The following is a 144,179-nucleotide window of genomic DNA, read 5'->3' as shown; positions in this document are numbered from 1 at the left end:
ATAACCGCATACCTGCGCTCTGTCTCACTCAGCGTTCTGGATGAGAAAGCCACATTCCACTCTGATATACCATCTGTTTGGGAAAGCACACATCCCAAACCGTACAAACTTGCATCCGTGGTAATTATACATTTTTTTTTTTATCCTGAAGGGTCTTAAAGTAGGAGAATTGACAATGTCCCTTTTGATCTCAGAAAAAGCCTTTTCTTGTTCTGTGTCCCAAACAAACTCATTCTTTTGTCTCAAAAGTTTCCTCAAAGGCTCCATTTTAGTAGCAAAATTAGCAACAAATTTGCTGTAGTACTCACACATGCCTGAAAATGATAGGAGCTGTTCTTTAGTACTGGGAGCTGGGGCATTAAGAATAGCTTCCACATTAGATTTCTTTGGAACCAAACCCTCCCCTGAAAGAGTATGTCCCAAATACTCCACTGACTTTCTAAATAAATTGCATTTATGTGCTTTAAGAGTGAGACCATAGTTTTGCAATCTGGAACATACTTCATCAAGATGAACAGAATGTTCCACACTATTCTTAGAAAAAATCAGAATATCGTCCTGAAAGCACTTAACATACGAATCAAGGTCTCTAAAAATTTGAAACATCACACGCTGGAAGACAGAAGCGGCGGAAGCCAACCCAAATGGCATTCTTCTGTACTGGAAGAGACCCATGGGTGTAATAAAGGCAGTACATTTTTTAGATTCTTCTGTCAACTCTATTTGATGGTACGCTGACCTAAGGTCCAGGGTGGAAAAAATCTGCGCACCATCAAAAAGTGAAACTAATTCATTTATATTGGGAAGCGGATGACAATCTATAATAATGTTTGAATTGAGAGCCCTCAAATCAATGCAGACTCTCAACTTTTGATCAGGTTTTCGTACGAGAACTATGGGTGAAACCCATTCGGACGACTCTATGGGTTCAATGATATTATCTTTCAATAGATCATCTAACACATCTAACATATCTTTTAATTCAGATCTAACATTGAGAGGTACACCTCTCAATTTCTGTTTCACAGGAATGGCACCCTCTTTTAAAACAATTTTGTGCGCAAAGCCTTTCAATTTTCCTAGTTGATCGCAAAAAACTTTGTTAAATTTATTTTTCCAAAAAGAGGTAACATCCTCTACTCCTTCACTAATACTATTTACCATCTCCTGATCACTACAAAGCTCAATGGGATCTTTAGCTCGTGGATTCAATTTGATACCGAGTTCCCATTGATCTTGCCATCCAAGGACATTTACTCCTTTAAACGCTATGTACAATTTGATATAAGCAAATCTACCTCTGAAAGTTAAAGGCACATTTAAAAACCCCTCAATGGAAATATTGCCTCCATTAAAACTCTCAGCTAAAATATCAGATGGTTGTAGTTTAGAAAAATCACACACCTCATGTAGCTTCTCATCAAAGTATTGTTTGGTGATAATGGTCCATGGGGAGCCAGAATCTACCATCAATTCAAGATCAATTCCCAAAATATCAAAGATGCATTTAGGTGACTTCTTACTAGTCAAAACAATAGTACCACTTTGTAAGATGGACACAACATAACCTTTTGTAACCTCTTGTGATGTGATATCAGAATTGTTAATTGAAGACACTTTGACAGGAGTGGGATAATTAGAGACAGGACGTGATTGTATTGTTCGTCCCTTTGTATTAAAACGTTTTTCTCTGCAGACATTACCAAAGTGTCCCATTTTGCCACATATACTGCAAGTTCTATTGATGGCAGGACATCCTGGAAAGGAAGCAATATGTGACTTATTGCCACATCTAAAACAGGAAAATGCACTTCCATTAACATCAGGTTTTCTGTAATTACCACTTGACCAATTTTTAGTACCAGTATATGTGGTAGTAATATTATTTCCATCATTCCTGGGCTTAACTAAGCACACTTCTTCCTCTACATTGGTTTTGTTGCTATTGGTACTTTGTTTATCTACAATATCCATCCACTTTTCAGACATCTCTGTAGATTTAGCAATAGCAATACTTTCTTCCAAGCTGGGATCACCTAAGCACCATAATTTATCTTGGACCTTCTTATTTTTAACATGAACTATAATTTGGTCACGTATCATCTCATCAGCCATTATACCAAAATTACAGCGTAAAGTTAGCGCTCTCAAAGATGTAAGAAAATCGTCAAATGATTCATCCTGTTTCTGTGCTCTGGTATAAAATTTGAAACGATTAAGGGCAATATTGGCAGTAGGTTTAAATCTTTTTTCCAGTCTCGCAAGTGCTTCAGAGTAAACATTAAGATTATCACCACTTCCAGTAGGTAGTACAACCAAAGGCAAAGTTCTAAAAATTTTTTGCCCTTCTGAGCCTAAACAATGTAATAAAATACTTTTTTTTCTCTCTGCTCCCATTCGCTCTCCATCAATAGCCTTCATATAATTGAAAAACTCTTCTTTCCATCTTGCCCAAGGCAAGGGAGGATCACCCTTAACTTGTAAAAATTTTGCAGGAGGGTCAAATTGCATTTTAAATAACACCAATGACAGTAATATTGATATATATAAAATGAAACTTCTTAAAATGTACTATATAATGAATATCTTTGAATGAAAATATATGGAAAACACACTATACATCTAATGGCACACACACTGTAATATGTTATGTAAAACAGGATAAAAAAAAAATTACTGTATTAACAGAAAAAGAAGTTCCTTCATGTGAATACCTTCGTGAATAAAATTGATACACAGTTCAAAACGAAGTGGAAATGATGTAAGTAGTTTCATAAGAATAATGAAAACGCTGAAATTCAAGCGTCAGAAGAAAGCGCTGTCACATTAAAGGCAATGACACGGCGCTGTGAAGTTAGCGGCAATAACACGGTGTCTTCGTGTTAATAGTATGTTGCTAGGTAACTGAAAGCCAAACAAAATGGTGGCACGTTGCACGTTGCACGCAGCGTCAATGGGACGTAGCATGCGCTGCGTGTAGGATGACGATGGTTACGATGCTGAAAGACGTTGCTAGGCAATACCAGGCGAACACAGGAAGTGTTGGCGTCTGAATGCTCCGTTCTCCGCGGCGCATTCAGGAATGCAGGCAGGGGCTGGAATCTTCGCTTCACAGGCGAGTTCTACAGCTCGGTGTCCGCTCGGCACAAAGTTAGAATCTTCAGTAAACTGTGCGCTGGGAAGAATTAAAAGATGCACAGGTCCAAATACGCCGAAATTCACATATAATTAAGCCGCAAATCTTCCAAATAGTAAGAGAGGCAAGGGGAAAATCCAAGAAGCCACAAATAAGAATTGGAAATTTCCTCAGAGGACCAAAAGGCAAAATATCCAGAAAAGTTAGAAAAATTGGTCCAATAAAATTAAAATGGGGTTCACTCCGCTCCTGTGCTATAGATGGCTGGAGTCCTCGTCGCCAAATTTTGTAGTAATTCAGGAAACAAGTTTAAATCCAAGTAGCTTTATTCAGTAGCACAGCATCATGTAGACAGCTTCAAGGATCAGGTACAACTGACACAAAGATGCAGAATGCATCACTAGGAAAGTTCTGAGAACCAGAACACAATGAACCTGGTCTCATGCCATTAAAGGGGAAGTAATAAAGGTAAGGAATATAATACAGGATGTAACACCCTCTTTCTGCCAAAAAAATGGGAAGATGTACATTAAGGGGTGAAGGGAACATCCACAAATGTAAGATTTAAATTAATCCAGTACAATGCTGCCCCAGACTCCGATTAAACTGCATGCATTTACCCAGCGTATTCCCCCTCCTGTTCCCGATGTGGTGGACAGGGCGTTGACTTTATTCATATGTTATGGGGATGCCAAGGTTTAGATATCAAGTGGCAGACCGTTTTGGAGTCCTTGGCTTCAGCAACAAGGTGCACCATTCCCAGGGATGTTGGTCACTGCCTGTTGGAGAGGTTACCGACCGGAAAGAAAAAAAAGTTATGCAGGAAGTTTATCCTCATAGGTTTGGTACTCGCTAATTGGATCGCTATCAGGTGGTTGTTTGATGCAGCCCAGAAGGTGTCTGAATCTTTGAGAGATATGGCAGATTGAGCGGTGGCCAAGGAAACTCATATGCGATGCACTTGTAGAGACAACAAGCTGGCGGACCACCTGGTGGCATGGCCAGCAATGCTTGCTGAGCTCCTAGAGCGCCCAGATGCCCTTACCCTGTAACTAGGTGGGAGTCTGAGGTGTGAGGTGCAAGTGCTGGTTATTAAGTGGGTACCCAAAATGTGTCAATTCTACATGTGCCTATGTGGACTCACAACCCTCACATGACCTTACAGTTGAGCCTTTATCTCAGATTTTTTTTATATCATTGCTACATGTCCAAGTGGAGCAGGCTGGGGTGGGTGGAGGTAGGGGTGTTTTCCCCTGATTTCTTTGTACTGCATATTGAGGTGTATAAACTTGTCTTTATTAAATGCCAATAAAAAGTTATACAAAAAAATGGCATTCAAGTGAATCATATACTGTATCTGTATCTAATAACAGGAGCAACACAGGAAGCCCTGGGGCCATATGTATGTAACTTTGGGTTTGCGATTCTCAAATAGCGATTTTTTGCGAATCGCTATTTGAGAATCGCAAAACGCTATCAGGCACATGCATCATTGTTGGCTTTTGCGATTTCTTAATTGCGATTTTTAAGAAATCGCAAAAGCCTATGCATGAAGAAATCGCTGAAAATTTTGCGATTTCTAAACATTCCTTAATTGCGACTCGCAAATTGCGAGTCGCAATTAAGGAATACCTCCCTATTCATTCCTATGGGCCTAAAGGCCCATAGGAATGAATGGCAAGACATTCCCAATTTGCGATTAGCAATTAGCGAATCGCAAATTGTGAATGCGATTTCAAGGGTGCAGGGGTGTCCAAAGGACACCCTGTTGCACCCCTGAAATCAATCTGTGCACAACATAAAGCTTTGAAAAATGCACAAAAGTGCATTTTTCAAAGTTTTCGCAAATTACCATGAGGTTCAACCTCATGGTAATTTGCCCCCCCTAATTGCGAAATCGCTATTTTTTAAACTTTCATACATTGCATTTAAGGAATCGCAAAATGCGATTCCTTAAATGCAATCGTATTTTGAGAATTCGCAAATATTTGCAATGCAATGTAAAGGAAGCTGGAAGTAATCATTTCTGCCTTTAATAAATGCCCTCTACGCCCCCCTTTTTTGGAATAACAAATCTTACTTAGTACTCCTTCTCCCCCTCTCAGTACAGTATTATAGCTTTTTTCTATTTCAGTGGAGGAGACTGGGCTATTAGGGGGATAACATCAGATAGATCAAACCCAGAGTCCTAGTGCTCACTGCAAATTATATAATGTGCATGGCACTCACAGATATGCCTCTTACTTTCTATGAGGCTGTGCTTATCAGCAGTACTCTCACTTGCTTTTACCCCTCCCCTACTTTACAGAGTTGACGCAGAGCTTGTAGGGTCTGGCTTCGCAGTTGAGGGCATTTTCCTTGCAGCATAGATTCTATGTTCCACTGAAACAATTTCCATATTAATGGCTCCCATCATGGTTGTCATGAAAAGGGTGACTGACTTGAGCCCCGCGCCCTCTGAAATAGGATCGTCTTTCCTCTTAACCATCTCAAGTGTGGAATTTGGGCCAAGAACTAACGACATAAAGGCATATACTGTGCGTAAGAAGTAGGAAAATTACTTTAAGTAGGGGAGGGGGCCTCTATCTCCAGGACAAGAAAGAAAGCTCAGTCCAGTCACGTCTTGGCACACACGGGTCCCACTTGGCCCAGTCTTCACCCGGGCATGCACCCCGACCCACTAGCTGGATGCCTGTACTCTCTGCGCTGCACTCTTCCACATACCGTGTGCTGAATGCCTGCAGTTTAATCGCCCGGCCGGCATAACAATGGAAGCCCCACCTCTCAGGGAACATCGAGGTCTTGTAGGCTCTTAAAACCTGGACCTTCCTAAAAGCTCTCTTCTCTGCTTTCCCCCCACCAGACCTCAAAGTTGGTGTTAGAGGTCTCCGTGGTGCCCCCCTCATTGAATCCTGGTGGTGCTCCAGTGCTGTGGTCAGAATTTAGGAGTTGTTCACAGTAGTGCAGTCTATTTGGATTGGAAGTAGTGCATCAAGTGCTACCCTAGTGAAGTTAGGGGGGTACTGCCCTTACCTGAAGTTAATTGGCACGAAAGTGGTGGTGTCAGCATACCCGTTTTCATGTTCATTTGTGTCAGTAATGCGAAAAAGCCTTTTCATCTGTGTCACATGAGTGGGGCCTACTGGCATACTTGTGTAAAGTACCATGGCTGTGTATTTAGCTCACCCTTGGCTTCCATGTGTGCAGCGCCAAACAGCATAGCATACTTATGAATGCATGCTGGGGACAGCATGTGGTACTTGCATGTGCATGCTGAGTTGCATGAGTGTGCCTGTGGATTTTACATGACCTAGAGGCATGTGGGGTCCATTGGAGAGGCTGGAGAGGTACTGCATCTCCTAGACAGGGGATGTGTATTGCTGACATTCATGAGGGCTGGGGTGAGATGCACACACTGAAGGGAGAGGAGCAGAGTATTCTCTCTGCACATCAATGAGCTCTTTGATTGCAGGAAGAGTTACTGGTCAGTGGGGCATGGGCTCGTTGTCAGGGAGGTGATGGGCCTGATAAGGCTGCACTACAAGGGCATCTGAAAGAGGTTAGTCCTTTGAACCTATATGGCCATATTTCCATGGAGACTGACAGCCAAGTGTGATTCCAGGTTACTCTCTTGGTGTGTGTTGTGGGTCACTCAGAATTGGAACCACTTCTGCAGTGGCAAACTGTCCCTTTGACAATGGGCAGTGCAGAGGAGAGAGCACTTCATAGGAGCTGACACACCTAACATGAATTTCAAAGGGAATACACTAAATCACATATGTGTCTGGGTTTCTGCTAAAAAGATGGGAGCATGTGGCCCATACTTCGTTGAACAGCACAGTCTCATCAGGAGAAGGAAGACCACCCAGACTTGTTGCTGCTGTAACCAGGACTGGGGCCAGGGTCTGCCAGTTACCCCTCTAGGTGAGGGGCCATCACCCAGAAGCCAAGGACACTTGCTCTGTGTCTGGAGCACCAGAATTCTATTTGCATATCAAGGCGAATGTGCTCCGTGAAGAGTAGGAGAGGCCTAGAGGCCCATCAGGGATTACTGCAAGTGGATCATGGTGAGCAGAGTTTGAAGAGCCCGTCCAGTTAGGGCCAGTGTTGCGACACAGCTGTCCAGTCTCTTATGGAAGTCTGCAACCCCTCTCAGGGCTACAGTGAAGTTACTGGCCATTGCCAGGTAGCACTGATTTTGTTGGGGCTGTTGCCCATATCCGTGACCCCTGTGTACCAGTAGTAAGGCCACTTGGATTTATTTTGCTGTCGCTCGTGCAACTGACACTGTGGCTCGTTGCCCGTGCAACTGACACTATAGGCATTGCCCATGCAAACAATACTGTAGACCCTCGCCCATGTCTGTGACATCCATGTGCCAGGAGGAGGCCACTGAGACTGTTGGGGCGGCTGCTATGTCGGAGGAGTCCCCATGATAACTGGAGGGGCTTGGGAACAAGTCCAGAAACTGCCTACAGGGACAGTGCTGCTTTAACAACTCACTGGCAGGAACTGTGAAGAAGAGAGAGCCCCTGCACCCAGATGTCATCACCGCCTGCGACCGCTCTAGCACACTGATCCTACCAACCACAGAGAGAGCAAGGTGCGTGCTGCTCAGTGTGGACTACGGGGAAAGAAAAGCACCCTGGCTCCAGGACTCTTCTGAAGACGATGGTTGGGGTAAGGTGGAAGCAGGGCCATAGGACCACGTGAGACTTGTTGCAGCTCGGTTGTTAACTGCCCAAAGAGCTGAAAAACATTCATGGCCATAGCCAAACATTTGATGAGCATCCTTAGTGTGGGCTGCACCTGAGGTCACCGCCTAGAATCCACCAGGGGCACAGAAAATAGCATGAGGAGGAGGGGGAGAGAGAGGACAAAAAGGGTGGAAGCACTGCCCTGGCAAGTGCTATAGGCTAGCCTTGAGAGACTGTTGTGTGTTTTATATAGTGCTTGTAGCATCCTGCTACAAATAACCACAGACACAATTCTTTCTGGTACTGGAGCTTTATTCTCTTGCAACCAGCCTCTCTCCTGTCCCTACTCTATCTGCCACTTCCCTGGTCCGTCCCCTCCTCTTCCTGTCCACCCCTGGGCTCCACCCACAACCACTAGCCTGCTAACTTCATAACATCTCCCCCTTTTGTAACAAAACAAACAAACACACTGACTTCTCAGTCCATTTCTTCAATAAGTCTTTTGGGTGGACGTGTGTCGCGATGAGGTCGTGGCGACCTGGCTCTCGGACTAGTATTGTTCAGTGTCTCATTGACCGGACCAGTGTTCTCGCGACTAACTGAATGTGGTTCTTCTGAACTGGGAATGTCCACTTCACTCATCATGGTTCCGGTGGTATCTCGTGACAATTTCTTAAAGTGCGAGATATTTCTCGTGACTCGCCGCTGCTCCGATTCCGCGGTCAGCATAGTTCCTTTCCTTTTCGTGATCAGCAAAGGTTCATCCTTAAACAGGCAGTCGGTCTTCCTCTGCTGCTCTTGCTTGACGAGAACATGGTCCCCTTCATGTAATGACAGTGACCTCGCTCTTCTCCGGTGGTCTGCATATAACTTCATTTTGTCTTTACTGCGCTTGTCTGTTATCATCATCTCTTGATGGTCTCGTGCGGATGATGATGCTCGCAAAGCCCCTTCCCACGTTGGAATGCGATTCCTCATGGGACGTCCCAGCATGAGTGTCGCCGGGCACCGCCCAGTCGTTGCGGGAGGAGTTGTCCTGTAAGCTCGGAGGACCTCATTGAGTGCCACTTGTAAATCTTTTCCTTCCGCGGTAGCATGTTGAAAAGTCTTTTTGAGTGTGGCCATGAATCTTTCGATTGTTCCATTTGCCTGTGGCCAGAGGGGTGTAATCCTGAGATGATGAAAATCTAGGTGTTTCGCAAACGCTGCAAAGTCTTGCCCATTGAAAGGGGGTCCGTTGTCCGTTTTCACCTTTGTGGGAACTCCCCATGTTGCAAAGACTTCATCAAGTACTTTGAGAGTACTAGAGGCGTTTGTAGACGGTACGAAGTATGCAATGGGATATCGAGAATGCTCATCAATGATGGCCAGCACATATTTGCCCGATGACAGGGGTCTATAGAAATCAATGGCGATCTCTTGCCACACTCCAGGTGGCAGGGTGGTCATGTGCAGTGGTGCTGGAGGACCACTTTTGCTTGTGAGCTGACAGAGGTGACATGCCTTCAAGGTGGCTTCCACCAGTTGATCGAGATACGGAAACCATACTCGTTCCCTTAGCGCACGTTTAGTCGACACAATCCCCCGATGCCCTTCATGTGCAAGGGCAACCACTCCTTGCCTCAGTTGAGTGGGGATCACGATCCGCTGGTCTCGCAGTAGTATGCCATCAGTGGTGGCTGACAGTTCACCACATACATGCCGGAAGGCTTGCATTTCTTGTTTGATAATGGGATCGGTCTCTTCATTCTGAGGATCATGTCTCCACCTGTTGTTTCGAACCCTGCGAAGGACTTTCTGCAGGATGACATCTTGGGCCGTACTCTCTCGGATGGTATCCATGGGGATGGCTGGAGGTAGGGCTTGGTCGGTCACAAAATGTATGTACTCTTCCGCGATGGATAAATTAGAGACTGACGATGCAAGTGGGTGCCGGGACATGTAGTCAGCCGGGTTTTCCGACTTCCCGGGCTTGTGAATAATGGTGAATGTGTATTCCTGTAGCCTTAGGCCCCACCTTTCAATCCTCGGGGGCATCTTGGATCGTGGGTTTCCATAAATGGTGACGAGGGCTTGATGGTCTGTGATTAAAGTGAAGTGTTTACCGTATATGAAAACATGAAAATGTTCACATGCCCACACTACGGCAAGACTTTCTTTCTCGGGCTGCGAGTATGCCCGTTCCGGGTCAGTCAGGCTACGACTCGCATATGCAATGATACGACGTTGATCTGAGTCATTGTCATACTGTGCTAGGATGGCTCCAAGCCCGATGGGACTGGCATCCACAGTTATCTCAGTCTTTCTTTTTGGGTTAAAATATGACAGGTGATCCGCAGATTCCACCGCCCTCTTGATCTCCTTGAAGGATTGCTCGCATTGAGGAGTTCACTCAAACGGTTGACCTTGTTTGGTCAAGATGCGGAGGGGATGACTGATTGTCGCGTAGTCCCTGATATAGCGAGCACAGTAACTGGCCATGCCGAGGAACGATCTGAGTTCACTGACGTCCTGGGGACTCTTGGTGTTGTTCAGAGTCACAATCTTGTCAGGATCGGGTTTCATGCCAGCGCCTGAGAAAATATGGCCAAAGAATTTCAGTGTGTCCTGGTGGAACTCGCACTTCTCTTTGTTTAGAGTCAGGTTTGCCTCCAATAAGGCATGGCAGACACGATTGAGTGCGACATCGTGCTCTCGTAGATCAGAACCATATACGAGGATGTCATCGCTATAGTTGAGCGTGTTGGGAATGTTTTGGATGACTTGCCGAATTGCTTCCTGAAATATTTCGGCCGCTGAGGAAACTCCAAAACTCAGTCTCTTATATCTGAACAACCCCAGATGGGTTGCGAAGGTGGTGATATATCTTGACCTTACATCTAGTTCTAGCTGATGGTACCCTTTATTTAAATCCAACTTGGAAAACACCGTTGCCCCATTGAGAGCTGAGATCATATCCCTCAAATGTGGTCCTGGATGTCGTTCTCTTTCGATTGCAGTATTGGGCAGGCGCATGTCCACACAGAGTCTGACTTTGTTGGCCGTGCCCTTCTTGGGTACGATAACTACTGGTGACACCCACGGTGTTGGACCATCTGTGCGCTCGATAATGTCAGCAGCTAGCAGATCCTGGAGTTCTTCCTCAACAGCGGTCTGGAGATGGAACGGTACTCGTCGAGGGTGTTGAGCGACGGGTCTGACTTGTTCATTGATGTGTAACAGCACTTGGCAGTCTTTCAATTTGCCTAATCCTTGAAATAGTCTGGGAAACTGACGGGTCACATCTTGGTTGCCGCTGACCTTGAAAAGGATTTCCACCAGGTGAAGACGTTCAGCTGTCGGTAGGCTCAGTAGACAGTCTGCTTCTGGGCCCTTGATAACATGGATGACCGCTGATATGGTTGTGTTGTCATGTTTGAGGGTCGTCGAAAAATTCCCAAGGCAGGGAAGTGGCTTCTTAGCCATCCACGTGAAGACTCTAACTGGTGCAAAGGTCAGAGGAGGACGCGGACTCATTCTTTCATATTCGGTGACCGGAATGTAGTTCAGGGATGCACCGGAGTCTAATACGAACTTTGTGTCATGATTGCCAACTTTGATGTCCAGCCGAGGATATGTCTTAAGTTGGTCCGGATCTGCCGCTAGGTTCAGGTATTCGATGGTGTATGTTGAGTCTCTGGATGACGGTCTCGATTCCTTGGAAGGTGACCTCCGTTCCCACCTGGACCGACGTGACTCTCTGCTAGAGTGTGACGACCCAGAGGACTGCTCAATCTGTTCTTGGACAGCTCGCGCATGGTGTCTTCGAGTGTCGGACCGGGACATTCTCGGGGTACCGCTTCGTGCGTCGGACTGGGATATCCTTGTGGCACCACTTCGTCTCTCCTTGTTGTATTCCCCACACATCACTTCAAAGTGATTAGTTCGACCGCACTTCCGACATCTCTGACCCATGGCAGGGCAGCTATCCACATGGGGGTAATCATACCCACATCTGTAACATTTCCTCACTCTCTCAGGTTTTCTCTCCTTCTTCCACGGCTCTCGCCGCTGATATTTTGACTCTTCTTGACGAGAGGACGGGCGTGACCTCCATTGTCTGTCTCTCGAACTCCTTCGACTGTCACTTTTGGCGTGCACACGTCGCACTTGTTCGCGACTTCCTTTGTGCCCCGTTTCAATATCAGCTGCATACTCCTCTGCCTGATCGTAGACTTGTGTCATCTCCTCTATATCGTCTAGGCTATGTTCTTTTCTCAATAGTCGCCTCCTCAGTTGGTCGGAGTGACATCCATCTATTATTTGTGACTTTATTGCAGCATCTGTTGAGAAATTATCAAATTCACAATGCTTGGCTAGTTTCCGCAGGCGCATCATGAAGGCACTCATGGGTTCTTCCTTCCCTTGACGAGCCGAGTGGAATGTATGGCGTTCGTAGTCTACGTTTTTTTTGTGAAGAAATCTTTTATTCAATGCGTCACCCACTTTGTCATAGGTATCCGCCTCAGCAGCAGGAAGGTCCTTGATTATTTTGACGATCTCCTGCCCCGCCAGGTTGCGCAGGGCAATCAACTTCTTTTTGTCCACAGTCACTTCCGATCCTTCGATGTAGTCTTCAAACTCTTCCAGCCATTCTTGCCATCTGGGACCCATGCTTCCCCCAGTGGTCACTTTGAGAGGTTCGGGTGCTCGCAGGTGCGACCCACCTGCAGCCTTGGGCTTGACATCGTCCGGTTGCGGCAGATTACCTTCATCATCAGACACCATTTTGTAATATGTGTCTCCCGCTTCCTATTTGCCTCTATGTAATGTTTGTTTAGACGTTGAGTCCAGTGCTTGTTTGTTTGCCAATGCTTGTTTACTTGCCAATGTTTAGTGTGTGAAACAAATACAGATGTTTACACTGAAGATCAGTTTTGGACTATCTCCTTTGAGCCCTAGCACATCTTGCACCTCTCCCCCTGAAGAGACTTGGCCTGCTCGACCTGCACTGTCACTGATAGTCAAGCGCTGAAGGGGTAGTTATTGGCCCAGTTAGTCAGGACCCATAGTAGGTCAGGCCATGGGACATCAGGAGTAAAAGGCTACAACCCCGACAGTTGCTCCCAGTAACACCTGCTTGGCGGGTGGCTCTTGGAAAGGAGTTCTGATTACTGGGTCGCCCAATTGTTCCATATATAATTGAGAGGGTCAGCCCAACAAATATCCACATTTCTACAAACTGAAAATATCACCTGGTTGAGCAAGAAAAACCCGTTCTGATTTGCTATTTTCCTTTCTCACAAATAGATTAGAAAATAATAAATCCTAATCTTTGCAACAGACAGTCCATTAAAAATTCTACTGCAGGAGTGGAGCCATTTTTTGTAAAAAAATAAATTTTAATGTGCTGTGTTACAACATAGTCATCAGATTTATAACTGTGTGATCCATTGCACATAATTTTGTGAAGGAAGTGGGCTGTGGGACACATTTCCATGAAAGACTCCATATATTTTATTGCGACCGTATTGTTCATTGGCTCAGACATGTTTATGCAAGTGTATTCCCTCAGGTTTTCCTTCCGCCTATACTGAGTTACCAGATGTTAACTCTGTAGAAATTGCCTGGCTCCATGTAGGCGTAAATGTCGAAAATGTCCAACAAAACGGAAAGGAAAGAAAGTATGAAAAACCTCCATAAAAGTTGGGGGTGCTAAATGGCACGTCAAACCAGAGGTGCTCCCAACAAGAGCTTCTTTTTCCCATTTCTAAAATCAGACAACAGGGCAGCTAAGCAGCAAGTATTCCCATCTGGTCACGTTCCAGGTGCCTCGCCAAAAATTAATGGCATCGGCAGTCCGCAGGCACATAGTTCGGGGCTATAAATTACCTTACGGAGGCCGAAGAGCGCCGCAATAGTCAATTATTCCGTGGAAATATTTTCCGGCGTAACCCTTGATTGTGAAGCCAGAAAGGTCAGCGCGAGAACATGCTGGGATACCTCGCCTTCTGCTGTTATAATGTTATTAGCAATGACTGTTTCTGACTCAATCACACTCCCATAGGATTTCCAATAAACTTTTTATGTGCCATAACTGTTACATTAAATAAAGCTGAAAGTATTGAGTAAACTGGTCATAAATCAGTTTCAATGTCTTGGAATTGCATTACGGGTGAGAATTATGGATCTTTGGCTGTTTGCAGCATCAGAGAAATGACAGAGCCAGAAATTGCTACATCCTGCTGGAGAACAGAGGGCTTTTTTTTCTTACAACGTTTTTTTATGAAGCACAGAGGTTTAAGCAAGCCAGCAGGAAGGAAGACATTTCGCAGATATTTCTGTGGGTGTAAGGCGCATTTAGGTCTCTAATGAACTGCTCGCTACAAATTGCAATTAAATGAGAGAATACGGAGAGGGGCAGATTTACTAACACTGTGCGCCTTAGTTGCATCTCAAAAGGGACTTAAAGCAGATTAAGTGTTGTTCTGGGATTTCCTTTTCAGCAAAATCCTGATTTGAGTTGGAAAGTGGCCCTTAAGTAATGCAAAGCTGCTTGTTTGCGCTACTTTGCATCAAGCAGAAGTGGGGTTCCTTGGTTTCTTTTGTGGTGCATGGGTGTTGCCACTCATGTATTTTGAGGAAATAGCCCTACTTACTAAAAAAGATAGGCAGGACTTTGCACCAGAAATTAATGCCTCCTTTAGGCAGGTGTAATGATGTTTGAGAAAGAATGCAGGCCCAGAGTCTCAAAAAATCACGGAACGTGCTAGCCAAAAATGCTGTGCTGTGTTACGTGACAGGGAGGGACCAGGACAGCACCTTATCTAGAGATATGGCTGTCTCCTCCCCTCCCCCTAGCGATGGTGCAGCTTTTAGGTGAGGTGTGGCAGGCACACACATTAGAGCAGGAAAAATCTAGCTTCAAATGTATTAATATAGCTGATAAATGGCCTTAGACATGATCGTAAAAACACACTGAGCCTTATTTATGAAGGCCTTGCGCCACCGATGTGTCACTTTTAAAATGGGAAAAAGTGACGCACCGGTGGCGCAAGGCCTTCATAAATAAGGCCCACAGTATCGTAACACCTAGGAAAATATGCCTTTTTTAAACTTACAACAGCTTAGGTGCAGAGTTAACATACAGTTTCTTTAAAAAATGACACCTAGGCCCAGATGCATCAAACAAAAATCCGCTTGCAAAGGGGCAGATTCTCAGAATCTGGCCCTTTGCGATCGGTATTTTTGCATTTGGGATGCATCATCCCAAATGCAAAAATCGCAAAAAAAAATCGCAAATTGAGAATTCGCTAAATTGCGATTACTTGCATTTAAGGAATCTCAAATTGAGATTCCTTAAATGCAATGCATTAAAGTTTAAAAAAATAGCAATTTCGCTAATAGGGCACGCAAATTACCATGAAGTACAAAAACTTTGTACTAAAGTGCATTTTTCATGTTGCGCACACACATGCCCTAAGTGCGCAACATAAGTGCACAGATCAGGGGTGCAACAGGGTGTCCTTTGGACACCCCTGCACCCTTGAAATCGCAATCTCAATTTGCGAATCGCTATTTGCGATTCGCAAATTGAGATTGTCTTCCCATTCATTCCTATGGGCCTTTAGGCCCATAGGAATGAATGGGGAGTTATTCCTTAATTGCGAGTCGCAATTTGCGAGTCGCAATTAAGGAATTTTAGCAATTTCTTGATGCATTGCATTTTGCGATTCCTATTTTGCGATTCCGTATTTTTCGCAAATAAGGAATCGCAAAATGTATGCTTGATGCATCTGGGTTATTAGACTGATGAAAAAGGGTTCAGGCAGATCAGGTCGTTTACCCCTTTCCTAGGTTTGCCCGGCGTTAGCCGCTTCTCACCCAACTCACGATTACCCAAATAAAGAGGCAGGCGCTGGAGACTGGAAGGCAGGAAACAGGAGTTTATTTCCGACGGAACAGAACACGTCAAATCAGACAACAGGGTATCTTCTCGAGGTGCTCTGACAAGTTTCTCTACGGCTCCGTCTTTTATACACAGGTTTATGATGTACAAACATTCCTTATTGCAATAAAGACACTTTGAAGTACAAAAAAGGGCATGATTGGGACCCCAGCTCCAGGCCCATTCCCATACTGACCGCTCTGATGTAGATTTCCCCTCCCAAATGTGACATGTGATTGTAATCTGCAGCCGGACATTCCAACAGGGCACAAGGGCAGGAGGGGGTGGTCAGATCTAAGGTTGGGCGGGCGATAAGATCATGTTTCGCTATGCGGGGCCGGAGGGGTACATCCACGAGACCTAGTTTTATGATGTGGGACTGGCCACCAGAAGAGAGGAAGGGTGTTCCTGGGAGGGATGCGGGAGTGTCGGTCAGATCGAGGGGTGTGAAGGCCTTGATTAATCACCGCTCCTCTGATGTGAGGCGAGGTCCTACTGTAGGAAGCAATAAACTGCATCTGTTGGGCTAGGTGATGGCATGGGATCTGGCCGGGCAATCGGGCAGGGAGGAAGAGGTTACCAAAAGGACCCGTTCTATGGGTAGGATGAAAGAGCGAGGGGCAGGGGTTCAGCACAGAGACAAGGTCGTGTTTAGCGGTGCGTTTATGGCCCGAACAGGAGAGACCGGGGGCTGTCGGGGCGCGGGGTACTTGCGGGGCTGGAGAGAGAGAGAGAGAGAGAGAGAGAGAGAGAGAGAGAGAGAGATGATGGCTATCGGCAATGGGCAGGGAGGTCATGACACAAAGATGGCTACTATCCATGTTCGTGATGGAGCCTAAAAGGGAACAAGATGGCGGGGCCACTGTTTCGTGACTTTCTTTACCTTCAACAGTGGCGAGGGTGAACACAAATGAACGCCGCTTATGTACATATACATTTTGTCATTTTCCACAGTCGCCGCTTTTTACATAAGATAGATCATTTCCGTGTTTATCATACATATAGTCGTGAACGTTTGTCAATATTGGTAGACTTACATATAACCGTGTGTAGTTGATGCAACATACGAGGTGGAATACATATAAATTTACATTCGTCGTACTTAAAAGTGACCGATGAAACATTTTACAGGCAAAAGTGGTTGAGGGAGTAACTTAGTCCAGTACAAGCAATTAGTCAAGGGATGCAGAAAATTCCAAAAAAAGGGGGGGGTCTTTGCCACAGTGTCTTTTAGTAGCGAGTCATCCCTGGTAGGTTCTGGTAGTTCGTTTTCTTCCGTTGGCGCTGTTGAGCACCGGCGGTGGAGCTATAGGTCCAGCTCGGGTCCTTCTTTACACGTCGCAGGGTGTGATCTGTCCTTTGCCGTTAGGCCACAGTCCTGTTTCCTAGCTAATCTCTGTTAAGGGTGCCTTATGCTGGGCACCTGCATTTCTGTCTCGGAGTCAAAATTCACGTGGAAAGGATAGAAGGGGTTTTGTCGGATAATCGGGGGAGGAGAGGGCGGAGTGGGACCGGATCTTTGAGACGGATCAAGGGAGCAAAAGGGTGATGCGCAGGCAGGTCCATCTATCGGGCTCAAAGGGCGGGGACTTCTGGCACGCGTGGGTCAACAAGCAGAGGGCTTCAAGGCAGCCCTCCATTCCTTCGTTTTCTGCGTTTGAGAGTGGTGCATCGTCCCGCGTCCCGTTGCTCTGCGGCTCCATCTTAGGTCGAGGTCATACGCGCCTCACGATCTGTGGTCAGGCTGTGCGTCACGTCCAGCCCCTCTCCTCCGGTGACTGTGTATCCTTGAATGGGTACAAAACAGGTTTTAACGAACTGGTAAGAGAAGGCATTTATACATTTCAATTCCGTCCCAGATCTAGGTAGCTGGGGGTATGTTTCATCGGTCACGGTCAGAAGTTATCCCTGTGGAGTATGTATACGGGCATGTCTACTGAGTTTGAACTAAGTCTATTTGGCGTTCATTCATGTCGCATGTGGCTTTCTGCCCCTAGCCCTGGCAGTCTTTTATCATCATGAGAGAGGGGTAGAGGCTAAACACTCTTCTCTCGGGGAGCAACAGTTAAGCAGGGTCATCAGTTATACCTCGAGTTTACGGAGCTGGGGTCATGCGGGAGGAACGGGGACGTTTTGGACATCCGTACTAGGGGTGCGGGGTGGGGTGGGGCAATCTGGGCCTAGGAGATTGTGTTTCTAATGAACTGAGAGCAGAAGGCCACTGACGTATAGTCCTCCGGTAAAAAGGGCCAGATTAGGGGGACATCAGTCGTCTTACCTGTCCTTTCCTTTATTGCCAATTCGAGTTCTATCATTTTTACAGAAAAGGAGAGGTAGTACCATGGCAAATTACAATTGTTTTAGTTTCTGGCAATTTGTCGATCACCTTTGCGTTCGAAAAACCAATTAGGCTCGTGCCGGCGGGGCACAACATTACCACACAGAGGAAGCGGGAGCAGGGGTCGTTCGCATTTTAAATGAACTATTCGGTACACGTACAACATGGAGGGAAAGGACGAGAGAGAGAGAAACGTGTACAAAAATAGGCCATTTTGGTGCGCACAAAACACAAAACAGTAGGGGTCATATTATATAGAAACACAGACTGAGGGACAACGCAAATCCAGATACTACGTACACATGAATTCAGCCGAGGGGTGGGGGGTACATGCATTTACATACAGAACTCAAGACAAAACATAGAACAGCACTTGTAAATGTATTTGGATAAAATAATGTGAATGTATATTGGAACTATTATAAAAAATAGAATTTTGAAACAAAAAGAAGTTTGCAAAAAAATAAAAAAAGAAAGAGTTTATTAAAAAAACTGTTGATAAAATATTATGTTGTCACCTTGTGTTTCTAGAAAACTTTGTTGATAAAAATAAGGAAACTTTGTTTCAAACAGCAGAAGTGTTTAGGTCATGAAGGGAATTCTTTATGTTCAGCACTTGGCCAAAGACATTTCCCCCTGCATGCTGCGCATCCTTAGTTTCCTAGTTAATTCGCCTGGCTGTCTTTTGTTGTTGATCTCTGTTGCAAATACTTATACTTTCGTCAATTGTTCAGGAACTATCCTGGTCGGGCTAGTACTTACGGTGGGATTTTTGAACCGTTTTTTAGCGAATGGGTATCCAGGCTGAGGCAACGGAGGGTGTTAGTGGGGAACAATGGGCAACTTCGAGTTTCATGGCGTAAGAATCTACTCGTAGGTGCACGTCATTCTTGGTTGCATTATTCGGGGGCCGGTTGGAGTCATATTTTTGTCATACTGCAATAACCCGCCAAATTTCTGTTTCAGGCCACCCCTCCAGTCGCTGGGTTGAGAGAGAGAGAGACGGTCGTTTCTAAGTGAGGGAGTGTTATATCTACGTTTGCTCGTCGTGTATAGGCACCAGGTTCATACCCCCCTTTTCCCCCATTCCATCGGTCGTTCGATCATCCCTCAAGTCGTACAAAAACATCTCTCTTATCAAACCAACGCGTGCAACGTATATCCAACTGAGTCATACACAACCAGTTATACACGCGCGCATTCATATCACCCAAAATCGTCATGTCCTCAGGGGCAGTCCCCATGGATAAAGTATCATTTGTCCTCGCGGAGCCATGGCGTGTTGCTTAGGTCTTTTCCATACTTTAGTCGACGTTCCGATGTGACCTGCAGAAAGAAGGGGAAAAAGAAATGGTGGGGGCAGCGTTTTAAGACACATTCGCGCGCATAAACCCAAAAGGCTTTTTACTTACTACGTACTTCGACCTATCTCCGCGGGATGCAGTCCCTTCCATCTCGGCGTTTTAAGCCCAGAGGGACTGGTGGTGTGGGAGCCATAATCATTTATGGACTGCACATTGCATAGATCGTCCGCGTGTGGTATTGCGGATCTTGTGTGGGGGGGGTCGAGACAAAAGGGCAATCAGGGTAAAGTGGGTGAACTCGTGTTCTTCTTCGAGGAGTCGGGGTGGTCTACAGTGGTACCGGGTCTGGTTTAGGGGCATCTGAAACAATTTCCCTGAGATATGTGGCATACAAAGTAAAACAGAACAGCGGGACTTTTATCGATTGCCTTAGGTTGCACAAAAGTAAAAAAAAAACACGCGCAACAAACTTGGATCATTCACATTTTCAATATTTCTGGGTACTTTGCTTTTTAACCTTTCAGTAATCGACTTGCTTTATTTCGCCTGTATTTTACGTAGATCGGAAACAAAGGCTATGTATTCGAACTTACCAATCCAAAAGGTACGACTATATTTGTTTGTCACAAAATCTTTATTTAAAAATGTTGACGTACAAATACAGGCCTACAACCACGTGGGGCAGCCACGGAGCAGACTGGAACTGTACATGAGGGCATATTTATCTGCGGAAAGCATAACTGAGTCGGTGGTTGTTTTATTTCATCAAGGTACGATAAGTGCAATAAAATCATATCGAAAATTCATTGTGGGTAAGTACCATCAGTGTCAAAAAGATTTGAACTTTCAATAATACTGTAATCAATGATGCGTCAGAACTTAATATCAAATTCATTGTTCGAATGTTCGAGCAATACTCATCCCCTCCCGCCATGTGCTTCAAAACTGCATACATATCTCACGATATCAAGTCTGAGCATCCGGAACACAACGGGGAATTGTGAGTTTCGTTTGTACCGGCGCCATTTTGGGTGGGGTCAGGTGGGTCCAAGTATAGTCAAACTGTCTCTACCAACTCGTGGTTGGACCAGAACTTCTTTTCGGCAGTCCAGAAGTTGCGTTAAGGGGCAACAGAAGGGACCGGTGACATGAACCATCAATCAAAGAAAAGGGAGGGGCAACAATCTTTCCTACCGGGTCATACTGATGTTCCACCGGAACTGATCAAATCGGTAGTCTGCAGTATCTTGGGTCATTCAAAACTGAGGCTGGCGCCAGCATGAGGGCGCCGACGTCCCGTGGCTTCATCTTGGTCGTTCTGCGGGCAATCATGGCAGTCATTTCCCATCGGGGGGCGGTCGGGGCCCGAGGAGGTCGAGGGCCCTCCGCAACTCTCGTAGAATCTTCAAAGCTGAGGAGCACTTTTTTGAACGGAGGACTCGTTTTTCTAGCTGGCCAGCGACCAGGCCATCCTTGCACGCCAGGTTCGTTCCTGCAAGGTCGGCCGCCATTTTTAGGAGTTCTGCAGCTACCGGCAGTCACTGGGTCAAATGAGCAGACGGACTCCGGCCTGTTCGGTGAGGCGTTGTAGCACCGCCACAGTGGACGAGACCCTGCTGGGTGTGTGGAGCGTCCCTATACTGCAAGAGTGGACGAACCCTTTGCCGGGTGCGTGGAGCGTCCCTGCACCGCAAGTGTGGACGAACCCTTTGCCGGGTGCGTGGAGCGTTGGGGGTGCAGCTGAGGGGCCTCCACCTGGGGAGGCGGGAGAGGCTCGTCCACGCCGCCTCTCCCTCCCAGTGCACCCCACGGCGTCTCGCTGACATTTGTTATGGCCGGACCAGGCGATGAAGAAGAGGGGGGGGTCGGAGGCATATGCAGGACATCCCCCCCCCTCCGTGGCCTGCAAGGCGCCGGGAGAAGAAGGGAATGGGAGGACCAGTTCATTCCGGGTCGGGCCCATGCCTTCGGTGGCCGGCCGTTCTTTGCCACGGCCCCAGGAACGGGTCCCTTGGTTCATCCCGGGGACAGGCCTTGGCGCGTGGTGTCGCCTCCGGACTATTCGCGCAATGGTTCTCCACCCCAGGCCGCCGCCGACGGCTTTTGTAGACTTTCTGACGCCCAAAAACCTACTAGAAAGTAGCCCAAGGTAGCTCAACATTGCTACTTTGGGGAAGGAGGGACAGGAACGGCGTCAAGCAGACGGCGAAATGCATTGTGGGTTTGTTGTTGCAGCCGTTTGCCGTGTAAATAGTTGTTTAATGTATTTCTGTTCAAATAGAAACGTTTTAACCTGTTACTTTGCTATTGCATTGTTTATTTCTGATATTTGCCTAGGGTTTGCCGTTAATTGGGCGGGGTGGTCTGTGGAGCCGAGCTGTCTCGCAGTCATCATGGCGTTGAGTTCGGCTTTCCTCACTAGTTTCATATTTCCTGAGGGGTTGTTCCTAATGCTTCCATTTCAGTGAGGTTGAAAAGAGATCTCATCAGTGGCCTACTGATTTTACTCGATTCCTTTTGTTTTTCCTAACGATTCTTGTGTTCTTTTATTTGCTAGTACGATACAGCGGCTAATCCGCATTTTTTTTATATATGTCCTTTTTATTAGGGGTGTCCTCCGGTGGAGCCAGATGGTCTACCTCTAATAAATGGTCCGGGCTGAACCAACTACTGAGCAATGGGGGGGAGATAGGCATGACGGGTTACAACGGGGACAAAAGTCAGCACTACCTATCCTTCACTACTTTGCGGAGACTAAGTAGAATATTTCTATTCTACAGTATTCGCAAATAGGGAATACCCAAAGAGAGAACCAATTCCAAACAGTCGAGTTCGGACAAACAATCAATCAATCAAATGAGGAATACAATAGGCGCGACGGTTTACAACGGGGGCAAAAGCCTGCGCTACCTACCCTTCACTATCTGCAAAGAGAGAGATCTTCCTGTTCCTCTCTGTTTGTAGGCAGAGAAGATCCTTTCCGAGAACCAATTCCGAACGATCAATGTTCGGTCAAACAATCAATCAGTGGGGGATAAAAATAGGCACAACGGATTACAACGGGGGCAAAAGCCTGCGTTACCTATCCTTCACTATCTGCAAAGACTAAACAGAGTATGGCGGCCCTGTGCTTGTTTGCAAATAGAGAATGATCCAAAAAGAACCAATTCCAAAACAATAAATGCTTGGATAACAATCAATCAAATGGAGAGGGAAGTAGGCGCGACGGGTTACAACGGGGGCAAAAGCCTGCGCTACCCACCCTTCACTATCTGCAAAGGGAGAATACTCCTATCCTTCCCCGTTTGTAGACAGAGAATCTCTAAGGACAAAACAATCAAAATGCGTAATACTAGTATTTTCCAATGACAATCAAACAATCAATTCGCAATTTGTCGTGTTTCCACGACCTTACCCGGACCGTATGGACGGTTTCTCGTCTTCCGTTTCCAGTGCCCGATCGTCCTCTATTCTCCGTAATTGCTGTGGCACTCCTGATGGTTCCCAGTCAGGACCGTAGATCACTCGAGAGAGGTCTGTTCGGAACCGGTGAAGTTCGGATGATCGGCTGCCAGACAAGGGTCTATCGGGCAGGAGCTCTTCCCGATCGTTGCAGTCGTTCACTCTGTCATTGGGACCTCTCTCACTGGATCCACGTGTCGCTGATGGGCCTCACGTTTGGGACGCCAATTGATGAAAAAGGGTTCAGGCAGATCAGGTCGTTTACCTCTTTCCTAGGTTTGCCCGGCGTTAGCCGCTTCTCACCCAACTCACGATTACCCAAATAAAGAGGCAGGCGCTGGAGACTGGAAGGCAGGAAACAGGAGTTTATTTCCGACGGAACAGAACACGTCAAATCAGACAACAGGGTATCTTCTCGAGGTGCTCTGACAAGTTTCTCTACGGCTCCGTCTTTTATACACAGGTTTATGATGTACAAACATTCCTTATTGCAATAAAGACACTTTGAAGTACAAAAAAGGGCATGATTGGGACCCCAGCTCCAGGCCCATTCCCATACTGACCGCTCTGATGTTGTTTTCCCCTCCCAAATGTGACATGTGATTGTAATCTGCAGCCGGACATTCCAACAGGGCACGAGGGCAGGAGGGGGTGGTCAGATCTAAGGTTGGGCGGGCGATAAGATCATGTTTCGCTATGCGGGGCCGGAGGGGTACATCCACGAGACCTAGTTTTATGATGTGGGACTGGGTCGAGAGGCCAGGTGTAGCTGGGGGGGGGGCACCAGAAGAGAGGAAGGGTGTTCCTGGGAGGGATGCGGGGGTGTCGGTCAGATCGAGGGGTGTGAAGGCCTTGATTAATCACCGCTCCTCTGATGTGAGGCGAGGTCCTACTGTAGGAAGCAATAAACTGCATCTGTTGGGCTAGGTGATGGCCTGGGATCTGGCCGGGCAATCGGGCAGGGAGGAAGAGGTTACCAAAAGGACCCGTTCTATGGGTAGGATGAAAGAGCGAGGGGCAGGGGTTCAGCACAGAGACAAGGTCGTGTTTAGCGGTGCGTTTATGGCCCGAACAGGAGAGACCGGGGGCTGTCGGGGCGCGGGGTGCTTGCGGGGCTGGAGAGAGAGAGAGAGAGAGAGAGAGAGAGATGATGGCTATCGGCAATGGGCAGGGAGGTCATGACACAAAGATGGCTACTATCCATGTTCGTGATGGAGCCTAAAAGGGAACAAGATGGCGGGGCCACTGTTTCGTGACTTTCTTTACCTTCAACAGTGGCGAAGGTGAACACAAATGAACGCCGCTTATGTACATATACATTTTGTCATTTTCCACAAGACCATTGGTGCAAAGTGCCTTAAACTTTAATTTCTATTGCATTTCTATTGCTAGACCCAAAATGGGCCTTATTGTTCTTTCTGTGGCGGCTCACAAACCTTGGGGGCCCGGCATGTGATTACCCAAAAGAATCTGACCTTCATGTATTTTTTAGCTGTCCCGGGTACCACAAAGTGAGAAAACGGTGGCTGGTCCAGATTTCCAGAAACCTAGGGGCCAGACGCTGTTGCGAGGCTTTTAGGATATTTAAACATGATACCAGCCTCCCGATATTTTATTCGGTAGCAGGCTTCCTATTCTCTATGTGGTGCACTCGTAGAGACGTTTTAAAAACAAAACCATAGTAATAAACGAGGGCCACAGTTAGGCATAAATGAAACAAGGAATTTTATTGGGCCACCTATTCTTATTCCTATTGTTTAATTGAGATCATCTGCATTAATGTATCTAATCTACATTCTCGCAATGTCACACATGCACTGTGTATTGTCAGAACTGTCTCCAGTTAAGATCAATCAATTGTTTCATATGATTAGATTCTCTTATACGTGGATCTAGTCGAATAGACTACACCATATATCTCTGATAGGCCATGTTTGTGTATTTTTTATCAAACTGTGTTTACTTTATGTAGCCAGCCTTGCTCCATCTTTTTTAGTGTTTTTTTTTTAATAGCAAACGATTTTAAAAGGAAATGTATTGTATGTAATTTTAGTTCTACTTTTAAGGTCAAATTGACAGAAATAAAGTTATTACTGACTGGCTGACTTATTCCTCTTTTTATCTATCCTTATTTTCTCTCTTTAATAAATAAATGGCTTTAAGGAATGCTGAAGCATTCACAAATGTATTTGATAGATGACCCAAATATGACTTGCTTACACTTGTCATTGCTATAGAATGTATGACTTTATAAAATGTATTTCTCCTTTCCAAACTACATATTCTCATTCCATTAAAATAGCTTTAGCTTCCACATACGCATACAAAGTCGAATAGTGAACAGTATATTAAAACAATGATGCTTACATAAGACGTGGATCCCATGATTTAACCAGGATGTTGCAAATAAAAAGTTTCTGTCTTTAGAGTAGTTCATTGTTAAACAGTGGAACATTGAATAGCTGATAGTTTGACATTGTAGAAGTTTGTCATGGGAATCCAAGACAAATGTTACAAGTATATGAATATCTATCAACTACCTGATACTTTTAGGTAGTAACTTGCCGACTTGTGTGTTTACTGGGGGAATGAAGGAAGAAGCTGAGAACCATCAGACTTTTTTCTCTTCATTGGCTTAAGATGATCTAACACCAATTGGATTGTTACATTTGTTTTTGTATTTTACATGAATGTGTGTTTCCTAGTTAGGGCTGCACAGTGTCTTTTGAGCTTTTATGGACAATTTCTTTTAGACTTTATGATTATTACGAGTCGCGGCGGTGGCGTTCTTCTGACCACCCTATTAGGACCAGGGCAGTTGGAGTGTCTTGGGACCACTGCAACCGCCAGGGATTTGATCCCTGATGGTGGCATCGTGGTCTTGAGGCAGCAATATGCTTGGCGGGGCTGCTGCGGCCCACCAAGCATATTTCGAGTTTCCTCACCAGCACACTTTTAATGGCAATGCGACTGCCATGAGAAGTGAGGGGGAGAGGAAAAAAAGAGGGCCCTCACACCATGTGGATGCTCACCTGTGTATATGCACACCAGTATCTGCGTGGCATGGATGGTAGCAGTCCATGATGTGCAGGTGCTGCCTGTGATGTTCCCAATGCACAGCCCTGGGAATGCCAAAGAACGACCCACCATACCAGGAGAAAACCCCTGATCTGGATGGCGATTCCTACATGGGTTTGGCGGTGCGGGAGCTGGACCATCCCGCTTTCGCACTGTAAACTCATAATAAGGACCTTGGTCTTTCTAATTTATTGAGAGACTTGCTGCTCTTTGTTACTTGCCACTTTGGGGCTGACTTTTACTGATTTACCTCCTTTTCTCATAACTTTACTGGTGTAGCTACCACATCACCTGTTGCTGGCGTACGGGGGCTTGGCTGAGTCTTTCGGAACTACTCTTTATGGGGAGTTTGGTTTCTTTAATGCTCCATTGATCTCACTCCTTTCAAGGACTTTTCATGGTTTCTGCCTAAAATCTGAACTGAATTATATATAATAGAGACTACAATTCCTTTATGGAACATTCTTGTCATTCATTGCATTATATTTGAATTAAACAAAACTCTTTTTTTTATTTCTGTAAGTGGATTTATCCGATTGACTAATTGAATAAATTCAAGAGAACAATCTAGTAATTCCATAACAAGAAATAAAGGTTTTTGAACTGATCCTAAAATCCCATCATTAACTGAACAAAACAACTGTAATGATGATGTCTTTTGAGATGTTTTCAATGTATGCTCCATTCTAAAACAGTGGCAAAGATCCATTTGCCTGAAGAACATAGTGTGGAGTTAAAGCCCACTTTTGTAAGAGATGGGTTGAACTGATTAAAATATTTTGATTTCTGTGCTATAAGTTTAATAGTGCTTGGGTGCGCACCTGAGTTTACCATGGGATTTGTATAGGTAGGGTCCCATTTCTGTGCAAAATACTATGACTAGAGAAGTTTAAAACCTTTTCCTACTTTGTATATGTGCTGTACAGTGCAGCACACATGCACAGTTTGAAAAGCAAGGATAATTGAAAACATTTCTCCTTTTAACACCTGGTTTTCAACTACGATAATTTTTTGCTCTACACCCTGTTTACTAATGTTAGTAGGTAGGGTTTAGCATAAAAAAGAATAGGTGGTTGCATGGGAATGCCCATGTACCACCCATATAATGCCCCAGTGACGCAAAGAATTACAAAGCAGCAATTTGCGCTACTTTGCGTTACTTTTACATACAAACCAACGCAATGGCAATTTGTGTTGGTTTGTTAATCCCCAGAAGGGTTTAGAATCAGTTTTGCGTTAAAAACGAATGCTTAATTACCCTAAACCTTTGTTAATCCTGGCCTTTTCCTCTCAAAACGTTTTAAACTATTTATTTTGTGCTGCACTGTACAGCACACATACAAAGTTGGAAAAGAATATATAACCATAGTGTTTTATACCAGGTGGGTACCCCTCCAGTATAAAACGTACAATTGACATCATTCACTGTAGTGTATGGGTGTATGTCCTGCGCATGGCAGCCTGAAGTACACCAGTGCAGGGAGTGATAAAGTCAGTGCTATATCTTCATAATTAAGGCCCTGTCTGTTCTCTCCCTTTCATGTAGAGCAGCAGAGCAACGTAGGCTGCTGCACTGTGTGAAAAGTTAGTAAAGCTGCCCCAACACTCACTTAAGCCAGGAAGGCTAACCCTGAGTCAAGTTAATGTTAAAACTAAAATAGGCTTAAACTTGTCCTTCCGGGTTTGAGACTGTAGTAAGGCAGAGAAAACGTTAGCAAATCAGGCGACTGAATAGAATAGGAGTGGTTAAAAATATAACATGTCAGAATAGGCCCAGTTTAATTCAGTTAGTCAAAGCGTATCAAATTGTGCTCCAGACTTGGTTAGATTGAAGACATTTAAGGCCACATTTCCTAAATTGGTGCTGTGGCTTCTCAGTTTTAAGAGTGTCTTAAGAGTGTCTTATGTCAGGAGTTAAGGGGCTGATTTACAGACTTCAGACAGCCCTAATCCTTTAACTACAGTTTCACAGCTGTTTTATACCCACAAGGTCAGCCTTATGACAGCCTTTAGCTATGGGAAAAACTTAGTAGTTCAGACACTCAATGATTTATAAGACACAGTGTGGTAATGCTATTTAATGTGTTCTTTTATTCATCACCCACACATGATTTTCTACTGGAGTCATCTGAAAGATGCATATAATAACAGAGACAAAGCATTTGGATGCTGGCTATTAAAGTATTTTGTGAAAAACTTACTGATGATCCATCCAGCACTCTTTTTTTCTTCGTATTTACTCGGGTATTTTATCTGTACTTTATTTGTGTGCTCATCCCACCTAGTGTGTTGTCTGAACACACTATTCTGAATACTTTAATTAGAGGAAAGCGGTGCTGCCGCTTTCAGAGGTGGTGTGCACTATAATACACAGACCGGGAAGGTCTTACTCCTTTTTATTCCTGTTCGAAAATTCAAAATAGTTTCAAACCATATTGTTTATTTATTGATTTTTTTCTGTTGTTTTTTTCTTCAAAACTTTCTGTTAGTGATTGTCACATCATCACAAATCACAATTTATATCTTCCCAATGCATTTCGGGACATATGGGACCCTTCCTCAGGGGTCTATATTGAAACAAACAAGGAAAATATTATGAGCAGTCTGGCCTAATAATCTGACACGATACATAACATTTTGAATGCTCAACATAGTCAATCATTTTCTGCTGATGGTACACTACAAATATATCGGTAGCCATCATCTCATACATTCCTGATCAACTTAGAACTCTATATTAAAACCATGAATTACACATGACCAATTGAACTCATAGTTTGAACAAAGTTATAAGGGACAACTGAAATGAAAGCGGTTCGGTTGTGGCATTCAAATGATTGAGTATGTTGAGCATTCAAAATGTTATGTATCGTGTGTCAGATTATTAGGCCGGACGGCTCATAATATTTTCCTTGTTTGTTTCAATATACACCCCTGAGGAAGGGTCCCATATGACCCAAAATGCATTGGGAAGATATAAATTGTGATTTGTGATAATGTGAAAATCACTAACAGAAAGTTTTGAAGAAAAAAACAACAGAAAAAACCCAATAAATAAACAATATGGTTTGAAACTATTTTGAATTTGGAGAAATTTTTCGAACAAGAATAAAAAGGAGTAAGACCTTCCCGGTCTGTGTATTATAGTGCACACCACCTCTGAAAGCGGCAGCACCGCTTTCCTCTAATTAAAGTATTAAAGTATTTTGCCACAAATGTAACAAAGTACCCTTACCATCACAAAATTACCTTATTGTGCGCACATGGAGTCCTTTGTACAAAACTTAAGATTCTGACTTACTCTCATAATTCAATATCACAATATTTTTAATGTTTAGTTGTTGCCAATGGTGTTTGGAAAGAATAACGGAAAAAAATATTATCATACAAAAATATTGTTGCCGGAATGTGATGATGTCAAAAATACAGAGGACATAAATATAAGAGGTAAGTATATTGTTTTTAGTGTTTTTAATACCTTTCTAAAATATATCATATGTTAAAATATCATTGTATATAATGTTGTTTATTACAATATTTTTGTTAAATAGTTGTGGTAGTTTTTAAATGTATTTTATGTATTTAATGTTAAAGTATTTTAATGTTATGTGTATTATGAATATTACATATGTATATTAAATTTAAAGAGGTTATTGTAGTGTTAATTGCATTTAATTTTAAAATGCACTGTTAAGTTATGTATATTTTCTATTTATGATTAATAAAATGGATATGTGTTTATATTTTATGTGTTATATTAGTGGATATGTGCAGCACACTAATCACCCAAAAGAATATCCAGGCACTTAAGTGGGTGTGTAGGAGCTAGGCCCCTCAGGGTTAGTCAAAGAGCCAGGTCATCAGCTTCTTGCGGAATTCAAGAAGCGAAGAGGTGGCTCTAATGTGTTGAGGGTGCTTGTTCCAGGTTTTGGGAGCTATGTAGGAGAATGAGTGACCTCCAGTTTTGCTTTTGTAGACACGGTGTGTGAGAGTGTGGCTGAGCATAGGTGTCTGCTAGGCTGATGAAAGTGTATGCGGTTGTTTAGTGATGCTGGCTCAATATTATGCAGTGCTTTGTATGCATCTATGAGGAGTTTGAATTTGCTGCATTATTGTACAGGAAATCAGCGGAGTTTACTGAGGTGTGGAGGGATTAGGGTGTTACAAGGCAGGTTGAGGATGAGTCTTGCTGCCACATTCTGAACGGTCTGGAGTCTTGTAGGAACTGGTTGGAGATCCCAGTGTAGAGTGCCTTGCAGTAGTCGAGGCTACCAGTGATGACTGCTTGTGTTACAGTATGTCTGGTGTTCTGGGGCAGCTATTTGAAGATCTTGCTTAGCAATACTAGGATTTGGAAGCAGGAGGAGCTGACTGCATTGACTTGTGCTGCTACATTGAGTTTATCTTTTAGGATTATTCCCAGGTTTCTGGCATGGTTGGTGGGTTTTGGTCTGGGGCCTAGTTCTGGTTGCCGCCAGGTTGAATCTCATGGAAAGTTTTTGTTTCTGAGGCCTTCACTTCAGTCTTGTCAGAGTTCAGCTTCAGGCTCAAGTTGGTTCTTATGCATTCTGCTACCTTGATCATGCAGTTGGTGAATTTGGTTCTTGTGGTGGTTGTCTTGTCAGTCAGGGATAGGATGAGTTGGGTTTTGTTGGCATGGGATATGATGGCTATGGCTTTGGATCTGAGGATGTTGGCTAGCAGAGTCAAATAGATGTTGAACAAGGTGGGACTGAGATGAGCCCTGAGAGACGCCGCAGATCAGATTCTTCAATTCCAATGTGCAGGGTGGTAGTCTCACTCTCTGAGTTCTTCCTATGAGGAAGGAGTCTATTCAGTTGAGGGCAGGTCCTTGGATCCTGATGACTTTGAGTCTTCTGACTTCACCACTGTATGGTGGAAGACCGTGTCAAAGGCTGTGGAGTGGTCGAGCAGGATGAAGGCTGCGGTCTCTCCTCCGACCACTATGGCTCATGTGTCGTATGTGGCAGTGATGAGTGCAGTTTAGGTGTTATGGTTACATTTAAATCCTGGTTGGGTGTGGTCCGGAGGGTGGTGTCATTTGAGGTGGTTATTAAGTAGTTTGTTGATGGCCTTCTCTATCACTTTGATTGGATAGGGGGACACAGAGATAGGACAGAAGTTGCTCAGCTCATTAGGGTCAGCCAATGATTTTTAGGAGGACGTTGGCTGCTGTATGTTTCCAGCCTTCCGGGTAAGTGGCGGATCTGATGGATGCGTTGATGATATGGGTTAGGTGTTGCACCATGTTGTAGATGTGTTGGTGGCCTGAGTCTGTTGGAGCCTCAGAGTAGCCCGGAGTAGGCCGTCTGCATTACTTCTGCTGTGTCTTCTCTGATAAGTGTTTTCCATTCAGTCAAGTGTCCTTCTTTGCGGGTGGTGGGGAGATTGGTGATGTGGGCTCTGGACTCCAGTTGGTGTTCAAAGATACTGTAGATGGTCGCTATTTTGCTCTGGAAGAAGCTAGATAAGTTGTAGCAGTTCCTGTGAGGGGGTGATTCTGTTGACTGCAGTCTTGGGGGTGGTTAATTCTTTGACAATGGAGAAGATTTCTGTGGAGCTGTTGTCGCTTGCCTCAATGCATTTGCTCGTGCTCTTTTTTGGTGTTTCTTAGTAGTTGGTGGTAGCATAGGAGCGCAGCTTTTAATGCGGTTCTGTCCTTCGTCTTGTGATTGGTTCTCCATTTCCTTTCTAGTTGATTGCAGTGGCATAAGATTCTCGGAGGTTGTCAGTGTACCAGCTAGCTTTTTTGTTGGCTCTTCTTTGTCCGGTTGTTCTGATGGGTACGAAGGAGTCTGCGCAATTCTTGATCCACTCGTTGAAGTTGGTGATGTCCTCATTGAGGTTGTTGGTGATGTTGGATTGGTTCATGTTGATGGCGTTGAGCCAGTTTCCTCCTGAGATTTTCCCTAGATGTTGGTTGGGAAGCTGATACTGGTGGGTGTGTTTATTGGCGGTGTGATGATTTGGAAGTGGATAATGGAATGGTCTGTCATAGTGAGCAGTGAGGTGGAGTTGTATATAATTCTGCCACTGGTGACAAACAATGTGTCTGGTGTGTTTCCTGCAATGTGTGTAGGGTCAGCGATGAGTTGGGTGAATCAGATGTTGTTCAAGCTTTCAGGGAGGGCTCTGGAGTAGCGGCCCATTTGGTCTTCTGGTTAGAAATTGAGATCTCCAAGTAGTATGAAGATCCTGACGTTGATGGTGAACTGGGCGATGAAGTCCATGATGAGGCTGCTGAAGTTGGTTTGCGGTCCTGGTGGTCAGTAGGTGAGTGTTCCTTTCAGGGCGAAGCTGTCACTGATTTGCAGTTTGTAGTGCATGTGTTCCATGAAGGGGTTTTGTTATCCGTGGAAGTAGATCAGTGGATGTTGTCCTTGTGGACGATTGCAAGTCTTCCTCCTATCTTGTGGAGGCTGTCCTGTTGTGCGATCTTGTGGCCCTTTGGGATAGGCCATTGGGATAGCCACAGGGATGTTGGATGATGATGTGGGATTGAGGCAGGTTTCGGTGAAGAAAAGGAGGGTTGCAGGGAGTACAACAGAGGGTGCAGAAAGCCCAAAGGCTAGAGAGAATGCACAAAAGCACAACAAGGATGAAAGGGCAGAAAATGGAACAAAATAACAGGGATTGGTACAGCGGAGCGCAGAATGGCACAAAAGAGCAAAGAATAGTACAAAGGAGCAACAGAGCAAAAATTTGCAGAAAGTAGCTCAAAATAGCAAAGAAAGTGCAGAAAGGAACAGAAAAGAGCAATCAATAGCACAAAGAAAAACAAACCACCAAAGGATAGCACATGCGAGCACAAAACAGTGCACAAACGGTAAAGAAAATAGCACAAATGAGCCCATAAGAGCACCATAGCGATAGGCACCAAGTTGACAGTTCAAAGGGGGGAAGAAAGAAAGCAGAGGGACAGAGAGAAAACAGGGGTGAAAGCAGAGCGCAACGTGAGCTGAGGGACAAGGCGGGAGCCATGAGGCAATGTGGTTGGGTTCAGAACGGCCTTGACTGGTTGTGGGACAGGCTCAGGTAAGTGTGGGAATGGTCCTAAGAGCCTGCTCAATGGGGTCATCCAGCAGGGGCCATTAAGTAGGTCCTGTTAGGGGGAAGAGCATGGGTGGTGGTGGGGAGGGCTACCACACCATCGTAAGAAGAGGCAGGAAGGAGAACATGGCAGGAGTGCGGGTAAAGAGCAGGGAGTGTCAGGCGGCAGGAAGGAGCAAGAGGATGGGGTGGGGGCTGCAAGCAGCATAACAGAGGATCAAAAAGCCCAAATGCTAGAGATAAATATCAAATGCACCAAATGACCGGAAGAGCAGAAAATGACACAAAAGAGCAGAGATTGACAATGGATAGCACAAAATGGTACAAAAGAGCAAAGAATAGCACAAAGGTGTAAAAAAAATGGCAGAAAGTACTACAAAAAACCTAAGTAGAAGTACAAAGGGGCAAAAAAAGCAATAAATAGCACAAATGAGCACAAACGTCAAAAGGATAGCACAAAACAGCGCAAAAAGGGTAAACAATAGCACAAAGGACCCCCAAAGAGCACAAAAGCGAGCGGTACAAAGTTGACAGGTCACAGAAGACACTGAAGACAGAGAGCAGAGTAACAGACGGAATACAGGGGTTAAAACAGAGAGCAGAGAGAGTGGACAAGTAAGGCAGGAGCCTCGAGGTGATGGAGCTAGTTATGGAAGAGTCTTGACTAGTCAGAAGACCAGTACAGGTAAGTTGGGGCTGTGCCTAGGCACCTGCTTTGTAATTTAATAATGTATTATTTTAATATTCAGTTACGTTTTATTTTAATTATAAACTATTTTATATATATGAGGTATTCTATACTAATATTATAAAGAGAGAGCCCAAACCTTTGAGGCAGGTAATCTCAGGAACCACAGCACCAATCACAACACCCAATACAGCATTGGAAAGGGCAGTTGCAGCAGAAGGACATAGGCTATATAGATGCCCACCATATACATTTGAAAGGTAAAAGAACCTTACCAGCAAAGTAGTCCCTTGTGGGCGTGGGCGTGGGCGGGGCACGGCATGACGACAAAAAAAAAACGTTCCTTAAACGTGTGCGTTGTGCTGGGGGCATGTGCTGGGGGCGTGAACAAGGCCAATGGGCATGGCAATTGCAATTGCGTGGCAGCAAGGGTTGTGGCCAATGGACGCGACAACCGGCAACAATCGCGCGGCACATCCCCAAAAAAAAGAAGCGTGCCTTGAGGGCGTGTGGAAAACAAACGTGTGCATTGGGCCATGGGCATGGCCAAGGCCAATAGCTGCGGCAATTGCGCGGGAGCAGGGCGTGGCCAATGGGCGCGGCAATTGCTGGGGCTTAGGTGGGGGCAGACACGACTGATCGTGCCTGCGGGGAGAATAACTGCACAGTATCCTGCACGCTGTCAGCCAGTCAACTGTCTGCATAAAAGAATGTGCCTGCGGGGACACTAACTGCAGCGTCTCCTGCGCGCTGTCACACACTCAACTCTCTGCATAAACAAATCGACACCAGGCTCACAACATCAACCAGGGCTGGAGCCGTGCTCAGGGGGCGGATGACGCGACTAAGCGCGCCTGCTGGGACACTAACCTTTGAACTGACTTCACTTTCCCACACGCGCAGGGTCTCCAGCGCGCGCTGTCACCCACTCAACTCTCTGCATCAACGACTTTACACCACAAGCACAACATCAAACAAAACTGGAGCCGGGCCTCGAGTGGGGGATGACACGATTCAGCGTGCTTGCGGGGACACGAAATTTACAACTGAATGCACTTTCACACACGCTTACCTACGGAAGTGGAGTACATACACACTAGAGACATCTGCTAATACTTCTTACTCCGAGGTACACACAGTATCTGCACACACATGCCTAATTATTGTGACACTTCATGCTAAAAATGTTCTCTACCGCGAGATTTTAAAATAAATTTCCCTTGCCTATTACACACATTCTATTTCATACCCGGACAACGTCGGGACGGGCTGCAAGTTATTTAATATATTTATATTTATTTATAGTATTTTTCTATTAGTTGGATGTTAGGATTATAACAGAATAGAGTATGTTTTTATTTTTGAGTATTTAAGTACATTGTAAATATGTATTGTACATTGTATTTATTTGATTTTCATTGCTACTTATAATTTTTACATATAATATATTGCACTGTAGAATACTATATGTTATCTCTTTAATATTCAACACCTTCTCCAAAATGTAGACTGGAGTGGGAATAGCGAATCTAACTACGTAATTGGTCAACACCAATCCCACAAGGATGTAGATTGCAGAGTGAAGAGTAAATGTAACCTTTTTGGTTCCCAACACCTTCCTCAAAAGGGTTTAGATTGTAGTGGGAATAATAAATTGGACGTATTTAGTGTCCAACACCTTCCCCAAAATGGTTTAGATTTGAATGGGAGTAGAAAGAATAACCACTTTATTGTTCAACCCCTACCTCAAAATGGTTTAGATTGGAGTGGGAACAGTAAATGTAACTCCCTTAGTGACCATCACCTGTCGTTAGGGCTCCTGCACAAACACCCCCTTTTTACATGTTCAGGTTTAAAGTTTACATCTGATTTAAACTATCACTTTTAGCCCATTTTGCTTGTGTGCTTGAATGTGATAGTATACTCTGAATGTGTTTTGCATACAAATACATCTATTCACAGGCACATTATCATACTATGGTACGTTTTATCCAAGGACTGAGTAGATGGCACAAACTGATCTTTCATATTGCTGTCTGTTTCGAGACAGCTCTGAATTGACAGAATCAACAAGGGCAGCCGGATCTCAACTCAAGCGCATTGTGAACGGGTCCAGTTTCCATATATAAACTGCCCCAAGGCTCTGTTCAGCAGAGGAGTTTTCCATGGATTTTCATGGTCACCCCATGCCTGAATTCTAGCCTAACTGAATCTCATTACTATCTTAAGAGGGATGGTGGTTTGTCCTACACCAGACTGGCTTCCGGATGAAACATGCACACAGATCGATGGGGAGTTAGACCACTCCAAGGTATTTGCCAGAACTGCATTCAATTCATGCTCTCTAGGATAGGTAGTGCTAGGTAGGAGTACAATTTTATGTGTGGGAGAAAATATATATATATCCATGTGTATGTATCACATAGATATGGTAATCAATTTCAATTCTCCCTCGAACTATGTCAAACCCACTGAGATGTCTCTGACAAGCTACTTGCTACGATCCTCCGCAGTACTTCCCCTCCTTCCTAGAGATATTCCGTCCCTGCACCAATGCTCCACTGCTAAACCTCTTTGACACTTCCACCAGCTGTACAAACAAACCTCTCTGAGTCATGTTAAGTTTAGCTCCTGTCTCACACATTCTAGCTTGTCAGGACAATCCACAAGCGAGGTTATAGCTCGCTTTAGCCTACAAACAGCCCACTTGTTTACAATTCATTTATGCCTACATGGCAAATATGTATTTTTGACATGGTGTTCCTTTTAGTTTGTGTATATGTGGGAATTCCAGATTCTGTATATTTGCCCTTATCTGGATTGCATCTTTCTTGGTTTCTGCTAAGGATTGGAATCTGTAATAGTTTATAGAGGCCACACAAGAAGGACTCGGGCAGAAGAAACTTTTTCCAAGATGTAGCACTGGGATGTGCGTCTGCCTTCTACCTTGGCCTACCAATAAGCATTGGTACCTGCAAATACATTTCATCAGTTTCAGAGCCCTGCCTGGTGTCTGTGTTTTCTTTGCATCACTCTGAGGAGGGTTGGAAGGTTTATTTCCCTAACAAATGGCATCAGAATTGGGATACGTTAAATGTCATTGGGAAGTAAGCTGAATACCTTGCGGGATTGGCATTTCAATGCTTAAAATATAGCTGTTAGTGCTACCGGGGACTGAGGTGTAAAAAACACATTTAGCTGGCAATTAAACAGGGGCTGAATAGAAAAATGCAAGTTTTCTATGTATCAATACTGTTTTGCAGTAGCAGTAATGAACAGTGAGTGCAGAAAACGAATAAAAAGGAGCTAGATCTAGGGAAGGATTGCCCAAGACTTGTAGCCAATGTTTATCAGAATTAAGTAACTGTGAGCAAACATAGCAGCATTTTTGTCAATGTGTCCGCCCTGTGGTTTTCCAACAGCTGAAGCAGGCAGGTTTAAAGCAATAACAATTGCCACTACTTCTAGGAGGGCTGCTGCTCTGCTGTGTATTTGGACACACCGCCAGTGAATATTGACATGAATAAATTGAAGAAACTATTTATCGCCTCCAAGCCCCAAACCTTCATGTCAAACCAGGGGAAGGAACAGACAGTGAGCAAATAACTGGTAGTGCATTGACTGAGGATGAGATTTTGTTGTTAGCAGAGGAAAACAGAAAAATTAGGGATTGGATGTGAATAGTGAATTTAATTCCTAGATGACAGTTAGAGACAATGAGAGCAGTCACCTGACACTGGAACAAAGTATCCATTCTGTAGGGCCTGCTCTACTTGTACATTATTTCTCAGCAACTCCTCAAGCAACTTCAATTTACCCATCACTTTCAGGCCCCTACATACACTGTGAAGGTACTAACACACACGAGTAGGCACTGGCTCCAAAAGCAGTCTTATCACGTGTCCTTTATTTCCATATATCCCTGGAAGGTGATTTAACATGGGTATATGACATGCCAAAGAGCCCCAGAGAAGGCGGTTTCATAACACCCGTCCCAAATGAGCACTTATTAATTGGACAGAACATGCCATATGCTTTTGAAACACAGGCCCAAACATGGATTTTTTTTCTGAGGGAGGATTTAGGGCTGAGTGCAGAAGAGAAAAACAACGAGCAGGAACGTGAGTAGTTAGCACAACTGAGGAAGGAGGCAGATGAGTTCCAGGAGGAGGTGAACGCTGAAAGGGAGGAAATACAATGCTGCTCTAATAAACTCCAGGATAAGATGGATAAGAGGCAATGGCTGATGAATGCACAGTCACGCACACGGGCACTGAAGGGAAAGGGTGAGAACTCCTATACTGATGAAATACTATTGAACACTAAAATAACTGCACCAAAAATAGTGTTGAGGGGTCAGCCATTTTAAAGCCATGGACCCCCTTGGAGGCAGCTCAGATGACTAAGGATGCACCTGACATGTTCAGAGCTACTATGAAATACTATGAATAGCTTCATAAAATGTGCATTGCCTATACCTCCTTTCTAGAGATGTAGAATATTACTAAAAATTGGATATGGTAGCAGATGGTCTTTGGTAAAAGTGGGTTCCAAATTCCACAGTAAAGAGAATATCCTATATTGACTAATAATATGGTTGTCACATAAAATAGATTGATAAATTGGCCAGGGACACAATTAATAGCCTAGCAGTCAAACATGGTGGTTTTTCTCAAGCCACTGCCACGTTGCAGAAATCAGGCGAGTCAGTTTCTCATTACATATTAAAATACAATGAAGCATGGGATAACAGTACAGGGGTACCACACACGACTAAGGCGTATAAAGTATTCGCTACTGACTTATGAATGGATTTTTAGCTTCTGTGCCCCATTGTTGTAAACTGCACCACCCTGATTGGTCAACTAAAGGATATCAAGAGTTGGACATGCTTCTGATAACCATGGAAAGAGATGGTATTTTCAAGGTAAAGAAGGGCACAGCCAAAAATGACAAAGGGATGATATTGCAGCAAGTAAAAAGACAGGAGAAGCCAGAGAGAGTGTACTATCTGGGTGCAGCATAGACAGCATAAAGGACAAGGATATCATAAAAGAGGCAAGAGTAGGGATCAGTGTCATGCTTTTCAGAGGTACCGGCTCTGGGGCTGAAATTGTAAACGTTATAGAGGGAGAAGAGATGCAAATGACAAGAATGACAATGACAGATGTGATAGAAATGATAGAAACAACAGGAAAGACAGGTTTGACAGGGATGAGGTCCAGCCATCAGCACCACCCATGCCCAGAGACCTCAAGCAGACCCACCACTCCCTGAGGAACTCTTTCCAGGAACAACATGGATCAGCATGGGGCCACGCGGAGAGAAAGATGGGACAAACTGCAGAAATCCAAGCCCAATACTTTATGATGAAGGTATCAGACCTGAGGAGAATCCCATGTTTCCAATTAAGGAAGGAGGTAAAGAGATCGATTTCCGAATAGACCCTATCAACAGTAAGAAACAAGCAGTGTCCTAGTAGTGGTGAAAGAGTCGCTACTATAGCAGTGAATAGAACTGATGATGCATAAAGAGTTGTCAAAACCCTACCAGTTTCCGTTGACAACTTCACACTGACCCATCAGCTTCTCATGTCACCAGATGCACCCATCAATTTGCTGGGGAGAGACTTCCTCTGTATATTGCAAGCAACATTATATTTTTCCTAAAATCGGATTTACTCACAAGTACCTGAGGACAGGTTAGAACTAGCTAATAGAGCACTGACTGGTTGCAAATTAAGTAAGGATTCTGAGTTATGCAAACCCCCTATCTTGTCTCTCTCTACAACAAATTACCAATGGACTCTTTTTCAAGAACTGTTTAAATACAGCCCTGACATTAAGAGTGACTTGGTCACTCATTTAGTTCAGTTGACATTAGTACCTGGGCCGGTACACTGTACTGCTGCATGTTTCACAGGGCCAGTTCCTGAATGGTACTCCTACATGGCAGACAAACATTTGTACTCGACAATGGAGTTGCTCGAGAACATACTGGATGTACAAAAAGAAGAGTATACAGTGAGCATTGAGCTAGCACCACAGGCAGAGAGGTTATTTTCGGTGCAAGCATTAGAATCATGTGTCATTAGCTGTAGCACCAGGTTACTACCCTGAAGATTTGGGCAAGAAGGTCAAACACTCTCACAGATTACCAAAAAATATGGATTTTACTTTTCCTTTGGGAATTGTGTCTGTGTTGGGAAAGGGAAAAGGGTGGTGTAGGATGTTGTATATGCTCAGAAATAACAGGACTGCTGGTTTTGACTAGATTGAAGGGAATATGGCTTTACAGCTGACTTAAAACAAGGTTGTAGAGCAAGTAAACTCAGAGGTTTGGGCTAAACACAAAAATGACGCAGGATTACTGAAACCATGCCCTCCCAATACAGTGATGCTTAAGGAAAATGCAAAATTACCTTATGTGTCTCAGTACAAAGACACATAAGGTAAGGCAGAGGAGGAGATACAATCTGTGATTGAGTCTCTCTTTCAACATGGTATCAATTAAAAGGCCACTAGTCCCTGTAATAGTCCTATCATTCCATTTCCCATGGGCAAAACTGAACAATATAGGTTCATACAGGATTTATAACAGATAAATAACATTGTGGCTCCCTTAGTACCTATTCAAAATACACAACTGTGGCTAAGCCATCCAACCCTGAACATAGATAGTTGCACACATATATTAAGGCAATGTCAACTGTAGAAGCAAACAGAGTTTTTCTTAGTGTGGTGCTTTCTTGGTGATAGAACCCGCCACCTGTGGTGTAGTCGCTGGAACACAGAAATCCAGGTTGGCAAAATAAAAATAAAAAACAAGCACACACATGCAGCCCATGGTTGAAGTATAAAATTAGATGTAATAATCCTCTTGTTTCAGACTTGTAGTTTGATGTCAAAGATGCTTTATCCTCTGCACAGACATGTGGGGGTTCAGTAGAAATATGTTCTTCATTACAGATAGGCAGTTGATACGTGTTTAGTCTGAAGACTTTCAGAAGGCTGTTTACTTGAAACAGTGTTAGGCCAATAAATCGCCAAGTCCAGCAATAAGTATGGAAAAGTATCACTCAGTGTTTTCCAGTTTGATAAGGAACATCATGGGGGGAAAAATGTAGGCAGCATAGGCCCTTGAGAAGTCTGGAACCCAGACGCGGCCTCCCACAGTCTGTTCTGGGTATTCTGGGTTTTTCAGTATTAGAGTCCATCCAGAGAGTGAGTACCTCTTTGCCTTCACAATAAAAGATACATTGTACACTTTCACAAGACTCGCTCAGGGCTTCACTGAGAGTCCCACTGTCTTTGTGCAGGCAGTGAAGAGAGACTTGGACAGCCTACACCTGGATATAGGTGGCGTCGTCCTGCAGTATGCTGATGGTCTCCTTGTGGCATCTCCATCACTTGAGGCCAGTGAAAAATACCCTGTAGCTCTGCAAAAATTCCAGGGCTGCCAAAAAGATGTGACTTACCTGGGTTATATGGTATCCAAAGGTACACGCTGCATATCACCTGACAGAGCATGCAGCCCCCATCTACCAAGAAGGAATGATGTCATACGTTGTGGAAAATGAACTACTGCCTCCAGTGAGTACAGATCCTGTTATATACTACAAGATGCTCCCAACAGCATTGCCTGGACTAATGAACTTGCAGACTGTTTAAATAAACTGAAAGAGACATTGTGTTCTACGTCAGCCTTGGGGCTGCCTAATTACAAGCTGCCTTTCCATCTCTATGTGTCAGAGCAAAATGGCATTGCAAATGGGGTGCCCACTCAGCAGCATGACTCAGGAAAAAGACCTGTGGCGTATTACTCTGTGGCTTTGCCTGCAGCAGTGACTGGGCATCTGGCTTGTTTGAGAGCAGTGGCCAAAGCAGTTGTGATAGTAGAGAGGATGGCTCCCATTGTGCTAGACTTCCCTTGTATTTTTTATGTGCCACATTCGGTACAGTTGTTGTCATCTGAAGCAACACAACATTTTTCAGCGGCCAGGCGCACAGGTTATGAGGTCATCTTGTTGTCTAACACGAATATCACTATTAAAAGATGCTCACCTGTTAATTTAGCAACATTATTACCTGCAACAGGTGATTCAGATGAGACCCCTGACCATGACTGTGTTGAGGTTGTAGAGACATGCACCACACCCAGACCGGATTTGCAGCAAACACCATTAGAAAAGGCAGACTATGAGTGGTACACTGATGGTTCCTCTAGCAGAGTAACAGGTATAGATTACAGTGCAGGTTATGCTATAACAACAGTAGACACCATTATTGAAAGTGCAGCTCTCCCACCTGGCACATTTGCCCAGCAAGCTGAGCTGTATGCTGTAACAAGAGCATGCATTCTAGCTGAGGGGAAAATTGTTAACATTTACACTGACTCACGTTATGCCTTTGGAGTTGTATTTTCCTAACAATATGTATTCATGTAATCAATGCAATAATCATTTTTTGCTTTTTTGTTTTTTAAATCAATGCAATAATCATAATGCTTGAATTATTAATCTTTTTCACCATTCTTATAATGCTGGTCACAATGCGTTGCTTCCTTCTGCGAATCATTGCAGAACGTGTATTTTACACAAAAAACTGCTTCAATAAATGTTTGAAAAGCCAATTTGTGTATTTCTTTTGTCTCCCTTTGGGCATGCCTGAGATAACAATGAAAGGGTAGATCTGTTTCCTCAATTTCCTTGGGGTAATTAGGTTTGTCATATTCTGAGGAGGCAAACACCACCAGGTACCATGTGAGGTTTAGGGGTTCAGATGGTGCACTGTGAGCTAGCTAGGAACTAGATCAACACATTCTGATGGTCTGAGTGGACGTAGTCTCCATAGTTTTGATGCTTATGTTGCCCAAGTGCATAGTTTTACTGCATTAATAGGAACTGTACAACACACCTTCCCCACATTAGTTCACATTGGATGTAATCTTATCCTTTTATTGTCCAACTCCTTTCTAAAAAATAGTTTGTACTGTTGTACAGCGTGACATGTTTTACGATAATAACAATTACATATCAAGGTTTTTCACATATTTTATTATTTTTGCATTTTACTTATAATTAATTTACATTTTTACTTCAGATTTATTTATCCATACTTGTTTTGCAAAGACATTTTATACGGGGAAAATATATCTATTTACTTTTTTGTTACAGCATCACATGTAGTGTATTTTTAACACTCTTTAGAAATATATATTTTGAACAGTTTTTCAAAAATAATATGTAACTTATTGTCATACAAATATTTTAAGCATAATATTTGTATTTTTAAATGTTTGTAATACGTGTTTATTTTATCTTAATTAGTACTATTTATTATAGGGTTATGTTTTTATATTACTATTACATTTATACTTTGAATATACATTTATATTTGTTAAGTACATTGTTTATATTTTTTTCAACATTTTAATATAGCTTTGCATACACCATTATTATCAGTTTTTAATAACACTTCTATTGATTCCTATTGAAAGACAGTCTTTTTTTATTTTCATTTAGAAGCCATTTTTTACTGTTCTATTTTGTACTCCATTAGTGTCATTTGGAGGTGGATTTTGGTTGTGATGGTCACAGCTCCCTGTTGCTGTTTGACAGACATGATAAGACCCTTTTTCAAATCTTTCGTTTTAAGGGTAGGGGCGATGTGTGTGTTGGTGTGCTTAGTGTAGGTTATGGTGTTAGTTTTGCTTGGTAAGGTAGTTTAGTTTTTGCTGCGCTGTTTTTAAGCAGTGTATTTCGGTAGCCTAGTATAATTTTGTAGTAGTAGTATAATATTGCATATACAGTTATATGTTGTACTAGGTTTGTACAGTTGTAATGCTATCTTTCTATTGTATTTGGGAAGCATGTATTGTGGGGTCGGTATGTCATGTTTTTTACAGGTTTGGAAGTTGGAGTGCAATGTTTGCAGCTAGTTATGGTCATCCCATGTGAAGAAGTTTTTTTAATTCATGTTTAAAAAGGAAATAATTTTTAATCTATTCAAACGTAGGCACATTATTAATTTCCTTACATTTTTTGGCTTTCCTGGAGCGGTTTTTACTTTCATTGTTTCATTTTCTTATGGTTCCCAGTAACTGTAGATTACTTTGGTGAATTTAGTTCAGACATTTCATGTTAACGTTTTCTTTTGGGGTTCTTACTGTTTATTCTTGAGTTTTCTGTGACTTGTATATTTGGGAGATAGAGCTAGATCAAGAACGTCAGCTACCAAGTGTGAGCATGAGATTTATATTTATTTATGGGTGGTAAATGTTCTAATTTAATATGAATATGTTTACTGCTTTTACTACATTGGAAATGTTCGATTTTGTATTTATGTTTTTTAATTCATGAGCTGTTCTGCATATTTGTTCTATTGTATCATTTTGTTTTTTATTAAACTCTCCAACGGTTTGCTTTTTCCTCATGCGCTTTCTGTTAGTTGTCTCAAAAAAATGATTGGGCTTGTATGTTATTTTAAAAGATATTTTTTAGTGTCTGTTATGATTTTGTCTGTAAAATCGAATAAAGAAATTTGATGATGATGATGATTCTGTTATCGACAGTGCTCAATGACATCAGGGATAAGAGGTTCAAAGTGACACCATTCAAACCTAATAACCCCGACAGCACTGTAGCCCCAAAATCAGTTCCAATAGGAGCGTTTTCTGATATGATGATGTGAGTAATATCTACATATAAACAAGTCTGTATTAGGGCAGCTCACTGTGATATGAACCCGAATCACTGTATCTATAATACAAAACAATATTATTTCATTAAAATGTACCACCCATCATACAGCTGCTTTAGAGCACTAAGGGCCTCAGTTTCAATCAATCAATCAATCAAGAATTTGTAGAGCGCACTACTTACCCGTGAGGGTCTCAAGGCGCTGGGGGGAAAAAAGGGGGGCGCTACTGGTCGAACAGCCAGGTCTTGAGTAGGCTCCTGAAGGTCAGCAGGTCTTAGGTCTGTCGTAGGCTCAGTGGGAGGATGTTCCAGGTCTTGGCGGCTTGATGGGAGAAGGATCTGCCGCCGGTGGTTGTTCTTCGTTGCGAGGGACGGTGGCGAGGTCGGCAGAGCGGAGCTGGCGGTTGGGGATGTAGAAGAAAAGTCATCTGTTGAGGAAGGCTGGGCCAGTCTTGTGGAGTGCCTTGTGTGAGTGGATGAGGAGCTTGAAGGAAATTCTCTTGTTGACGGTGCAGGTTTCTCAGGTGGGGGGGATGTGGCTGTGGCGTGGTATGTCGAGAATCAGGTTGCAGAGGCGTTTCGAATGTGTTGCAGTCGTTTGATGAGCTTGGCCGGGGCTCCCGCATTGAGGGTGTTTCCATAGTCGAGTCTGCTACTGACGACGGCCTGGGTGACTGTTCTTCTTGTATCTGTTGGGATCCACCTGTAGATCTTGCAGAGCATGCGGAGGGTGTTGGAGCAGGAGGAGGTGACTGCGTTGGCTTGCTTGGTCATGGAGACTGTTGAGTCGAGGATGACTCCAGGGCTGCTTGCGTGGTCGGTGGGTGTCAGAGTTGCCCCTAGTGCTGTAGGCTACCAAGAGTCGTCCCAGGCTGAAGGGTTGGAGCCGGGGATGAGGACCTCCGTCTTGTCTGTATACAGCTTCAGTCGGCTGATCTTCATCCAGTCGCGACGGCCTTCATTCCTTCGTGGAGGTAGGATTTGGCAGTGAGGGAGTCCTTGGTGAGGAAGAGGATCAGTAGAGTGATGTCGGCGTAGGAGATCATGTTGAGGTCGTGCTGTCGGGCGACTTGTGCGAGCGGGTCCATGTAGATATTGACTTTCTTGCACTTCTGGGAGCAAACTGACAGCCATCCAATTTACAGAACTCTGAATGGGGACTAATGCTCTAATTTCATGTGTGTCCCCAATTCCAAAATTTGAAAAATCATATTTTGCATGGTTTTAATGGACAATTTGTGGCAGGATTTCCCTAAAGAAAAGTGTGCAAACAAACACCTAGGATTACACAGTTTAGTTCAGTTAATCTTTATTTCGGTTTAGCAAACCATAAAAGATACACATTGACAATTATCACATTACAATAAAAACACTTCATAACATAATCTTTATAAAAGGTACCGCTCGACCAATGCATACATTTTAGAATCAAATTTCTAATCCATGACCTTTGTTGATCCCTAAAAGATAAATATCATAAAAACATTTTTTAGAAGTTTTAAAAAGATCATAAAAATATTAAAACATTGAGGAGTTACAGCAGTTTTTTGTTATAAAATACCAGCAACCATGCTTATTTCCTGATCTTTTTTCTAAAATGCTATTAATACAAGCAAAATATATGTGTCTAACTATTTTTCCTTTTTATACTATATAGCAAATATTATAATGCTAATAATATTCTACATGGACTAAATAAAGTGCACATGCAAAAGACCAGTATAATTTTATGATGTTAGATTAAAATTTAAGACCTTCCTTTCGTCTTAATAAACTTACACCAAACAGGTACCTACTCACACTAAAAACCACAGTTTGAGAAGTGTCAGTTTTTAATATTCTTTCCGCCTCATTGCAGGATCCGGCAGATGGGTTTGATCCATTTGCTTCTATATTTTTTATAAGCAGAACAATATGTGTGCATCATTTTCTTTAGCACCCATATGGCATAGTACACAACACTGCATACCTTCCTCCCCTTGTTTCTGGACCCATTTTGATGTATTCAAGTTTGTCTGTAAAATACTGTATCGGAATTTCAAATATAAAGATCTTGCTAACTGGGGCTGTACTTAATCCATAAAGGGCTCGAAACTCCAGTTTGGTTTCATCAAAATAAACTTTGTTGTTAGAGTACCAGTGGCTGAGTTATGGTGAAGGGTGTTTTGAATGTAGGACCAGAAAGTAAGCTTGAGTATTTTCTTAGATACCAAAGACAATCCAGCAGGTTCCTCCCAAAAGTGCTTAAGTCCTAGATTATGGAACCAAATATGGACATGCCTCAGCCAGGATAACCATGCTCCATTTTTTAACCCTAGAATTTCCTCCAGCCCTTCCTTATAATGTACAAGCTCAACTGTTGACCACAGTCGTACATAGAACAACAATGGTCATAGGATTGCCTGTTAGTCTATACAGAGTATATTTAGGTCCATTACAATAGGTATGAGTGGTGTACGTACTGGAATGCATGGCCATTTTCTAAAAAACTTATTTTCTAACACCTCAAACGTATTACTGCTCGATGGTCCCCTTAGTTCTGCCCAATATAGGGCTGCCGATTGTGCCCTATACTTATAAACTTCAAGGGCAGGGGATACCGCTTTTGATAAACTGCTACCGTGTTGCTTTACTGTTGGTAGAGCATTTTGCAGTAAGATAGACTTACTTTTCTCCAATTGCGGTTTCCAAGTCATTTTGGTGTCCAAAGTAATACTTAAAACATTAAAACTCTGCACATACTCCAGCTTCTGGTTTTTAACAGTTAAGCTCTTTTAAAGGATTTATGTGGATTAATTGCCATGTATTTTGTTTTGCTAGAGTTGCTTCCAGAACCTTAGCTTCACAATTTATCCCAAAGGTGTTTATTAGACATTGTAAACCTTTGGCCGTTTGGGAAATTAAAATAGTATCGTCCGCAAATAAGAGTGCAGGTACTGGCACCCCCACCCCCAGTTTGGGAGAATCATGTTCGCAGCCCAAAAGTTATTCTGGAATATCATTTACGTATAGAGACAATAGGGTGGGTGCCAGCACACATCCCTACCTTACGCCCCTGTTTACCTGAATTGGTTCAATACGTTCTCCCCTTGGACCCCATCTAACACTTGCAAAATTATCTTCATGGAATCTTATTATTTGCAAGAGTATTTCTCCCTGAACCCCTTGGTTTTTTAGAGATTTCCAAAGGAGATTTCTAGGGATGAGGTCGAAGGCAGCTTTCAGGTCAACAAAGGCGATATACAAATGACCCTTCTTAAATGTTGTGTATTGTAGCAGGGATTCTGCTCATACACAGAACTGTGCATAGAGACTTGGTACCTCAGTGAATTAGGGTGTACCAAAACTCACCTCAGTAGCAAAATCCCCTACCAGACTAGCAATCAGTGTCTTATTGGTTCTTCCATAACCCCAATGATTAGACAACCCAGAACATGGAACTTAGAATACCTCAGGCAATGTGGAACACATGACCACTCTTTCGTTATACTCTCATACTAGTCCAAAACAGGGAGTAAAAGGAGACACGAGCAAGTTTGAAATATTCATTTCTAATGCCGTGTTCTCATGCAGAGTATCTTAGCTAATACAAGCAAACATATTATAAGCAACAAGATTATCAGCATAGTTACTATTCCATAAAATACAAAGGGAGAAAACATATTACAATGCTAAATAGAAACGGGTTAGAATACACCTCCCTTGCTAGTAGGTTATTTTATATCTACAGAAGGTCTCTTGGGATTACAAGGGTGGACCCATACCTCTGGTCCTAGCAGAAATGGATCACATCAGTTTCTGCAACTGCTCTCTGCTTGCGAATTTTCTTCCAAGTGTGTGATCATACATACGCAATGCATTATTAAGCGTGCCAAATTCAGAGGTGGCCACAGCTGCATATATGTTATGGCTAGAACGTGCGCTGATCAGTCCGAACAACAACCACTGTGTTGAAATAACCTTGAAGGCCTCGGCACTCACTGTTCAGACAAAGCTTGCCAAGCAAGGCTGCTAATATATAAAAACATATTATTCTCGTGTGAAGCAAAACACTCTGCTAAACTCTAAACATTTATAATAATGTGTGCCGTGTGCAAAGGCAGCAGAAAGGAAAAATGGCGTTTAACTTCTAATAAGCTCATGCCAACTTAACACAGTGTAAAAGCAAGGCTGATCCCCATGACACTCTCCCTTGATCCAAGCACGGATAAGAAAAAGGGGGCAATTTTGGAAAGCAGAGTACAAGAACGATAGTCAGAACCAAGTTCAAATTGCCACAGTGAAAAAATGGGAAGAAATTCCATAAATTGTCAATTTTAGCAACTGAAATACGGAAGCCAATTGGGCTGGGTGGAAAAAAGTGAAATCGAAAAAAACTATTTTCAAAGAAATATCCTATGTCCAACATGTGACATCGGTCATGTGAAAGAGAGAGAAGCGATAACACATCTCACTCCAACAATGTATATGCAAAATATGCAACAACAGCCTCCAATAGGAAGTCACTATCCTCATCTGAAAACAGTTCAGCCATCCAATTCAGCCAAGGGAAAGAACATACATGTTCCTCAATTACCGGAGCCTCTAACACCATCAGAGAACAACTCGGTGTTTCTTCAATGAAGCTGCGTGCCAAGAAATCTTGCGCTGCTGCGAAAACATTCCAACGTCCTAGGACTCCATGCATCGCTGCAAAGGCCATAATCCCTCTGCCAGAACAAAGCAATTCATGAGCAACTAAGGGGCGCATAAGCTGATCATAATCCGCATTGGGAGACACCGTATTGCAGACACAAATCCAGGGCCCAGTCGAAATCGCAACTCGGGCAATGAAAGACAGGCTGGACGCATGTGATAAAGGAAAATCAAAACGATAATCCATAAGCCGCACTCAAGGTAGCAAGAGGCAGCGCTCCATAATATTCAAGCATTCAGTTGCGGAGCAGCAACATTCGAGACAGATCTCTCAACACAGGACGTGCATCCATTTTGAAATAAGCAAAACAACAGAAGTACGCCTGCGGCCAGAGCTAGCATTAAGGGAAATCCACCAAACAGGCTGGAAAAGATCGAATGAAAAAATGCCGGGAACACACCAAATATAGTTTGAAAAGAAGTCACAAGGCCACTGCTAACAACTTAAAAAAAGTGAGCCAGCCCTGTGGTGGAGGATGCATTAAAGATAGTGTGAATTAATTCACCGAAATGCAAGAGCAAATCAATATTTAATAAAGCATGCACTTCTGTGCGGACGTTTGCCACGTGAAGGACAAATGTTTCACGAGCAGATGTGAGGGCGACTTCATTCTGGGACAATAGAGCTCTTATACGACTCATCTTGTTGAACTCTGCTTTCAAGGTCGGAATCGTCGGCCAGATGGAAACATCAAGCTTCCCATGCGGAGGAGGAAACATTACATCTTTACAACAAACTACACGCTCACTGACCGTAACCACGCAAGGAATTCCGGCTACCATCCCACAACAATCTTCATTATTTAAAAGTAAATAACTCCCGTTTGCAAGTAATGTGAATGTGGGTATGATAGCAGGTGCCGGTGTACCTTTCAAAATACAGGCTAAATTAGGCTCGTTCTGGTTACAAGAGCCATATAATTGGATATTCCTACACATTAATGAGTGATCTGGCGTTGTAGTGCAATCTTCACCATTCAAGTAAACCTCTTTTCCCTCCCTAAGGCACCTATAGGTAAATGGTAGTGACCAAGCTTCATGAAGATAAGCGGTGCCCAGAGGTTCATATCTGCCTATTGCGTAGCACTTCATGCAGGCCTCGAACTTGAAAAGGGGAAAAGGTAAAGATATCAATCCGTGGATAAGCCAGGTTTCAGAATTTGATTCCGCCACAGAAAAAGGTTCTAACTTTTCAATGTGTAACATAGAAAATGTTGCATCTTTCATTGACATAAAACGTTTCTTGTTAGTCAAATTAAACGGGGCAAATAATGATGAAGTATTCGTGTAGTGTCATGGCACTTTTCCAGATTTTAAGGCCTGCAAGGTCCAGGCAAACTGCATAACAGAACGCAATTGATTTTGACCATGGTACAAAACAGACACATCTTCTTGTACAATATCAACAACAGATGAAACAACATTATCCAATGTGTAAATGCGGGAAGAAAGCGTGTTAATGCTGTTATCTACAACTGCTAGCACTTTTTCTAAATTTGCTTGTTCTATAGCTCTAATGCGGGAAGTCGCCTCAATTTGGGACAGTTTCCAAACCTCGTTGTAAATAGCAAATATCCATCTTTCAGATCTGCCGGAAGTCGGGCCCTTCACAAAATCATTCAGATCAACATCGTCAGTCAATTTAGATAAATTCAGCTTAACTGACGCCAAAGTGGAATGTTTGAGCCAACTTTGACATAATTTCCTTACAGAATAGGTAGTCACAGAATGGCCACTTACAAAACGGGGATCCACCCTGACCTGAGTGTAGCCTGAAGCTAAACCCAGAAAACTATGCTGGAAAAAATCAACACTTTTGTGCCACAGCAACCAACCCTTAGGATCCAAACTGGATATATCAAAGGTAGAATTCAGTAACAGAGTCTGCAAATCTCTGATCGAAAAATTTGTATTATTATTCCAACCGGAATATTCTTCTACTTCAGTAAAAGAAGGAGCATTTAAATTTTTTAGTAGTAGCCAATCCAAAGCAAGTCATTTGTGAAATCGTAGAGGTCAAAAACAACATATGGTTCGAGATGAGGCATGCACGATGCAAAGCCTCTGTGCCTAGAACTTGCCAATGTTTAGAACCCCAAACAGATTTAATATCAATAGTATCTTTCCACAGCTCGTAGCCCCCACCAGCCAATTTGTCTAAAAAGGACTTTGAGTACAATAAATTTGTGTGGGTAAGTCTAACTTTGGAAGTGGATTTTTCGGTCATTTTAAAATAAAATGCAATGGGATTTGACTGATTAAAATCAGTAAAATAAGTGAACCTCTTTAAAATTGATGTGGAACTGCCTTGTACAGGAAGTGGGACAATGTTCCCATTGTGTATAATTAACCATATTCCTCCTGGTGTTAACCTTATGCAAGTAGTGATTGCCAAAGTGTTGATATCAAAACAAATCACCATAATTTGCGGAATCCAGATACAAATCCTCAGCATCAAAGGCAGCATAATATTTCAAATCAGAAAACAAAGCTTCTACGGCCTGAACATCCCAATCATCAGAACGTATATTTTGTTTAATCACATCCCCAATAGAAACCCTAAGGACATTTGGGATATTAATAACCTCTGTGGGTCTGTGAATTTGAAATCTAATAGCATCCCACACAATCCCATCTAAGACGGGCCAAGCAGTTATGTTAACAAAAGCCAGGTCCCTCTTCAATCTGTGAGATGAGGAATGGGGAGCCAATGTTCCATTAATATGTCGAATGCATGTTCTCTCTTCAACATAGTGTCCGTTGACAAGGCTGAAAAAATACACCACAAATCCAATAGACATGAACAGGTAAATCGAAAAAAGCACCAACCAAATGTAGGTCCAAGGAGGAATCAAAAAAGATTTTTGAAGGGGTCTTCGATGTGTGAGAGTCAGTGTCAAATAAAAATCTGGACTCTGTAGACAAACAGGTTTGCAAATCAGGCATCGATAAGTCAGTGGGGTAAGTATATTCAGTCTCACCAAGGTGAGCATCAGATGGAGAATTTAACAAAGGACTTGAAACTGCAGGCATCTCGAAGGCAAGGTCAGGCCTGGGGTTAGGAGCGGGGCCTAAACATAATTTGTCAAAATTGATGGACATGAGACCGCAGGAGTCATATTAAGAAGAATCGGCCACTTTGTGTAGTTTGACATTGTCAATGGAGATATACCTTTGTTCTTTACGAACTGGAAGAGGTGGTAAAATGACTGTTCTTGTGCCCTTCACGTCAAGCAGTGAAACTGGAGCTTGATATGAGGGACCAAATTCTTACTTGTTTTCGATCTTCTCTCGAACCAGTTCTCCAACTTGGGGTAGCCATCCAACTACCGGAATCTGCAACTCAGCATCAGATGTGGAGGGCAAGTGTTCCTTTGTAAGACTGTCTCTCGTCTCTTGTAGATTCCGTAAAACATGAAAATGTTCATCTACATCAAAGGGGGCAGCAACCGCCGCCTGGTCTAGACCATCAAGGTACGGGACGAACATCTTGATACCAAAGAGCATTTCGTATGGGGTCCGCCCACCCAGAGACCTTCTAGGGAGATTATTAAGTGCACGTTGCACGCTATTGAGGTGGGCCAGACAGTTCCTGCCAGTGCCTATAACTCTAGCTGTCAAAGACTGCTTTAAATCTCGGTTCATTCGTTCCACAACACTATTACCCTCAGGTCTGTATGGAGACGAAAACTTGACTTGGACCCCCAATGAAGTCATCTCATCCTTATACGCCTTAGAGGTGAAAGCAGGACCCTGATCCGAATGGAAGGTGCCACAGGCAACAATCCCTACAAAGACACGCAATCTCTTATGACATTTCGCTAATCAGCGCTGCGGTGTGGCCACACCCACAAAAAGTGTGTGCAAGAATCAACTGCAATTAAGATGTACTTATATGCAGTATCAGAGGAAAAAGGACCGCAGTGATCTAAATAAACACAACCAAGTGGTCTATTAGAAATGTACAACTGTGTCTGGGGCGGACGCGTAGCAGTTGAAGTCTTAATCTGCTGGCAAATGCCACATTGAAGGACATAATCACGCGTCTGTTTGTACAGTCCCCGCCACCAGAAACGTTGTTGTAACTGAGATACAGTAGCCGAAACGCCTGAATGTGCAGACGCAACACCCTCGTGAGCAGCTGTAATCAGTGTGGACCTGCGGTCGGCGTTGGGAATCAGTCTTTCACCAACGTCCGGTATTTTCACCTAAGGAAGTTTATCAGGATTTAAGTGATATGAATACTTCCAAGGGAAACCCTTAGGATATTTACTTCCCTTCTCAGTAGCGGCTACAGCCGCCAAGATGTCTTCATCCATCTTACTTAAGCTATAAACAAATTATAACTCCGCCGCTTTCTGCGCATTTGATCCTATTAGACATCCAAGATGTATATTGTCAGTATAAAGATCTGTTATCTATAGTATATGCTTGTGCAAGACTAGTTATAGCTAGATCCTGGATTTCTAAGGAATCTCCAAATATAATGGAGTGGTGGAATTTGATTAATGAAATCTACACAATGGAATTAGCATTAGCAAAATTAAGAGGTCCCAGAGCTCTGAAAGGGAGGGAAAAAATTGGGGGAACGTTCATTTAACTTATGAAATATGGGATGCAGATATGTGATAAGACCAGCCTAAACCTGAATTTGTATCTGTCAAAATATATTCTGAAACTATGTATTGCCGCCCTCTGTTTTATGTACAAAATGACAATTTATATTTTTGTTTTTTTATGTTTTATTATGTAACTTTAATGATGATGCTCTTCTTGCAATAACAATAAAAATCTTTAAAAAAAAAAAAGAGATACAGTAGCCGAAACGCCTGAATGTGCAGACGCAACACCCTCGTGAGCAGCTGTAATCAGTGTGGACCTGCGGTCCGCGTTGGGAATCAGTCTTTCACCAACGTCCGGTATTTTCACCTAAGGAAGTTTATCAGGACTTAAGTGATATGAATACTTCAAAGGGAAGCCCTTCGGATATTTACTTCCCTTCTCAGTAGCAGCTACAGCCGCCAAGATGTCATCATCCATCTTACTTTTGGAACGTGTAACTGCTGCAACCAAATATGTTGATACAGCTGTTTTTGTGGCCTCATCGGCCAAACTATTGCCAACAGCGTGAACTCCCACGCGCTGTTGACCCAGAGTGTGAATTACATCCACGAGTGGCAACTGCTCTTTAAGCTCAGCCACTCAAACCCCGATCATTTTATGTTTTATCGTGCTACCCATGGAATCATGAAAATCATTCTGAACCCAAAAGAACAGGTTTTCATTGTAAGACTGGACACAGTAGTAAGAATCACTAACAATAAGAGTCGTCACACTAGGATCAGCATACTCCAATGCAAGCATCAGAGCACGGAGCTCTGCCAATTGTGCGGTACAGTCCCCTAATGTCTGTGTATGCACAACATTGGACTTGAATTCATCATTCACCATGTTACCTACCACAATGGCACAAGCGAAGACCTATGCATGTTTAGACCCATGCGCAACTTGCGCTGAAGCCTGAAACTCTTGTGACTGTAAGGAGGCATCAAAAACAAACGTTCCATCCGGAGACGTCAATGATGCTGCCCATTGTATCCACCGTGGGTGCAAAGCTTTAGAAATTGGTACACTGGCTTTCGTCACTGCCTCTAGGGCAGTATATGGGGTAACAACTAACATACGTTTTCCCTGCGACAGTGCACGCTGAAGAACCGGGTCTTTTTCAGAACCGGCGGTGCCAGGGACACACCCGAAGTCTTCGAGTTCACCTGTCTTGGCAAACAGAGACACGGACTACTTCTAGGTAGCGTCAGAGATCAAATTTATTAGCTGCAGCTAGTAACAGTGAACCAAGCAATACAACACGGTGTACAACACAGGAACCTGCTCAATTTTCATAGAGCATGACATCTTCTTTTATGCACAGTTTCAACCCATTACAAATGCACACCCATTGCGGCAAATTCTGACCAATAGAAACACATTTCTATACATTATCACATTCCAAGGAGCTCACTTTACATTGTACCAACCCCACAAGTTAATTATTAGGACTGTCCCAAATTCGATTTCCAAAAGCCGGACAAACCCATAATTGAAAGCAATACCCATGTAATGAAAAGACATAAATAGAAGAGCAATTCAGATGTAGAGTAGGATAAGATATGTGCAAGAAACTAGAGACTAACGATATCCTGAACAATGATTGGATTCCCAGATTACTATCGGCTAACGAAACTAGTTTCGTAGAAGGGTCAGTTTCAGGTGAAGGGGTCAGCATCTTGCAGTTCACTCGCAAGTCTAAAAGGCCCACGTTAATATGTACATGAACAACGAGGCCCATGTAACTTCGTTCGTTCGTTTACTCCTATGGCCTACGCGAGGGCAACACAAAATGGCGTCTCGAACAACGCAAAACAAAATGGAGTCTAGTTCCAAAAACCACGGAACCTCAGACCCTCCTTTTGCCATAACGTAGGCAATGACCCAAACTCACGTCAATCTGAATCCAGGTCAATATCTATTCTCATCTGATCATCAAGGTGTTGCTGCAACATCATCCTATTCTCTTTCGCTTCTCTCGAAACGGGTATTCTCACACAGATCGTAGCACAAAGGCAACAAATGGCGGGACCACACTGGATGCATAAGCAACACGAGAAAAGGATCGCTAAAGCCATTACAAAAAACATCAGAATCTTCCATCCCCATTTGGACAGCAATTCCCAAAACCATCCTATCAACGACCAGTTACCTTCGTCCACATGTATAGACTCAGCAGACGTATGCAACTTCTGGATAGCTTGGTACACCGTCGGGGCATTATCTGGTATGAAAACGCAGCAACTAGATCCGATCAATTTGCATACTCCACCTCTATCTGCCAGTATAATATCTAAAACAAAGCGGTTCTGTAATGTCATAAGGCGATCCGCTTGCAGCTCAGCAGTAATATTACTAAGGGCACCTGCAGTCTCATTTATAGTGGCCTCAACCACTCTCGTAAGCTGACGAATATTCCTACTATTAGCCATAGGACCCCAAAAGGGCAGGAAACCCTTAAAGAAGTCTCCAACTTCTTGTGCAACAGTATCTTTCGCATCAATAATACCTCTACCAAATCTTGTCTTATGGTAGTCGAAAGCAGCTGTGTATGTAGGTGGAAGCAAAAACGCTACATAACATGTGCCCGAAAAATCAGACGGCAACCATGTATACGCTCTGTCATAACAGACAAAATACGTGCCTTTGGCTGGCACGAACGGAGGAGATTTCTGGGACGTATAAACGTATGTGTGAACACATGAGCTCTCGGATTCTGACCATTACCTTGTAAGCAAAGATTACCACGGTGGGGTACAATCCAAATAGGAGGAGACCTTCGCTGTCTCTCTTTCTCAGTCAAACTAACACTATATGTCGTCTTATTCCAACTGACATATGCTCGTACCTCATCTTTGGGGATAGCATTATACGCGCCAATATCTCTGATCATATCGACTAATCCCCGTATCAAAGCATTCTTGCTCACGTTATCCTTAACAGAACGCACTGGAGAGGCTTCATTTGCATTGATAAACATCGATTGGAGTGCCCAAACTGACCCATTAGGTGAAAAAAGCAAAACCAAATATGGCATTCCCTTATCTGTCGTATGTGGCATAAGACCACACACCCAACAATTCGTAGTATTTATGACTAACTGATGCTGATGCAACATTTGTATAAACAAATTCAAAGGAAGCTTTGACTAAACTTGTGGCCACTCTACAAGACTTTGAAACTAATACGATAAAGAGGAAACTTGAGAAATTGGCACGTGATGTGAAATTGTATGACAAAAAAAGAACGTATCCCTACCTCCAGGACGAATACTACAGGCAAGATAGCCAGGGAAGATTCACTAACCGCGGCCGCGGTTCCTTCAGAGGGAGACGAAATTACACCACTTTCTCTGATTCGTCGTATAGCTCGGGAGAGGATTCTGATCGGGCTGGCCCAAGTGGTACATACGGCTATCAAGATCCCTACGGACCCACATACCAACCCCAACCTTTTTTAGGGCAGGCCGGATGGAGACCCCCCCGTGGCAGATCAAACAACTGGAACAGAGGCAACAGCAGGGGCCAATCCAATGCTGGTCAGGAGTGGGACTCCGTGAGAGGGAGGGGTACGAAACAAGTGAGTTTCCCCCAGGAGGAACACGGCGAACGATCCACCCGCAGGAAGAACTACAGGTGGTAAAAAGGATTTCCCCCATTATCAATATCTCTAAATACACTCTACTTGATGACGAAATCAAGATACTCAGTCGAGGTCTATCATTCGTTCCAACCGCCAAGCCTGATACCTTCAACACCATAGTAGAACTTCACAAGTTCTTTCGTAAGGTACGACTGCGATATTTTTTCAAAGATAAACCCTCTGTTCAGTCTCTCTCGGCGACCCATTTCAGGCCACCTTCTACCTTTGTTCCTTCCACTTACGCTATGACTCAGCGTATCTTGGCCTTTGAGAGCCTCGTCCTACGGGATGTGAATAAAATCTTGGGAGAACACAAATTTGTTAAGTTTAATACCAGCAAAGCAGAGAAAGTGGCGCTTAGATCGCTCAAGGACAACACCGATGTGGTAGTTAAACCTGCAGATAAGGGTGGTGCAATCGTGGTACAGGACCTGGAAAATTACACTGGTGAGATAATGAGACAATTAAATGATGGGGTGAGTTACAAACGATTGGATGGGGATCCATCTGGTGATCTCAAAGCCGAAATCCTGAGAGTGACACAGGAAGGCCTCCAACAAGGTTTCTTGTCGGATCACGAATTTCAATATCTAAACCAAAAGAACCCACGCCTTCCCACTATCTACACACTGCCGAAGGTGCACAAGGACCTACACCATCCACCTGGCCGACCAATTGTATCGGGCTGTGGCTCCCTGCTGGAACCACTATGCAGGTATATTGACTTTTTTCTGAAGCCCCTAGCAGAAGCAACCACAACGTATCTGCGAGACACTACACAGGTCATTAATTTGATGGACGGACGTCCATACAACTCGCATGAAGAAATCCTGGTAACCTGCGACATCGTGTCACTGTACACCAGCATACCCCAAGAGGAGGCCCTTCAAGCTATGACCATTGCACTTGACAAACGGGAGGCACCAGTTCGTGTCCCTACATCTTTTATCATCTTGCTATTAAAAATCGCAATGATGAGGAATTTCTTCATTTTTTGCAATTCATTCTACCTACAGACCAAGGGCGTGGCGATGGGGGCGGCATTTGCTCCCGATCTGGCCATCATTTTCATGTCCATGTATGAAGAGGTGTTCATATTGAATGATACCAATCCCTTCAGACCCAAAATAAATATGTGGATGAGGTACATAGATGATATCATCTGTATCTGGACTGGGAATGAACAGGAGATCATGTCATTCCTGGATTGGTTAAATGGACGCACGGCGGACATTCAGTTCACGATTCAGTATGACAAAAAATCCATAGACTTTTTGGATCTTACCATCTTTGAGGAGAATGAGACTTTGCATACCACCCTCTTTAGAAAACCTGCGGAGAGAAACTCCTTGCTTCTGTATTCGAGCCATCATCCACGGGGACTGCGTGATAACCTCCCCTTCGGGCAATTTTTACGGATTCGCCGTAACTGCAGCAAAAAGGATGACTATGATGAGCAAGCTGCCATTCTGATGGAACGGTTGTCCGAACGTGGGTACCCGAGACGCCTGATAAAAAAAGCCAAAAAGAGAGCCTGGCATAACCCAAGGGACATTCTACTGCAACAGGGAGCTCAACAGGAAAACAATGTTGACCAACGCATTGTATGTGTAACCACTTTCTCGACAAAAAGCAATTCGATAAAGAAAATTGTAAACAAGTACTGGCATTTGATCGCCGAGGACCTAAATTGCAGCCACCCACCACTTCACGCTTTTAAGAAAGCGAAGAATGTTCGAGATCACGTGGTATCCTCTTTCCTGAATACAGAAAAGGAACAATCCCTTACATCAATGTGGAATTTACCCCCCGTCGTGGGTCACTATCGTTGTGGATCTTGTAAAGCCTGCCCAGCGACTATCCAGACTAAAGTCTTTGTGCATGGACAACATCAAGTGACATTAAAGTCACACACCAACTGCAACTCATCCAACGTTATCTATTGCATAATGTGCCCCTGTAATTTAATATATATTGGCCAGACCCAGCAACGTGCAAAAGTACGTTTCTTACAACACTGCAGCCGTGTTAGGTGCAAGGTTGAGGGAGCACCTTTGGTAGACCATTGCAAGAACCTTGCTCACCCCCCGGAAAGTCTTAAATGGACCATTTTGGAACAAGTTAGACTGGGCCCTAGGGGTGGGAACCTTGAGCCAATCCTGAACATCAGAGAGATAAAATGGATCAGGTTTTTTGATTCAGTACGGCTGGGGTTGAATGAATCAGAAAGCAGTTTCTCTCAAATGGCCACTCTGTAAATCTTGCGTCTTAACCACCATGTGGTAGTTTCACGCATTACTCTGGTAAATGTGTCGGCCATGACCTATGCGGGGGATAACTGTGACGTGATGTGTGTCTTCTGTATTGACTAGTTTGTCAATAATAACTTTTGTTCCAGTGTATGGAGTATTTCTGGCTTTGACAACCTTGTAAATGATGCACGCTTGTAAATATCTGTTTTGTCAACGGTCTCTATGAGATGAGCTCATCAATGTCCAGGATCTGTATGAATACTGTGGTTGTTTACCGTTTTGAGACCTCTAAATGCTGCGCTTAGACTACCATGTTAAGGGCAGGTCCGCTCAGCTAGCCTAATTAATTTATTATTTTTCATTTGCCATATTTTATGTAATCTTCGATTTAATGGTATTGTATCATCTTTTTCCAGGAAATGTAGCACGGGGGCGTCACAATTTACAATCCTTGAAAGGTTGCCACTGTAATCTCTACCACGATAGTTTTTTGTCAAGCCCCGTATTTTTCCCTCTAACTCCGTCGCGCTGGCCGGGTCGGTGACTGGCGTCCTGGGTTACCTCGGTAACACCAGTCTCGCCGTATGCGAGGTTAGAAAACGATCTCCGTATCCTAGGCAGCACTTCCTGGTTCTCTCAGACTGAGATGAGACGCCGCTGCATGCACGCACGCATGGAGACAAACACTTCGGGTGAGTCTAGTCGCGGCATCTGTATGTCCTGCTGTGAAGCGCTTTAAAATCCACGCGTTAGTGAAACGCTTTCACTAAGTCCGCCTGTTTTTAACTTCACAGATTTAATGGTGGAATCTCGCCTCGAGCACACTGCCGCCCGTTAAGAAAATCTTTTGACCTCTTTTGAATATTTACTACAAGGTTCCCTCTAAATTAGAGGTACGTTGTAAGGGCAATGTATATTTTTTGATGTACAAACGTTTATTATCTGGCGCACAATTACTGAATGCCACCCCCAATTGTGTTTGGCCCTTAGACTTTTGCAATATAAATATCGGACCCTGAACACTACTGACGCTGATTCGCGTTTCAGCTCTACCAGGTCATCGCGGGTGAGTTGTCAATTAAGTGTCTTAATTGCCTATTGTGCTTAGACGTTTCTACAGACAACTGAAAACATTTTTCCTAAGACTGGTATACTAATTGGGCTCCTCCATACATCACAGATCGTATGCTGAATTTTGATCGGTATGGACCACGCCTCATTTTAATGATACATGCACCCTGATCCTACCCAGCCACGCTTTGGAGGTAGGAATACCGGCCTAGTTTTTGCAATTAGTTTTTTCAAGTACTTTTCCAAATATTTGAAATGTTTTCTGTTAACCCTGGGTGACTAGCATTTTCATTGACGGTCCCCTTTCCCTCATTCTGTGACCCCCAGATACCGTTGGCTTTTTAACGATCCATCACTTCGCCCGGCTTCGGCCTAGAACTATGTGCTAAGCAGGATCTTATATGACTCCTGAGCAGGTAACACGCTTTTCATTCCTCCTTGTCAATCATAAACTCTCTGAGCAACGTTTTGTCTTTAACTTCGTTGTTTTTTGATGTACAAAACAGGAACTCCCTTCGGAGACCTCTTTTAAAGTTTTTTCTATTTTCACCTTTAGGAACAGCCCTACACTCCTCCCCTCCCTCACGTCCTGACGAAGACCCGCCTAGTAAGGATACACTGTCCTACAACCTAGGGTCGAAACGTAGACTTCTCTACTATTTTGAACTCCCACGGAATGGTTTAATGTACACAGCCATATAGGAGATTCTGTATATATAAAAAAGACACTAACAAAACAAAACATGATGTTGGTTTCTCACACGTTGTTGTAGACCCCACGCCTGGGGATCTGTGTATATTTTCTCTTGTGAATTTCCAAACATGGTCACATGTATTTGTAAATGTGTTTTTTGTAAGAGTGATGTCTAACTAGCAAAAAATGTTAATTTTTTTTTTTCCCCCTTGCACTTCCCTCTCCCTCTCTCCCCCTTTTCCGGGCTCATTGTAATTATGTTCAATATGTGTGTATTCATGCTGTGAGTAATGAGCTAATGAATATTTAGCAACGGTGCTGTGAAAATTAAAACACGTTGCACCTTGACTTGACCTTTTTGTGAAATATTCCCATGTACTTTACTTCGAATTGTGGAATTTGTTGTGTTGTGTCTGGGACCCCTCTCTTCTTATACCGAATAAATACCCAGGTCCCGTTGACTATATGGGTTCAACCCCAATATTTACTAAAAACCGCTTGCAGCTCAGCAGTAATATTACTAAGGGCACCTGCAGTCTCATTTATAGTGGCCTCAACCACTCTCGTAAGCTGACGAATATTCCTACTATTAGCCATAGGACCCCAAAAGGGCAGGAAACCCTTAAAGAAGTCTCCAACTTCTTGTGCAACAGTATCTTTCGCATCAATAATACCTCTACCAAATCTTGTCTTATGGTAGTCGAAAGCAGCTGTGTATGTAGGTGGAAGCAAAAACGCTACATAACATGTGCCCGAAAAATCAGACGGCAACCATGTATACGCTCTGTCATAACAGACAAAATACGTGCCTTTGGCTGGCACGAACGGAGGAGATTTCTGGGACGTATAAACGTATGTGTGAACACATGAGCTCTCGGATTCTGACCATTACCTTGTAAGCAAAGATTACCACGGTGGGGTACAATCCAAATAGGAGGAGACCTTCGCTGTCTCTCTTTCTCAGTCAAACTAACACTATATGTCGTCTTATTCCAACTGACATATGCTCGTACCTCATCTTTGGGGATAGCATTATACGCGCCAATATCTCTGATCATATCGACTAATCCCCGTATCAAAGCATTCTTGCTCACGTTATCCTTAACAGAACGCACTGGAGAGGCTTCATTTGCATTGATAAACATCGATTGGAGTGCCCAAACTGACCCATTAGGTGAAAAAAGCAAAACCAAATATGGCATTCCCTTATCTGTCGTATGTGGCATAAGACCACACACCCAACAATTCGTAGTATTTATGACTAACTGATGCTGATGCAACATTTGTATAAACAAATTGTTCACAAATTCTGATCTTCGTGTTTGTTCATGTTCAGGCAACGTATGAAACTCACGTGGAGAAACAGTAGAAAAAGAAAGGGTAGGTTGGGAGGTAGATGTAAGCGGCTGTTGTGTGGCATAGAAAATCAAACCCACACAAGCCAACGTAACATTCAAAAGCATTAGAAAACACATTATTAAAAAACATTTGCTACGAACCAATATACATATTCGCACTTTAGAATCTACTTTCCTAACACTGTGGTCAGACTCAAAAAACTCCATCCTCTAATGTGCTGCTCACGGTCGTTACCTTCTTCACTTAAGTGTGCGCCAAGATCGTTCTAACAACCATGGACTACGGACCTTGTGTCACTGCGCGGTTCACCCCTTAAGAACTTCCTACCGTGACCCTGCAGCGGAGTCCGGATGGTGACTCGAAAAAGGAAAAAGCAAAAAAAAGTTTCTTGATCTGCCAAAGTGTAAATTCACTATCTAAAAAAATATTCCAGTTTCACGTTTATTTGTCCATATGTACAAGCTTTCTTGGTCTGAAATCGTAGCGTTCTTTATCAGGCACAGTCTGGTCTTGAAACAAAAGTTCCGGATTGGTGGTGTCAATCTTCAGATGAGGAGGCACAGCAGCTTGCAGAACATCATCATCCTCGTGCTCTGACCGAGTCCATGTCAAATGAGCATCACCAAAAGGAACAAATCTAGGGACTCGCTCGCATTCGGAATCAGCTATACCATCCCTCACCCACTGATCATACGGTAAAGGCAAAGGAACTTTTTTACAGTGGGTGGCATGCACCCAGTTCTTTTTGCCTGCTACTCTAACAGCAGTTCTAGTAACCAACAACACCAAATAAGGACCAGTCCATCTCGGTTCCAGATTCTTGGTGCGCTGGAAGTGCTTGATCAGGATATAGTGACCAGGTTCGATGGAGTGTCCGGGATCTGTAGTAGCTGTCGGCAAACTGTCATAGACCTGTTGGTGGAGAACACGTAATTTAGCAGTCAAGTCATGTAAGTAATCCACCAACACAGGGTACTCAATACTGCTGTATCCTTTCGGACGAGGCACACCCCAAACATTCGCTGGACGACCAAAAACTATTTCATACGGACTAAGTCTCACTCGAGAATACACTGTCGTCCTAGTTGACAAAAGAGCCAACGGCAAGGCATCCGGCCATGTAAGACCAGTGCTCGCTTGTACCTTAGCTAATTTCAGCTTCAAGGTACCATTGTAACATTCAACAAGTCCAGCAGACTGGGGGTGATTCGCTGCATGGAACTTCTGATTTATGCCCAATCCAGCACACACTTTCTTCATGATTTGACCCACAAATTCACTCCCATTGTCCGACCATACAATTCTCGGCAATCCATACCTAGGGAAGTACTCTCTCAGCAAAACCTTGGCTGTAGACAAGGCAGTATTATCCTTTAGGGGGTAAGCCTCTATCCATCTAGAAAAGGCGCATACAACCACAAGAACGTATTTCAGATTGTTGCATCTCTCCATGTGAATATAATCTAGCTGTATCACCTCAAACGGATACGTCGGAGGAGCAAAATGACCAGCTGGAGTTGGAGTTCCCTTACCAGGATTATACTTCAGACAAATCATGCAATGCTTCACCACATTCTCAGCACATTTCGGAATTCCAGCATTCTGCCAAACTGGAGCCAATAACTTACATATTCCCTTCGAACTAATATGAGCCATTCCATGAGCCATCGTAACCACTGGGAGCACATACGCATCTGGCAACAACCATCGCTGGTGCTCCGACAACTCAATCCAACAACCTGTAGAATCCAACATACCCGTAGTCTCTCTCCACGTACTCACTTCTTTCTCTGTAGCTTCAGCCTGAATCATCTTCACACTTTATATTGTGTCTTCACACATTCCGCCAGCCATAACCCAATTAGCAGGGCCTGCAACATACATACGGCTCATCATGTCTTTCGCCGTTTCCTTCGCAACTTCATCCGCAAACGCATTCCCTTGACCAACATCGTCCACAACTTTCTTATGTGCACTACACTTCACAAATGCAATCTGCTTTGGGAGAGTGAGAGATTCCAAAAGTTCATTCACTAACTGCCCATGCTGAATTTTGGTACCATGGGAAGTAAGGAACACTCGTTCTCTCAACAAGCGCCCAAAACTGTGAGCAACACCAAACACATACTGGCTATCGGTATAAACTTTCACTCGCTTTCCTTCCGACAATGCACACGCTCTAGTCAGTGCAATCAACTCTGCTGCTTGCTCAGAATTCTGTAGTATGCGTGCTGTCTCAACAACTGTATATAAAGTTGTGATAGCATACGCTGCAGTCGTTTCACCATTCGGAAGCTTAAAACACGAACCATCAACCCACAGCGTACCATCAACATTCGTAAGAGGAGTATCTCTTAGATCTACTCTAGCCTTAGTTTCTACCTCTGTACGAAGAAAACAATCATGCTGTTCTTGAGCATCCGTCTCTGTAGAGATCGGCAACAACGTAGCTGGATTCAACACATTACATCTTTTGATGTGAACATGGCTAGCCAACAGTCTCAACTCGTATCCTGAAAGACGTGCACTAGTAAGGTGCTGTGTCTTAGTCCTGTTTAATAAGGTATCCACTGCATGCGGAACCATCACAATCAACGTATTATCCAATACCAAACCCGCAGACTGTCGGATAGGACCCGCAGCTGCCGCTGTAGCTCTCAGACAACTCGGCAACGCTTTAGCAACTGGGTCTCCCATAGCTGAAAAATACAAACATGGACGCTGCTTGTCCCCAAAACACTGTGTCAACACTGACAACGCACAACCTTCTCTCTCGTGCACATACAACGTGAAAGGTTTGCTATAGTCTGGAGTACCCAACACAGGAGCCGAACACAATGCATCACGTAATTCAGAAAAACGTTTCTGACATTCGTCAGACCAAGGAAGAGGATACGGAGTATCTTTCACAGTCAATGCTAACAGAGGTTTCGCCAACAGTGAAAAATTGGGGATCCATTGTCTACAATACGACGTAATACCCAAAAAAGCACGAACTTCTCTCTGTGTGGATGGCACACTCATTTACGCAATCGCTTGAATTCTTTCTGGGGTCAATCGCCTTCCCTCCTTCGAAAAGAGATGACCTAAGTAGGTTACTTCTTGGCGGCAATATTGCAACTTCGAAGGTAACACTTTATGATGAAGGTCAGACAAGTCCTGCAACAACGAAAGAGTAGCCTCTTTACAAGTCTTCTCGTCATCAGCAGTAATCAACAAATCATCGACATACTGAATAAGAGTCGCACCAACAGGCAACACAAAACCATCAAGCTGAGTTTTCAAAGCTTGACTATAGATGGAGGGACTTTCACAATAACCTTGGGGAGCTCTCTTAAACCGGAAGCTTCGTCCTCCTAAAGAGAATCCAAAAATATCTCTACTCTCCTCGGCAATAGGAATACTGAAGAAAGCATTCTTCAGGTCAATGACAGAAAACCAGGCTGCCGAAGCAGGAATCAACGTCAACAAAGCAGTGATATCAGGGACAACAGGAAACAGTGGCACAACAATCTTATTGACCTCTCGAAGGTCGATCACAAACCTGTACACAGGTGGCTTAGAAGCATCAGTATGCTTAAGGACATGCAAAACCGGGCTATTACACACGTTACCTCTCGTTTCCTCAACCACACCCTTCTCGACCAGATCATAGACAATCGCTGAAAGAGCCCTCTCACCATCGCTCGAAATCTTATATTGTGGGATACGAGGCAGTCTAGCATTCGACTTGAGCGTAACAACATACGGTGGAATCTGCAAAAGGCCAACATCATTTGGACCCGTAGCCAAAAGCGTATCAGGAAGTGAACGCAATTCCAGTGGCAAACAATCTTTAGAGAAATACATTGGAGAAATCACTTTCTTACCAAGGGTAAGTTGTACTCCCGAAGGAGAACAATGCAATGTCGCATACAATCTTTTCAGCAAGTCCAAACCCAACAGATTCTCATCACAACCAGTCGTTAGAATAAATGGAGCTTCCAATTCACAAGGGCCAATGGAAAGGGACAAAGGACTAGAAACCGGATTACGAACTGGGGCGCCTGAAAATCCTACTGAAACATTGGTCAAGCCAGACAAAGGTGCGCCAGGGAGTTCTACCACACCTGATGTAATCACTTCAACCTACGGTCCACTCTGATCTACTGGAACTGACACTACTCCCTTACTTTGTCCATGGCTGTCCTAGCTATCATTATAACCAACACACTCACCTTCAACACAGTAATCATCAACATAATACTGAGCAGACTGACCACTCTGAACATTCTGTCTGTCAAAATAATTCGCAGAATTCTGTAGGGAAGGAGAACGCTCATTCTGTGGAATCACACCGCGTCCTCTACCTCTAGGAGCTTGCTGAAAACCACCACGACCTCTCTGACCAGACACACCATTCGCACGCTGTAACAAAGCTAGGCAACTATTCTTGAAATTACCTTCCTCTCTACAATAGGCACACTGATTAGGACCAGGAAAGAATCGCTGAACATAAGGCTCAGGCTTCTGTAACAATCTCTGAAACTGTGGAGGCTGCTGAAACTGAGGCTGATTCGTACGAGGTGGATAAGCTTGCTGCAAAAGAACTTTCGTCTTCAAATCTTTCGTTTTCTTCTCTGCTTTATCCTTCTCATCTTTATCCCTATTCTCATAATATTGTGCAGTAGCCAATATCGTGGCCGACGAAGAAACAGCCCATGAACTCTCAGAGTCCTTCAACTTATTCGATAGTTCGGGAAGCAAATTAAAGACAAATTTGTCCACAAATAATCTTTGCCCACCTTCCGTACTCATGTCCTGACCACTATGATTGATAAACGTCTCTTCAAACCTAGTGAAGAAATCAGACACACTCTCGTCTTTCTTCTGCTTGCATGTTGCTAACTTATCCCAATTCACTCGTAACACAGGCATCATCGTCTTCATTAAATTAATAATTCTACCTGGCAATTCCGTAGCTAAAAGTTCAGGTTTAGCACCTCCCTCTTGTCTACCATCTGCAGCAACAATATTCGCTCAAGTATCTCCTAACTCTGCTGCATGATTCTCATGACGAATCTTCGCCCACAAAGGCTGCGGAACTACATTACCCATCAACCTGTCATTGTCGGCAAAATTCATAATACACGCATCTACTGTCTGGGACAACTCTTTGTAGTGACCAGCCGGATTCTTACGAGGATCAGGTAAGGTCTGTTTAAGAGCCAAGACCTCTGCTCTCTTCCAAGGGACATGTATCCATACTCGCTGAAAATGAGCCGGAGCGGCAACAATACCCTGATTTACATTAGCCTGAACTGCTTCCTTCCATACAGGAGGAACTTCTCTCATGGGTATACTGTCTCGCTTTTCTTCTAACAGAGGAATCAGGTTCATACAACGTCTGAGGCGGAAGTCTAGATCTAAAAGCCAGTATCGTCTCTACGGCATCTGTAACATCAGATTCCACTATCATCCCTTTAGCAAAATCAGACTGAACTTCGAGCACATCCTGCGGAATCGGACCCACCTCATTATCTTCCCATTCCTGACGCAGGAAAGTACACATCACATCGAAAACATACCTTTGCTTAGGCGGTTCCCACTGAAAGAAAACATCCATAACCGCTGGCAAACTATACCTTGAGGCATTTATAATCCATCTACGAGCCAACAAATCCAACACGGCTCGTTCCTCAGAACTAGGAAGCTGACTACGACTCTGCTTACATTCCGAAACAGGGGTCATATTCAGTGACCCAAACAATGGAGACAACAAATTAGAAACAGTTTCTGTCATTCGTTTTCGAACAGAAGGAGAAGAAGCAGACATAAGAACAGGAGAATAAGTATTTTGAGGCAAAGAAGGTGTAGGAATAAGAACAGTAGGAGTCTCAGATGCAGAAGTAGAAGGCAAAGGAGTTTGAGGCAAAGCTGGTAGCAAAGCTGGCGACCCTAGAGCGGGTTGCGCAGGAGGAGGTAAAACCATCTGTGGAGTACCGGGTAGCTGAACAACAGCAGGAGGTAGAACAACAAAGGGTGCAACAACCGGGGGTAATAAAGGCGCATTAGCACCCTGCACATAAGGAGGTGGTAATCTCAAGAAATGAGAGATCAAAGGATCTTTTTCAAGATCTTCAATCGTTTTCGGAGGAGGAGACGGCAAGGCCGGATAACATTTATCTATGGCCATACAACGCTGCCTATCTAAAACTTCACCCGCTCGTTCCTCTCCATCATCCCTATACTGCCTAGCAGCTTGTAGTACTGACATATTCTTATCTTTCCTATCTCTCTTAGCTTGTTTAATTTCTCTCTGTTTGGCTTCCTTTCGCCAAAGGCGGAAAGAGTCAAACATTGCCGGCCGGGCTTTCTTCTTAAATAGCACAACTTCCAGATTATCTAAAATATTTGATTCGAAACTACCATGTTGGGGCCATCTTAAGACACCATCCTTCCTAGTATAGCAGACCTACACTTCATTATAAGTAATAGGACCCACTCTGTGTTTTGAATAGAGCTCATAAGCCAGAGTTCCAACCAGAGGTATCGGACACGTGTCCTCTAGTCGGGAATCCTTGTTGCAACCACAACTAAACCATTTTCTAAGTTTGATAAGACCAGGCATCTTATAGCTCACTAATTTAGCTTCCAACTTCAAAGGGTTATCAACTATCGATACTCTCGCAAATATACGAGCCCCTCGGCTTCGATGACTGCAGTGACCGAATCAAACCAATACCAAGAACCAAGAACCAAGAACCAAACAAATTTGTGGGAGCGACCCACTTATACTTAACCAAGGTATCTGTCACGCCACCAGAATACTGTCTATCGTCTCACTCTACAAAGCATCTATCAAGGGTCCAAGACAGGGCGACAGTCAGGGCAGCAGTCCTTCGTAGCCGTCGGAAAGCGGGAAGCCTCGCAGAAAACACCTTCGGTCCACGTCGACATGCAGGGGTCGATGAAGTGGCGGCCTTCCTCCAGAATTTCCTCACGTGGCTCCTCACAAACCTCAGGCTTGGACCGGTACCGCTTGATGTCGCCCCACGTTGGGCGCCAACTGAAGAACCGGGTCTTTTTCAGAACCGGCGGTGGCAGGGACACACCCGAAGTCTTCGAGTTCACCTGTCTTGGCAAACAGAGACACGGAATACTTCTAGGTGGCGTCAGAGATCAAATGTATTAGCTGCAGCTAGTAACAGTGAACCAAGCAATACAACACGGTGTACAACTCAGGAACCTGCTCAATTTTCATAGAGCATGACATCTTCTTTTATGCACAGTTTCAACCCATTACAAATGCACACCCATTGCGGCAAATTCTGACCAATAGAAACACATTTCTATACATTATCACATTCCAAGGAGCTCACTTTACATTGTACCAACCCCATAAGTTAATTATTAGGACTGTCCCAAATTCGATTACCAAAAGCCGGACAAACCCATAATTGAAAGCACTACCCATGTAATGAAAAGACATAAAGAAAAGAGCAATTCAGATGTAGAGTAGGATAAGATATGTGCAAGAAACTAGAGACTAACGATATCCTGAACAATGATTGGATTCCCAGATTACTATCGGCTAACGAAACTAGTTTCGTAGAAGGGTCAGTTTCAGGTGAAGGGGTCAGCATCTTGCAGTTCATTCGCAAGTCGAAAAGGCCCACGTTAATATGTACATGAACTACGAGGCCCATGCAACTTTGTTCGTTCGTTTACTCCTATGGCCTACGTGAGGGCAACACAAAATGGCGTCTCGAACAACGCAAAAAAAAATGGAGTCTAGTTCTAAAAACCACGGAACCTCAACGCTCCTTAATAATCACCATTTGCACTGCTGTCAAAACTTTCTCCACAGTGGAAAACTGCATGTGAGCAGTTGGCCTGGTATATGATGTTCACTATTCTAGTGAGCACCTTGCACCAGTCCAAACAACCCTTATGGTGATGGTTGTAAAGTCAACCTTATAGACCAGCTAATCTAGAGGTAGCATGGACAAGCAGTCTTAGGCTAAAACTTCAGAGAGCATGTGAAGCAAGCTGTTTTACCATATGTAACCCCCTTGAATACAAAATGAAAGGACACCACACAGGTTATATATAAAATATATATGTATGTATTATAAACACAACCCCTCTGAACTCTTTATGAGGTCAGAGGCTAAAGCACATAACAAGATACTTAATTATCATACATTAAGTTGCACAAAATACAGTAGAGCCCTAGGTGTACGTAAAACCATATACTAAAATAGTGGTATAAGAACCACGCCAAGAACACAGGTTAGGCCTAGGGCCTAGGGAATCGCTGGGGCTATGCTGTACTAACGAGAGTTAGGGATCAGGAGGCCCAGGGGAAGCGTCTGCAGTGTCTACACACACACGCGAGTTACCATAGAGTTATAATGGGAACGAAAGAATTGGAAACTAGTTATTTTAGGACACTTCCGGATGGACTAGGAGAAAGCTACTTAAAACTTAGACACTAGGATAGTTAATACCCACAGGAGCACCGAAGTACTCGCGTTACCTCACCCACGGGAGCCGGGTGCATAGGTGTCAAAGTGTGTCGGGTTTTGTCGCTGATTCCTATGGAAACCTGTAAAAAGATGCTACAGGCGACCAGGAGAGAAGTGTCCGGGTGGATCCAAGGGCGGATCGAGGATGAAGAGTACCTGAAATCAGAGGGGACAGAGTCTGGGTCACTAGTCAATGACCAGGAAGGAACCAGGAAGGAACCAGGCGATGTCGTGAAGCAATCAGGTGATGTCATGAAGCTTGACTCTGCAGCCACGTGGACCAGGAGGTGTCGACGACAACCAGGAGCTGGATACGGACTTTCCCACAAAGGTTCTCACTGTCGGCGGTGTCGGCTTCCGGATCGGAGTCAACAGGCCTTGGCAAATGCAACCCACGCAGGAATTGAATATTCGCTTCGGGTTAGACCAGCAATGTCTATGGGGCCTCTCCTTTGCAGGAAAGCAGGGGCCCACCTGGAGCAACCAGGCAGGCAGTTCAGATTCAAAGGTTCATCGTCACAGAGGCCCCTAGCCAATGGGCAAGCAACCGGATAGACGCATCAAGCCGGAAAATGCAGAAGGGCCCCACGCAGAACTCGTGGAGTGTGGAGTGCTGATCTTCAGTGCAGATGATGCTCGGGGCTGGAGCTTCACAATCCCCAATGCACAACTTCGAGGGTGCCTCAGAAGCTGCACAAGTAGCAAGGAGCAGGTTTTTCAAGATGGCAGGTCCCACGTCTCTCGTCGCCTCCACGGGTCTCAGCTTTGTAGGGACTGTGGATCGGGGTCAAAGAAGTCTGAAAGTCTGGCTCTTGTTGGACTCTGTGCTCGGGCTCCGGCGGGGGCGTCGACAAAGATAACTGCAGATTGCTGGATGGTGCCTGTAGGTACAGGGTGGTCACTCCTTGACCACAAAGGAGATTCTTCAGTTTTCTAGTTGCAGTAGAATGTCGAAGGTCCAGAGTTCCGTTACAAGTTTCAGTTCAGGATAAATCTAAAGTCTCTTGACTCAGCTCCTACCTATATACTAATCTGAGGGGCTGGATTACCTGCTAGGTACCTCCTATGGGTGGGACCAGGGAAGGGGGTGGTTACACCCCTTTCCCTTTGTCCAGTTTCACGCCAGAGCTGTGGCTGGAGTGCCCCAGCAACTGGTTTGAACCGGGCTATGCATGGGACACCTTGTGTGCCCCAGGCAGTGTCTCATTTCATTCAGCCCTCCCTGCCCCAATACACTATGGCCTGTCTGGGGTGGTGCTAGCACCTCCCAAGACAGGAAACCTATTGTCCAAGCCTCCCTCGCTGGAAGGACTCCCAGCAGCAGGAGGTCAGACTTGTGTCTGTGGCAGCGGCATCCATTTTGTGATGCCGAGGCTCTGGTTAACTTTAACCAGGATTAACAGGAACAACATGTCTTCTCCCTCTAGAAGGGTGGAATGCTACCCCCGTCACCAGAACTGGCGAGGGGGTAGTATTCCAAAGCGTATGACACCTTACACGACATGTTTTGATAAAGCCAAACCAGAGTTAGCATTTAACCGCGAGGATTATAATGCACTTAAGAGTATATGGTATGGCTATAATATACAACAGCTTTAAGGACATGGGTCCGAAAGCTGCAGACAGGCTCAGCTCATGCTAGAGCCTCATCTCACATAAAACCAAGCACTCTGCCTTCAGGATTGTTAAGGCCTGCCATAGGAGTGACTTATAGGTATATATGTGTCTATATATAATGGTAGGTATAGGAATACTATACCTAAGCAAAGGGTGATTACACGACCTTGCCCCAGCTGAGTGATCGGCCAGTTGTGTCAGTTTGGATGGCCAGCCAGGGGTGGCATAAGATATGCTGCAGCCCCTGGTAGGCCTTGGGTGCACCTATGCCCTGGGTACCTATGGTACACTGTACAGGGACTCACAAGAGTGACCCCTTTCCCAATTGGTGATGTACCTAAAGCACATGGTATGAATTTAGAGAGAGAACAGCTGGGCTGTGGGTCTGATTAGCAGGTCCACAGCTACATTAAAGTTGAAAACCAGTGAAGCAAAAAGCAAAAAGTGGGGTGACCATAGGAAAGCATACCCTACTCTCCTACACCGCATTTCAGCCAAAGTGTACAAGCGATAGGTACTGTGTCACCTTCGTTAATACTAAGGTAAGTGAAACCCACTGCCCCAGGGATGATTCTTATCACCAGGTTGGTGCTGGTAATCACAAGTCAGTAAGAATTTAGATTCTAGAAGATCAGCCTGCAAAGATTGCAAAATGGCTGAATGTTCAGGCAGCCAGCATGATTTGGTAAAAGTAGGTTGTATCAAAGCATACAAAGGCTTCATACGCTGGGCATATTTGGGAATATAGGTACGCCCGAAATTCAAAAATCCCAGCAAGGACAGTTTTTTTTTCAGTGTTGTAGGAGCGCACAGCTGTGCGCATTTCTCCAAGAAGTGAGGAGCCAACCCTCGACCTTCATTGTTGAGCTCATAGCCCAGGAACAACACTGTACTCTGCAATGTGAGACTTTGCAAAGTTGAATTTGTAACCGAAGTCCGTAAAGTTACAAATTATGCGGTCAACGCGACATAGATGCGCACAAATTTCGCCGTCTGTGAGATAAATGTCATCCACATACGAACAAGCATCTGGGTCTACTCTCTCCAAGAGAGAGACAATGCGGCAGCACACACAACTGGACTATTCTTATAGCCCATGGCCAGGCGTTTAAATTGGCGTTGTTTGCCGCCACTGGTAAAACTGGTCCATTGGGAACTTAGACCAGACAGATTGTGGGCAAAAAAAACGTAGGATATGTCAAGTGTGGTTTTAAACCTTTTTCGCACAAGACCATCCACTAAAGCAGAGCCGTGGGTATTTTGTACTGCACAAGTACGGCAATGCAAGTTTAAATGCCGATAATCCAATACCAAACGGTACGAACCGTCTGGCTTGGTCACAGTAAAAAGTGGGTTATTCATCGGTGACACGCAAGTTTCAATCACTCCTTGATATTCCAATTGTTCAAGGATTTCCGCAACGGAAGCCTTAGCTTCACACCGGATTGGATATTGAGGTTGAGGCTGTGGCATAGACCGTAAGGGAATCTCGTCGAGAGCCGGCGCAAGGGCCTTAGCCCACTCTTCTGCAAAATTCAGTGCATGCTCCTTAGACACTGTGTGCGCAAAACTAGGGAGGATTACCTCCTCCTCTCGGAGCCGCGAGAACAAAAGGTGGGGGCCAGTCAGACTCCGCTAACAAAATGTCATAGGTAGTTGTAAGATTTTCCCAAAATACCCCTTTTATGGTACGTTGTATGTCACCTTCAATTAAAAGGACAATTTCAAAAAGCCTATAAGGGGGAGCTACTCTAGTATGGGCTGTCTCTACAATAACATATTGGTCAGTCGCTGTCACCTTCAGTAGTGGACGCAGGGCCTCTCGCACTATGGTAATCTCCGGCGCGCTGTCCAACAACGTCAGTGCCCATGTCTGATTCCGAAGCTGCGTTCTCACTATCTGTGGCATATCTCACTGTTAAAGCGGCAACTTTATTGTTCTGAAACTGGGGTCTTTTCTTTAAAGAATTGTCCTGCTTGCCTTTGCCGTCTTTTGGGCGGGGCTGATCGTGACTCTGCTGGACACCCCGACCTCTGCCGCCGCCTCCACCACCGGACAATGAGGCCGATGTGTCCTGTAAAGAACGACGAGAGCGTTGATCAGGAACCTGAAATCGATATGGCGACTTAATCGTAGTGCGGTCGCGCAACTCATAAACGCGCTCAGTAGACGCAGGCACTGGTGATGGGGGACGGGACTCCTGTTTCTGTTGCTGTTTCCCCTGTTTTTTAATTCTGTTCCAATTTTTCTTTGGAGCTGTGGTTTGAACATCTATTTCAGACTTCGCACCCTGAGTTTGTTTTTTATCTTTTGCAGAAAAGGGCTTGACACCTAAACTATTGCGGCCAATGGCTCTATAAGCCGCAGTAATAATTCTCGGTAACTGTCGGGGTTTTTCGACATCGGGGACATCGCGTAAGGCATTAGCCACTTAAAAGTTCACCGCATCTCACTTTACATTAGAAAGGACGAGATCGGAAACTACGTCAAATGTGCCAATGAGTCTCATTCACAATTCAACCGCAGCCTCAGGTCCATGTTCGTCCTGAACACGTTTAATGACCGTTGGAAGGACAGCCATTGACGGAGTGCCGAAGCATCTCGTGTACACTGCCGCAAAAATCCTACCCTATGACTCACAGTCACCAGTTCTGGTACCAAGTCCTTGGGTAAACTAATTGTAAGAATCCTGTGTTTTTCTACGTGAGTCGAATTAGGAAACACTGCTTCCAGCTGGTCAAACTTCTCAGCAAGCCAAAAAGGCATATCATCCTTGTCTTGGGCACGCTTGCACATTACCGCATTGACCATCACGTGACTAAGCTTCATTCCGTTTGGTCCAGCTGGAAGGGCCACAACTCCAGGGGCCCGCCCTGGATTTTGCGGGTAATATATTGAACTAGGGCCTGAATAACACTAATAGAAGAGTCATATAGGGTCCGTAACTCAGCAACGGGGACTCCGCACGACGGATGCGGGGTGAATTCATCCAAAACCGCCCAAGAAGCGCCTGGAATGTACAAAGGACCCAATCTAATCGCCGTTACACTGTGGGGAAGGGCGCCATCAAACCAAACATGGTGCTGCCATGCAGAAATCGGAATCTCCTGTGTCCTATAAGGTACATATTCCCCGGGCACAGCTGTGTGAGTGTAAGTGTGAAAAACCTGCGAAGCTGCATCCACTGCAGGAAACGTCACCCAAGAGTAGAAAATCTCAAACGGGTAAGCAATCTCAGCACTCACTACCAAAATCACTGCCATGCCCTCCAAACCAACATTATAAGCTTCCAAATGATTGCGAACCGAAATGCGACTATGTTGCGGTATAACAATGTTAGCCATAGTGACACAGAGAAGGAAAGATACAATGTAAAACAAAGTAGCACAACTGGGTAGTAATTCAAAAGGAAACTGTTTTGAAAGATTCAAGCTTGAAAAGACCTATGTAACTATAGGTAGGTTTGTCCAACACCACTGTTATCCGGAAACAATAGTGAAGGGGCTCACGACTGAATGAAGCACTACTCAAGCATCATGTACTAACACCACCAGCGTTGGGCGCCATGTAGCAGGGATTCTGCTCATACACAGAACTCTGCATAGAGACTTGGAACCTCAGTGAATTAGGGTGTACAAAAACTCACCTCAGTAGCCAAAATCCCCTACCAGACTAGCAATCAGTGTCTCATTGGTTCTTTCATAACCCCAATGATTAGACAACCCAGAACATGGAACTTAGAATACCTCAGGCAATGTGGAACACATGACCACTCTTTCGTTATATTCTTATACCAGTCCAAAACACAGAGTAAAAGGAGACACGAGCAAGTTTGAAATATTTATTTCTAAAGCCGTGTTCTCATGCGCAGAATCCTAGTTAATACAAGCAAACATATTATAAGCAACAAGATTATCAGCATAGTTACTATTCCATAAAATGCAAAGGGAGAAAGCATTTTACAATGCTAAATGGAAACGGGTTAGAATACACCTATATCTCACCCTCCCTTGCTAGTAGGTTATTTTATATCTACAGAAGGTCTCTTGGGATTACAAGGGTGGCCCCATTCCTCTGGTCCTAGCAGAAATGGATCACATCAGTTTCTGCAACTGCTCTCTGCATGCAAATGTTCTTCCAAGTGTGTGATCATGCCTATGCAGTGCATTATTAAACGCGCCAAATTCACAGGTGGCCACAGCTGCCTATATGTTATGGCTAGAACGTGCGCTGATCAGTCCGAACAACAACCACTGTGTTGAAATAACCTTGAAGGCCTCGGCACTCACTGTTCAGACAAAGCTTACCAAGCAAGGCTGCTAATATAGAAAAACATATTATTCTCGTGTGAAGCAAAACACTCTGCTAAACTCTAATCATTTATAATAATGTGTGCCATGTGCAAAGGCAGCAGAAAGGAAAAATGGTGTTTAACTTCTAATAAGCTCATGCCAACTTAACACAGTGTAAAAGCAAGGCTCATCTCCATGACAGTATTTCCAGCTCATGCAAAGAAATCTAAAAACCTGGTCAACGGTGCTGGTATTTGCTCTAAAACCCACCTGATACTTTGATAAAATGGTACTCTCCTCAATCCAGTCATTTAATTTTTTTTTTTTATTGCAGACCATAAATTTTCTGTAAAACATCTATTAAACTAATCGGTCGATAGTGCGATGGGTCTTGGCGATTACCTTTTTTAGAAATAGTTGTAATTTCCGCCCCTTTCCATGAGTCTGGAATAGGTGCATTTGCGGCAACTGAATTACATAAAAAATTGATATAAGGGCCTCAAACATCTTTGTCATGTTTCCGTAGATCTCCTGGTATCTTGTCTGGACCCGGTGCCTTCCCCTGTTATACTCAGCCTATTGTAGCCAATGTTTCGTCTAGACTAAAGTGCAGTGGTGCTATGGTCAAAGCTGTTACATAATCTTGTGGGTTAGGTTCTACTTCGCTCATAGGTGCTGCATATAGGCTACAAAAATAGTTTACCCATGTTTTAGCATCTAGGAATACATCCTTGCTTCATCTCCCTGTTTTATTACCTTTCGATATCAGATGCCAAAATCCCAACTGGTCTTTGGCCTTGGCTGCCCTAATTAGTTCAGTCCAGATGCTATCATCCCATTGTTTTTTAGTGTGGGCTAGTAGCTTCTTGTAGTTAATCCTTTTCTCCCTTAGAGCCCCTACATATTTTACTTTTGTAGCCAGGATAAGTTCTTTTTTTGGCTCCCTGCAATATTTATTATACCAGGGATTGTCCGTACTAATCTCCTCTGTTGTTTCCTTAGTGCGCTCTTTGGGGATTCTTCTTAATATAGGCATCAAGGCTTCTGTTAGTATGTGATGTATTCTTATGATTGGGATCTCTGAAGCAGACAGATGGACCTACGGGGAAATAATCTCCACAAATTTATCGTAAATCTGCTTCATGGTACTCTCATATCCCCCTATAGAGGGCCATTTTGATCTGCGGTTATTGCTAATTAGAGGCTCAATGATACCACCATTGATTTCTCCTCTCTTCATAGATACTAGGTGGAAATAATGTGCCGCAAGCGATAAACATAGGGGAAAATGGTCACTCTCAGGTCTATCTTCGATTAGCATATCATGTAAAATTGGCCACAGGCCATTAGATACCAGTATGTAGTCTATGTAGCTCTTAGAGTTACTCCTACTAAATGTGGCAGCATTCGGACTGTCAGAGGGCAGGCGACCATTACAAGCCCGGAGTCCATGTCCTGAAATAAGTCTAATCAATTGTGCAACAGCACATGTACAGGGTATTATCGGACTACTTTCCAGCATGGGGATATTATTGGCCATGTCTTCTTCCTCGAAGATATTTTCGAGTCCCGCCACAGGTTCAAATTTACGATTAACCCCTTCCGCACTCATGACGAGCTCAGCTCATCATGAGTTACACCGCTCGCACGCTCATGACGAGCTGAGCTCGTCATGTAACGCGGCTTTTCGAAAAACGCAGCGCGCAGCGGGAAAAACGCTAGCGCGCATGCGGTTAAAATCACCCCCACAATTACCATTGCCCTTCAGTTAATTGAATACAAAAATTGGTCTAGCTGTTCAATAGTCACAGATTCATTACTGGCCGGGCTTGGTCTGTTATAGATATTAATGATGTACAGTTAATTTTTAGGTCGAGCTAGAGTAGCATGCATCTAGCTCGACAACTATTGTTGTCAGTCTCCTGGGAATCTGAGACAGGGTTCGGACACGCGCGCCGATTGCACCTCGTGGGCGCGCACGCCCAGGCCGGCGCCATGCACATATCCTATCTCAGATTCCCAGGAAGTCAGCCATGCCGCCATGCCTCTCTCAGTCGCGTGCGCACACATACACACAGCCACACTCACACACACATACACACACGCAGGCAGGCAAAAACACGCACGCACGCACGCATGCATACACACTGCATACACACACGCTCACACGCGCACCCCCCCATACCTCATCTCTGTACTCCAGGTCCTTCGGCAGCACGATGCGGGGCTCTCCCCTTAGGCATGGGAGCCCCGCCGTGCTATCCGCTGCTCTTCACCCTGGCCCCCTCCTGGGACCCGGGACTTCGGCTCCCGCACTTCGCTTTGGCTCCGGGCTCGCTCCTCATAACGAAAGTTATGAATGGCGCATGTTGAGCATGCGCGGGCACCCCCCGCCCTCCCACGTCTCCTCGCAGCCCAAATACTCTCTGCCCAGTGCTTTTAAAACATTGCCATGCGATTGGCTGAGAGAGCACTTGTCAGTTTCCCATTGGATGTTGATCCTGTGGCGCTTGTACTGAGGTTTACGATTGAGCGGGATTGGAGTTTTTACGATTTTCATTGGCTATGAGGCTCCAAAGGTTGCACGAGCCAGTTGCACGTCCCTGCAGTCTTCTACCAGTGGGCTGGTCCACTTGAGAGGTTGATTCTTATTGGGCCACTGCATCTGCTTTGCATGCCTGAGAACACCGGCGCCTGGGCCCGAGCCGAGCAAGTAACCTGCAGAGAGCAGTGATCGTCAGCGTGATCTGTCTGTGCAGGTGAGTAGACTCGTCCCTTAGGGGCACTATGTTTTGAGATCAGTTTCACCAGCTGCGTTTTCATTTCCGCAGTCTGCCCAGGAAAGGCATTTGGTCAGTACCAGGTGAGGGGGGGGAGAAAAGAACAGAACCGGTGAATTTGGTCTACCCAGTCAAAGCCGGAAGTAGCCTTATCCGCTTTGATTTTAACCCTTACTTGTCCGTCCTTTCCCGCTGCGTTTTTGTGTGCCACATGAAATACCTTCTGCTTGTACCTGATGAGGTGGAGAATAGAAAAGAGCAGAACAGGGAGTTTGGATTACTCGTTCAAAACTGTAAATAGCCGTAGTCTTTCCTTTTAAAGTTGTGTACCAGTGCGACAAACGTAAGAATGAAATAATGCACTCCACTGCTAAGTAGACATATGGCGCATCATGTCACTATGTCAAATGTATCAACATCAGTGTTGCCTTGTAAATATGTCACTGCTTACTTTTTCTGTATTCTTGTAAAACCAGTATGTTTTCTTGTCCCTGGTGGCATATTTTATTTTACAATATTACTGCACCTATTGGAGGGAGCGACACAGCCAGACCTCATGCCCCTGATGCCTTTCTGACAGCAAGCCATTCTGCTCCCCTCAAACGTCATGAATGACCTCTCCACCTAACATAGATGGGAGCAGTGGTACGGTTACTTTTTTCATAATTTACAACCCTTTTGCAGAAGTTGCATCGATGCGGTGCACTTGTTTAAATCTGATATGTGCGTCACCTGATACTAGATGAAGTAAAGATGGTTTTCCTCTTCTTCTTGCTGTACTTTATTTTATTCAACCCTAAGATAAAGAAGTGCATTTTTGTTCACTTTTTTCATAACACAAGTTCAATGGGAAGTCTTGATTGTATATGCAGAAAATCTTTACATGCCATTTCAATTTTGTTATTGAGCACACAAGTGGAACAACAGAGTCCTGACTGAAACTTACAAAGGGAACTAAACCACCTTTAACGCTGTTTAGATTTACTCACAAGTTATTTCCTCCCTAACTTTCTTCCTCCTTGTTCGCTCCTCTCTTAGGTAACTGTCCTCCTAACTCGCATCGCATCCCACTGATCCCTTTAGGTCACTCACACAACCATCCGCGCCCACAAGAACTCCGAGCCATTAACTCGCGTTTTGTAGAGATACATCCAAATATATATTTGAAATAGAAAGATTACGCATAACTACACCCCTCTCTCTACACCCATCTCTCTCTCTCCCTCTACACACCCTTATCTCTCTACACCCCTCTCTTTACACCCCTCTTTTTACACCCCTCTCCCTACACCACTCTCTACATCCCTCTCTCTCTGCACACCCCTATCTCTCTACACCCCTCTCTCTCTACACCCCTCTCACTCTACACCCCTCTCTCTCTACACCCCTCTCTCTCTACACCCCTTTCTCTCTACACCCCTTTCTCTCTACACCCCTCTCTCTCTACACCCCTCTCTCTCTACACCCCTTCTCTCTCTCTCTCTCTCTCTCTCTACACAACCCTATCTCTCTACACCCCTCTCTCTACACCCCTCTCTCTCTCTCTAGATACCCCTATCTCTCTACACCCTTCTCTACACCCCCTCTCTACACCCCTCTCTCTCTACACCCCTCTCTCTCTACACCCCTCTATCTCTACACCCCTCTCTCTCTACACCCCTCTATCTCCACACCCCTATCTCTCTACACCCCTCTCCTCTCTCTCTCTACACACCCCTCTCTCTCTACACCCCTCTCTATGCTCCTCTCTCTACACCCCTCTCTCTACACCCCTCTCTCTCTACACCCCTCTCTCTCTACACCCCTCTCTCTACACCCCTCTCTCTACACCCCTCTCTCTCTACACCCCCTCTCTACACCCCTCTCTCTCTACACCCCTCTCTCTCTACACCCCTCTCTCTCTCTACACCCCTCTCTCTCTACACCCCTCTCTCTCTACACCCCCTCTCTCTACAACCCCCTCTCTCTCTACACACACCCCTCTCTCTATACACCCCTCTCTCTACACCCCTCTCTCTCTACACCCCTCTCTCTACACCCCTCTCTCAACACCCCTCACTCTACACCCTTCTCTCTACACCCTTCTCTCTACACCCATCTCTCTACACCCCTCTCTCTCTATTGCCCTCACGATCTATCTATCGCCCTCACTCTATCTATCTATCACACTCACTCTATCTATCTATCTATCTAGCTATCTATCTTTCTATCTATCGCCCTCACTCTATCTATCGCCCTCACTCTATCTATCTGTCTATCTATCGCCCTCACTCTATCTGTCTATCTATCGCACTCACTCTATCACCATCACTCTATCTATCTATCTATTGATTGCCCTCACTATATCTGTCTTTCTATCTATCACCCTCTATCTATCTATCTATCTATCGCCCTCCCTCTATCTATCTGTCACCCTCACTTTATCTATATATCGCACTCGCTCTTTCTATCTGTCGCATCACCACAGCTTCATTCAGCACCACCACAGCATCACTCAGGGGCACCACAACATCACTCAGCGCCACCACAGCCTCAATCTGTGCAACCATTCAACAACAACTGGTTCAAATATGTTCTCTCAATGTTTCAAGCTTTATTACAAATGTCACAAAAAGGTGTTAATAGTTCACTTCTGTTCCTGGATTTTCGTCACAATAAAATACACTGAACATAATCTTCACAAAAGTTATTTACCAAAGTTTAAGCTATTGCCATTATAAATTACAATAACTTTTATTTACGTATTAATTATTTTAAAAAAAGCCATTGTTATTTGTAATATCAATACATCTAAGTCACGTAAATACAACACATATTGCATTACAAATGCTATAGGTGTCACATTTGCGAAAGTTAAAACTATTGGCATTGTAAATGACAAAGCTATTAATTTAGCTATTTTCAAAACCAACACATAAATACAAAATTTGTCATTTACAATACCAATAGCTCAAACTTTCCTAATGCAAGACCTATTGCATTGCAAATGCTTGTTTTCTGGAGTTGTGATTTTTACCCATGCTATATCCTTGGTTACGAAATCAACCTGGCTTATTTCAATGTTTAGAGTAACTTTAACCCAGATAACAAGACCACCTGAGGGCCTCCCTCTAACCGAAGGAGTCGCACCTACACTATATGTTTTGAATCCCACATTTGTGTGGTGTTTCCAAAGCCCATGTTTCTTGTAATAAGATAACCTCGTTCTGTCTGATATATTCCTGCCACATTACATCCCCTTGGTTTTTTTTCAGCCCTGCAATATTCCGAGATGTCAATCTTATCTCTGTTTGGCTTTCCTCCATGCTTTGATCAATAGATTCTCCTTCCATTCCATTTATAACTCCTTGAATTTCCTGACATTCCCCAACACAGTTGAAATTATAGATACATTTGGGGACATCTTCTCCATTGTAATGAAGTGAATAAATAGTCTCAAGTAGTACCTCAGTCTCATCGGAGAAGAGTGCTAACCGTACATCTAAAGTATTAGGGGCTGTAGCTGTCTCACATTTATTTGTGATGCATATTACATCTTGTTGACTATTCCTCTTATAAGTTCTTCCTACATCCTCATTTAGGGTACCTGGATCAATGCCTACATTGGCATTCTCCACAGTGTGTTTCACAGCTTCACCACAGTTAGGAACGGTGGGCCCCAAGGCTTGTACATTATCCATAGGAACCATTTCATATTGCAATATGGGTAGTTGTCAGTCTTGGGCATCTAAATCTGATAGAATCTGAAATCTATTGACCATGGAGATCAGAGTGGGTTTACTTACGAAAGGCCCAGTTGGCGGTCTATAAAAATATCCCAACGGGAGTGGACAGACACTAGTATTTAAGCTATAGGTTGGCTCACAGCAATTTAATAAAGAGCGAACCATCTGCGGTCTACGAAAATGTATTACAATACAGTTTCCAATTATACCCTTAGATGATTGTCCCACCCATCCCACTCAGCGAACCATTAAAATCTCCTTTATGTTAGATGGGTGGAATCTTTTGTATTTTTTTTTCTAATCTGTAACCTTGTTACGCAAGTCGACCCATGTCTCTCTCTGTTCCTACCTAAGGGCAGGAACACCAGCCAAAATTAAGACATAGGGGCATGAGGCAGGGGTAAACTCAACACATCTTCACTAGGTTTCAAACAGTTACCGGTTAAATCAGTTCTTATATTGTTATTAGATGGACTTGGTACCATTCTTAAGGATAAATGTTCAACATTATTTTGTACACCTATACATTTCATCCCTTCAAAAATATCTTGCGTTCTGCCTTCCATGCAAGTGTCAGTAGAGAATAACCTATGGTTATCAGTAGTTTTCCCAACTGGAGCTTCAGATAGAGTCATATTCACTGTTGCTCTCCCTTCGTTTTTTTCTGCCTTATTCAATTTTTTACCTAGTATTTCACTACTTAAATTTTTTATGGCAATATCCACTTGATCCAGTTTACCCCATAAAAGCGCCAAGTTCTTTTCAACTATATCATGGACACAGGCTGACCTTAAGCCTAGTGCAGTGTAGTCCTCAGTGGCTAAGGTTTCAGTCATAGAATCCACAGTATTAATATTCCTAGGTAGAGATGGAACAGAGGGTAGTAAAACCACATCCTTTTGAGTACCAACAGAATTACTTCTCGGCAAGACAGCTTTTACATTATTAGCACGGTTTAACCTATGAGATCCCTTTACATTCTTTGACTTTTGGGCTCCGACCTACCGTTTCGTTTCGCCGGTGGTTCTGCCCCCTTCCTTGCATCTTTGTTGGTTAGAGTCGTGTCCTGGTAACTCTACATGATATTTCTAGTGAAACAGGAGCTTTGGGTTTAAATCTGGCCCGGAGCAGTGGGGACCCCATTTGTAGGAGTTATGGGTGGGGATATGTGTTCGAAGTCTCCCCCAGTGCCCATTGATAATTGTCTCTGGAGAGTAGATAGATCTAGGGAAAGACGCCGTTCGGTTAATTCAATTTCATGCGTCAGTAGTGACTCTGCTCTAACTACAAATGCGTCTAATGTTGGAACACAGGAACTATTTGCCAGAAAAAGGGTACTTTCAGACGCACAATTGTGAATAATAAAACACACACAGAATCACAGTACCTTCCCACACGTGGTATTGAGTCGATGTCCAAGAAGGATCCGAATTTCAGGGGGGGTCGATGTGCTTCAAGGGCGGCTGGGAGGCCCAGTGGCTTCGGCGGCAGCAGAACCTCCCAGTAGGGGACTGGCAGCTGATTGCTGTAAAGTGTCTCCAAGGTCAGTTAGCAGGTACAAACAAAAAGAGTTCCCGTGCTGCGGGAGCCGTGGCCGGCACTTATGCGCCTCCTGGCGTGGGCGGTGACGTCAGTGGCAGGCGCGCCGCTCGGCACGCTGGGAAATAGAGTCCCTCCCCAGTTATCGCCCTCAATGTGCTTCACGGGCGGCTGGGCGGCCCAGGGTCTTCGGCGGCAGCAGAACCTCCCAGTAGGGGACCGGCAGCTGATGGATGTAAAGCATCTCCAAGGTCAGTTAGCATGTACAAAGAAAAAGAGCTAGGATTACACAAACAGCACATTAGTTGGAATTCCAACTGGAATTTGCACCCATATCTGGATTCACACAAGGTTCCGAATGAAGCTCTTAATGTGAAAGTCAATATTGTAGATGAATATAACTGATAAGTATAATGAAATCGCCTTTCAGTGGAAACTAAATACCTAAGATTAATGAACAAGGAAAACTTTCCTTCACCTTCAGAAATATATACTGATTTGTTTTGCATACTCTATTGCCCATCCCACTCATCTTTTTAACTTCTTGCTAAATAAACTCTTTCCCTCATTCTTGGCTGACCTAGATCAGGATATCTGCACTATCTATTGTACTATCTATTTTTTGGACTATCTATTTCTGGACTACCTATTTGGACTATACTTTTTCTGCTATTACTATTGATATGTCTATATCACACTACTATAGAAATATATTACATTCCTTAACTTTGATTTTGCTTGTTAATTAAATAAAGATATTTATATTCTGTAGAAATGCTTATCATTTAGAACCTCCATTATTTTTTTTATATAAATTCGTTTTCATAGTTTTCTGCAGGAACAGAGGGCCTCATTTATGAGGTTTTGACATTGGGCAGAACTGCAAGGAAACTTGCTGCGCAGCCCTATGCCAAAAGGGATGGAATGTGGCACATTCATGACCTTTTTCCCTGCCCTGGCAAACAATCGTCTTTGTGCGCCAGTGCAGGCATCCTTCCACCGTGGTGCAAGGGTTCCTGCACAAAATCAACTGCAAATTACAACAACGAAAGAGTGCCTGATACTGTGAATTCTCAAGTGACAGTGTCTCTACCTAAAAGAAAACACAGTATAAAGAAAACTATACTAACATAAGAGGTCAACAGACTGAAAAAAAGGGAGAAAAAACTATTTTCTTAAAAGAACCCTCACTCACCCTAGTGGTGACATGCTTCATCATGGGGTTCCCACGAGAGGGACCGAATGTCCCCCCTGTGTGCTTCGACGCCTGCAATTGCAGCGGAGCGGGTTTTTTTTGTTAAGAAAGAGTTTAGTGATGTGAGTGATCAGTGATGTAGGTGATTGTTAAAAGATCACAGCTGGACCCAAACAACTTTATTAATGGACCAGCTGTTCTCATTAAAAACAGTGAGGACACATGGTGGTTTGTATTAGAACCCCAGTGTCCTGGTGTAAGTGGTCAACATGTTTCTGCTGTCTAATGCGTGTTATGCTCAGCTTTCTTCAGGACCAATGAAAATAAAAATAAAGGAGAGAGTCCTCCGGGGGTCCACGCTCGCTAAGGCGTGTCCACTCCGTGGGGACACCAGTGTAAAAACGGAGACAATCTGTGAATCAATACAAAAGCACACATAAATATCGTGTGTATGCTAAACAGTCTCATCGACCTAAGATATATGCACCATTTTAAATCTATGGTTTACCAAGACCCCTTCTGGGTCTCCTTATTACATAGTACATATGTTGTAACTGACTGTATTTCAGCCATTCTCTACAGATGGACTTCATTATATTATAACGGTCTAATGGAATAGTAACTCATGGATTCATGGTAGCAACTTGCTCCTGTCCATCCCAAGGAGTCGTATCCCACGATTAAAAACCAGTGTGGTACCCCAGTAAAAAACAATCAAGACCCTGGTTAAAGAGTTAAATGATCAGTGAATCCAGAAAAATCATAAGGAACTTTAAGTCAAAATATCAGTTCACTTACATAGATCGTGTAGCAAGTGTGCCATATGGAATATCAGTGTGGCAATTTTTTCACGTTATGCTCGTTCTAAAAAAGGAAGCAAAACACATAGCCAAAATCAGCATAATAATGCTAATAGATTCCCTAGCAGCAAAACCCCGTAAATGCGGCTGAAAAGCGAGCACTTACTTGCAGCACAACGACTCGCCGCCCGGAACCTAGCTTCTGGTTCACTGTAGTCCGGATCTTACTTAGACTACAACCGCCCCAGTATTTCATCCGGAGTCCCGTGCACGTGACCCTGCCATGTATCACGTGATAGGAATCACCGTATAATTGGCGGATACGTACAAATGGTTTGCCCATAACTCCTAGTAAAGTTTGGATTTATAATTTGTAGACCAGAATTGATATTAAGGGTAAAATCGGGCCTCAATAGAAGACTTTTCTAGTGCACTCGCTGAAAAAAATCGATCGATCGGACGAGGCAAACTTCCGGTAAGCGTGCGCTTCCGGTAACCATTCCAGGAATACTAGACTGTCAACTTCACTATCCTCGTAATCGGGATCACGAAGCTTTATTAGTCAGCAGTCCTGAAACAACAATGGTTGTTTTATCAATGTTGTGATAGAGACAAAAGCCCGTTCCTGCTAGTCCTATGTGTTGAAAAAAATCACAATAGAAATTACAGCTCCCCCCTGGTGACAATATTTTACTGCTAGCAAAATTAACCAAATGGTTACAGTGAATCACCGTTTGGTCAAGTCATAGCTAGATACCCATTGGGCACTTATCTCCGGTATCTAATGCTATCTGTAATTAAGAAAAAAGGGGGGGGGGGCGGAAAAAGCAAAATAGAACTTTGGGGACCAGGTAAAATACATATCCCAATTGCTCCAGAAGTCATATTTAACATTTATGCTCATTTTCTAGGTTTCAGTGTGCGGATCATGCTACATAAACGAAAGTTTTAACCCCTTTGGCGCTCATGACGAGCTCAGCTCGTCATGAGCGTAACCTGCGCTACGCTGATGACGAGCTGAGCTCGTCATGTAACGCGGATTTTTTCAAATCGCAGCACGCAGCGGGAAAACCGCTAGCGCGCATGCGGTTAAGCTGATCAATGTCTCAGAACACTACCCCACGGTATGTCATCATTCAAACCCATAAGGTGAGACGACAGGCGGTGGACCCACCTCTGTTCTTGTTCAAACAGTCTATTCTCAGTACCATGTTGCAAATGCTCAATCACTGTCCAATGGATCTAATTGGGGGAATGTCTGTGCTCTAAGAAGTGTGTGGTCATTTTAGTATTGTTCTTACCACATCTTATGCTACTTCTATGTTCACATATGAGGAGTTTGACCATCCTTTTAGTCATCCCCACATATCTTAACCCGCAAGGACAGGTTATAAGATACACAACATTGCATGTATTGCAATTCGTGTGGCTTCTTTGTTCCCAAATTTTGTTGGGTTCCAACTTCAATGTTTTTGAGCTTGAGGTAAATGGACACACACTGCAACTACCACAAGGGTAGTGGCCCACCACGGGTGGTAAACCCCAGGCATTCAGAACACTTCTGGGGGTTTCATGCAATTTTTGTGGGCGTGTGTGAACCAGTGCATCCTTAAGACTCCGCGCTCTCTTATAGGAGAACAAAGGTTTCTCCCAGTTGCAATTGCTGGATGTGAGGATCCTCCAATGTTTTTTAATACTGCGGCTCACTATTTTTGATGCTGCGTTATACGTAGTGACACATGTCAGAGGAACTTCATTGATGTTACTCTTCGGAACCTCTTCTAAGAGGGAATCGCGATTTTGATTGCGAGCCCTTTTGCAACTTTTTGTGAGAAGGTGTTTGGGATAGCCTCGGTTGTGCAGTTTATCTGTCAGGTTACTGGATTGTTCCTTGTAATCTCTCATATCGCAGCAGTTCCTCCTAATACGGAGGTATTGACCAAACGGTAGGTTTTCCCTGAGTGGTTGAGGATGGAAGCTAGTGTAGTGTAGGAGATTGTTCTTGGTGGTAGGTTTATAGTAGGTCTTTGGTTTCAGTTGATTACCTACACGTGTAATGGTGACGTCCAAAAACACTACTGTCGACTCATTATATTCATGGGTGAACTTTAGGTGTGGATCCCGCTCATTCACCCACACAAAAAAGGAACACAATGCCTCCTCACTCCCCTTCCAGATCAGCAGCACGTTGTCTATGTATCTTTGCCATAGAATAATATTGGCAGAGTACGGGTTACTGGATGGTAGGATGTGAATGGATTCAAAATTAAACACATATAACCCAGCCACACTAGGGGCAAATGTACTGCCCATAGACGTACCGGTTGCCTGTAAGTACAGCTGGTTCTCATACTGGAAAAAGTTTCGTTTTAGGGCTAAGGTAGCACAATCAACCACAAAGGATTTAGATGTGTTGTAATCCCAGTGATTGGCCTCCAAAGTTTGGGAGATCACCTCGATTGTCGCATCTTGGGGTATACAAGTATAGAGACTCTCAATGTCTAATGTTGCCAACATACATTGTTCCTCCGGTAACTCAACAGTCTCCAACATGGCGAGTAAGCTTTTTGTATCCTTTATGTAGGTGCTTGTTGCCTCAACTATGGGTCTTAAAAAGAAGTCACAATATTTGGACAGGGGTTCAAGTAGAGAACTTAGCCCCGAAACGATGGGTCTCCCAGGTGGTGGTAGTATTCCCTTGTGCGTCTTGGGGAGGGTGTAAAAATATGGAATTTTACCATCTGAAACTGTCAAAAAATCAGCTTCTTGTTTGGTGACGAACCCTTCTTGTTCAGCTGTCATTACGAGGTCGATTATTTCTGATTTAAGACTCTCCGAAGGGTCTTCCCTTAGTATCACATAGTTGGTATTGTTACTCAACAGGCGCCTGCATTCTTGATCATCAATCAACTGCACACATAGAAAAAGGAAAACCCGAGGAGAAATTAAAAATGTCTCCTTGTTGCGCCTCCCTAACGCCAACCCTAGGTCGGCGTTAGATTCAGACACATTCCCAGGTTTACGATTTCTTGTAAATCTAGGAATGTGTCAGATTCCATGTGTGTTGTGTGGGAACACCCATGGAACACCCCTTTCACGCGGCTTTACGTGCCCTTGTAAATATGACAAGGCACATTGTGCCACTGGAACATCCAAAAAGTGGGGCCAAAGCATTCTGAACAGTTCCACCACATTACATCCATTGATGTTAAAACACATAAGGCATCATACATTAACACAGATCTAGTGCTGTATCAGTGCTCCTGGCATTGAAGCCTTCCAATACTTTCTTTTACAATGATCCTACCGGGCATCCCATTTTTTTTATGCTTACGTAGGCAGCCACATTCCTATAAACTGTTTGTTCAGTTTCAGCACAAATGTCCATGCCACGTGTCCTCTCCTTGAGTCTGGGAGGACTGGATTCGATCCAGTGTCTGGTGACATCAGATTTGGCCACCACCATCCCCGTTGCCAAAAAGCACCAAGTGCCTGCACCACCCACCACCTCCTATGCCTCCCCTAGTATGGCATATTTAGGGTCAATTGTCAATGGGTATTTTACTAAGCCATCTAGAGTGGTGTATATCATGTCCCTGTCACAAGCAATCCACAGGCATGTCCACACCCCATGAAAGAAGGTCACTTGTTTGTCTTGGCCACAAGGGCTGAAGGCTTCTTTCCTCCTACCCATGAGCCAGAGCTTGGTAGCTTGGTTGATATTGCTAGGCATCTTGTCTCCATCTTGGCCTCCATTCACTCATCCTCCTGGATTGATCAATGTCTGTTTGCCATATCTTTCATAAGTGCAACAGAGGGTATGGTGTGTTTATCACTAGGGATTTGTATATGTGTGAGAACCACTTCTTTTTGAGAGATTCCATTACAATTTTGGGCTTGAGACGGTGGAATTCCAGGATTTCTTTAAAGAAATGCTAATTTTGGATGAAGTGTGTGTGTAAGTAGCAAATAGCACAAAGCTTGGGAGGGGAGGAAATTACTATATTGTTCCATCAGGTGGGTAAACAATATAATGGTGTCTCCTTCCACACATCACCTACCTTCGAAATGCGAATCTGGTACCACGGCCGAAGCTGATAAGACCTGTTACGTGAAGTAGTTAACTGCCCTTCTACAGGGGAGTTTCCCTTTGTGATCTTCTTAAACAATTTACTGTGCCTCACTGTTCAATGCCAATAGGTTAAAGGAGTTCTGGTGGACTCCCCCTGAGGGACTGAGGCACCATAGAGGATTGCATCCAGTGTACTATTCTGTATGAAGTCCCTCTCCATTTTATATATTGGGTCTTATAAGTCTCCATGTGTCCAGTCATTTGGGACCACCAACTGTGAAGTGCATTAATTCAAATGGATGTCTGGTATCCCTAACAGGACACCATATGGAGCTTGGATATACTTGGGACTCAGCCCATATGAACCTTCGCAATATAGCATTAATATCATTGAATAGGGTTTCGGCCAACATAAACGAGGGGTTCTGCAGTACAAATAAGAATCTAGGGAGCGTTGCCAACTTAAAAAGGCATCTGCAGACCATAATTGAGAGGGAAAGCTTATTGCAGGCCTAGAAACACCATTATTAAAGGTATATAACCTCCATTAAATAATAACAATCTATTTGATTCCTTAACAGAGACTGGTCACACTGTAAATAAAATCATGTGTTTCAACATGCCAATGCTTATATTCCACTTTTAAAAAGTTAAATATCTTCTCTTGTTCTCTATGCTCAGTATGATATGCATTTCCAATAGGAATATTTTTTTAAACAAGTAAGCATGTCTGTAGATGTTGTGCCAGAATATTATGTGACAGAAATATCATTTCATAACTACTGTTTGCAAAAATATCTTTAGGTGTATATTTTCTACCATAAACTCAAATAGCATATTATTATGATAAATGATATGTAGGACACAATATTTCTGTCAGACAGCTTTTTGATAACAAAAGGTTGGTACTATAACACATCTGTATTGAATGTTAGACTTGGGCAAAATCTCTGTAGACCTGAGCAAGTGTTTTGACATCCACTGATTTTACAGGTGGGTGGCAAGAGTAACTTTGTTACCCAGAAAAAAATATGCTCTAATACAAACAATGGACTATTAGGTTTAGGATAAGATAACACAGTGAGATAGGAGCAGCATTGGGAGACCACGAATTGGCCCAAACCAGAAACATCTTGTTGGCTGCATTTATACATAGTTAGGTATGCGGGAACAGGCTGAGAAGCTCCGATCTACTGGGCAGGTTGCCTGTTTGTACCCCTGCACACTGTGAGCATGTGCCTGTGAGTGTAAAGTGTAGCTAGTGTTGATGGATCACACTGTTGCAAACATATTGCTAAAGCATGCCGTGGAAGCGCATTTTCATTTATTGATAACACATTTTCAATATTATAATGACCATTTACTTCGCACAGACGTAGTTTTACTGTTAAAATATATATCGGGCAAACAATATCGTACATTAATTGGGTTTCCGTGAATATTTGTCATTTGCACACAACCAAGGAAATTGTCTTAATTTGAGTTAATGCTATTAAATTTTTTGTTTACATTACACTTCAGGATTACAAAAAAGTACTTCATTTGTGTTTTCCCAGATGCTGATATATTTTGAAAATATTTATGCAGCTCATTTATAGTTATTTCAATGTTGATGTGTGTTCGAAAAAAATGACATCTTGCAGTCTTTTCTGTCACACCAGCTAGATTGCCACATAGCTCACTTTACAACATTCTCACACTTTGCCATCAGAGAAGGAAACGTAAACACCAATACCCATGTTAAATATCAATGTTAAAAGAACAACTACAGATGGGCGTGGCCAGAGGGGCAAGAAGGTGGCTGCAATTTGAGTAATATCCTGGCCAGTGCCTAATATCCTACACCATCCTGAACCTGTCCAGGAGATTTGCTGGCGGTGAGCAACTAGTATAATTCTTGGTGGCGCCCAGGTTGTGGTTGGGGGCAAGAGGTGCCCTGGGGTAACAAGTGGAGAGGCAACGTGGTTCGGCGGCACAGTGGAGCAGGTCGGGCTGGGTGTTGGCATGCTTCAGCCTTCCACGACTGCGGTCCAATGCCTACCATGGTGTGAGGGGGGTGGCCTCCAACCTGGGAGTGTCCCTGCTGCTGCCACTCAGCTGATCCTGCTTGTGGAGCTTGCGAAGACAGCAGCCAAGAGTAAGAGTGGCTGTGCTGTCTATGCTGGAGGGAACCATAGAGGCCATGCGGTGACCTGCAGTTGCCTTTAAAGTGCAGTGCAGATGATTCCCATGCGATGGAGACAACAGGAGCACTAAGGAGAGGAGAGGCCTCCCCCCTGGTGGATGGTGATTGAGTAACTGTTTTTGAGTGGCACCCGGGCCTGGCCAACTGTGGATCACATTAACCCGAGGGGTTGGGGCATCCAATGTGTGTATCTCTCCTGATGGCTCCTTCTTTGGAGTAAACCCAAAATCATTGGGACTGTGCCCCTCTCTCTCTTGTTTCTCAGGGCCCTTAAGACCAGTACTCTGTTGATGGTCCTCAAGCAGACCCCCTTGGAGTGGACAGATTTAGGTGCTGCTCATGGCCACCCTCCCACTATAAAGGACAAACCTGCCATGAGGTAAAGTAAACTAGATTGCTAGACTAAATACTTGCCACACGCGGACATGGCAGCTGCCAAACAGCTGGAACCCTCAGCTATGGAGTCTGCAGTGCAGGGGCCTCCAGTAGATCTTGCAGTCTTATTGCTCACAATTCAGGAGTCCAAGTTAGTCCTAGAGACCAAAATTAGTGAGGTTGGGTGGATGTCTTGCTTCTCCACCAGTGTCATGCTCTCACCTGGTCTCAACCACGGAGACGACACTGAAAGTGATTCTGGACCTCCTATCCCTCCTGAGGACAGCACATGTCAAGGAACCAAAACCTTAGATAACCCACAGTCCCCCAGGGGAAAGGGGGTGGTTTAAAATAAGAAAAGAGAGACTTTCGGTATTGGATCTGCTCATTGGCTGGGCAACACTGCACAACAGGATTTGTCGCTCCTGAGATATTCTTTGTTTGCGAGGTAGATGTTCACTTGACCATAATGTCTGGTATTGCGATGGTGCAATGCACTGGAAATAACAAGAGGAGGCAGTTAACATCAGTACACTGGAAGGTCTCTACATACACTGACTATGCATCAACTTCAGTAAAATACACTTACAGGTTTCATCAGCAGCACAGCACGAAAGCAGAATAACCAATATCACAGATTGGAGTGAGTCACTCCTAGGGATAAACTAGGAACACAGATTGGAGTTACTTGCACTCCCAAGGATAAACTCGGAGCAAAAGTTGGAGTTATGTGCACTCCAAAGGATACAGTCAGAAAACAGGCTGGAGTTACTTGCACTCACAAGGAAGAACTTGAAACAATGGTTGGAGTTACTTGTATTCCCAAAGGATAACTCGGAACACAGGTTGGAGTTACGTGCACTCCCAAAGATAAACTCAGAAAACAGGTTGGGGTACAAGGTTCATGCATATATCAAAGACTCTGAAGTTCTTTCTCTTGGCACTACTGTTCATTAGAGATCCACAGACCTAAAGTTGTTAATTCCTGCACAGTCTCAGTTCTAGCTCCAAGGTTGGGGTCTGGAGTATAAACACACAAGAAACGTGGGAGTAAATCTCAGAGAAGGCGTGGAGGAAATGTCTAAAACCTTTGAAGACCCTGCTACTCAGTCCTGCAAACTACTATAGGATGATTAGTACATACTAACCTGATATCCAGTACTGATGGATACTGGAGTGTCTCAGTTCCGGCTGGTTTCTTCAGTTGAGTGGGAATGGTGAAGCATGTTCCGCTTGGAACGATGACAATCCATGACTCGGGATTCGGTGGGGTTTATATACCCTCTCAAGGGCTCATCGAATGTAGCTAGATCATGTGGGGCACATGGCCATCTGGAAGGTTGTCAACCCTTGAAGAAAACATGTGTTAGTACACTCGCTTTAACGTTACAGGTGCAGGTCAGGTGCAACTTGATGATCTGAACTAAATAACAGGAAACTAAAGTATTGTTTTCCCTCAAACTTACAACACCAAGACCCCAGCAACAGCGGGAGCAAGACTTGCCACTTTCTCAAGGGATTCTGAGGGAAACTTGCTGAGATTTAATGGAAAGCCACACTAAGACCATAGTAACAATTTGTGCAGATCATCTATTGGTTCATGGGTTTCTGGGGATGCTTGCAGGGATTCAAGCTCATTGGAATTACGGGTCTTGAGGAACATCAGTCATGGTATCATGGCATGCCATAAAGCACCACAGGGGTAAAGCAACATGAGCCATGTGCGCTAGGGCCACTACACAGAGGGCACATTAGGGGGTGGTGACAGGATTTGAGAAAAATTACAATCTGAGTCACGGAGGCTGATGGACATATTTCAGCTCTAAAAGATGCAGTGCAGGCACTGCAGAAAATGGTCTGCAAACTGTGATTTGCGAGCTCCGACCTGGCACTGTATATAGACGACGTGAAGGGGAGTGCTAGTCACAATAATCTTTGATTTGTGGGCTTCCTTGAAGGAGCTGCAGGCCTAATTCAGAAAAATGTATTGAAACTTGGTTATGAAAAATTCTGCCTGCCGACCATATATCCGCTTGCTTCATTGTTGAGTGCATCCACAGGGTTCCCATGGCGCCTGCCTACTGTGGCCCCACTGACGCGCCATTATCAGATTTTTAAATTACCAAGATTATGATCTTGTCCTACGTTCAGCGCACCTTAAAGGAGAAATCCCCTTGACTCTTTGAAAATCCTCATTTTTCAAAACTACACCAGGTCAGTCAAAGCCCAAAGGAAATCCTTTTAAGAAAAAGCTCAGCGACATGAGCTTGCGTTACATACTCCTTTTTTCGATCAAACTGAAGGTGCTCTTTCAAGGGACGCCAGCAGAGGATCCTCGCAGACCAGACTGGAGCATGACTGGCCAGAACAACCTCATCAGATACCGGATAGGGGGGCTACAGTGATTTTCAATCTAGGGCCTCGCCATGTTTTATTGTTTGGGTATTCTGAGGATAAATAGCAGTGTTTGATAGGTGAAAGATGCTTCTGGGAGCAAAATGTAGGGAAGGGTTTGTTGGGGGGTGAAGGAAGGATTTTGTTATATTTTTCTGTTCTGTTTAGCATTGTTTACTGGTTCTTTCCTTGTGAGATTCATGTGATTGACTCCCCACAAGCAAAGGTGTCCTTCGTTCCATGCCTACTATCACTTTTCAGATGGGCCACTGACTTAAAATACTGATCTGGAGCATTAACGGGTTACTCAATAAAATAAAAGAGAGGTGTAGTTCTGTGTAGTTCTGTTATATGTTAAACCACTCTTCCCACAGACCCCTATCCTTCCCCGGGGACTATACAAGCATGCCTTGTGAAGATGCAGCTGTGGACTAGGCATGCAGGGGCAAGGGTGTCTGGATACTTAATGCCTGATGGCTTAGGGAAGATAACTTAGTGGACCACCTTCAAGATCACTTAGTTTAGAAGTGCATTTCTGTCGTCAGGTGCATGCCCGCCCTCTTTCAAACAAGTTTTTAGAGGGCAAGGACTGGTCTATGATGAAGCATGACACCAGGTGGTGTGTGAGACCAGTCATTCAATTTTTGTGAGATGCCTGCACTCACAAACTAAGAAACATTAGCACATAGGTCACCTCACTGGGAGCAGCTCTGTTGTGTTTAAACATTTTATGTTGGAGGCTGCCGACTCCCAGTACCCCATGCCTCTGGTTCCCTCACCCCAGATACACTCTGGGTTTTGTGGTTACACATTGGATAGGGATTACCATCCTGGGTGACCTGTGGGACAGGGACTTTGACCATATCAAAGCCAAATACAACCTCCACAACTTTCAAATCTTTAGATACCTGTATGTGCGACATGCCCTTGATACATATAAAGAGCTACTTATGAAGGCCCCTTGCTCAACCTCATGGAGATGAAAGTGATGATGGGGCCTTTGGGTCAACAGGGAATATCCCAACTTTACCGATCAGCTCTCAATACCCCAAACCCTTTCCTACAGCTCAGAGAGAGCTTGACGGCTGACCAACTCAATGATGAGGGCTGGTGAGATGCAAAGATGGCTTCAAATACACTGGCCATACCCTTTAATTTCCAGCTCATTCAGTTTTCATATGTTCACCGTACATATGATAGCCCAGATAGGCTCTGGAAAATGGGGCACGAGAGCTCACCTAGCTGCGCATGATGACGAGACCCTGTGGGTCCTTCTATCATGTTGTCTGGTCCTGCCCCATCATGAAAGCCCATTGGGCCTCAGTCCATGCACAGATCATGCATAGGTTTGCATGTGGCAGTGGAGTTCGGCCCCAAGTTGGTGCTTTTGGGAATGATAGATGGTTGGATAGCTACTACACACTATAGGCTGTTTGCAGGTATTAGACATCTTGTGGCTAAACAGGACATCACTCAGCACTGGAGGTTACCAAACACCATTATCCGCCTGGTGGAAAGGTATGAACTACTGATGTAATTCTGAAAAGGAGATATATGAATGGAGAGCTGTGGCAAAAAGCAAGTGAAAATTTGAGGGGCATTGACTGTGTAGCTCGGGTATACTGTTTTCTCCTCAACACTACCCTGCTCATTTGGATTAAGGGGATGACATCTACTGGCTGCTTGGGTGAAAGGGGATCCATGGCTCAAGGCCACTGCTATGTTCGTGTCTGCCTCCTGAATGCACGTAACCTTGTACTGTTTGTTTATAACTATATTAAAAATCAATAAAAAAGAATTATAAAAATGTAAAAAAACCAAAAAACACGATGTCAGCAGCCACAGACTGACACGTGGCCTCGCTCTTTGAACACAGCAAATGTAACCAGATAAAAACGACATTTAAAGGCATCTTTATTGTTCATTCACCTGGAGAACTGGAGCACTGTTGACTCTGGAGTGCTGCAGCACCCCCAACGCCCTTACTTCCAGCGCCAGTGCAGGTGAGGGAAGCGGCGTTTGTTTACAGTGGAGACTGGGAGAGAGGCGCAGCAGAAAACAAGGTTTACCTACTAAATACAACTTTAGAAGCATGTCTTTCTCGTTAGAGATGACACCAAGAGTGATACAATTGGCGAGCGTCAATGCTGGTAGGGTTCAGAGTCAAAGAGATGGAAGCCTCCACTTCTGCCTTGCCTCAATGCACGACATTTATTCACATTGCATTGTTGTCTTTTTTTTTGCAGTTTCTTGAATGTGACTTCACCCCGTGCTCGATCTGCTTCAGTGCCAATTTAACACAATCAATTCTCTTTTTTGGAATATTTTGGCCCGCCATACAGAAAGCGCTGCTACACTCCGCCTCACTATTGCACAAGGGATGTGTCTTCTCAGGTGCCATGAAACTTGCAGGAAAATATCTAATCGCCATATTGTTCTGACGGAGTGATCCATTCTGCTGAAACAACTAATACTTTTACGCTCATATCTTGCATGAGCTATGTGGTGATGCACAAAATGTGAAATATTCACCCGTTGTGAAGTTTTCTAGCGGTTGGAGGTACAGATGTGCCAAATGTCTAATTTGGCAGCAGCCTACTTTGCAGCTGGACGCACCTGGAGATCGCTTTGCCGTGTGAGACTCGCTGTGTTAGTCGCTACTCGCTAGTGAGACCCCGCGTGCACGTGATGTGAGCAGAGGGCGCCAAATTCCTGCACATTCCAAAACGCGAGGGTTCCGTGATTCATGATGTTGTCTAGTTACGTTTGAGGTATGAAATGGATAATTACCCATGAAAAGGCTACATGCGTTTTCACGGGTAATTACCCTCTTTTAAACATCGGAAATTAGCCCCCTGTACTTCATGAGTTGCCGGTGTTTAATAGCCCGCTGTCTGCCAATGGCTGTTGGCATTGACAAGCGCGAGCGATAGGCAGGAGGTGCTGCGAGCCAGAATTCCGTCCAAGTAGGAACGACAGCTGTACAGGCAGACCGGCACGTGCTTTTGCAAAAACGTGCCTGCAACGGACCACCATGAAGAGCAATCTCAGGAGCAAAGGGGATAGAGATCAGTGACTGAGCACCAGTGACCTGGCAAAATTGCCATGGACCCCAATGCAGGCAAGGGAAAAGCCCCTATCCTGGTTGGATGGTAAAAGGCAGCCATGTTTGGTCCCACAAAAGCCAGGCCGCCTGTGCCACTGTATGTGCTGCACTGTTGATGGATGAGCAGTCCAGCACATCGCTTTCTATTCCGTATGGATTGGCTAGAATCGTGACATTGAAAGGTTCCGCCTGACATACCTCATCAATTGACTGCAACAGACTAATGCACATCCGGGATGTCAAGGCCTCTCTACCTGAGTTAAATACAAATTCACAACATAACCACAACTCCGGGCTTTAGGTTCTGAATATCTTTGGGAAAATAACCATTGTCAGATAGAAAACTATGAGGCCTAGTGTTGTGGGTAGCTGTAATTCAAATGGAGCTAGAGGAGCACGTACATTGATGAAGTGACGTCAAAATCTTTTAGGCACTCATAGACTAAAGTAAGAAACCCAAACCTTAGACTAACACAAATATTAATTGTGAAGTGAGACTTAACTAGAGTTTTAAATGGGCAGGCTCTGTCCGGCACTGAGGCCTAAGCTACTTGAATGAATGAATGAATGAATGAGATTATTTTATAAAGCGCGCATTACCCAAGGGTGTCTTCGCGCTGAGCAGATTCAGTCAGGAAAGAACAAGGGGGGTCATAGGTTTATGGATTGGGGGTGAGAGGAGAGACCAGGTGTCCTCCTTGACTTAATGTGGAAACAGCCAGGTCTTCAGCTGCTTCCTAAACACCTGCAGCGCCGGCTGTGCGCGGAGAGCCAGTGGGAGAGAATTCCATAGTTTTCCTCCCTGATAGGCTAGCGTTCTGCCACCCCAGTTGGCTCGTTTGATTCTAGGGACCGTAACCGTAAATGGGGAGCTGGATCTAAGGCTCCTGCTGGGCACGTACCAGGAGAACCGCTCTTGAAAATACAACGGGCCTGTCTTATAAAGCGCCTTGTGCATAAAGCACAGTGCCTTGAAAGACACCCTTTTCTCCACAGGCAACCAGTACAGATCATGCAGTAAATGGGATACCGGTTTGAATTTAGGAATTTTCAGAGGTGTCAGTGCTCTGAAGTGACTGCAATTTTCTTAGCAGATATTTAGAAGCCCGTAGATAAAGGGAGTTACACTAGTCCATTTTGGATGTGATGAGGGCCATCATCACCGTTTTTTGCAGGTCGAAGGGAATGTAAGGGAGGCCTTTTGAAGTACACGCAGAATGAAAAAGCCTCCCGACATTACTGCATTAATTTGAGCAGAAAAACGCAGTTTTGTGTCAAATAAAACTCCCAGGTTTTTAGCCTTCTGCTCCGGCGTTGGAAGGTTGCCCAACTCTGCCGGCCACCAGGAAGCATTCCAGAAGGAGGTCTCTCTCCCAAAGAGTAATACCTCAGTTTTGTCCGAGTTTAATTTAAGGCAGTTGGTCCGCATCCAATTCACCACTGCCGTCTTAGAGCTGCAAAAATTGTCAGCGTCTTTCTCACCCTGAGATGAGATGGCTACCAGTATCTGTGTATTGTCGACATATGACAGTACCGTCAGACCAAAACTGAGAATCAATTGTACCAGGGGAGTCACATACACATTAAAAAGAGTGGAACTAAGTGCCGAGCCCTGCGGCACTCCTCAGGGGAGCGAGAAAGGATGTGATTTTGCGTTTCCCATCTCCACCCACTGAGTTCTGTCTGCCAGAAAGGAGCTCAGCAGCGCTAGTGCAGATTTCCTGAAACCCAAAACAGACAGACGCTTTATAAGTAAAGCATGGTGGACCGTATCAAAGACGGCAGAGAGATTCAGGAGAATTAGGGCTGCTCTGCCTCCTTTGTCCACTCTTATTCTTACCTCCTCTGCTGCAGCTACCAGAGCTGATTGTGTGCAGTGGTTAGATTTGAACCCATATTGGGCCACATCTAACAAATGATGCGCGTCCTGAAATGCAAAAATGTCTTTGTTCATAGCCTTTTCTAGCAGTTTGGCCAGGAAAGGAAGTCGAGAGATAGGCCGGTAGCTTTCTACACGCTTTGGGTCCAGGGAAGGTTTCTTCACCAAGGGAAGAATAGAGGCTTTTTTCCAACAATTTGGGTAGTGCCCCGAGCTAAGCACTTCATTCAATAGGGCCTTAAGTGTTCCAACCACTGTGCTGGCCACTTTGTTGAAGATCAAGGAGGGACAAGGGTCCGAGGGGCCACCAGATTTAATGGAGCTCATAAGGCTGATTATTCTCTCCCGTGAGTACTTTATGATTTTGTGCTGGGGGCATGACAGAGAAAATAAATGAATGAAGTCAACTCCGTTTCCTACACCCCTCTTCTCGCCATCTTCTCCGGGGATACCAGCCTACCTCTTGTAGGGTCTTGGGGAATCTGAAGTGAAGAAGTGAAAGCTACCCTTTTATTTTAACATTTTGCAAACTGGGGCCTGGTATTGATGCACAATTTACAGGATGAGTTACACTGTTTTGACAAAATGTCTGCTCTTGCCTGTCTCAGCAAATATCTCTCTGATCTTTACTTGCCATTCATATAATCGCCATATTGCTCTGATGAGGTGATCCATTCTGCTGAAACAAGGAATTATTTTATGCTCAGTAATTTGAATGAGCTATGGTGATGCACAAGCAATGAACTATTCACCCCGTTGAGACGTTTTATAGCGGTTGAAGGTACAGATATGCCAAAGGTCTAATTTGGCAGCAGCCTACTTTGCGGCTGGACGCACCTGGACATCGCTTTGTCATGTGAGACTCCCCATTTAATCACTGTTGAGACCCCACGCTCATGTGATCTGGGCAGAGGGCGCCAAATTCCGAAACATCCCATAAGTGCCGTGAAGCATGATGCTGTCTAGTTACGTTTAAGGTATGAAATGGGTAATTACCCATGGAAAGTCTACATGCCTTTTCACAGGTAATTACCCTCTTTTAAACATTAAAAATGAGCAGCCTGTATTTCATTAGTTGCCAGTGTTTAATTGCAGGCTGATTCCCAATGGCTGTTGGTATTGACAACGTCAAGCAATAGGCCAACCAGATGGCCAGTAAGTCTCCTGTTAGAGTGGCTAACTTTGATGTTGTACGAGTCAAAACCTTTTTGTGAGTCGAGATTTCAGAGTGCTAGCCAATGATAAAGCAACACAAATAGACCCATACCATATTAAAAAATCATCAACAATGTATTTTTTTTCTGAGCCTCACAATTAATTTGATTGATTTAGACTTTGGGGCCAAGAGGAGAATCCCTCACACTGGCCCTGCAGACACTGAAATGGCAACAAGGGTTAGTGGACAGCAGATCAGCAACTTTGGGGGGTATATTTGAGTTTTGAGGATCTCTTTATGCATTAAGTAAAGGAGGGATACTTTGCTCGGGTACTGTAGGGGCTGTAATAAGAGGGCTACATCCTTTGCTCTCCATATATTAGTTTTAACAAGCACATGGAGCTAAGTTTTAAGGTTATGTATTGGTTCACCTGCTTAGCACGTTTTTCTGATTCCTGAAATCCCCCTCGCTTTTGTTACCACCTGCTTTTCTTCAGTATGATGAGGAACCAATGCCCACAGTTCTTACGCATTGAGATATTGGGCCATATTTATCAGACTTTCACGCAGCGCAATAGAGCAAGACACCTTGCTGCATTGCGCTGCGCTGTATGAAAGAGGGAGGGCAGGAATGTGCCATATCTATCAAGGCATCGTACATTCCTGTCCTCTGCCTGTGCTGGCGCACAATTAGCAGTGTAGCGCCAAGGCAGGCACCCTTGCATCATGGTGCAAGGGTGCCTGCATTGTAGACAGGATTGCTTTTGTGCAGGAGGGGACAGCTTCCTGCACAAAAAACGTCCTCAGAGGCAGTTTCCTCGTTCTATGTGTGCTGCCGAATGCAAGTAACGCAAGGCAGTGAACCGTGCTGCTTTGTGTTACTCTAGATTTAATAAGCCACGCAGTGCCATGTTATAGGTGGCCTTGAGTGTCTTGATAAATCTTGCTTAGGTTTTGCGTCACCCTTATGCCCCCTTGCATGGCAGAAGGGTGACGGATAACCTTGATAAATCTTTCCCATTGTCTCATTTGAGAGGCATTGTTTAATTATAGCAGTTACATTTAAAATGAACTAATCCAATATGGCACCCCCCCACAATTCCTTAGGACCAAATTTCAGAATATGAGAGGAGGAAGTTCTCCTTAAAACTTTCTAAAAATAATAAGTTTCAGAAAAGCCTACAGGTGCTTACCTACCTTAAGGAAGCGGAGGAAGGGAGATTAGGACAGTGAGGAAGACCATGAAGCAGCCTAATGAAGATCATGCAGACCCCCCAGGATATAGCGGCATGGATTAGCAAATTTAGCGGCACAAAAATGGAAATTTAGCGGCACAAATATGGAAATTTAGCGGCAATTTTGCGGCATTTTATGTGGCCATTTTTCCTACAACAAACATAGATATCTTAGTCTTTTTAGTTATTTAACAAAATGAAGCTATGTATATTTGGTTTCTTTACAATGTAGACACTTTGGGGCAGATTCACGTTGCAAAGCCTTGCGCCAGAAGAGGCGTACCATTGCAGGTCAGTTTGTGTCTTGCAATATCCTTAAAGCTGGGTGCCACTGTACCTGCTGCACTAATGATGGCTATACCTATCGCCCTTTTTATTAGTAAGCACGTTAAATAGTACAGTGTATTTTGAACACGACCTGATATCCCACCGGATGCCCATTCGACAGACCTAAACACTAGAGAAAGAGCAGTCAAAACCGCCAAGTGGTCACTTGTTAAACAGTAGCGAACTGCATGTTGGTACTTGTAGTTTCGTTGCAAAATGTCAGCCTGCAAATCGTCTCCGATTTAAAAGCGGGGACTGGTTGAAGTTGACACCCATGACATGGGGCCACTTGACGCCCGTGGCAAATTTCTCGCCTCTAGGATTTTTGCCAGGGGGAAATGGTCTGCAACAGGTGAGCTCAACCCTCTGACTTCATCCCTTGTCCAGCGCGCCTCTGCAGATACCCCGTCCCGTGTGCGCCTCAGCTCTCTCGGCTGAGTGGTTCTGTCTGTTTATCTTGAGGGACAGACATCTCTGCACGGCGCTCCGTCTCCAAGCCAGCGAATAGGGTGACCAACTGGCATTGGTGCAAATTCAGGACGGTGAGTGTAAAAATTCAGGACAAAGGGTCAAAATTCAGGACACAAATTCAGGACAGGAGCTCAAAATTCAGGACAAAACTTCAGGACAATAGGTACGTTTTACAGACACATCAGAGGTCGCGCAATAGTATATAAGTAAGCCCAGCCATTTCCAAACATATTCAACCGTTTGCAAACCTATCCATCATGTATCCTTCCATCTATCATTTCACTCATCCATCCCTTCATCCATCCCCTCATCCATCCTTTCACTCATCTCCATTATCCATCCACCCTTTCACCCTATCCATCTGTACACTTATCCATCGACTCTTCATCCCATCCATCCATTCACTCATCCATTCAGCCATTTACCCTTTCACCAATCCAGCCATCCTTTCACTTACTAATCCTTCCACCCATCCACTATTTTAGTCATCCATCCATCCTCCCTTTCTCTCTCCATCGACCCTTTCACTTAGCCATCCTTCCTTCCATCCATCCTTTCACCCACCCATCATCCATCCATCCATCCATCCATCCATCTGTCCTTCCCCTCATCATCCATCCTTCCCCTCATCACCCATCCATCCTTTTCCCTCATCATCCATCCATCCTTTTCCCTCATCATCCATCCATCCATCTACCCACCCACTCTTCATCCATCCATCCTTCCCCTCATCATCCATCCATTCTTCCCCTCACCATCCATCCATCCTTTCACCCACCCCCTCATCATCCATCCATTCCCTCATCATCCATCCATCCACCCTTCCCCTCATCATCCATCCTTTCACCCACCCCCTCATCAACCATCCATCCATCCATCCCCTCATCATCCATCCATCCATCCTTCCCCTCATCATCCATCCTTCCCCTTATCATCCATCCATCCATCCTTTCACCCACCCATCCATCCATCCTTCCCCTATATCCATCCCCTCATCCATCCTTCCTCTCATCCATCCTTCCTCTCATCCATCCTTCCCCTCATCCATCCATCCTTCCCCTCATCCATCCTTCCTTTCATCCATCATCCATCCTTCCCCTCTATCCATCCCCTCATCCATCCATCCTTCCTCTCATCCATCCTTCCCCTCATCCATCCATCCTTCCCCTCATCCATCCTTCCTTTCATCCATCATCCATCCTTCCCCTCACCCATCCATCCATCCTTCTCCGCATCCATCCATCTTTCCCCTCCATCCATCCATCCACCCTTCCCCTCATCCATCCTTCCCCTCCATCCATCCATCCATCCTTCTCCTCATCCATCATCCTTCCCCTCATCCATCTTTCCCCTCATCCATCATCCAGCTACCCTTCCACCCATACATCCAGCTATTTACATTTTCTCTCCATCTTCCCCTCTCATCAATCCATCCATCCTCTCTCATTATCCATTTATTCAATCTTTCATTCATCCATTCACCCTTTCAGTAATTCATCCAGCCATTCACCCATCCCTTCACTTACTTACTCGCCGACCTTTCCATATTAATTTTGAGCTGAGCCCTTTTGAGAAGAGGCCCATCAAGAACTTCACCCTCGCTGCAGGGGCCGTTCCAGGACTGGGACAGAAGCCACTCAGGGCAGAGACAGGTTCCACCACAGGGGGGGACAAGAGCTATCACAGGTGTAGGTGGACTGGAGCCACAACATGGGGGGACAGGAGCCATCACAGGCGGGGGGTGGACTGGAGCCACCACATGGGGGGACAGGAGCCATCACTGAGGGGAGGGCAGGAGCCATCACAGGAGAAGGAACAGGATCCACCAGGGTAGGCACAGGGGTGGGCATGCAGTATTCTAGTATCATCTTGGGCTCCTCGCCCCCTCCTGCACAAGACAATGAGAAGACAGGCTCTCTGTCCAAAATGCCATCCCCCACTGTGATGTACAGTACTTACAGGAGATACTCTAAGAGAACTGATTGAACTGATTGTCCTCCATACTTTGTTAATCAGTGTGGGTGCGATTGTGCCATTTCTTTATTTTCTTAAATTATAGACTGCATGTTTGAAGAACCAGGTTTGCTTACAATTTAGTGACAGTAATTACGCTCTGTGAAGAGAACCACGTGCTGCCTCGGTGTAATCAGGGGTGTAATCTGGCCGAGTCTCTGATGTTTGGGGCCCTGGGTAGAAATGGAATGTGTGAGCCCCCCTCTAAATAGCAGAGACATGACACATTGCCTCGTACAGGAATTCACAGACGCAGGGCGCTTGCCGCCCCAGAGCTCGAGAGACAACCCTCCAACCTCACCTCTCTCCTCCAGCCCCTCTTCCACCTGCTGGCGCGTGCTGCCCTCCTGGGACCCTGTGACCTCTGCGGCTGGCCCCTCTCGGGCTCTTCCTGGCTGGATAGCTGAACTTGTCTGCTCCTTAACAAGCACGTGCGAGCTGGGATCAATGGGGCGCAGGCTAGCCACTGAAAGGTGCTTTTATCTGATAATTAGCATCAACTTGGAGACAAATTGATTGTTGGCTCAGGGTAACAAGAGGGAAATGGCAGTCGCGGATTCCACCATCAGGCAGGGCTGTTTGCATGTGAATAGATGTCACTGCTCCTGAACCTGCAGCCCCTCCCTCTCAGTCACCTTCGAAGCACCTCTTAACAGGTCATCAAGGGCTGGAGGTGTGAGGGTTGCCATCCCGCTGTGCCTCTCCAATGCTGCTGATAAAGCAGACCCCCCAGGATATAGCGAAAAATGCCGCGATTTCTACAAAAATGCCGATTTCGCGGGCATTTTTGTAAAAATCGCGGCATTTTTTAAAAAGTGCCGATTTCGCGGCAAATCGCGAAATCGCGATATCCTGGAGGGTCTGATTATGATTAAGTAATTAAGTCATTGGGAGGGCATGGCTTGCCGAGCAACGAGATGGGCGCTCTCTGAGAGGGCTCCGCCAGCCACCACAAAATCCTACATTATCCTGGCATGTAAGCTCGCAGGATCGCACATATTTCTGTGTACTCTGCAGTTTTATACATCAGGCACTGGCAGCTACCGCCAAAAGCAGTCAAAATTTCCTGTATCTGCTGCAGCAGTGCCTATGGGGACACACTGCCTGACCTGATTGTGAGGCCCGCGATCGATCCGGAGCGGCACCAGCTCCGTTGGAGAGGCATGCCTGGCTGTTGTCTCCTAGGTTCCGGCAGACACACTACCTTCCCTGGGGCTGTCTTCGATGTTGGTGAGGGTGAAGCGTGCCGCGTGGATCCCAGTCGAGGAAGCCTGGAATGCCTCATGGTAAAGAGCGACCTGCGGGAACCCAGAAGCGGCTACTGCACCTTGGCTGGGCGGGGCGCCATGACGGAGGAGATCGTATGATCGAGGTGAACCAGACTGCTTAGCGAGGGTGAGTCGGACTGCACTTCCCCCTCCCGTATGCCAGAGACTGCTAGGTTTGCCTGAAAAGAGAGCCCTCCGGTGAGACACGGCGCATTTGGGGCACACTGTAGATTCCTGAGTGTGAAGAGACTACATGACCAGGGATAGTTCTGCTGCGTGTCCCGGCGCATTGGAACACCTCGCAGGCTTGCCTAGCTGACGGGGACATGCTCCCCAGCTCCCATCTTAGTGGGAAGGACTTCTCTTGTTGTTACCTCCCCAGTACCTGTACGGCATTAGTGGTTCTTGGCTTGGGAGTCATAGAGGGGCCCTAGCAGTACTGATATATCTGAAGGAGAGCATGGTGAAGAAGCTCTGGCCAATAAGTGAGGTGTCAGGACGTACCCAGCTGGGAAGACACTAACTGTGAGTGAAAAATTTCCCACGCTGGTGGTGATTGCTCAGTCTACTCCTACACTTTATGACACGATGCGTTTGATCCTCCTGGCATAGCCCATTCCACAACTTCGACATAACCAGATGTCTGACACACGTCCTGTTGTGCAGCAGTGAGAGACATCAGTCGTGCTAGAACCACATTGCACCATGCCAAAATCCTGGGCCACACGATACCCAGCTCTGTGTCTCTACCATGAAAACTGGCCTCCATCAAGGTGATTTCAGATACCCTGGCTTATGACCGCTCTTTGAGTTTCTCTGAATACTCTATTGTCTGAGATCCACACTTCTTGCGGCATCTACGGTCACTGACGGAACATGGGGAAACACAATGCGAAACAGGCTAAACTCTACTTTGAGCACAAGAGGCTCACTAGACACAAAGAATATGATGTTGATACAGACAACAAGTCTGGTGCTCAGGAGGGGGCGGGGGGTTGTGGTAACGATCTCCGTGCCCTGCTATTGGAGATTAAATCAAGTCTAAAAATAATTGATAATAAATTAGATCTGCTGAATGCTAGACTGGATCAGGACAAAAAGCAGGTCGATACACATGAAGAGAGTCTGGATAGACTGGATAACCGCGCAACGGAAGAACACAAATTCCAAGTCGAGACCAAAGAACAACTGCTTAATATGGATAAAGTACTAAACATAATTAAGAGTAAGAATGAGGATTTGGAGGCTCATTCGCATCTCAACAACCTGTGCATAACCGGGATTCCGGAAAGGACAGCTATAGTAAAAATAGAAACCTTTGTTGAAGAACTGTTGCATGAACTGTTTAATCCGAACCTCTCCTCACTCTTCATTGTGGAGCAGGCTCACTGTACTTTGGGGCCTAGACCTCCGGTGGGGTCCACGCCTAGACCAATACTAGCAAAGATATTGAATTACCGGGACTGTGATACTATTCTCAGGCTGGCAAGAGAGAAGGGAAGCATCAATCCCAAAGGTAATAACATTTCTATCTACCCAGACTTCACCCCCTCGGTCCAAGCTAGGAGGCGCGAATTCCTGCAAGTTAAAAAGTTGTTACGACAAGCAGAAATCCTGTACGCAATGCTGTACCGTGCGAAATAAAAAATGAACTCGAAGGTTCTGCTCATTATTTCACAGATGCTAAGTCAGCTTTGAAATTTGCTAAACACGCCTGCAGCTCAAGAAACCAGTCAAATCACCTAGAAGGGCCTCACATGAAGCAGGATTGAGGGATATTGATTAATATATGGACATGGAAATGTCAGGTATTGTTCTATTTGACCGCATGGTAACCCGGATCTAATGTTTGTTCTGTAACATAGCAGAAATGGCTGGCTAGCCATTACCTTCACACTGTACCATTCTTGGGCGACTGCAGGGCTTCCTAATGCTTTGGTGGCCACCCCAGCTCTGTTGGGGGAGTACGCTGGTAAACCATGCCCCCGGGGACATCTCCCAACACTAGACCCTTGGCACGAGTCCAGGACATGTTACAAAGTTTGTTATATTGGGTGGGGGGGCTTTTCGCTCAACCTAATTGGGGGGTTGAAGTGCGTGAGGGGGAGGTTGGGGAAGTTTTACAGTTAACCAGGACAACTCAACGCAATAGGATCCTAGCAACCGATGCATTCTCTTGTGACAGTAGGTCACCCTCCTTTACTGCTCTGCCACAGTTACGGATAGACTGGCCATATGACTATGAGCCCATCTTCCACTTTATGAAGCAACAATCTGCTACCACGGGTCCACGCATTAGGTACAAACCAATCATGCCCAATAGATAGAATATAATGTTCTCACATGGAATATTAGGGGGTTAAATAATTTCCGCAAGACAGGGTTGGTTCACACTTACCAGGCTAGATACAATATAGATATGTTACCTTCAGGAAACTCACTTAAATAGCTCACCCCAAATCAAATTACATGTCAGACGTTGGAGTACTGTATACTCTGACACATACTCTGCCATATACTCTAACTATGCTAGGGGAGTATCCATTCTGGTAAAACGGGGATTGCACTGGAAATTAAGGTCGTCACAGATCCGCAAGGCTTTAATGTGATCATAGGGGCCGGTGATTTTTGCAGCGGAAGGCAGGATTGAGCAGAGAGGAGTGAGAGGCGGAGCTGAGCAGAGAGGAGTGAGAGGGGAGCGAGAGGGGAGCGGCTGCAGCAGGACAAGGTCCGGGTCCGGCGTTACAACAACAGGCGGATTAGACTGCCGGGCTCGGGAGTCTGTTGCGGCGATAACCACCGAAAAGCCTGCTGCTCCTAGGCGGGGAGCCAAGCGGCGAGCTGAGCCTGGAGGCCTAAGCGGAGCTTTGCAGCCCACCGGAGCCCATCGGAGGTCGGCCACAAGAGCATCCGCCCACCCGCCCACAGGTGAGAGCTGCTCTCGAGGGGTGAGACAGAGCTGTGCTACGAGCTCTGTGCTCTGCGCGCCACGCTCCACGCCCCAGGCGAAAAGCGGGGCCAGTGACTTCTGGAGGGGGGAGGGGGAGGAGAGCATCGGAGCCAGACTCTTTCCCTCCCTCTCCCTCACCCTCATTCCACCATCTCCAACCCTGCCCAGGCACCCAGTACAGCACAGCACAGCACAGCACAGCCCAAGAATTGGAATATGTCCCCCATCTGTCTCACGGTTGAGTAAAAAAACAAAAAGCCGCCAAAACTAAACAAGTACTGGCGTCCAACGCTTGCTAAGACAAAGGGGTGTCCCGGTACCGAAAAGAAGAAAAGAAGCAAAAGAAGCACCAAAGAAGCCCCACCACTCTCACAATAATCAGCATTGGTCAGCGTTGGTCAGGGCCAAACGCCATATAACAACGGCACAAAACGGTACATAACGGTACAAAACTGCGACTGCATTGATCTGAATTGCTGAGTGCTATTTTGCAAGACTGCTTGGTTTCCATTTCTGTTCCTGACTGCGAGGATACCTGTGCTTTCTTAAGGGGTTCAGCAGCAACTGTTCATGGCCCCCGCTTCGCGGGAGCCGTTCACGGGATTCCAGCGCTGTGTTTGTATTCACACGGAGGGACTGCGAGACCCAGCAGGCAATTCTCCATCTCACACCTGCTGCCTCTTCCCTCCGTGGACACGCCCCCGCCTGGCTGGGTTTCATAACTGAATCAGCTTCCCGTGACGCGGGACAAAGCGCGGGGCTAAGCCCGGGCAAAGGGCGGGCCCTCTGAGGCCCTCAGAGGCTGAAAAGGCTGGTGCTGGGCGAATTGCTGTTTAATTTTTACGTACACCGTTATATCATTATTCCTTTGTATTTCTATTGTTTGTATTTCTGTGGCTAAACTTACTTGTTACGGTTAATCCGTAATAAGTCATGACTGCCAAGAAATTGAGGTCTGGGAGACTTTTGGTAGGCAGGTCTTGCTCAAAAACTAAATCCAATCCATTACGAAATAAGGATGGCCAGACTTCTTTATTAAAGGGAAAATCTCAGCTATTCAGCTTATGGGAAAGGGGCAAGGATAAAATCCTTACTGGGGTGCCCATGTTAAACGATAATTCAAAGGTCGGAGACGATGTGGAACAATCCGCAGAGAATATGTATACCAATCTCCCCACCCCCATTTCTGTATCTACGGGGGTAGAGAGCATTGGCCCCCCTCTAGAAGAGTTGGGGAGTCTGTCTGTACCATCAAAAATTTGTACTTCACCCCGGCAAATTGTTGATACCATAAATAAACTTGGTACTTCCCCCTCTCATAGATTATCTGCACCAAGTCTTAAAACTGTAGACGTTATGGTACATAGCAAAATGTCTAATTACGGTGAATCCTCAACTCCTTTAAAGGATGTTTCGGGTACCTCATTGCAAGGGGTAGTGCAAAATATTGATTCCCTTTCACCTGATATAGATATGGATCTCTGCAAAAGGTATATAGAGGATGAAATTGGTGGGACGTTAGATCCAGAAAAAACCCCGGTAGTACCTGCTCCAACTGGGCTCCTATTATATAGCAGTACACCTTCTAACAATTCCCTCCTCTCTTTGCCCCAGTTAAATATTTCTTCAAGTCCGCAGCTTCATATAACCAATACTGATCTTAATGGGCCTGTTAGGTATGATAATCCAGTTTCCGAATCACTGTTATGCCTTGAGCATTTGCTCTCTTCTATTCTTTCCCTTTTGGAAAAATTTGTTGGCGGTTCCGATTGTGTTTTGGAAACTGTGACCCAAATATTAAAGGTTCTTCTCAATAGAAAGTGGGGGAAGGATCCTAGTTCTTTTTTGGCGACTGTCCAATCTGGTTCTGACGCACCGAAGGCTTCGTCGGAAGAGAACGTGATTATTGACTTGGACCAAATCGACCTAGTGGAGAATTCTCTGTCTATAGATAAAAAGAATGTAGTAGCAGCTCAGAAAATTTCCCCAATGAAGTTTGTGGAAGCTCCCAGAAATAATTGTGCTGTGGAAGGTGATTTGGAAATTGAATCCATGGGTGTCCCGGGAAAAGGAATAGGTCAATATTTATTCCCTATTTTCAATCCTCTGGTAAAAGATGGAAAAGAGGAGGCATCGGCGTTATCCGATAAGGGAAAGATAATGAACTCAAAAAAGAATGGTGGGAAAAGGAGGAAACAGTTACGTAGATTTGCGAAAAAGAGACGGAGGAAAATTAATTTTGAAGACCACTCCAATATTATAGTTAATAATTCTCTTAAGGAAATTTGGGAGGGTAAGACGCCTAATGAGATGCTGGTCTCAATAGATAAGGGAGTTGCTGCCCCTCCCTTCCAAAATGCCCTTCCCTCTACCCTCATGCAGTCCATATTGGGCTCTACTTGTCCGACACTTGGGGGGTTCGCTAATACTGCCCCTCCTGTGGAGTTAATGAAACCTGTTGATCAAGTGTTGACTATTCTTAACCCTCTCGCGAAGTCATTTCCTGTCTTTGCGGGAGGAAGAATAGACGCAATAAGGCCAAACGAGATAATTGAGGAGGAAAATATCGATACTCTTATTTTAGATTTCTTTCCGCTATTTGATTCTGATTTTATTTTAAATAGATCTATGCTTCTTAAATGTTTTCAGGAGACGGAAAGCTTAAAATTGTTACAAACAAATGATATAGACTTAGTAAAAATTTTGAAAACTGACGTTGGGACCCTAACCAGAGTAAGATTTTACTCAAAATTTATTGTTAATCTTATTCTTCAAAAAACGGAAAGTTTTCAGTGTAGAGGGATTGATGTTATGCCCTTCTTGGCAAGACCTCAATTTAATAGATTATTGGGCAAGCCTTTGTCCTCTCAGGCTGTAGTTGGAAATAATGTCTATCCTTCAGAATTTGAAGACCTAAAAATCAGTATTGCAAAAAATGTGCGGCATGTGGCGTATTCAAATCCCCCTCTCTCTCACTCTCAAAGTGTTGTAGCAGAGGAGTGGCGTCAATGGAATTGGTTGCCCGGAGTACTAGCGAGTAAATCTACCTATAACTCCCAACCGCAACCGTATCTTTAACAAAGATTTCAGGATTTTATCCTGGAATGCTGCAGAAATACGAAATAGCCCTGAAAAACTACTATTTCTACTCTCTTTGGAGTTTAGTGTAATATGTCTCCAAGAAACTTGGTCCATAGAGAAATTCCCTATGGGAAAAGATTATTTCGTTTTGGAAGGTAGAGCTAGTCCCTCAAGGAGAGGTCATGCGAAAGGGGGAATAGCATGCCTCTGGTCTACTAAGATAAAATGGAATTTTTCCCATTTTTTAGACCCTAGTAACCTTTTTCAAGCAGTTATGTTATTTAACTCTGCTAATTCTGAAAGTAAACCTATTGTTTTGATAAATGTTTACATCCCAGCAGATGACTGTTACAATGAAACTTTAAATAGGGTTTTTTATACATTAAAAATGTTTTGGAAAGTGATTCCTCCCCCCACATAATTTTATTAGGGGATTTTAATTGTAAAATCTCTAACTTAAGTTTGGAGATTTTTCGAAATAAACATAAAGAGGAATCTCTACAGATACCCCAAACCCTTTTTCCTGGCAATATTAAGACAACCAAGAGAGGGAAAATGCTTCTTGAAGAACTCTCTGAAATTGATGGGATTATAGTAAATGGTAGGCTTCCCTCCGATACTCCCGCAAATTTCACGCATAAGTCTAATAATGGTGAATCTATTTTAGACTACGTGGTGGTGGATATTCCAACCTTTCCCCTTCTTAAGGACCTTTTGGTCACTCATACCGCTTTAAGTGACCATAAAATAATAACACTCTTTATAGATGTAAATCCTCCTCCCATGGATCATTGGGCCTTGGACAGTAATCTGGTCAGCTTTGGAGTTCGAACCGGAAGATGTTTTTGGAATTTTAAGGCAATTAGGGGTATTGAGAGACTTCTAGATACCGCAGTGAATGATCTGCTCAATTGGAAGGGTTCTGAATTAATATGCTTTGCTAACTTCCTGAGCAAGGTGTTATTGGTTGCAAAAAAACCATTAAAGAAAGAACAAATAAAAAAACCTCCTAGTTCCCTCCGGTTGCTCAATTTAGAAATAAATAAACTTGTAAGAGAACAATATTTGAGTCACTGCTCTCTAAGATATCATAGATTGGCTCTATTAAAAAGAAGGAGGAAAATGTTGAAAATTAAATTAAAAAAGGAAAGCGAGGACTCAGTATGGATTAAACTACGGGAGGCTGCCTCTAGCGGCCAAGCTAGACTATTCTGGTCGCTCATTGGGGCAGGTTGTGGTGTAAGATCTAGCTCCTTACCAGTCCCGATTGAAAAACAAAAATGGGTAGAATACATATTGAATTTGTATGCCGGAAATGGAACGGTAGTCGCTTGCGATAGAACGAAAGAAAATAATGCCGGCCTCGTCGCGCCTTACGAAACGATTATTGAATTGGCTATTAAGGGCATGCGCTCGTCAGGAGCAATGGGCCCGGACGAATTACCTATTTCTGTTTTAAAACAGAACAGTGTCACTTGGAGTAAGATTCTCTTCCCTGTGTTTAAGTTTTGTTTTCTGCATAATATGATTCTTCCCTCCTGGAAGGGTAGCATACTGGTCCCCCTGTATCAGAAGGGAGGCAGAAATGCTCCCCAAAATTACCGTCAAATTGCCCTTCTGGATGCTATTGGCAAAGTTTTTGCTAAATGCCTTTTGCAATTAATTAATGATTGGGTAGTGGAGAATAATATACTGCCCATTGAGCAGTCGGGGTTTCGACAAAGGCATGGCACCATGGACAATTTGACCGTTTTGCAAGTTTTATCGGAGAAATACATCAGGATTCGGGGAGGGAGAATTTATGCAGCATTTATAGATTTCTCCACAGCATTTGACAAAGTTGATTGTCCTTTGCTGTGGAGAAAACTATCGGACCTAGGTATGCCAGCTAAGCTCTTGGACTTGGTCCAAGAGCTCCATTCCGATACATGGTGTAGAGTATTTTTGGGAGGGAAAGAGGCCTCTCTCAAGCTATCCCGTCTGCCAATGGGTTGAAACAAGGATGCCTGTTGGCCCCATTACTGTTTTCCTTATACCTATCAGATCTTCCTCAGACTTTATCGTCAAGTGATGGTATTGCCCCAGTACTTGGGGGTAAACCGATAGTATGTCTGTTATATGCAGATGATATAATAATGTTGGACTTGACCCCTAGTGGATTGAATAATCGTTTGCAAGCTCTCCATGGATTTGCAGAGACACGCCATCTAATGATAAATGCATCTAAGAGTAAAGTTATGTGCATTGTAGGAAGGAAAAAGCCAAAATATGGGAGTTTTTCCTGGAATATAGGGGGTTTTGGATTAGAAGTGGTTCAATCCTATATTTTTCTGGGGAAAATAATTTCTAGTACGCTAAGTGACAAGGCCCATATAGCTAATAATATTCGAAAGGCAATGGCTCATGGGAAGGGTCTAAACACCCTCTATAGATCTACTGGCCAGAGACATTTCGCTTATTTGTTGGAGGTTTTTAGAGCTAAAGTCCCGGCCTCCCTACTATATGGTATAGAATTACTTGAAGTGGGGAAATGGGGTTTCCTGAACACCACGGAAGGACAAATTTTATGGAATTTGTGCATGGTTAATAACGCTTGTAATATAGCAGCTCTTAGGCTGGAATTTGGCATACGAAGTGCTTGGGTCCAGGGCCTTGCTGGGGTAGTACGGTGGGTTTCCAGTTTGGCAAAGGGTGAACCTGGCACCTTAAGATATTTGATCCAAAAGGAACTTCTTGTAACCCTAAAAGAGTACTCCACAATTATAAAGAATTTTAGATTAGCAGTTGATCTCTTGAAATTAGATGAATCGACTCTTTTTTCTCTATCTGAATACCAGTTAAAATCGACTCTAAAACTGGCTTCATGGAAACTAAGCTTTGCAATGGATAGGGAGGCTCTCATAGTAAAAAGAGGTCCCCTACCAGTTATTAATTCCTATCAAATTAGGATTATTCAACTTTATGTTTCCTGGAACCTTCCCCATGGGGTACGTCGTTTTTTGTTCCTTCTGAGGCAGGATCTACTTCCTTTAAATAATTTATTGTCAAAATGGTATGGCTCATCGGTAATGTGCAATTTTTGTAATTGCTCTAAACAGGATGTTAAACATGTATTATTTGTATGTCCGGCTTTAAAACAACACCGCCATAAATGGTTGAGACCTATTTGTTTAAGACTAAGTATCTTGTCAGCCCCTGCTTTCTTAGATGCTATTCGTAATCCCGCAAATGAGAGGTTTTGTTGTACAATTTTTAACTTTTAAAAAAGTTTTTGGGATATATATTAGACTCGGTTTCTGTATCATTTGCTATAATTGCTAAAAATAGTATAAATTTCATTCTTTGTTGATTTTATATGGACCTCTGTCATGAGTTCCAAAACATAAATAAATAAAACTTGATCATAGGGGGGAAATTGGGGACTGTCAGGGGGTCCCCTGCTCGGCGCAGGCTGAGTTAACTGCCTCTTCGTCTTCCCCACAGACCGGCAGCTACGGGCCCTTTAAGGATAGCCTGGCCTTGCATATCCCCGGACCACCTGACTTTGTTGGCCTATCAGAGCCGGCCTCGCGGCTTAAGGAGGAGGACCCGGAAGACGCCAGTGCTCGTGAGCCTCGGAGAATCCCGTCTTGGGAAACCGACGTGCAGCGCCAGGAGGAACAGGCCGACCAGGACGAGGAAGGACCGTGTTTGCCCGGATCCGAAGACGACGCGGAGGTGCCCCTTCTGAATGACACCGGTGACGAGACCCTGACGGAGGGTGCAGCGGCAGCAAGGAAGCCAGGAGGCCAACGGTTCCGTGTTCCGCCCAGCCACGCGAAGGAGGACGTGTGGCTTCTCCAGGTGCGTGGGCGTTTGCGTGCACTATTCCAGTTTAAGAGGGGAGGGACCGGGTAGGCCGCGAGGCACTGTCTGGGCACTGTAGTCTTACTGCGCACAAACTCACGGGTCGCTATATTCCATAGACTTGCTTTAGCGGTGGTGGTTACCTGTTCCCTCACTCCCTGCCCTGACTGTAGTTCTAGAAACCGGACAGTCTACTAAAGCCCGTTGTTCTTTTCTTTTCTTGCATACGCTGGAGTCCGGCTCCTTCCACCCAGGGGATACGAAACCGAAGACCTAGGATCCTGGACTCCGCCTGTTGTTGTAACCTTCAGTCCTGTGTTAATGCTGAATAAATAGTTGAACTGTCGCCCCAGTATTGGCTCCTTCCTTCTTGCACCCTCAAAGGTGACAAGTGGCGAGCCAGATAGGAGACATCCGTCTGACAGTATAAGATGGAGGCCGTGTTAAATCAGATGAGCGAAGGGCATGCCAAACTAGAGTGGGCGATTGGACAGACAAACGAACAGGCTGGAAATGACAGAGCCTCCTTCACTGCTGCTATGCAACAGCAGTCAGAACATTTAACCAAACTAGCGGAAGGTCAAACTCAATTGTTGGCTGTTCTGGGTCAAGGCAGAGTAGCAGCCCCTCCTGGAGCCGTAGTACCCCTACAGAAGTACGTCGCGGGAGACGACCCTGTCTCCTTTTTCCTCAATTTCGAAAGGGCGGCCAGAGCCAGCGCATGGCCAGGGGAGAGATGGCCCTTTTATCTAGCACCGCTCCTTACGGGGGAGGCCCAGGCCGCCTATCAATTGGCCAATAAGGATGGGACAGCCACCTATGGACATGTGAAACAGATAGTCCTGGATAGGCTGGGGGTTGATGACGAGACACACAGAATACGCTTCCGGCAAGAAAGAGGAACCCCAACGGACGCTCCTAAGACTCTGTTCTACAAACTGAAAGACGCAGCGGATAGGTGGTTAAAGCCACAAGAGGGGAACATGGACAATGTCATGAACAAGATATACTTAGAACAGTTTCTGGAGGCCCTGCCCTTTGGCACACAGCGGTGGCTTCGACAGCATGCAGGGTTGACATTAGATCATGCCATCGAAATGGCCAACTCATATGCCCGAGCTCAAACTAGGCCTACTTATCGAGAACCCGAGAAACCTATCATTTCCAAAACCAACCCAAAGCCTGACAAGAAACCCTTCAAGCCTCAAAGCGAACTACCGTCATTTAAGCCCAGGCCTCCAAAACTCGAGCCCCCTGTTATGACTAGTCCGCAGTGTTATGAATGCGGCGAATGGGGTCATATAGCGAGGTTCTGCCGCAAAAAGAAAGTAAATGAAGAAGAGCCCATGGAGGTGGGATATGTGCCGCGTGCTATAATGTATGCCCAGGAGACAGGACCAGCTTTCTACGTAAGTGTCCTAGTTGACAATAAGAAAACCCGTGCTTTACTGGACTCCGGGTGCCGCCATTCAGTGGTTAAACAAAGCACCCTGTCCCCTTCTTCTGTGCTTTTGGACCGTACAGTCCGCATCAAATGTGTGCATGGGGATATACGTACCTACCCTCTAGCCCAGGTCACTCTAAAAACAGAAAAGGGAACCCAAGTACAGTGCGAGTTAGGGGTGCTCCCCGAATTGCCCGAACCTCTTATCATTGGGACTGATAATAAATGGTTCTCCACTCTCATGGCTGAAGTCCTAGACAAGCAGGGTCATCATGGGGTCCGGGAGGGTCTGTTGCTAGAAGAGCCCTGGGCCACTGATTCCAACTTTAGGGCGGCCCAACTGAACGACGCGTCTCTGACAACCGCTTGGCAGAATGCGCAGAAGAACAAAGGGGTACAACAGCTCACATATCCCTGTTTTGTAGAACAAAACGGACTCCTGTATAGACTAGGACAGGACCAGGCCACTCCCCAGTTAATAGTGCCAACAATGTTCAGGGAACAATGTTCTCGCTGGTCATTCTGGTGCAGAAAAGACCACCAATTCCATCACAGAAAACTTCTATTGGCCTGGGGTATACGCTCAAGTAAAGAAGTACTGTCAGGAGTGCCAAATATGCCAAAAAAGGAATCCTTACATTCCTCCTAAAGTCCCTCTTGTCCCTCTTCCAATCATAGGGACTCCGTTTGAAAGAATAGGAGTAGACATAGTGGGTCCTTTGCCTAAATCACACAGGGGGTACCAATACGTAATGGTGGTAGTTGACTACGCGACGCGTTATCCCGAGGCATTCCCCTTGAGGTGTGGTAAATAAATAAATAATACCCTATTTTTGACTAGACTTATAGCATAACAGATAGCTCAATAAATAAGAGTCAAGATTCGAGGTAGTAGGAGTTTCTGCAGGTTTATTACAGCATAAGGACAGGATCAGGACAACCTGCATGGGAATAGGACAATAAGGCCCGGCAGCTGCCGGGGCTGGGTCTGGGATGAGCGCGCTAACATTTAATAACAAAACATTGACTTATATACATAGCGCAAACACATAGCATTACATTGCAGTAGGCGTAACAGTAGGTGGAGTAGAAGGCGTGACGCGTAGCAGTCGCGAGAGATAACAGTAAAAAGAGGTGTAACTGGGTGTATACATAGACATGTGGTGCAAAACGTAACAGAATATGTCATGAATGGGCGGAAACTTTGGAGGGGGCTACCTAAGGAGCCGGGACCTCTAACCTAATGGTGCGCGAAAACTGGCAATGACGTGTTACTAGGAGAAGCTGGGGGCTACGAACTCTGTGCTAGGAGCAGAGACTAAAGTCTGGAGGGTCGGAGCGACATGTACCTAAACCCTATCTGGTATCTAATGTTTAGGGAACATGTTGATATAAACTAGAAGTCATGAGGGGAAAAGCTAACTTGATTCTAAGACTGGACCATGCATTATTCTACATGTAGTGCGTGAAGAATATTAAATGACCATTAAATACAGTATTTCTCTAACGTGGAGACGAGAAGGCTAGACAATGACGGAAACTATTGATGCAGTTCAGTAGCTTAGGAATGCAGAGGAGGAGGACTGAACTGATAGCAGGAACTATAACATACTTTTGGCAGACTCAGAGGCAGAGCCGGGGTGCACCGGGCACTGCGAGGCAGGAAGTAAGTGAAGGGTCGAGGATACAGGTGGGGGCTGTATCGCTCCTCAGCGAGGCTTTCAGGAGACAGGAGCTGAATCTGTGGTCCGGGCCCTTTCGAGGCCTGGAAACGGGAACTTTATAATTGAATAACGTGCACACTGAGAAACGTGGCAACATTACTTACATAGGCCTGATATTCGTAGTATTCACGAGGACTGGAAAATAACATACCAGAGGTGGACACAACTGTAATTGCGTCTTTAATCAGGCATGGGGAATAACATATGCATATTGGTCATGCACACATAACATATGATGGATGAAGCGTAGGGACACAGAACATGGCAAAATTTACTTTTCCACATTCCCTCCTTGTCACTACGTTTCCATCAGGAAACATCAATATTCATGATACCGTCTATCATTTCATACAGTACCATTTGCTCGTCTCGAATTGCCTTGGAACGAGATTTAGAACGGGGCTTGGGACTAGGAATACAAGAGGTAGCACACATGCTGCAAATCGCAGGGCCACATTGTATACAGAGGCAGCAGCTAAATATAATCGCTACTGCAATACCTAGAAAGGACAGGACTTTCCATCCCCAGGTGGAAATTACATTCCAGAACCAACCGGACCATGTCCAGGTGCCTGGATCTTGGTGTAACAGATGGGCAATTTTATGGAGTCTGGTTATAGCTGAATAAACAGACGGCGCGTTATTTGGAATGAAAATGCAACAACTGGATCCGAGAATTCTACAGGCCCCGCCCCTATCGGCCAGTATGACGTCAAGGACGAGACGATTCTGTAAAACGACAATTCTCATAAAGGATTGCTCTTCAGTTAAATTACCTAGAGCAGAGGCAGTCTCATCTACTACTGCTTCAAGGGTTCTTGTTAACCTACGGATTAGCTTACTATTTACAACTGTACCTAAATAAGGGAAAACACCTTTATCTATATCAATGAATTGCTCTGCGGCAGTTTCAGTATAATCGACAATCGGGAGATTTCTCTTGTGCCTAGTGTGTACTAAGAAAGAATTCCTATGATAGTCAGGTGGGGCTAGAAAAACAGGTGGCAGTAGGAAAGCAATGTAACAGGTTCCCTCCCAATCGAGGGGCAGACGGACATATGCAGTTTGACCACAAATAAAATAAGAATGACGTGAAGCTTTGAAAACTGATTTCCCACTGTCACTATACTGGATAACAGTAGTACATTCACTATGACCTATATGTACAGAACCATAACTACGGACACATAATTCGCCTTTGACTGGTAGTACTGAAATAGCGGGTGAGTCTGGAGTAGTATCAGACTGAACATTCAGAACCATGAAATTCGACGAATAATTTCCTAAATTATATACTTCATTTTCTAAATCTAAACCTGTTCTGTGGGGGAGACCTTGCTTGTCTGGGAAACATGTACTGTTAAGAAAAGACATATCTGTTGAGGATGACGTTAACGTGGACCATGCTCCACACGAACCATTGTGTGAGAATGGATAAGGAAAGAGTGGCAGAACTCCCTTCGGTGTCTGGAAAGGGGGGAGTCGACCACACACCCAACAATTAGTGGCATTGCTGGTCTGGTGTGAATAATGTAACATACGGATGAAGGTGTTATTACGCATGGCGAGGCGGTATGCATATTCGTGAGGAGGCAGATCACTAAACGTGTGCTCTACTGTAGCATGAGCAGACATATTTGCATGAGGAACTGAAAAACACAGATAGAAAGCATAGCTGGTGCAGGAAATCATTATGCTGATGAATAATATGAAACTCAGAAAAACGATACATTTGATTGAGCTTTGACTGACTCTCTCACTATGGGGGTCTATTTTATACATGTCAGAAACAGTCTAACCGTTTCACCTAGGGGAGGACTTATACAATCAAACTGGCTGACTTATTAGACCTGAGCTTTAACTTATACTCCTGTTGCGGAGTTTTCTCTAACAAGGGAGGGGTTGTAATAAAGTCTTGTGCGGGACAGTCCTTTAAAACAATGTTCTGGCAATCCTTCGAATCCTGGGAAATGTTCTTGGAAATGTTTTTGAAGACTGGTTTCGGTCCTTTGAAAAGTTTTACATGAGAAAGGTGGACCCACCCCTTCCTGCCTTCCAACTTGACGGCAGTCCGGGTGGTCAAGAGGACCTGACGTGGCTCCTTCCAACGTGGTTCCAGCGGACTTGATCTGTCAAAATTTCTGATCATCACAAGGGATCCTGGAACGATCTCGTGCGGTGCCACCTCGGTATTGTCTGGAAATGCGGCGGCAACCTGTGAACGACATGAGTTGAGGGCAGACATCAAGGAAGCTAGGTAATCTGTCAGCATATTACATGAAACATCGGTAATACTTCGGGGTCTAGGAGTACCCCACATGTTAGGGGGGCGGCCGAAAACGACCTCATACGGGGACAGACCTGATCTGGAATGTGCGACCATACGCATGTAAAATAAAGCGACTGGCAGAGCTACTAGCCAGTCCACACCCTTGTCTTTACAGACTTTTGCTATACGGATTTTCAGAGTCTGATTATGCCTTTCGACTAGTCCAGCTGCTTCTGGATGGCGTACACAATGGAACTTCCACTGGTACCCTAACAAAAGGGAAAACGTGTTTCATGAGTTCAGATGAGAATGGCTGGCCGTTATCAGAATATACGACTCTAGGGAGTCCATATCTAGGGAAGAATTCACGAACCAACTGCTTGGCAGTGGTCGCGGCTGTGTAATCTGGGACTGGATATGCTTCTGTCCATCTGGACAAAGCGCATACAACTACAAGGACATACTTGAAACCTCGACATCGCTCCATTTGAATATAATCCATCTGGAGGACCTCAAAAGGGTGGTCAGGGGGCTGGAAACCACCTTGTTCCACCGGGACACTTTTACCTGGATTAAACTGACAACATATCATACAGGTACGGACTTTCTGCTTGGCTGCAGCTCGTAAATGCTTGTTGAACCAAATGTTCTGGATACTGTCTAACATAGCTTTTTCTCCTAAATGTGCTGGACTATGTGCGGTATTGATAATGACTTGAACCATAGAATCGGGGAGAAACCATGTGGCTCTACCCTTCGTTACCCATCCCTGATCTGTCTGGACCCCTCCTTGTACAGACCATTTCTTGATTTCATCGGGAGTAGCATGTGACTGGATATCTATGACATCTTGAGTAGGGTCCTTAACTGTCATGCATGTAGTCAGGTCTGGAATATGTGTCTGATTAATTGGAATGTCTGGAGTCTGTGCTGTAAGCTTGGCTGTGCGGTCTGCTAAATCATTACCTTGGGAAATAATGTCAGTGACTTTCGTATGTGCTTTGCACTTCATGATAGCAATAGATGTCGGTAAATGTATGGCGTCTAACAGGGCTTGAATAAGGAGACCATGCTGAATCTTGGTTCCATGAGAAGTCATAAAACCTCTCTCCTGCCAGAGCACTCCGAAGTCGTGTACAACTCCGAATGCGTAACGTGAATCTGTGTAAACATTAACCTTCAGGTTCTTGGCATGTATACAGGCTTGTGTCAGAGCAACTAGCTCTGCTGCTTGAGCGGACAGGGTATCAATACGGTGTGTTTCAATAACTTCAGTGTCAGTAGTCACTGCATACGCGGCGACTAATTCTCCTGTACTAGTTCTCATACATGAACCATCCACATAAAGTGTCAGGTCAGGATCTGGTAACGGAATGTCTGTCAGGTCTTGTCTTGGCTTTGTCGTAATGTTAACTACTTCCACACAATCATGTGTGTCTGGATTTGAACTAACTGATGGTAACAGTGTAGCAGGATTCAGGACGTTGCAGCGTCTAATTTCTATGTGTGGCTGGAACAGTGTCAATTCATAACCTGTTAAACGTGCAATTGTCAAGTGCTGAGTTTGTGTTCGGTTTAAAAGAACTTCTACTGAATGTGGGACCTGTACTGTCAGGGAATGTCCTAAAACTATAGAATCACTTTGTCTGATAGCTAGTGCTGTGGCTGCAACTGACTTGAGGCACGCAGGCAACGCCTGGGCGACTGGATCTAATGTGTTCGAAAAATAAGCACAGGGCTTGTATTGACCTGCTTGATCTTGTGTGAGGACAGATAATGCTGTACCTTCGCGTTCAGTAACGAAAAGTGTAAAAGGCTTACTGTAGTTCGGTGTAGCTAGAACTGGAGCTTTACATAGGGCTTTCTTTAACTCGTTGAAACTAAGTGTATGGTCAGATGTCCAAGGGAGGACAGTCGATACGGCTGCCTCCTGTGTCGTTAACTGTATCAGTGGCTTGGCTAGGAATGCATACTGGGGAATCCATTGTCTACAATAAGAAGTAAGGCCGATAAAGGCACGTACCTCCTTCTGGGTTCTGGGCTGGGGAAGACTCGCTATTAACTGGATACGGTCGGGTGTCAACTGCCTACCCCTCTTGGACAGCAAGTGTCCTAAGTATACCACTTGCTGGACACAGAATTGAAGCTTCGAAGGTGACACCTTGTGCCCCATCTCGGCTAGAAAATACAGAACCGTAAGTGATGCACACTCGCAGTCACGTTCAGAACGGGCTGTGATCAGTAGATCATCGACATACTGGAGCAGGGCAGTGTCAGTTGGCATGTGAATGTTGTCTAGTTGTCTCTTGAGTGCTTGACTGTAAATACTAGGGCTTTCTGTGAAACCTTGAGGAGCGCGTGTAAACATATAGCTCCTTCCATTTAAACAAAATCCGAAAAGAAACTGGCTGTCTGGATGAATTGGAACACTAAAAAATGCATTCTTGAGGTCAATAACAGTGAAAAACATGGCTTCGGAATCAATGGCTGTTAACAGGGAAGAAATGTCTGGAACAACTGGGTACTGAGGAATAATACATTTATTAAGCTCTCGTAAATCAATCACTAATCGATATACTGGGGGTGCATTCGGATCAGTACGTTTCATGACTGGAATGATCGGAGAATTGCATACATTGGAGTCAGTTTCTACAACTACTCCTTGAGCCATGAGTTCGTCAATAATTTTGGATAAGGCTGCTACAGCCTCAGGTGGCAATCTGTACTGCCTGATTCGCGGTAACACTACACCTGGTTTGAGAGTCACACGATGGGGTGTGATTTGCATGTAACCTACATCAGTTGGACCTTGCGCCCATAGATGCTGCGGAACATTAGACAATCTTGAATCAAAATCTCGTAATACATAGTGACCCTTAAAGTCACGTAGGAACAGACGTATTCCCTCTGGGGAACAGCAAATAACTGCACCTAGTTCTTTCAGTGTCTTAATACCTAATAGATTTTCTGGACATGACTTAGTAAGTAACAGATCAGTAGTACGGGACAATGGACCTACTTCTAGAGTAACTGGCTTAGATATTTCATTAACTATGGGTTTTCCTGAAAATCCAAGGGAAACATTTCTTGAGCCTGAGAGCGGAGCCCCTGGAACTTCGGCGTGACTAATTGTGGTCCTACTTGCCCCTGTATCGATCAAAAACTTTCTGTCTTTCCCTAATACTTGACTATGAACATAGGGACCTTCTTGGTCTACAGGTATCTCGATGAGAGGCAAGCCTACCTCCCTCTCTAGGCTGTTTCATGAATATGACTGGTACTCTGGATACTCGGACTGTGCATACTGGTACATCTGCTGTGTAACATGCTGTGTTGCAGCGATAGGCTGCGGTGCGGAAACTGTCTGTTGTGCATTCTGTGACTGAGGAGTCTGTGAAACTTGTTCTTGTCTCGGCGGACGTGGTCTTTCTTTAGTCTTACCAGTAGCTATGTTGTGTTTCAGAACTGCACACTCGTTTATAAAATGACCTGGCTGTTTACAATAATTGCAGTTCCCTTTAACGGGAGCTGCAGGGTGACTGGCTTGATTCGGACCTCTCTTCTGACTGTCTTGAGGAATAGATTGTGCAACTAGCACTTTCATTTTCGTGTCTTTCATACGTTTTCTTTCGTGTTCTTGCTCTTCTCTGATTCTATTCTGGTGGTACTGGAGCATCTGGAGCATCTGGGACGGAGTATTTGCTTGCCAGGTGCTTTCGACTTTCAAAACTCGGTTTTTAATTTGTGGACTTGAATTCTCGACTAATTTGGTAACGAAAAGGTGAGGGTATGACTCACTACTTGTCTTGAGACCACTGTTAATACTGAAACATTTCTCAAATCTAGAATAAAAATCACTAATATCCTCATCTTGTTTCTGTTTACAGGCTGAGATTGCATCCCAGTCTTCTTTCCTAGTTGTCAATAATCTGGGTAAAACTTGAATCAATAATTCTGGTAATTCTTTACATTTATCTCCAAGACCGGTACCTGGTACTCGTGCCTTGTCTTCAGCTTCTAGAGCTGCCCAATCGATCTTTTTCTCTCCCACCTCCCATTCTTTTTCCTTTAACTTTTCATACACCCCTGCGGGTAGCAGGACCTTTAACATTTTAATGATATCTGGGTAAGTGTATTCTCCCATACGGAGCATGTCTTTTAATTCTCTATGGAACCCCGCTGGATCTTTGTCATGACAGGGAATTAATTTCTTCATTTCAAGAAGTTCCATCTTTGATATCGGAGTGTATACAAACACTCGTTGCATTACGCCACCCGCCCCTTGGACTGGGTGGACTTCTCGTAGCGGATTCTGTCTGTCTATGTAGAATGGTTTACTTTCCGGGGGTGAGACATGAACAAAATGCGGGTTCAGGAACGTTCTATACTTGTGGCGCTGTTCTAGAATGACACTAATTAAATCGGTACCTAGACCTCTCCATCTGTACTGGAGTAACTCGTTCAGGATATCATGTAACGGGCCTGGATCAGAATGTTGACCCTCATACAGAGTAATGAGGTGCTGGATCATATACATACCCACCAGTCGTTGCTCGGCTGGGGGCAGTTTCAGAAACATTTGTGCCACTATTTCGTCTGGAAAAGTGGTAGAATCAGTAATCCATCGGACTGCTGATCGGGCTAGTTTTTGTTCGTGCATGGTACTTAATTCGCTATATCCGACTCGTGATTTCAGAATGTGATCGGTAGCTTGAAATACTTGCTCTAAAGAGCCTCGTTCTGGTGCTGGATGATGAAAAATAGACTTAGGTTCTGGACGTAAATGGCGATCTGGAAATCTGGATTTTCCTACATACGCTATTCTGGCGGGATTCTCGTCTTCCTCTTCAGGATCAGAGATACTTTCTTTCTCGCTTACTTGTGCTGCTTTACGCTGTTCGTGTAACCTTATTATTTCTTTACGAATTTTCTTGTACATACTTTCCATGGCACTAATGGTCTTGTGCTTACCCTCGGCTATATTATCACTCCACCTTGTTAGGATTCTCATTTCGGCGGGATCTTTAGACGGGTAATCTTGTTCTCTTATTAAACAATTGATCAGGAACTTTAATATCATGAGCTGAATCTCGGCTTTCCTTTGAGACATAATTTCGCCAATACTTTCTGGATCATCCCCTGTACGGATGAAACGATATATTCTGTCTAGATCTTCTTTCATATTTGGTAAGGTGACTAGATACTCGGTCACCCTCCTTACGCGTACGGAATATAAAACCATATTATACTCGCCTGGGACTGTGTCATAGACACATTCGGCAAGGGCTTGTCTGATTTCTGTAACGGACTTATTACTTTTTGGAGTACGCTGTGATGCTTGAGCATGTAATTCGAGTGCTGATAAACGCTTGTGTGGCGGCGGGGTTTGAGGAGGACCTCCTCCTACGGCCCCTAGACTAGAATCGTCGACTGACATTCTTCGTGCTTGCAGGGTCGGTAATTGTAACGTGGGCTGAACTTGTATGGCAGGCTGACCCGGGGGTACCGTAACAGGTACTCCGGTGTCTGGAGGAACGGGAAGTGCCTGATTTACAGGGACAGGTGGAGCGCGAACTGGATTTGCATATTCTGGAACTGTGTCGTCCAGATAGGACGAAATAAAAATATCAGCTGCGGTCGGTTTGTGACGTAGCTTGGTCGGAACCAATGGTGGCGGGAAATTACTAGGTGCCTCTGGGGTCGCTTTTGGCAAGCCTTCGGCAAGGAGAGGATACATACCCTTAATAAGGGCATGCCTCTGTCTGTCTGACTGTTCGACTTTGACTTGTTCACCTATCTCGATTAATTCTCTTTCTTGGGCTCGTTCTTGGGATTCTCTACTTAACTCTGACTTTCTGACTTCCTTTTCCGTTCTTCTATGCGCTTCCTTACGCCATAACTCGATGGCATCTTTCTGTGACTGTCTGGCTTTCTTTTTCCATAATGCTTCTTCTACTCGCATGATACATTCGGCATCCCATGTACCCGATACGGGCCATCTATACTTTTCTTCTAACTGTTTGGTATACTCTACCCATAAATCTAGATACAATATGGCGCTTATGCCATGTTTCTGATACATAAAGTGACCTGGACTGTCCCTAGGCGGAACAGGAACTGCTGCTTCCAGCAGACCCTTTCTAGTTTTTAACTGACGTAACTTGGAAAAGAGCGGCATTCTAAACTTGAATCGGAACACAATACAATACACGAAAAACAATAACAATTGGGAAAACAATTCAGGCATACCACGACATTGGAAATACATTAAACAATATCATAACATAACAGTTCGAACAGAATACTACCTGAAAATACTGAAAACAGAAACAGAACAGAATTCTCGAGAACGGAACAGACTAGAGTTACTGGATGCACTGCTGTAACAGTACGGAACATACCGGTCCCATAAAGGAACGCATCAAGACCCGTATCCACTTAGGTGAACACTTCGTTTGTGGGCTTGGGTACCACCAACCCACGGACCAGGAGTCAATTTAGACTGACCCTGTCTAGACACTACCCCAGCAATGGTACTCACCGGGCAGCACGGAACGGAAAGCCTCGAACGGGACTGGACTACGACGGACTTCGGACTTCGGACTTCAGTTACGGGTGGGCCTCCGGATACCTCGGACCTTGGACTCTCGGCTTGGGCTCTGGTCGGGACTCGCCGCGTTCCTCCACCGTCTCGTTCGGATGCTGGACCGCCTCCTCCGTCTCCTCCGTGGGCCTGAGGGATACTTGAAGCAGAAATATCTGCACTTGGCCAGTATGGTTCCGTCACGACTGCAGAGGGTCAGGGGGTCGGCGTGGCTTCACCGACGCGTGGGGAAAGGGCAAGTCCCTGTTCGGGCGCCATTATGTGGTAAATAAATAAATAATACCCTATTTTTGACTAGACTTATAGCATAACAGATAGCTCAATAAATAAGAGTCAAGATTCGAGGTAGTAGGAGTTTCTGCAGGTTTATTACAGCATAAGGACAGGATCAGGACAACCTGCATGGGAATAGGACAATAAGGCCCGGCAGCTGCCGGGGCTGGGTCTGGGATGAGCGCGCTAACATTTAATAACAAAACATTGACTTATATACATAGCGCAAACACATAGCATTACATTGCAGTAGGCGTAACAGTAGGTGGAGTAGAAGGCGTGACGCGTAGCAGTCGCGAGAGATAACAGTAAAAAGAGGTGTAACTGGGTGTATACATAGACATGTGGTGCAAAACGTAACAGAATATGTCATGAATGGGCGGAAACTTTGGAGGGGGCTACCTAAGGAGCCGGGACCTCTAACCTAATGGTGCGCGAAAACTGGCAATGACGTGTTACTAGGAGAAGCTGGGGGCTACGAACTCTGTGCTAGGAGCAGAGACTAAAGTCTGGAGGGTCGGAGCGACATGTACCTAAACCCTATCTGGTATCTAATGTTTAGGGAACATGTTGATATAAACTAGAAGTCATGAGGGGAAAAGCTAACTTGATTCTAAGACTGGACCATGCATTATTCTACATGTAGTGCGTGAAGAATATTAAATGACCATTAAATACAGTATTTCTCTAACGTGGAGACGAGAAGGCTAGACAATGACGGAAACTATTGATGCAGTTCAGTAGCTTAGGAATGCAGAGGAGGAGGACTGAACTGATAGCAGGAACTATAACATACTTTTGGCAGACTCAGAGGCAGAGCCGGGGTGCACCGGGCACTGCGAGGCAGGAAGTAAGTGAAGGGTCGAGGATACAGGTGGGGGCTGTATCGCTCCTCAGCGAGGCTTTCAGGAGACAGGAGCTGAATCTGTGGTCCGGGCCCTTTCGAGGCCTGGAAACGGGAACTTTATAATTGAATAACGTGCACACTGAGAAACGTGGCAACATTACTTACATAGGCCTGATATTCGTAGTATTCACGAGGACTGGAAAATAACATACCAGAGGTGGACACAACTGTAATTGCGTCTTTAATCAGGCATGGGGAATAACATATGCATATTGGTCATGCACACATAACATATGATGGATGAAGCGTAGGGACACAGAACATGGCAAAATTTACTTTTCCACAGAGGGCGGCTACGACCGGCGCCATTTCCCAGAAACTGGTTGAGTTGTTCACCAGAATGGGATTTCCCAAAGACATAGTCACAGATCAGGGGACGCCGTTCGTCTCCCGTCTTATGAAGCAGGTATGTGGTTTGTTGAACATAAAACAGCTTCGCACTTCTGTGTATCACCCACAAACCGATGGTCTGGTCGAACGCTATAACGGGTTGATAAAGACTACCCTAAAAAAACTATTGTCGGGCGACGGGAAACAGTGGGATCAACTACTTCCGTTGGCCCTTTATGTGCTAAGAAGTCAGTACCAAAGCAGTCTCGGGACTTCCCCCTTTGAGCTACTGTTCGGACGGAAGCCCCGTACACTGTTAGAGATAACCAAAGACAGCTGGGAGAGGACCGGGTCTAAGGACGCTGAAGAGCTCTTGGACTACTCCCAGCAGTTGAAGTCCAGGTTGCACAAATTGAGGACCTTGTCATATGACACACTAGAGAAAGCACAAGGGAAGCAAAAGACCTTTTACGACAAAGGCAAGAAGTGGAGAGAACTGAACCTAGGAGACTGGGCTCTTGTTCTTCTGCCTACGTCTACACATAAACTTCGCAAGGAGTGGCAGGGACCTTTTCAGGTAGTAAAGAAGATAGGAAGGACCACCTATGGCCTGCGACTGTCTCCTTCCCGAACGCAAATCTACCATATCAACATACTTAAAAAGTGGTTGGGTCCCCCGCCCAAATCCCCTGCCTCTGTATCCCTAGCCACGTCCTCTGCTCATACCATCGACCAGGCGGTTGTGAGTCCCGAGCTTCTAGATCCCCAAAAGAAGGAATTGAGAGACCTGTTATTACAACACCAGTACATATTCTCAGATCAACCAGGGCGTACTCCACTAGTGGAACACCATATCCCGACCCTTCCAGGGGTGACTATTAAACAGAAACCCTATAGAATCCCCGAAGCCAGACGGGCTGTAATAAAGGAGGAAGTACAGAAAATGTTGGAGGCCGGGATCATTGTTCCCTCCACAAGCAACTGGTCTTCTCCGGTGGTCCTGGTGCCGAAGCCCGATGGCAGTAAGAGATTCTGTATCGACTTTCGAGCAGTAAACAAGGTGTCAAAACAAGACGGTTATCCCCTACCCAGAGTAGATGAAATGGTAGAGCGTCTTGGTGAGGCTCGATTCATAACAACTATTGACCTCACCAAAGGATATTGGCAGGTGCCCCTGTCCCCACAAGATCAGGAAAAGACGGCCTTCATAACACCCGACGGCCTGTTTCATTTCACTGTCCTACCATTTGGCCTCCATGGGGCCCCTGCTACCTTCCAACGTCTCATGGACACAGTACTAGCCCCTTACCGACAGTTTTCCGCGGCCTACCTGGACGATATTGTCATTCACAGTCCAGATTGGCAAACCCATTTACGACATCTGGGGTTGATTCTAGAGGCCTTGGAAAAAGCGGGTCTGCACATTAACTCCAGAAAATCACGGTTCGCCTTTACACAGGTCAAATATCTGGGTTATGTTCTTGGTAACGGTCAACTATATCCGCAACAAGAGAAAGTCAAAGCCATTCAGGGTCAAAACTTCCCTACAAACCGTAGAGATCTCAGGGCCTTTTTGGGTTTGGTGGGATATTACAGGCGCTTTATCCCTCACTTTGCCTCTGTCTCAGCTCCGTTGTCAGACCTCCTAAAGAAAACAGCCACTTCTTCTCAGTTTAAACACCCCTCTCCTCAAGCACAGGATGCTTTCCAGGCCCTGAAAGATGTCCTGTCTTCTTCACCTGTACTCATTACTCCTGATTTTGAGAAACCTTTCTTTTTACAAACAGACGCATCAGGGGTTGGGTTGGGGGCTGTGCTCTCGCAACATGACACGGAGGGGAGAGAAAGACCCGTCCTATACTTGAGTAGGAAGCTTTTTCCTAGGGAGGCAGCCTATACCACAATAGAGAAGGAGTGCTTGGCGGTGAAATGGAGCATTGAGAAGCTCCGCTATTACTTGGATGGCCGACACTTTACACTATTCACGGACCATGCACCCTTACAGTGGCTTCAAAGGAATAAAGGGCGTAACGATCGTATTCTTCGTTGGTTCTTGTCCCTCCAACCTTATGATTTCGATGTCTGCCACCGGAAGGGTTCTGAACAGACCAATGCTGACTATTTGTCTCGTTATCCACTTTCCCCCGAACTGGAAAAGTCTAGGGGGGGGGGATGTGTCAGGGGGTCCCCTGCTCGGCGCAGGCTGAGTTAACTGCCTCTTCGTCTTCCCCACAGACCGGCAGCTACGGGCCCTTTAAGGATAGCCTGGCCTTGCATATCCCCGGACCACCTGACTTTGTTGGCCTATCAGAGCCGGCCTCGCGGCTTAAGGAGGAGGACCCGGAAGACGCCAGTGCTCGTGAGCCTCGGAGAATCCCGTCTTGGGAAACCGACGTGCAGCGCCAGGAGGAACAGGCCGACCAGGACGAGGAAGGACCGTGTTTGCCCGGATCCGAAGACGACGCGGAGGTGCCCCTTCTGAATGACACCGGTGACGAGACCCTGACGGAGGGTGCAGCGGCAGCAAGGAAGCCAGGAGGCCAACGGTTCCGTGTTCCGCCCAGCCACGCGAAGGAGGACGTGTGGCTTCTCCAGGTGCGTGGGCGTTTGCGTGCACTATTCCAGTTTAAGAGGGGAGGGACCGGGTAGGCCGCGAGGCACTGTCTGGGCACTGTAGTCTTACTGCGCACAAACTCACGGGTCGCTATATTCCATAGACTTGCTTTAGCGGTGGTGGTTACCTGTTCCCTCACTCCCTGCCCTGACTGTAGTTCTAGAAACCGGACAGTCTACTAAAGCCCGTTGTTCTTTTCTTTTCTTGCATACGCTGGAGTCCGGCTCCTTCCACCCAGGGGATACGAAACCGAAGACCTAGGATCCTGGACTCCGCCTGTTGTTGTAACCTTCAGTCCTGTGTTAATGCTGAATAAATAGTTGAACTCTCGCCCCAGTATTGGCTCCTTCCTTCTTGCACCCTCAAAGGTGACAGGGACATTCGGAGTTGCGTTGGCTGCGAAAGATGGCACTTATGTTGATAAGCCAGATTTCTTTAGTGATGTTTGGGCTAAAATAAAAATTATGGAATATGACTCAATTATATGGGGAGGTGACTTTAATGCCCTGATTGATGATGTTAAAGACAGAAAGAGAGGATCCCGGAATCTTCATCCATGGTCGAATATCGCTATCAATGAGATAGTTGCAGGGGAAGGATTCATTGATATTTGGCGCCAAAGACACCCATCATTACATGAGGGCACCTGCATTACAAACCAGCATAATTCTTGGTCAAGAATGAACTTTTATTTAGTATCACCTGACATAGCAGCTTGGTCCAAAGAAATAAGACACCTGTCCAGGACACTGTCTGATCATGCCCCTGTCCTGTTAAACTGGCTGTGCCGACTGACCCGGCTAGAATGGAATACTGGAGGCTACCACTGCATGCCCTACTGGATGAGCTGTTTAAGGTGGAGATTAGGGGGACATAGCAGAATATTTCTCCACAAATACAGGTTCAGATCAGACGCAAGCTATGCTATTGGAGGCATTCAAGGTGGTTATTAGGGGAAAATGTATCTTGAGACAGATTGGGTACTATTAGGGGGAAATATCAGAATAGGAGGAGGAAGCTGACTGGGAAGTGAAATTCTTGGGGAAATATGCAAGCGCACGCAGATTTGGGAAGGGGGACAGACCTGGTAGAACTCTGGTTAATGCCCTACATACACCGAATACAGAAACGCCCATCTCTGAAATTTTAGATGATAACAGGGAGGTGAGGTGGTAAGAGGTTATACTGGATCAATTTATACAGCACTATTCTAACATTTACACCTCCGCTTCTCACACTACACAAGAGGACTTTCAATCCTTTCTTGACCATTTTGAATTGTTATGGTTAAGCAGGGGCCACAGAACTTATCTGGACGAACCATTCACAGTTGACGATATTAGACAGGTAATAAATAGTCTTCCCTCTGGTAACAATCCCGTCTCTGACGGCTTGAAAGTGGCATTTTATAAGTCCTATGTAGATGAACTAACACCCCAGATACCGGCAGTATATGAAGAGGAGCAGAAACAGGGCAAGTTTCCCCCCAAAATGAGAGAAGCCGTAATACTGTCACTATTAAAACCCCGGAAGATAGAGATTCCTACAGGCCACTGTCGGTATTAAACGTTGATACCAAAATATATGCCAAATTACTAGCGAATAGACTACAATCACTGCTGATGTCACCTGAGGCGTGAGCCAGGTGGACCCGAATTTAGGTGCTAAATCCTAGTTTTTAAAACACTTGGTTAAGAGGCTGATTTTAGTTGCGATTTTTTTTTGACTACTGCTCCTGCACTCACCTCTCGGCGCCTTCTCCCTGAACCAAGGTTTGGCGAGTATTCCCCGCGACCGCCATCTTGGGAGGGAAGTAAGATTACCAGGCTAGTTGTTCTAGTTGTTCTAATCACCCTGCCTACAAAAGTGGAAGCTGGCGCGAGCGTGCAGCGGACGCGCGCAGCGGGCAGGCCGCAGGCACGCCGAAGGAGTGCCAAAGGAACGCCCGTCTGCGCCCGTCCGCGCACGATCGGTGAACAGCGCCAGCCATGCTGTGGGTTTGATCACAGAAGCCCCATACCGCTACACCTACTCTGGCAGGTTTCTCCATAACCTAAACCCCTCGAAACCTAACCCAGCTTGTACTAAATTTTGTCCAGAAGAGCTTATGAGTAAAGGTTTGGTAAATTGTCCTGGCTGTAATCATATGGCTGCCCGGACCTCAAGGGACATACAAGGTGGGACAACTCAACAAATAAGTAAGGGTAAAACAGAAACCCAGGCAGGAAAGCAATGGAAGTGTGCTTTATTTAATGCAAGATCCTTAGTTAAACATAGTATGGAGATTGCAGACCTTATCCAGGAGGAAGGGATTATGATTGCCTTTATTACCGAATCCTGGGCATACGAAGGGTCAGGCTCAGACCTAATAAAAGCCACCCCCCCCTGGTTATGTATGCCACACATTAAATAGGATGGGGAAAAAGGTTGGTGGTCTGGCTGTGATATACCCACAAACACTACAGGGAAACTTTAGCGCCTCTCTCAATCTGGAATGTGAGGCACTAGACTTCAGCTTCCTGCTGTCGCACCACTCCACATTTAAAGGCACACTGATCTATAGACCGCCGGGACCTAGGGGCCGGTTTATAACACAAGCAGAAAACTGGCTTGGAAAAGGGATAACTACCAGCTCATATACCATATTGGGGGACTTTAATTTCCACCTAGAAAAGGGAGAGGACGGAGATACATCCAGTTTGACAGACCTAATGAATACATTAGATCTAGGTCAATTGCTTATGGATGCCACACATATAGCCGGGCATTTTCTCCAACCATAGCCACCTGAGATGTTTAAATACGCTCCCAGTTGTTTGGTCAGATCACAGGATTGTGTTCTTTGAAGTAAGATCAGCAACTCAAGAGAGTCTGAAACCTGGATCAATATTAACAACTGTTAGATCATGGGGCCGAATACAGGCTACTGAATTCCAGAATCAACTGGTATGTACCGCCCCTTTGCTACCAGGAGACTTAGATGAGGCCACTTTGGCCTACACTACCTGGTTGGAAGCAGCAGCTGATGAATTAGCTCCGATAAAAACTGTCCATAACAAGGGGGAACGTCCAAGGGCTCCCTGGTACTCCCAGAATCTTAGAGATAGTAAAATTCTGTGTAAACATCAAGAAAGGGTATGGAGGAGGGAGTATAATGATGAGGAAAAAATCAAATATAAACTCTGTCTGGCAGAATACAAGAAACTATTGCACAAAACTAAACAAGAGTTCTTGGTGATGAAAATACGGGTCCGCAGAAAACTCTACTAAAGAGTTATTTAAAACTGTCACTTCCCTAGCCCTCCCCCTCTCAAACCCCGTCATAGCTAGTCAAGAGCTATGTGATGAGATAGCCAGCTTCTTTTTTAAGAAGGTAAAGGATATTTACATGACATTCACAGGAGATAAAGACACCATTGCTCTAATGGAAAAGGCTAAGGGGATGAAGTGGGACTTGGCAAGCCCCAATTAAGCAACTTTGCATCGTCTACAGCAGTAGAGGTCTACAGTGTCCTTTTAAAAATTAAATCTGGATCCCCAAGGGACCCCTGTCCTCCCTCCATAATAAAGCTGGCAGCTGAACCAGTTGTACCGATATTAACAGCAATTATTAACAGGGCCTTACTGGAGGGTTACTTTCCACGAATCTGGAAGTCAGCATCGATTCTGCCCCTACTAAAGAAACCTAAGCTGGATCCTATGGACTCTAACAATTTTAGGCCAATCTCCAGATTACCGCTCCCGGCAAAAATCATTGAAAAAACAATCAACAGTCAACTTAGTTGCTTCCTAGAGGAGGGACACTTACTCGATCCCACACAGTACGGCCCTTATCAAATCCACCGAAAAAATAAGGGGCCCCCTAGATCAAGGAGGGAGCGGGGCTCTGATCATGTTGGACCTCTCTGCAGCGTTTGACACGGTCCTTCATAATCTTTTGATGGACCGGCTGCATGACATCGGGGTCACTGGCAATGCCAGGAAACTGCTCAAATCATTCTTAGCAGACAGAATACAGACAGTTATACTTGGCAACTTTGCTGCAAAACCATTCTCCCCCCCCGTGGGGTTCCACAGGGGTCATCTATGAGCCCCACGCTCTTCAATGTTAATGTCTCTCAGCTGGCTCCCCTCATTAGATCTTTCGGGTTCAAGTTGACATCATACGCCGATGACACCCAAATTGTGGTGTCAATGTGGCCTAATGAAACTCAGATGCCAGCAGGACGGTTTCACGACTGCATGATAGAGGTAGGGGGATGGATGGCTAGGAACTGTTTAATACTCAACTCAGCAAAAACGGAGGTCATATGGTTTGGTAACAACCCCCAATTCTGGACCCCGGCGTGGTGGCCAGATTCTTTGGGCCATTTGCCGACACCAGTTAGGAAAGTGAAAAATGTGGGATTCCTAATCGACAATAAGCTGTCCCACAAGGATCAAGTTAACACTGTTGTTTCGACCACTGCATTTATTCTAAAATCTTGTAAAAAAAATACTGCCCTATCTGCCCTCTGAATGTAAGAAGACAGTGGTCACGGCACTAGCAATGTCCAGGCTGGACTATTGTAATGGCCTATATATCAACCTGCAGGAAGGTCTTCTAAGGAAACTATAAATTGTACAGAATGTGGCAGCCAGATTATTGTCAGGTACTCCTAGGCATCAATCGATTTCAGGCGAAGTTAGAAAGCTGCACTGGCTGCCCGTTAGGAAGCGAGTCCTGTTTAAGGCCTTGTGCATTACTCACAAGTCACTCCACTCCATGGGTCCAAACCATCTGATCCAAAATACCAACCGGTATATGCCCACAAGATCGTTGCGCTCCTCTGAAGCCAAACTCATCTGTATCCCATAGGCAAAAAAAAACAAATGGGGAGGTAGGAGTTTTTTCGTAGGGGCTGCTAAAGCGTGGAATTCCCTCCCTCCCTTAATCAGAGGCATTACCGAGCTGCTGGCCTTTAGGAAGGCCCTGAAAACATGGCTATTTGACACCTAGAGGAGGAAGCTACCGTGTGATTAGGCCTCAGAAGGACATCTTACATAGCGCCAGGAAGCCTTGGGGCAGCAGTGTGCTTTAAAATACCACTAACATTAACATTAACATTAACCCCTTATCGCACGTTCAGACCAATCTTGCTTTATACCTGACAGGTCCACTTCCCACAATCTCCCTACTTTTTTTTCAGTGCTGCACTACCTCAACCCTCAATACCGAGCTTTGGCAGCGTTATTGGACACTACCAAGGTGTTTGACTCACTTGAGTGGACTTATCTGTTTACTATACTTGCTCGATTGGGCCTCAGTCCTCTTTTCATAGAACACATAAAACTGCTCTACTCCTTGCCCATGGCAAGACTTCGTCTGAACGGTCTGGTTTCACCCCCACTGAACATCACCAGAGGCACGAGGCAAGGCTGCCAGCTCTCCCCCTTGCTTTTTGCTATAGCTATGGAGCCACTAGCTGCGGCACTCAGACAGCATCATGTTGACAGTAGATTGGGCTGCACTGCCCGTGGAATTATAGTTTCGCTATATGCAGATGATATCACCTTATATATTAATAATCCAGTGGGAAACTTAAACCCAATAGTTTGTGAAATTCTACAATTTGGTGGACTATCGGGTATCCAAATTAACTGGTCGAAATCGGTGCTTCTCCCACTGAGAGACTCCATGCAGACATTTTCACTAGATTACCCCCTTAAATGGGCAAATGGCCCTGTACGATACCTGGAAATCCAGCTCAGCACCAAGATGCAAGAATTATGGGATGAAAACTATGGCAGAGCGGTGTCCTGGTTGGAAAGCAAAATAAAGACATGGTCCAGACACCCTCTCTCCCTGGCGGAGTATATAGCAATTGCAAAAATTATAGTTCTTTATACATTTTTAGATTTATTCATCAATATCCCTCTCCTGCTTACGGAAGCCTTCTTCAAGACAATGCGATCCTTGATGATAGCGTTGGTATGGGCTGGGAAGCAACCCAGGGTGTTGTGGGAACTGTTGACCCTCCCATTGGCTCAGGGTGGATTAGGTGCACCAGATATAAAGGTTTATGCCATTATTGGGTACACCCCACACCATTTCAGCCACACGTAGCAATCAAATTAGATAGGGCAGCTTCAATTAAGCTCTTAGTTGCGCTCTATAAGCATTTAACAAGACCACATGATGAGATAGACACTGTTGAAATGCTGAGATGGAATTTGGATGGTCTAAGGAGGAGAGCCAGAGTCGAGATCCTATTTGCCCCCTCGATACTGTTAGCTCATAATCCCCAATTGCCGGTGATGGAAGAGATGGGTAATGTTATTCTGGCGCAAAAAGTGGGCATAACTACTTATGCAGACCTATACCCAGCTGACACTTTTCGCTCTGTGCCAGAGGGCGTGACGGGCATTACACCCTCATTCTCAGCCTCATTCCTATATCACCGTATTTAGGCAACTTGTCGTCAGCTTCACGCCATCTTCCCCACTCCTCCACCCACACTACAAGCCCTGAAGCAACTGCTTACCTAACCCTCTCCTCAAAGACTCATTACTAAGTTATACAAATCAATGCAGACCTCTTGTCCAATACTGAAGCCTAACTCCCTCCAGCTCTGGAACTCGGAGCTAAACCCACCTCTCTTCTAAGAGCAGTGGAAATTTTACTGCGACCACCTACGGATATTATCCCCAAATTACAAACTGAGATCGATTCATTTTAAATATCTACACAGATACTACAGAACCCCAGCCCAGCTTCATCATATGGGTCTGCGGCACACTTCGGAGTGCTGGAGATGCAAATGGGAACATGTGACTGTGAGAAGTTGGCCTGATATATGATGTTTCCAATTCTGGAACCACCTTGTATCAGTCCAAGCTATCCCTTATAGTGTCTGGTTGTAAGTCAACCTTGTAGACAAGCTATCTTAATGGTAGCATAGACTAAGCAGCCTTAAAGGCTTAACTCAAGAGGTCGTGTTAAGCGAGCTGTTTTACCAATCACAGTCCTGTAATATCAAATGAAAGGACACCACACAAGTATATATTATAAAAATATATGTATTTATTTCTACAATAATCCCCAGTACTCTTTATGAACAAAGGGGCACAAGCGTTAAATCAAAAGCACAGTATAACATACAAAGTTGCACAATTATGGATGAGGGCGAGGGGCCACTCAGACCATATACTAAGAAAGTGGTATAAGAGATACCAATCGAATAGTGGTTAGGCCTAGGGCATCGCTGGGAGCAGTCGGGAAAAGCCCGCGGGATTCGGGTGCAGTGCTTAAAGCACACGCATGCACCAATGCAAGTCAATGGTGCGTAAAAGTTAAGCAAACAGAGTTTTAGGATACTTCCGATGAACCTAGAAGGGCAAAACTTTAGACACAGACCCTAGAGGTGTGTACAACACCGGCGTTGCAATGTTACCTCACCCACAGGAAGCGGGTGCATAGGGTCGAAGTGGCGTCGGGTTTCGTTGTGCAGGTTCTGGGTGCTAGAAGCAGAAGATGCTGCAGGCGATGGGAAAGAGAAGTGTCCGGTGGGATCCAAGGGTGGATCCGGATAGAAAAGTACCTGAAAGCAGAGGGGACAGAGTCTGGGTCACTCAGCAGTGACCAGGGTGGAACCAGGACGGAACCAGGCAATGTCGGGCACAATCAGGTGGTTGTCGAGGAGCTTATCTCCGCTGCCACGTGGGCTCTGGGGCATCTGCGACGTCCAGGAGCGGGTCACAAGCTGTCCCACGTAGGCTCTCACCGTCGGCGCTGTCCGCTTCAAGATTGGAGCAAACAACACTTGGCAAAAGCAATCCACGCGGAACTGGAAGATTGCTTCTCACTCGGGCCAGGAGGGTCAGAGTGGGTACTCCTTTTCAGGGGAGTGGGTGCAAATCTGGAGCAACCAGAATCACAAGTTGTATTTTGGTTTTCGTCGGCACAGGGGCCACAAGCCAGCTGGCAAGTGACCGGGCCAACGCGTTGAGTCAAAAGAAGCAGAAGGGCCCCAAGCAGCACTCGTCGAGTGTAGAGGGCTGAACTTCGGTGCAAGAGTGACTCAGGGTTCGGGCTTCTCAAACGCCGGTGTACAGCTTCGAGGGTCACTCGTGGGCTGCACGGTCAGCGTCTCGTGGTCTTTGGTGTGCCCCATGCTTCCGGTCGCCTCCACGGGTCTCAGCTCTGCAGGGACTGTGGATCGGGCTGTTAGAAAGCAGGCAAGCTTGATCTCGTTGATCTCTGTCGCTCGAGTTTCGGCGGGAACTGCAACAAAGCAGACGTTGAGGTGCTGGATGGTGCCTGTTTGCACAGGGTGGTCACTCCTTGACCACAAGGGAGATTCTTCAGTCTTCTACGTTGAGTAGGATGTCGAAGGGTCCAGAGTTTCGTTTCTTATGTTTCATCAGGATAATCTGAAGTGCATTGGCACTGCTCCCATTCTTATACCAATCTAGGGGGCTGGATTACCTGCTAGGTCCCCTCCTATGGGTGGGACCCAGGAAGGGGGTGGGTACACCCCTTTCCTTTGATCCAGGCCGCGCTGGGACGGGGGCTGGTGTGCCCCAGAACCGGTTTGGCCGGATTATGCAAGGGGCAGCCTTGTGCTCCCCATGCAGTGTCTGGTTTCTTTCAAACCTCCCTGCTACAATCCACTATCTCCTGTCTGGGGTGGTGTGACACCTCCCTGCGACACGAAACCCTTTGTCCAGGCCCCCTTGGCTGAGTTTCGGTCAGCTGCAGGGGGTCAGACCCGTGTCTGTGGCAGAAGCATCCATTTTGTGGATCTGAGGCTCTTTTAAAAATCAACCGCATTTCAACAAAGTAACATGTCTTCTCCCTCTAGAGGGGTGGAATGCTATCCCCGTTGCCAGAACTGGCGAGGGGATAGTATTCCAAATCGTATGACACCTTACACGACATGTTTTGATAAAGCCAAACCAAAGTTGCTATATAACCGCGAGGATTATAATGCACTTAATAGTATATGGTATGGCATTATCCTGGAGCAGCTTAGGGATTTGTTCCCGACAGCTGCAGATAGGCTCAGCTCATGCTAGAGCTCCATCTCACATTAAACCACGCACTCTGCCTCCAGAATTGATAAGGTCTTCCATAGGAGTGGCTCACAGGTTTATATGTGTCCAGATATAGGTTTAGATATAGGTATACTATATCTAAGCAAGAGGTGATTACACCATCTTGCCCCAGCTGAGTGATCAGCCAGTTGTGTCAATTTAAGAACCAGCCAGGGGTGGCAAAAGATATGCTGCAGCCCCTGGTAGGCCTTGGTGGCACCTACGCCCTGAGCACCTATAGTGCATGGTACAGGGGCTGACAAGGAGTCCATTTCCAATTGTAGTATGTACCTAGGGTACATGGAATCCATTTTACAGAGAGAGCAGATAGCCTGGGGCCCTGATTAGCAGGGAACTTACTAGACGCCGTGAGGTGAACGGCCAGCGACACCTGGGCAGATTGAAACGCCCGACTAGCGCCACCATCCACAGCATTGCCTGAACGCCGTGAGGGAAACGGCTGACACCGCCACAGCGAGGACGCCGTGAGGGCTGGGACTCCATATCCCAGGTGCCCTGGCGGAAGCAGGCGCAGGCGCGGGGAGTGACGCAACACGAGCGCCCGGAGGCGCAATAAAGAACGGAACGCCCCTCGCACACGCGAGTCGAGCGCGCGGGAGAAGCCCGGGAAAAGGGCGGGCCCTCTGAGGCCCTCAGAGGACATCAGTGGTCGGGCGGGCCATCCCACTAACATTTCCCCCGTAAGGTCAGCTACCTTTTTGGTTAATAGAATGGGCGATTGCACTGTTATAAGTACTACTGCTGATGTTCCCATTCAGGAAATAGATACTTCAATAGTATTATTAACATCCTTTGAGACATTAATAGACACCGCGTTTAACGAGATCGTCGAAACGGAAAGAAGGTTTTCTATGGGCCCTATGAATATTAATCAACTAAGCGCCACGACCTGCTTGAAAGCTAATACCCATATAAACCCAGAAGTTATCGTGGTCAAACCATCACATCCTGTTGGTACTGTACCCATTGTCCTGGATGATGAAAATACTGTCACATATGTAGCCCCAGAAGTAGCTCCTGATCCTACCTCAGTATCAACATCTATTGAGGCTACTAGTAAGGCACTAGAGAACGTTGCAGCTAAGAGAAAGAGGGGCCCTGTAAAATTAACACATAATAAAAGGAAGCAGTCCCTAAGGAGTGTAAATCAACCAACACCACAAAGCATGTGGAACAGGGGGAAGAAACAGAAACCGAACCAACACATAGTATCTGTGCAGGAACAACCTTATCTGGGTGATGTCGTAGTCATAAATAATGAAGACTCAAATTCCATGTCAATTTCCACCCAGACTGAGTTCCCCAATGTAAATAATTTAAATAGTCATCACTCCAGATCAGAGGGGAATCTCATTGAGACCATCGCAGACACTATTTTTAAAC

Source organism: Lissotriton helveticus, chromosome 11 (assembly GCF_964261635.1).
Source record: "Lissotriton helveticus chromosome 11, aLisHel1.1, whole genome shotgun sequence".
Classification (NCBI taxonomy): domain Eukaryota; kingdom Metazoa; phylum Chordata; class Amphibia; order Caudata; family Salamandridae; genus Lissotriton; species Lissotriton helveticus.
The sequence above is the reverse complement of the archived record's forward strand: the minus strand, read 5'-3'. Positions refer to the sequence as shown.